A 144179-nucleotide genomic window follows, 5' to 3' on the forward strand; every position below is an offset into this window, starting at 1 on the left:
CGCAGATTAGATGCTGCTGGGTAACCTATGAGCCACTCCCTCATTAAAGGCTGTGTGCATGCATGTGTGTGTGCATTGTGTATATTTATATATGCATTGTGTGCATGTGTGTGTTAGGAGGAGGAAGATATTGCAGAGACATGAGGGAGAGGCTTAAATTTGAGTTCTAAGCAGAGAGATGCTCCAGCCAGAGGCCCTCTCAGCAGCCATGGTCTTGCCAGACTGACAATGGGACAGCAATTCCCAACCTGCAAGCAAGATGAAAGTGCTGGGCTCTCCAGCTGGTGCTGGGATTGGCTGTGGTTCTTCTGGAGGAAGGGAAAAGGCCCTTGGGGGCAGGAGGTGAAATTGGGTCTAGCGGCTATTTCTGTGTCTGCATTCTCCAAAAAGCAACTGGTCTCACTACAGGAGCTTTGCAGAGGGGCTTCCCTCAGGCTCTCTTGCCCTTCTGGATGGAGGGAGGCAGGGCACAATAGTCAGGTATGAATCCCTCCCCAAACACCAGTGACTGTGGGCAAGTCATTTAGTTTGTATGCACCTCAGTTTCCCCATCTGTAAAATGAGGGTGTTAAACTTGGGGGCCTCTACAATTCCTCTTGACTCTGAGTATGCTCCTCTGAGTGCTTAGCCTTCCTGGGATGATGGACAAACATGTCCTAAGCATCCGCATTCTAATTCAGAGCCTTGATTTTCTGGTTTCCTTATCTTTAAAGAGATGATTTCTTTGTGCCCTTTGCACCCTCCAATTCCTCTTTCTTTTCCTGGTTCTGTGTCTATCCCATCCCCAAAATACACCTGGTTGTACAGGTACTATGCTGTGTGCTCTTTGTGAGAAGTTAGCTAATAATGCTCTGGATTGTGGAAGACCCCTGACCCAAGGACAGTAAAACGCAAACTCCTCAAAGGCAGGGACTATTCCAATTTGCTTTATATCCCCAACCTCTACCATGGTGCTTTGCATTTATGCTAATCCATAGACTCTCTGTTATCCCTTAATATGGGCCCTCCTTCTGACCGTGCAGGTTCATACAGTTCTCATTCCATCCATTGCTTCTTATCCTGTTCACTTCTTGTCCATATCCTCCCATAAAATCTGTAAATCTATACATAGTAGGCAGGCACTTCCGTGTTTATTGGATATTAATATAGAACTTGCATAGCCTCAGGGGACTATAATGGTGAAATGCCGGGTAGCAGACTGGGATCTTGGGGAGGAGGCTGGGCCCAATTTAGATCACACACTGTGAATCCCACCACTCCCTCCCCACTCTGTATTTCAAACACTGAAATCCAGCTGAAATGAACTTCAGAGGCATAATTGGGGGGGGGGGAGGCGGGCTGAGGGAAGGGGGAGAGTCTGTGACTATATAGGGGGGATGAGAAAGGGAGGCCTCTGCCCTTACTGGATGAGAGAGGAAAGGGAATAGATTCTATGATGATGCCCATTGTATTTTCTTATCCTACAGATGGCTTCCTTCTTTCATTCTGTTCTTCTTCTCTCACTGAATAGGAGTCCTTCCTCTGAGCCAAAATGACCTGGGTTCTGGACTTTTACTATGTGATCCACTTAACTTAAGTGAATCCACACAATTCCTTAAGATTATAAATTACAGGCTTTTAAAACATTTGTTATTTATTTTTAATTTTTCTCAATTACATACAAACAAGAAAAATTTACATTCATTTTTTTTAATTTTGAGTTCCAGATTCTCTCCCTTTCTCTCTCCCGCCCATCCTTGAGAAGGCAAGCAGTTTGTTATAGATTATTCAGGTGCAGCCATGCTAAACATAATTGCAGAACTGTTAAAGATCTGTGCTGGTGGAAGAACTTGCCTCATCTGGAATTCCTTCTGTGAATGCTGTCACGGATGCTGACAAAACGCTTCCAAAGAAAAGGCCTGTGACCGGCTAGGGCAAGTTTGACTCTCCACCTTACAGCTGAGGAAAGTGAGTCCCAGAGAGGAGAACTGATTTGCCCAAACATCTTGGTGATAGGCGGCAATTTTGGTCAAACGTTATTCAATGAACATTTATTACACAGGACTCAAACCCTACCATATTTTTCTTACTTCAAGCCCAGTGTAGAGACCAGAGGCCTGACCATAGATACAGAGGGAGACAAAAACAAAGGCAAAAACAACACAAAAACCAGCCAGACCCTCTGTTGTCTAACAGAAATACAGAGAGTGCAGTGGAATTGACTGAGCCAGTAGCTTGGGTAATAAATAGATCTCCAAGAGCTAATGATACATCATTATAATCCTGTGCTCTCAGCATCTTCTCAGCTTAGGGACCATGTCAGGTGATTGGAGTTTTAATCTATGGCACCTTCTTGCATTAATATTTAATTTGTGCAATCTAAGTAAATGTTAGTGAGAGATTGACTCGAGCCTTAACTAGGTGAGCTCTGAGGCAGCAGGGTGGATGGGGTGGGAAGAAGTCCTCCTGATTTTAACGTTTTCTATATGAGGGATCACGGGGTAAGTTTCTCCACCTCTCCAATCCTCAGTTTCCTCATCTGAAAAATGGGGATAATATACAGTCATCCCACGTGTTTGTGTAGTTGTGAGAAGAAATATTTTTGTAAAAATAATGGAATTGTGAACTGTTAGCATCGTCATTATTAGCCTGGGTATTAGGGCTTAGAGGAAATAGGGAATGGAGAGTTAGTCGAGATTGTGGGTCTCAAAGGTTGGAGTTCAAATCTCGCTTTTGATACAGATAGTGGGTCCACATGTACAACTAATTGTCAGCCTCAGTCATTTTGTCTAATTGATACCAGGGAAATTAAAGAAGCTCCCATTGTTCTTGTTAAAAGGACAAAGATACTGACTTCTACAGTGACATATGAGCTTGGTGACTTGGTCACAAGGAAGAGCAATGGCTAGAATACTGGATCTGGTGTCAGGAAGGTGTGAGTGTGAATTTCGTTTCAGACACTTACTGGCCGTGTGATCCTGGGCAAGTCATTTAACATCTCTGCCTCAGTTTCCTCACCTGTAAAATGGAAATAGTAGTAACAGCTCCTTACTCCAAGGCTTGTTACAAGGACCAAATGAGATAGCATATGTAAAGTGCTTTGCAAATCCTTAGAGCAATATATTATTTTATCATTATCTTTTCCCCCAAAAAATTAAATTCATTTTGCAAAAGGGGAGAAATTGGGGGGAATGGTGAAAAGGGAGGAGGCAGAAACTATGCTGGGTGACATTTAGGCAGGGCTCTCTGGGCTCTGGATCCTTGGACTGGCGTAAAGCAAAAGGGCTCAACCAAAGAGAGCTCTAGCTTCTGCCTTTATTGAGGAAAGTCACTTGACAAATGGCCTCACTTACTTGGAAGTCATTTTATTTATCTGCTAAAATGGTTTAGAGCAAGTGTTGTTCCATCTCTGTCTCTGTACCAGCTGGTTTGCTAAATTTAGGTGAGATCTATTGACCTGGAGCAAGACTCATCCATTTGGGAGAACTGATTCTTCAAGGATTGGAAGGAAGGAAGGGAGGAAAGAAAAGGGGGAGAGAGGGGTGGTGAATTCACTCGGGGTGAGGATGTTATTGTTATAAGTGATTAAGGTCCTTGCTTTCTATCTACCTGGTTATCCCTGGGGAGGGGGAGAAGAAGGGAGGGAAGCATTTTCTCTTCCCCATTCTTGATTTTGCTCATCCTACGAGGGAAGGTAATCAGTGGTATTCCTAGAAGCTATGAATCAAAATCCATGTTATGGAGCTTCTAGTCCCAGCTCTATCCCCCTATCTCTCTCTGTCCTTTATTTATGTTGTCTGTAAAATGGGGAGCATGATTCTAAGCTTCCTCTCTTTTTGGACTATAGCACTCCTTTCCTCTGTCCCAGGGACACTGAGAGGATAAATTAGGAAATGTGGTTGAATCTCATGAAGGGAAACTCCATGGTACTTTGGGGGGTCTGTGCTTATTATCTTTCTAGATACTGGAAGCCGTTGGTCATTTGGTAGGAAAGTACTAGATTGCTTCTTGCTGCCAGTTTGCTTTGGTCATGAGTGAGAAAAAAACATATAGCTGCTTGAGGTAGAGCATCAGAGAAGGTCTGAATCGCTTCTGCATTTTCTCCAGAGCCTACCAGAGTGCCTCACAGTATAGGCACTCAGTAAATCAAATGAGACAATATATGTAAAGCCCTTTGCAAGCCTAAAAGTGAGATATAAGTGATTTTTCCCCAGTCATGTCTGAAGCTTGGTGACCCATCTGGGGTTTTCTTGGCAGAGATCCTGGAATGGTTTGCCATTTCCTTCTCCAGTTCATTTTATACATGAGGAAACTGAGGCAAAAGGGTTAAATGACCAGCCTAGGATGATGCAACCAATAAGGACCTGAGGCCAGATTTGAACTCATGAAGATGTCTTGACTCCAGACCCAGTGCTCTGTGCACTATGGCACCCCTAGCTGCCCTGTTATAAATGATAGCTATTTTTAAATAGTTGATGGATAAATCAATGAAACAAAACACGTTCAGGTATTAATAAATGCTTGCTTACAATGCCTTCCAATACACACAGGATAGCATTGCAGAAAAAATAACTTTCTGTGGAGCTGAGCTCTAATGGTGATGTTATTTGTTGCCTCTGTGTCAAAAAATGTGGGGCTGGCAGAGAACTTACAGATTATTTAGGAAATCATAGACTTTGAGTTTAAAGTTCAAATTTCATCTCACACACTTACTAGCTGTGTGTAAGTCATTCAACCCACTCCCTGCCTCAGTTTCCTCATTTGTAAAACAGAAATAATAAAAGTACCAACCTCTCAGGGTTGTTGTAAGGTTCAGATAAGATTTGTGTAAGTAAACCAGAAAGTGCCAGATAAATGTTCAATGGACCAGGAAGGGACCTTTGAGTTCATCAGCTCTCCCCTTTCCAGTTTCATGGATGAGGAAACAGGCTCTGCAGACTGAAGTCGCATTAAGCCTCTGATGCTGATTTCAAACTCAAGTCTTCCTCACTCCAGGACAGAACTGGGTATGCTGCGCCATGTTGCAACATAGGATAAGGAAACAACAGGAACGCTAAGTGACTTGTCCGAGACGACACAAATAGAAAGGACGGAGCTGGTGAACTCAGGTACTCTCATTCCAGATCTGATGTGCTTTTCACCACTTCCTTTACCTCTCTGATTCTCAATCTTTTCATCTGTAAACGGAGGGAATTAACCTAGATGACTTAATGTCTCTCCTTTCTCCAGATGTTGTGAATGAAAATAAAAATAATTCAGATTCATGTAGCTCTTTAAGATTTGCAAAATACTTTACAAACATCTCCCTTGAACCTTACAACAATCCTGGGAGGATCTATTATTATTCCCTTTTTACAGATGAGAAAACTGAGGCACAGAGTGGGTAGGATCTGAACTCAGGACTTCCTGGTGTCAGGTCTGCTGCCCCACTTAACCCCCTCTGTGAGGGTAATTGGTCTGTAGATTGCCTTACCCATTCCTTGAGGGATTCTCTGCACCAGGTTCAGTAGGCCCAAGGGCAGCTAGATGGTATAGAGCAGGGTTCCTTAAACTTTTCCTACCCCTTTTCACCCAAGAAATTCTTACATTGACCTTAGGTATATAGGTATATAAAATAGGTATACAAATCAAACAGTGCCTGATAGTAAATCATAATTTCACCTTCTTCACATTCAGTTACAAGACCCCATTTCGGGACATAACTCACAATTTAAGAAACTTTGGTGGTGGGATAGGATGCCAGGCCTGGAATCAGGAGGACTTGAGTTTACATGTGGCCTCAGACATTTACTAGCTGTGTGACCCTGAATAAGTCACTGAACCCTGTCTGCCTCAGTTTCCCCATCTGTCAAATAAGCTGGAGAAGGGAATGGCAGATCATTCCAGCATCTCAGTCAGAAAACTACAAATGAGATCACAAAGAGTCGGAGTGACCGAAATGACTAAACAACAGTATACCCAGCATTCTCCCCAGGTACCCCGTCATCATCCAGTTGTTGCTCAGAGAATGGAATTTCATTTGAATGTCAGCCATAGTGAAGCATAAGTAGGAAGAGAAAGACTGTGGGGGAAAAAAAAAGAAAAAGAAAAATCCTATAATATAGCCCCAAACCAAGTGGTAATAATTTGGATGCTACCAGCAAAAGTGCTTTATAAGGTGTAACGCGTTCTACAGAGTCAAGGTTATGGCTGTATTAGGATAATTGTGATAATGGCTGTTTCTATTTTCCCCAACAATTGGATAATGTGGAGGGTATTTTATCTCCTTTTATCCACCATCATCAGAGAATGAGCTGTTATCATTGAATGTTCCACATAACTGAAGCGTGTCCCATTGAGCCCCGGCTTTCTTGCAGTTTCATTTTAACCATCTTGGGAGGAAAAACTCTTTTCTAAAATGTGTGACACACTCCTCTGCTTTCCCAGGCCGAGAGGGCTGACATTAGGGCTGACTGTGGTCCCTATGGCCGCAGGCCATGGCTGTGAGCATCGCTTATCAGCTGCATATAACCCAGTGATAGCCTCTGCCGTAACGTTAGGTAGTGCCGAGACCCCACTTGCTGGCTTTGTGGAGGGTTCTCGGGTCATCTCATTCCTCAGTGTCAGCTGTTGGCTCTCGCTTCGCTCGCTGCAGCACTGCTGGCCCTATCAGCCATCTCTTTCTTTAGTCTTCTGTGTGCTAAGGTATCAGAGTAAACAAACCCATCTGAAATAGAATTAATATAAGGGTCAGTGTGGGGTGGCAAGCTCTCTGTGAGCAAAGCCTGAACTTCACGTTTTGTGGAACATATTTTGGGCTGCTTGAAGGGCTTTTCTTTGGTTGCTGGAGTTTTCTTGCTGGTGCTCTGGATAGGTAGGACAAGTAATCTCTGGATCCCTGATTACCATGGTACCCTGGTTGCTCAGTCAAGGACATGACTGTTATTTTTATTACCTGTGTGACTTTGGAGCAAATGACCTCTCTGAGCCTTAGTTTACTCTTTTGTAAAAATGAGGGCTACTAGGAAGCCCAGTGCTGAGCCTGAAGTCAGAAGACTCATCTTCCTGAGTTAACTACTCTGGGCAAGTCACTTAACCCTGTTTACCTCAATTTCTTAATCTGTCAAATGACCTGAAGAAGGAAAAATCCCAAATTGGTCAGTCACGAACAAAAATGAAGGGGCCAGACTAGAGCAAGGATTCATAAGCTTTTTTATATTTTGGATCACTTTGACAGGCTGGGGAAGCCTATGGATCCATTCTCAAAATAATGATAAATGCATAAAATAAAACACATGAGTTACAAAGAAAAGTCATCATATTAAAATATAGTTTTTGAAATATTTTTAAAAAAACAAGTTCACTCCTCCTAGGTTAAGAATCTTTGGAATGGGTTATCTCTGAGGTTGCGTTTGGCCCAAAGGCTATAAATTTATGATTGAGTAACCTAGGTTCAAATCTCAGTTTTTCTATTTATTACCTACTGGAATCTTGACAAGTCCCTCCCCTGGCTTGTTTTCTCCCTCTAAAATAGAAGATTTGGACTACATGAGGTCCTTTCTAGCTCTCAATCTGTGAATAATTCACATTTCCATAGTGCTTTCCTTGCAATAAACCTAACGTAAGTTATACAAACATTATAATTCTCATTTTCCCAACTGATAAAACTAAGGGCCTGACAGTTTTTGTGATTTGGCCAACATCAAAAAATATCAGAACTAAGACAGAAATCCTAGTTTCTTGCTTTCAAGGGCAATGCTCTTCCCATAATATTATGCTGACTTTAGACTTTATATGAATGCTTTGGAACATTAGGTTGGTTCTGCTCTCTCATTCTTATATGAGGAAACTGAGGTCCCCTTGTTCTGGGTCTTAGAGCTAGTCAGAGTGGCCGGCAGGAAGCAGAGATGCCAGCTACCTTCACCCCATCTCTTTCTCTTTCTCAGTACTTTGCTGCTGGCACGGCTACCTCATGGTTACTTAACGCATCTGCCTTGGGATTCTGTCTCCCATGGTCCCTTTACTCTCCAGCTGATGCTCCCAGGTTTCCTTGGAGTCACCCACCAGTAAACTCCTTGCTGCATCCCTGAATACAGGGGAGAGCTACAGAGACACTGGGACCTTGGGACCTGTTTAGATGAAGGATCAGTTGAAGTAATCAGAGAAAAGTTTAGTTCAAAGAAGAAAAGAATATAAGGGCAGGTGGGGCTATGACAGCAACTTTAAAGCAAGAATTATTAACCTGTTTTGAATTATGGACCCCTTTGACATTATGATGAAGATCGCTGACCCCTTCTTGGAACAGCATTTTTAAAAATGTATAAAATAAAATACATCAGATTGCAAAGAAAAGTCATCCTATCAAAATACAGTTCCCAAAATATTTTTAAAACCCAAGCTCATGGGTCCTAGATTAAATAGCATTCCTTTCCTAAAAGTATTTGAAGCGCTTGTTCTGTGTTGACCAGAAGCCAGAACTAAAAACAATAGCACCTCCCTCCCAGAGCTATTATGAGCACAGAAAGAGATAACAATTATCAATCACCGTCAGCCTTAAATCACTGTGACTTTAAATGAATGCCCCTTCCTGAACCTCAGTTTCCCTGGATGTGACATGAGGAGGTGTTCCAGCACAAATGCTCCATATCTGGCCACCTGATCAAGGATGATGAGAAAGGAGCCCAGGAACTCACCTTTTATGACTTAAACATTCCATTTCCCTCTCCGTGCCCCTCCCCTCCCGAGCTGGAGAGCAGATGGTCCTTTATGAAAGAGTTGTCTCTGCTTCTTTGTTAAATTGTGCATCCAACATGAAAGCAGTTTGACAAGTTAAAAAACATTTTGCAAATGTGAAGTACAGCACTTTTGTTGGAAATCTATCTCTCGGTGCCCAGGAAACGTTCCCCACTTTTCTCTGCGTGATAGTCATAAGGTATGGAGTGTCAAGGAGAAGCAAAGCTCTGAGACATTAGGAAATTCAGACTCCCCCAATTTCCTTCCTTGACTCAATTCTAATGATTTCCTTCTTCACCTTATTTCAGCCCCTCAGTGGCCAGCCATTAAACCTTGATGTCTCTCAGAATTTTACCCCCGCCACAACTTACTTCTAACTTCCTGTACTATTGCAATAGATTGTGTACTTGCACTTCTCCCCCCTCCAGCTCATTTCACAGCACAGCAGGATTTATCCTAGGGATGCTTGCATCTGGTGGTTTTGCTTCTGCTCGAAGCCATCTAGTGATTTCCAAACACTGTACAATTCAGGGCTGGCACAATCTGGCCTCCCGTTACATTTCCAGCTGGATCTCCGAGTACTTCCCTGCACGTGCACTCTGTCAGAGGCTCTTCATCTAAGTGTGTCCTGGATCCCTTGGACAAGTAGTCTGATGAATCATGGGCCCCTTCTCAGAATAGTGTCTTAAAATGCATAAAATAAGACACACGGGATTGTAAAGGAAACCAAGTTTAGTGAAAATATAGGTGCAATTTTTTCCCCATGCAAGTTCACGGACCCTCTGAAAACTCTCCATGTATCCCAAGTAAACAACTCCTGCTCTAGCCAAACTATGTAACACCGTTCTTATCATCTCTCACACAAACTTGTGTTCTCTCCCCTTCATGCCTTTGCTCCACATATGTTGAATGCCTTCCATCACTGATTCCATCACTGGATCCCTGACCGTCCTTTAAAACCTACCCTGTAATTGGGGGAGAGGGGAAATATCATTTAAAAAAATAAATTCCACCCTGAATGTCAGCTTGTTTAAGAAGCCTTCCCTGATAGCCAGTTAGTGATAACCTTTTCCTCTTTGACCTTCATGCTTCTCTTAATGCTCCGTCAGTTTGGGTATTTATTTCTGCATTATGACTATTGGATGTGTCATAGTCCCCTATTTGATCATAAATCTCAAAGAGCGAGGGACCCCATCTCTTCTAGACTTCGATCCCCTTCCCTCTGTCCCCGGCTCCCTGCACAGTGCTTTGCGCACAGTAGGAGTGTAATTACTGTTTGCTGGGCTAAATAGGGCTGATGAAGGTGTTCTTTAGAGCTCAGGTGACTCTGCTGGGACTCTGAGCATCCAGGGCTGTCCCCAGACAAGTTGTTCTGGGATTTGAATTGTAACGGTGCTGCTTGGAAGTGATTTTGGAGGCGCGTGGCATGACAATCCAGGACTTCACACAGGATCTTGTATTTCTTTGAGAGGCCCGGTGCCCGGGGTGAGGGACGTGATAACCCTGCTGGGCTCTGCCTGGGTGAGACTCTGGAGCGCTGGGTTCGGCTCTGAGCACTTTCACCCTTGGGAACATGTCCAGTGGGAGTTAATTAAGAAAGTCCCTTCTGGCACAGACTGAAAAAGGAAGAAGGAAAACAGTCAGAGAAAAACAGATTCAGGGGAAGAAAGAGGGAGGGGGCAGAAAGAGATCGACCTTCCAAGACAAGAAGAACACAGGAGCCTGGATAAAGTCCTGAGAGGGACCTCGGAGGCTATTTAGCCTCTTTACAAATGAAGAAACTGAGGGCCATGGAGGTAGAATGGCAGAAACCGTTCTGGGTTTGGAATCAGAGATTCCATTCTTTCAGATCCGGGCCCTACTATTACCGAGCGTAAGGCACTTCCCATTTAAGGGAATTGGACTAGATGATGTATAAAGTCTCTTGCAGATCCAAATCTATGACCTCTGCCTCCCTTCTAACTTTAGCCTCATGCCTCAGTGATCCAAGAAATAGGAGGAGACAGAGGGAAGCAGAGAAACATATAGAGAAAGAGAGGCAGGAGACAGAAGGAGATTAAGCCTGAGAGACAAGCAGGGGCAAGACCAAGACTGGGGGAGAGAAACAAAGATGAGAGGAATGAGCCACTATATTCTCCAGACAGGGCCTCGGCAGGGGCCCCCTAACTCTCTGTGTTTCTGTTTCAGGCTGTGACAGTGATCACTGGGGTCCCCACTGCAGCAATCGCTGCCAGTGCCAGAATGGGGCCTTGTGCAATCCCATCACGGGTGCCTGCGTGTGTGCCGACGGCTACCGGGGCTGGCGCTGCGAGGACTTCTGTGAGCCGGGGACCCACGGCAAGGGCTGTCAGCTGCCCTGTCAGTGCCACAACGGGGCCACCTGCGACCCTCGCACCGGAGAGTGCCATTGTGCCCCAGGATACACTGGCGTCTAGTGAGTGCCGGGGCTGGGAGGGAATCACCAAACAGCAAGCTCTCACTAAGCGCCAACTGTGTGCCAAACACTGTGACAGGCCTTGGACACACGAAGGAAAAGGCAAAAACTGGACCCAGGCCCAGGAGTTCCTGGGAGGGCAAGGCCCAACTACAGGCCACAGGGGAAGGTCCTGCAGATTCAGGGATGGCGAAGCTTAGGAAGCAAGACCAAGCCACTGACTTGTTCCGTGCCTTGACATCCTTCCACAGTGGGGTCTGAACAAACGTGGGCAGCAGGGCTGCAGGCGCCTCAGTCCTAGACTATGGTGCCCTTGGTCCTCCTCAGAAAAAAGCTGCTCCCCAGAGAGCTTACATGGTTTTTATGCAAAGTCTGAAAGCACAAGAAACCCTCAGATCTTCCCAGCCTTGGATCCCCTCTCCCTGACACTTCTTATTCAAACCGGGCTGTGGGACAGCCCTCTTTAGAAATGCCCTTTGGGTTGAACATTTGGGTTCTGACCCAATGTTCTAAAGTCACTTTTCATTGGTGATGTCTGCTTCCTCTTGTTCCAGGATTCTGATCGATTTAATTCCATCCAAATCACATTATTAAGTGCCTTCTGTGTACAAGACTTGCTGTGTCCTAGGTGTATAAATACAAAATGAAAAATAACCCCCATCCTTAAGAAGTTTATTATTTGGAGCAGCTAGGTGGCACAGTGGTTAGACCACCAGCCCTGAAGTTATAAATCTGACTCAGTTCTCTCTGTGTTTGAAAAATAAGGCCTTTATCAGGGTTATAAAAATTTCCAGCTTTTTGTTTTCCTTCTAATCTTGGTTGCATTGGTTTTGTTTGTACAAAAACTTTTAAATTTAATGTAATCAAAATTCTTCATTTTGCATTTCATATTATTCTTTATCTCTTGTTTGGTTATAAATTCCTCCCTTCTCCAAATATCTGACAGGTAAACTATCCCTTGCTCTTCTGATTTGCTTGTGGTATCACCCTTTACATCTAAATTGTGAACCTATCTTTATCCTATCTTGGTATAGGATGTGAGATGTTGGTCTGTGCCTAGTTTCTGCCATACCAAATTTCCAACAATTTCTGTTAAATAGTGGGTTCTTATCCCAGAAGGTGAAGAGTCAGACTACATTTAAATCCTATTCTTATAAACACCTCCTCAAAGGCTCAGATGCCAGAGAGACAATGAAACACAGAGGAAAAAACTCTGGAATCTGGTCCAAACTGTCCTAATTTCAGACGTGTCACATTCCTGTCTTTTAAGCAGTCTCTCTTTTTTTTCCTTTTAATCATATTTCCATCTTTGTCATGTTGTGCAAGAAAAATCAGAACCAAAGGGGAAAAGCATGAGAAAGAAGGAAACAAACAAAAAAGTGAAAATATTATGCTTCGATCCACATTCAGTCTCCACAATTGTCTCTCTGAATGTGATTGGCATTTTCCATCTCAAGTCTGTTAAGATGGGAGGTTTCCTGGGCTAGCGTTCTTTTCTTCTGGTTTCCTTTGCCAGTTGTTATTGGTAGTGATCATGTTCTTCCTCAGCCACCCACACTTTGTCTCAGCCCAGATGCTCTCATTTACTCATTGGCAATAGCAGACTCCCCACACTATTCCAGGGATATGGGCTCCCTGCTTTCTTTCCTCCAACTATTTTAATAGACAAGAGGTTATCTTCATTTTATAGAGGAAGTAACTGAAACTGGGAGGATTACCCAAGATGGTACATGGGGCATTGTGCCTCCTCACTCTGCTTCTGCATGTGTCCCATCCCCTGATACTGAGTGCAGGAGTGAGGCTCCTTTTCACCCACAATTAATGAAGCTCTTTTCTTTTTAGCTGTGAGGAGCAGTGCCCACCTGGGAGCCACGGGGCACATTGCGATCTCCGCTGTCCCTGCCAGAATGGGGGTACCTGCCATCACATCACAGGGGAGTGTGCTTGCCCCCCTGGCTGGACAGTAAGTGGGGTCTCATCTCTAGTGGGTCCGGATGAGGGTGAAGGGGACAAAAGGGCAGGGAAACATAGGTTTGGAGAATTTCCTACTCCTTTCTCTCTTCTTATTTATATCACAAAGTCTTTTGAACATTATGTGGGAAGCTAGAGCGGAGGTCCTCTCCCTCTGTGGGACACAATCACTGTGAGTTCTGCATTAAATTTACTATGATGATGAGATCACCATTGAGAAGTGCTAGATAATTGAAATCCCCAATCTCAAAATCTCATTGTTAATACTTTTCAGTTCCCAAAAAATTCTCCTACCTTGCAGAACTTCCTTCAAGTAAATCTCGACCAAAAATCAAATTAAAATATTTATTTGTTACACATGCATGGTATGTTTGCTACATTCCATACCTGTAGTTTATCATTAGTCCCTGATGTTGGGCCCAAACATCCTTTCAGCCTAGAGTTTTCACCTATTCCTCCTGAAACTTTCACTGAGGTTGTTCAGAAGTAGCCTCCAGGAACGACTGACTTCCCTGTCCTCCCCTTCCATTACCCCCGTTTTTTTCCCTTCATCTACCTCCTCAGTACTACCCTTTCCTGGAGAGACTAAATAGTTCCCAGAACATGTTTCCCACCGGGGCCTGAAACCTTCAGGCTGAAAGAAGTGGGTGAGGGGATGGGACTGCAGTTAGCTGAGAAGAAGCAGTATATTTTTGGAGGCTGTGAATACAAAGGGGGCGGTTTGGGGAGGAGGGAGTTGAAGGAGCCCCGTTAATTAAGGAGAAGGCTGGGACTGCAGGTGGAAGGGAGAGTGTTGAGATAACTTCTTGCTCCATGTCCCCCAGCCCGGTCACCTAAGAACCTCAGGGGAAAATCTTGGGACTAAACCATCTTTTTTGCAAGAATTTGGTCCCTAGAGGCCAAGCCAAGTATATTTGAGCCAAGCCAGCAGATGGACAAGCTAAAATGAGATAGAGGAGGGAGGATGAAAGGGTCAGGGACAGAGACAGAGACAGAGGGACACAAGGGCTTTGTGAACAGGGAGTGAGTTTCAGTGCTGCTCTCCAGCATTAATGAAAGCACTGCTGAGTCGTCAGAGGAGGAGAAGAGAGAAAGAGTAAGTCAGAGCATGCAGGAAAGTGTGGGATGGAGAAAGAACAGGCGTGGAGGATAATTTTTCCCCACCCCCTTGACACATCAAAGGATTTATTCCAGGCGATAGAAGCTTGTGTCAATGAGGAATCTTTGAATTTGAGGACTTTATGTTTTTAATTTTATTGTAGACAATTGGATTTCTATTTTTGACACGAGGCATTTTACTTGCAGATTTGTATGAATTATTAATACCCCCACACACAGGCACAAACAGTCACAAAATAATGAATCTAAAGCTAAGAGACGGGGCTTCTCCCAAGAAAAGGGAGATGGTTTGGGAAAGATGGGGAATATCAGAGAAGATCCATTGCTTCCTTCCCTAGCTAAGGTGGTCATGGTCCTGGCCAGAATTTAGAAGAAGAAAGTCCTGATTCTGAGGTTCTCCTTCAAAAGACTGGGAGACTGTGGCCACAAGGGAGCTGGCCTTTTGCTGGGGGCTTCAGGTTGGCTCTTCTCTGCATCCCTAACCCGGCCCTGGATAAACAGTCCAGAGTTCAAGCCCTCTGCTTAGAAAGTGGGCCAACAGGAAAAGTCACTCCTGACCGTGCTCCCAATGGTCTTAGTCTGGTTTCCCTTATCCTAAAAGGTGTCCCTCCAATCCCAGGTAGAGCTCTGGCAAAATCCAGGGGATTTTTTCCTTTATTTGGGGATCTGAGACTTTGTAAGGAAGTTCAAAAGAAAAGGAGAGAGGACAGAGGGGGAAGTGATTTCTTAGCACAGTAATCAGAACCAAAGCCCAAATGAATGGAAGTCCTAGTCACCCAAATCAGACAGTCAGCTCCTGAAGCAGAGCACCCCACCTTCTACCCTTCCCTGTGTACTGAGCCCTAATCTAGGCACTGCAAAGGAATATGAACAGAAAGGAAAGCAGCCCCAGTTTCTGGGGAAACAGCCCAAAGAGATGTACTTATAAAACAACTTACAAACTACCAACTAAATCAAAGTATGCAAGTAGAGAAGAAGACAGACTAGAGAAGCAAAGTGTAAGGGTCAATTAGAGATGGTTTCCTCGAAGGAATGAAGTTTAAGCAGGGTTTTGAAGAGGTAGGAGAAAGATGGAATGCCAAGTTGGGTGACTGCCCTTCTGTGAATGGGTGAATGAATTTTTAAGAAGGCATTTTGCAAAACACTGAAAATACACATGGAAAGGGTGAAACATCCCCTACTCTCAAGGGTAGCCCCATTGGCTTCTCTTTGCCTATTGGATTCTCATAGCCAAGACAACATAATCGGAATAAAGGAGCACTGGGCAGACAGGGGACTGGGCAGTATTTTACCAAAACCATTTTCTTTACATGAAGCTCTCACTGGGCCATTCCCCTGTTCACTAAACTCCAGTGACTCTTCATTTTTTGAAGCCCTTCTTCCCTGGCCCCAAGCTCTCTTTTCAGCCTTCCTGGACATTATGGCCCGATTATGCTTTGGATCTGACCAAACTGGCTTTATCTCTGTTCCTCACACACAATCTTCCATCTCCTGTCTCACACCCTTGTGCTGGTCATCTCTCATGCTTAGAATGCAGTCCTTCCTCACCAGTTTGGGGTGAGCAATTGCACCCCTGCAGCACAAACACACCTTGGGCATCTCTCCCAGCTGTGAGTGCCTTCCCGCCCCACATAACCTTTTACTTACCTTGTATTTATTTTTATAGATTCAGTTTATATTCATACATGTACTATCATCTCCCCCCCTCCCCCCATTAGAATGGAAACTCCTTAAGAGCAGAGCTTGTTTCATTCATTGTGTTGATGTTTTTAGCATTTAGCCCAGTGTCTGGCTGCTTAATAAAGGCAGCTAGGTCCTTTTTCTGGTCCCTGGTCTCCTCATCTGTAAAGTGAGTTTGATGGATTAGATAATATGAAAGGTTTCTTAGGTTGCCCTTAATAGTTTGTTTGAGAGTCCCTTAGTTCTCTGATGCTGGAAGTTTTCAAGGAGGAGCTTGGTGCCAACTTGGGTGGCAGAGTGGAGAGAGGACTCCATCTGTTGTTGGGCAGCCTCAGGCAGGTGCCAGCTGTGTGACCCCGGGTAAGTCCCTTAACCCTGTCTGCCTCAGTGTTTCCAGCTATAAAATGAGCTAGAGAAGGAAATGGCAAACTGCTCTAGCATCTTTGCCAAGAAAACCCCAGATAGGGTCACAAAAAGTCACAAAGCAACTGGAAACAACTAAACAATAAGAAGGTACTTAATAAATGTTTATTGATTGATTTAGGGATGTCGGTGAAAGTGAGAAGAGTCATAGTTGCATTGATTAACACATCCTCTCTAGAAATGGTAATACAGATTTGATTATGGTTCCCAGAGCTGGAGGTGGAAAACTAGGGAGAGAGCAAAAGAGGAGAGAGGCGGTGCTTTTTTTTTCTTTTTTGGAGGCATTTAGAAGTGACCTGCTCAGCTGTCCCAGATGGACTTTGGAGAAGGCAGCTGCCCTTTGCTCTCTCCTGTTATGTCCAGCAGGGCATTTTAGACTGGCAAGAACTGTGTGCAGGCTCTGCTCCCGACACAAGCAGACTCCTTCTTTCCCCTACAGAGGAAGAAAAGTTAGAGGATGAAGGTGGGGTTCTTCTATAGCAGAGGGTATATTGCCTTATCATAAGAGCTTTACAGGTATATAGGGAAAAGCACTGGACTTGAAGTAAAACTCTGGAGTTCAAGTCTTACTTTGCCTTTCTAAGACTCAGTTTCTTCTTCTGTAAAATGGGTCTCCTAGGATGAGGGAGAATTGAATTGGATCTGTGGTGTTATACTCACCTAAAAAAAGATCCCATCTTGGCTGCATATTGATTTAAAAAACCACAAGCTAATATAATAATAATATGATGTATTATATTTTTATTTGTTTTATTAAACATTTTCCTATTTGTCTTTTGGGAGCACTAAGGAAGTTTTATGAGCAGTGAATTTGACACTTCTGAATTGGATGATCACTAAAATCCCTTCCAGATCTTAATCTAGTATCTCTAGACCTCATTTCATGATGTGTAAAATTGGAGAAAATAATCTCTAACCTTGTTTTCACAGAGAATAAAATAAACATATCCTATTAAGTTCCACATGTACTGACATAAGTTTAAAAAAATCAACTATAATTACAAGAGTGGAGAAAGTGTGTCAGGACAAAATTTCATAACAATCACTGACTTTTATAGAATGCTTTAAGGTTTGTGAAACATTTTGCCTACATTATTTCATTTGATCCTCACAACCACTATGGGAGGTCAACATTATCATAATTCCCATTTTACTGTTGAGGAAACTGAGGCGGGAGAAGCTGAGTGACTTTCCCCTGATCACACAGCTGGTAAAATGCCTAAGCCTGGAACAGGAAGGTGGCGAGCTTCCTTTCTCTGATCAGATCACAGACAGAATATTAGGTTCAGACCCAAGCCACGCTTCTGGAGGACGCTGATCAGTCGGACAGTGACCAAGGGAACCGGAGGCCGCATCCTGTGCGATTCCTCAAAGGAACTGGGGCTGTTGAGCCGAGATGAGCAGGTGTAGGGGCAGCTTCCAGGATTCCAAGGGCCATCAGGATGCAGAGACATGGCCCTTTCCAGTTGCCGGAGCCTGTGATTCTGGGCCCATTAGGTGGCTCTCCTCACCACTCTGGGCTCCCCACCTTTCTTTCCCCTCGCCCCTCTTGCTGTCTTCCCTTCTCTGACTACTCAAGCTCACGGTGATGGATCCCATCTTCAGAGCGCGCCTCCTAAAGCACTAACTGCATGGACCACAAAGTTTGCAATGTGATCATGTACCATTTGCCTCATTCTCTAGTGACTAAATGTTCTGTCTCCTCCTGCTCAGAGGGCCTTGAAGACAAGATCCACATCTTTATCTTCCCTTATCTGTCTCTCTCACAGCACCGAGCACAGGGCCAAGCACATAAAAGACATTTTATAATGATTCAGTAAAAACCAAGGCTGATGGTCCCATGTGCCACAGCCAAGGGTTATTCAGTCCTTGAGTGGGATCCTGGAGTTGACTGGCTGAGCAGCAATCTAAGTGAGATTTGTATGGGAGGTTCGATTTGCATGAGGGATAGGTTTAATAATTCGTACAAATCTATACTAAAATCAATCCTCAAAGGAAAGAAAATTCATACAACAGAGTATCACAAAGTAAACAAGACACACTAGATATACTAGCTGGTGACCAATTAAAAGCTATTATGCTAGGTCCTTCCAGCGTTAGTTAGCCCTTCTCATTTGTTAATTTAAGAGTAGGTATAATACAAACTTTAATAGTCATCTGTAGTTTGAATCCTTAATCTGAGATCTGTAATTAAAAAAAATATATATATATACGCAAATATAATTCAATGTAATTAATTTCCTTTATAACCCTACATATTTTATTTTATGCATTTAAAAACAAAGGGCCTCCAGTGTCACCAGATTGTCAGAGGAGTCCGTGGGAAAGGGTTAATGCCCCTCATCCACCTGTAGCCTCAGGGTCCATCTGCACCATGTATGCATATAGCCATAGCTCTGCATCCAAGGAACTGTTTGTTTTTGACATAGTGGCTTCTTTGGCAGCCCAGGTCCAACCTCGGTCTCCTCTGTTTCAGGGAGTGGTGTGTGCCCAGCCCTGCCCACCAGGGACATTTGGCATCAACTGCAGCCAGAGCTGTCCATGCCATCATGGAGGGCAGTGTGACCATGTGACTGGGCGGTGCCAGTGTGCAGCTGGCTACATGGGGGACAGGTAAGGAGTCACCTGCATGCCCAGGGGACACTGTGGTCCTCCTTGTTGATAATTCCATCACTCATAATGGCTCTGAAATAAGGGTCATGATTTTTATCAGCCAAGCCCTGTAAGTCTGCCTCCCAAACGGGTTACCCTTTGGCCTGCAGAGGGTCCCCCAGGCTAAATAATAATTATTATTATATTATTATGTGATAATTATAGAATTCTAAGATTTATCGTGATTCTCCAGAGGAAGGAGAGCAACTATCCAATCTAGTTATGTGAGTTAATGGAGACGAGCTCCCCAAGCTGGTAATCCAGAAGTCCTATCTAGTGAGCTTTAGAAATCACTTTGTTCACGTAGCTTTAACACATCAGAGAGGCAGGGAAGCATGGTGGATAGTGCTGACCTTAGAGTCAGGAAAACCTGCATCCAAGTAAGGCTGAGGCATTCTAGCTAAATGTTTCCTATTATTTATCTTGCCTTTCCCTGAAACCTGAAGGTCATTTGGGAACAACGGAGTTGCTTTCAGAGTCCGTGCTCATGTGCATGACATTTCCTTGCATCCGGCCTGCAGAAAAGCCCTCACCACGTGTGTACCTGCATCGATGCTTGATAAGCAATCTGAGGGCCCGCATTCAAATCCTAGCTCTGTTATTTCCTTACCTGGGTGCTCCAGACAAATCACGGAACTACTGTGAATGAGGTGTTTGATCCAGGTGGGCCCTCATGTATTCCAGCTCTGGGTCCTAGGAGCTGAGACACCCCCCACGGGGCATGAGCCAGAGCAGCACAGGAAATAAAGGGAGCAGGGACTATGAGAGAGGGAGTCTGTCCTGGTCCGGAGCATTGATGGGGTAACTACCTCCTCCTCGCTCAAAGAAAAAGGCAGCCCCGCTTTCCCAGCAGCCTAGCATGTTTCCTAACCCCAAAGAGTGTTGGCTCTTGTGTCGTTTCCAAATCCGCCGACCAAGGGCCAGAGCATCCAGTGCAGATGTAGATACAGAGGGAGAGGGCGAAAGTCAGCCTGACTTTCAGAAGCCGGACAGCTCCCACCTCCATGCTCCAGTGACGAATTCCGGGGGAAGGGCCTGCAGCAAACCAGAGCGCCCTTTGGAAAGCCCCATGCATTGATCTGCTCAAGCAGAAAATGGGAAGGCCTGGTGATATTTGGCTTGTGCATCTACACGGGCCACCTCGTGTTTAATATTTTGTGAAATTGCCTCCATCCATTTTGCCAGTGACAGCCACATTAACCCAACCCAAATCATCGCCGAGCATATTAAAGTTCAGCGGGTGTAATAATGCGGCCTCCCCAGATAGGCAGGAACAAATGTAAATTAAACAAGAAACATAACTAGGGCTTTGCAGCTCATTTTGTGATTTAATTGAGCAATGTATCTGGTTGTTAATGGCATTATTGGACACATTAGATTGATATGTTGCAAAGGAAGGATGTTTAAGTAGAGAACTAATTCCTGCTGTGATTATCCTTATGTTCCAGGGGCCCCATTATTAGCATGCTTTGTGTAAAATTCATTAGCAGGAGCTGCTTGATCTCTAAATAAATAAGTTGTTTAAATTGTTAGCAGGAAAAAGGCTAATTATGCAAATGGATTAGGTCGTCAATATTTCATTTCCAGATGCTTTTCTTCATGCTATACGATGCTTCATCATCCCTATAAATATAGCAAGAGGTAAAGTGTCTTATTGAGGAGGCAAGAGTCTGAGATCACTGGCCTCTCCTGCTGGTGAGGAAGGGGCACAGCAACAGGGCGGTGTGAGAGGGATTGGAAGCCGGGGTGCAGATTCTACCTTTATAGCTGTGTGACCACGGGCAAAGTGACCAAACTCTCTGAGTCTCTCCTCTGTAAAAGGGGGATAACGGTGCCTGCCCCATAGGTCACTCAAATTCCCATTTGCCAAGTGTCTTCTTGCAAGTTGTAGCCTCCCCGTAGACATTAGCTGCCATTGCTGTTCTGAGTGGAGGAAATCGAGGCAGTAGAAGTGGGTCTTCCTCTGGTGCATGATCCCCAGGTCTTGCAAACAAGCGCTCCCTTGGGAGAGTCCTCCTGGGGGTGATGACTCTCTGGGCCATTTGAATTTAATTTTGGAATTGGCTGGAGGGGCTGAAATACGGCCTGGCCCATAGAAACGGGGGCTGAGGGGATTCCCCTTGGTGTAGCCACGGGCCCCATGGTGATCCCCCTTGTCTGTAGGGAGACCACAGTTTGTGCAACCTTGGATAATCAAGGCTCCATCCTTGGAGTCTGGGTTTCAGTGCAGCCTCAGGCGCCAGCTGTCTTGCCCTCGGACAAGGTTTTAATCTAATTTTAGTTTCTTTAGGGCTCAGTTTCCTCATCTGTAAAATGAGTGGGTTGGACTTGGTGTCTGAGGTCCCTTCCGGGCCTAAATGTGCGCTCCCCAGTGGTCGCACTCAGTGAGTGGGGACTCAGCCGCTCTGTGGGTTCCCTGCAGGTGCCAGGAGGAGTGCCCCATCGGGACCTTTGGATTCCAGTGCTCCCAGCGCTGTGACTGCCACAACGGGGCCCAGTGCTCGCCGGCCTCCGGGGCCTGTGTGTGCGAGCCGGGCTACAAGGGGCCTCGCTGCCAGGAGCGGCTGTGTCCCGAGGGGCTGCACGGCCCGCAGTGCGCCAAGCCTTGTCCCTGCAACGTCACCAACACGCTCAGGTAGGTGGTCCCAAGGGCAGGGAGGGAGGCCTGAGTGCTGCCCTGAGGAAGGGGCAGAGACCCCCCCAAGGAACCAGGCCCTAGGGCTGCCTCCAGGCAGAAGGTGGCAGAAATCTGGCTCCAGTAAATGACAGGGGTGAGCAAAAGAGATCATGGAAAAAACCCCGGGCAGTTCTGAGCCCCAGGTCTGAGGCTTCTTAATATCAAGACCTTCTTGGGCAATGGATTTTCCTCTCTGGGCCTCCATTTTCTCATCTAAGTAATGGAAAAGGTGGAAGAGATTCTAGTAAAACTTTCTTCCTCCTCAGGAGAGCACTGAGAACTCCTCCCCATCCTACCCAAGGCAGAATGGTAATGAAAGTCAGGGGATTTATTTTTGCCATTAAAAGTGGGAATGGTACCCTGGGCTCTCTCCCACCTCCAGCCAGCTGGCCTAGACACAATAGAAGGCAGTGTGAGCCCAATCACTGACTCCGAAGTCGGAGCACCCGAGTTCTCATTCTGCCTCACGCAAGATGAAGAGCTTGGACTAGGCAGCCCCTGACAGCCCTTCCAATGTGACCACAGGCAGGGTGACAGGAACAGGAGAAGGCCATCAGATCAATCCGTAGCCCATAAAACAGGGTAGCTGGGGGAGGGTTTGCAGAATTTGAATGATCCTTTAAATGATCCTGTAAGGTGTGAGTACAGTGGAGAGACAGCCAGCCCTGGAGTCAGGAGGAGGCAAGTACAAATCCGGCCTCAGACACCTACTAGCTGAGTGACTCTGTCACCTGGTGTGCCTCAGCTTCCTTATCTGTAAAATGATCTGGAGAAAGAAATTACAAACCCCCTTCCCTTTCTTTGCCAAGAAAACCCCAGCTGGGTTGGACTGACTAATGGACTAAAGAACAACAATAATAATCTCTTACTCCCATTGCCCTGCCTTCGTTTGCTTTGGAATCTGAGGTCTGATGGCTGATCTGCCCCTACAGGTCCTGGATATAAAGATCCTTCATCTTTAATTGTTATAAAATCAAAGAATTTTGCTGGTTATCCGATTATCTCATCTCTGCTTAAATACGTCCTGTGATGGAGGGCTCCTTATCTCACAGCATAGTCTATTAACTCCATTGCTGGTCATGTTTGAGTGTTAAAGTGGTCTTCTTTGTACTAATAAGATGCTTTGTATTAATTGTATTAAGATCCATTAATCGAAGTTTTCCCTCCTGGCAAGGACTGTGTTTTAATAACTGTAATATCATTCCATGTGGCTGGCACAATGCATTATGTATAACAGGCATTCAATAAATACAATCAAATAAATGAATGCATGAACGAATTCTAAGAATTCTATATGACAACCCTTCTTTTATGAAGGGAAATTCCTCATATCTCTTCTAAGCCTGTTCCTTTTTAAGGCTTAAATGATCCTATTTTCTTCAGCTGTTCCTCAAAATTGCCTCTCAGTTCCTTCACTCATCTCTACACACTTCAGTCCGTCAGTTTTTCTCTTAAAATGTGCTCATCATGGATGCGGTGGTCCAGAACTGGTCTGCTCAGGGGACTCTGGCCATCCCCACTCAGGGCCTCAGTCAGAGTAGAAGCCATTCAGGGCAGCCGCGTCAAGCTTCGGCTCTTAACGAGTTCAGACTGTCTTGCTGTCTTAAAATACTCCCTTTTTGAGACTTTCCCTTGTAACCAGGGTCTGAGCCTAGAAGATGGGTCAGAGGGTATTCCCACAGACAGACACCCCCCTCGCACCTGAGCAGAGCCTGGTCTCCAGCCCTGAGTAGCCCAGAGCTCATGCAAATAGGAAGTTGGAGGGGGCAGGAAAGAAAGATGAGGTACAGATGAGGATCATCCAGAAGACAGGGACAGGGATTACTCGCTATAATCAACCAATCAGTAAGCATAAGAAGGGGGCTCAGTGGATAGAGGGTTGGGCCTGGAAGCAGGAAGGCCTGAGTTCAAGCTGTGCAAGGCCCTTTGTATTGTCTGTCCCGATGTCCCCCTCTGTAAAATGAGCTGGAGAAGGAGATGGGAAACCCTGCAGAATCTTTGCCAAGAAAGCCCCAAATGGGTCAGGAAGAGTCAGACACATGTGAAATTACTGAACAAGCATTAAAGAGCTGCATTTTATAAGGGGATTTAACATACATATATATGGAAAAATAGAAAAAATTAAATAGAAGCTAATGGAGAAGGCACCAGGATCTCGAGAGATCAGAAGAGTTTTCATGTAATAGGGGATCATATGGAATCCACTCTCCAATGTCCATGATATCCTGTCTAGCCCTCTTAGATGGGTTTTCTACAGGGAGGATGAGTAGGAGACAAGAAGCCACAGGGTGTTTCCTCCTTCCCTCAGACTCAGCTCTCTCTCTGTCTCTCTCTCTCTCTCTCTGTCTCTTCTCTCCTCTCTCTCTCTCTTCCCCTTTCTTTCTCTGTCTCCCCTCTCTCCATCTCCTTTCTCTCTGTTTCTATCTCTGTCTGCTCTTTGTCTCCCCTCTCTCCATCTCCTTTCTCTCTATCTTCTCTATCTCTGTTTCTATCTCTCTCTCCCCTTTCTCCATCTCCTTTTTCTCTCTGTCTCTGTCTCTTTTCTATTCATTGACAAACATATTTCTTAATGTCTTCTCAAGGCTGTGGAAGAAAGAAGTGAGAGGAGCAGAGATAAGAATGACTGTGGACCCATTTCTTTTCTTCCTTATCCCTATATCTCACCCCCATTACCTTCCTACCTTCCTCTCTCCCCAACCTCCCAGCCTTCATTCAGTACTTTTAGCTCCTGTCAGGCCTGACAGGTGGAAGAGGAATGACAGGCAATAACAAACTCCAAAGCTGTCCACACTCCAGGGGTTTTGTCTTTGCTGATGATTTGTGAAGATGGCGGAAATGCTGGATGCCTTTCTTGGACCCCCAAGCAGCTCTCCCCTCCCTTCCCTAGCTCACATTGGCTCCCTTTGATTTTTATTACTTGATTACCCTCAAATCAGCATAAAGCCATTGGTGACCTTCCAAGGGCTTTGCAAGTAATGGCTACTCAGTCAATATTTGTCGATTTGATTTGATTTGATTTTTACAAAGGCTCCTCCCAAGTCTTCTAAGAGGCCAAGAAATCTCTGATTGCAGGAAATGAGTAGGATTGGGGAAAATTGAAGCAAAGGCTACAGAGGGACCATAAACCTCAGTCTGATGAACTGCAGTATGGCTGACCTCCAGGGCCTCTGCTGAGTCAGCCCTAGTCTCCCTTCAGTCATTCAGCAAATGCTTACAAAGCTCTTATTCCATGCAAAAGCCCCATGCAAAAGTTCAGTGGGGATATGGAAATGACCAGGAAGACAGGGTCCTTGCTCTCCAAGACCTTAGATTCTATAAGTAGCACCAAGATATATGTACAAATCGTCTGTTCAGTGCAAAACAGCATATGCTAAATGACTAGTTCAGGAAGTCCCCAGATCCAGATCCTGGATTTCAGGATGTTCATGAACTTAGATGTAAAAATATTTACATCTTTAGTTCAATGTAATTGGTTTTGTTGGTCATCCTATTTTTTTTTTTATTTTATGCATTTAAAACATTATACTGAATTGTCTAATTAAAGGCTTTACTTCTCTTCTTTGTTATCATTACTTTTTCCATGGAAAGGAAGACTCCCTACATATCCCTAAAATTTTTGTGCATTCTTTTAAAATAATTTTTATAATTAACATAAAACAATCTCAACTAATTTTAACCAAGTAACTAAACAATATGAAGAATAAAATTTCAAATAAAACTTTAAATTCCAAATTAAAAAAAAATACAAACATTATTCTGAGAAAGGATTCATAGGTTTCTCCAGATTGACAGAATGATCCATGATACCTACAAAAACTTTAAGAAATGCTTTCTAATGAGTAGTCCAAGCAATAAGTACTACAGGTCAAAGGAAGAAGTGTGGACTGGAATGACTGAGGAAGACTTCATGGAGGAGAAAGCTTTGGATCTAGACTTTGAAAGGGAGGGATAGGATTCCAGTAAGCAGAGAGAACAGGGGAATATTATTCCAGGCTCTATGCTTTCCAGTGTGGTTGGTTGGGTATTTGAAGGGTGATTGGGTATCTTTTTGGAGAAAGGGAGGCCATTAACATCCCACTATCACCATCCCTAAAGAGCATATTGGGGGCAGAGTTGTGACTCAGGGATAAAAAGAAAAATTACTCCTGTTGATATAGAACATGCTCTTTCTACTATAAATATCTCAACCAGGCCCCCAAATTAAATAGCTATTGTTATCCTGTTGATTCTTGCACAACCTTACCCTGCATAATTTATCATTTCTGTAAAGGATTCCTCCATGCATTATTTAGCTGGAAGGACTCCTTCCTCCCTCACACACCACACCCCTCACTAATCGCAGCTCATCTAATATTGATGATTATTTATTTGGCTCTATCTCTGTAACAAACACTGAGTTTCAGGACCAGGTAGTGTTTTAGCAACTTTTCTTCAAGGGAGGAAGCCCCTGGAGAATCTGAAGGACCACCCAGCCTGGGTCTCTGCCAATGTCTACCTTAACAACTCCTCCAAACCGGCACCTCACAAGAGACCCTGCCCTGTTCTCACAGTTTATCCTGCCCACTTTCTGCCTCCTGGCAGGTGTACCACCTAACAGAACACTGACTTTCCTATTTTCAAAGATTTTTCTTCCTCCCTTGGGGGTTCATTTCCAAGTTTTAGTCTCCCCCAACAGTCAGAAAGGTCCCTTTCTTCAGAGCCTTCTCATTTAATTCCAGAGTAGGCAAAGGAAAGAGATGTCAAAGCTGTTAATCTGAACATTAAGTGCTTCTGAAGGTTCTCATCAACCTAGGGATTGCTCCTTCTAAATGACATCTTTTTCCTATACTTAAAAAAAAAAAAACCACCCTCTACGAGTATTTCTCTTTACTGTGATTCATTGTTTCTACCTTTGCAATCAGTTAGTCACGTCAATCCTAGGCACGAAGCACTACTGTGTGCTTGAGAAATTGGAGGGGATGGGAATTGCTGCTTAACTGGAGATGAAGGCGGCTTTGAAGATGCAGAGAACCTGAGTCTCCCTTCTGTTCCACTGTGGACCTTGGCTCCCTAGAGGAAAATTCATTATGTTCTGGGAGAGACTGAGTGGTTTGTCATTCAAGAATCAGCTGAAGAACAGGATGTTTATTGGGGTTCTAATGTAGAAGAGAGATTTGACTCTTGCTCCTTCACTTCAGAGGGCGTATAAAGAGACAGATTGGGCTTAATACAAGGAAAAATTTCCAAATAATCAGAAGTATCCAAAACAGCAATGGAGTGTCTCTAGAGATGGTGAATCCCTCCCCCCCCCTTTTTTTTTGGAAAGCTTCAAATGGAGATTGTTTGGTCACTTCTCAGACAGTGTGGAAAGTGTTTTCAATTCTGATGGATTGGGGATTGAACAGTCACTGAGACTTCTTCCAAGTCTGAAATTCTGTTATTGCCTAGGAAGGGGACAGAAATAGACCAAAACCGAGAGCTCTGACCTCCCCCCCACAGAATTCTGGCACCATTCAGCTCTCCCCCAGTTCCATCTCAGAGAGAGAGAGAGAAATCACCAATAAAAATTTGAGTTATTTCCTGCACTTTGCAAAGGAATCATTTCCTTAATAATAGAAACAAATGAGAGAGAGAGAGACAGAGACAGGGACAAAGACACAGAGATACACACACACACACACACACACACACACACACAGAGGGAGGGAGAGAGGGGGAGAGACAGAGACAGAGAGACAGACCTGGCTTCTGAATGTGCCCCCTGCAATTGAATTGTCATGGAAGGATTCCAGCAGCCCAGATCATATATTTCCTTTGAAAGATTGGATTAAGCCAACAGATGCAGCATTGATAAAAATCTCATAGTATGTGCAATCGAGGAGAGACTGCACAAAACTCTACCCTTAAAATATTCTTGTAATGTTTAGCTTTCAGTTCCTATTAATCTGTGATTAATCGGTATCTGGGAGAAATGGAAAAACAGTAGGCAAAAAAAAAAAAAAAAGAAAGAAATCCAACTAAACATCAATAATTGCAAGCCTTGTCTGAGATTACCAGAAAGAGCTAGGTTCTCAGACATAGTCTGAGCTCTCCCCATCATCCTGTTCTTCCCTCCTAGACACACATACTCATTCACTCCATTCCAAAGTAGGAACAGACATAACCAGCTTCACACTGATACAAATCTCTCCAATTCTTCTCAAGAGCCCTACCATCCCTTCCATTGTTAGCAAGTTCTACTACTTTACTTATTATCTAGATCCTTTGTGATCCCCTATAAGCTCATTTCTTCTTTCTTATGGAGAACAGTCAGACCAATGGTGTCAGACTCAGCTAGAAACCAGGATCCCTGTAGGCCCCATTACTGATTTAGAAAACCTCAAACTAATACCATCTATGTGGCATTGTATTTTTATTTATTTTGTTAAATATTTTCCAGTGGTATTTTAATCTGTTCCAGGGCATCCATGACCGCTGTCATGCTCCCGACCCCTCTGCAGTAGATCAGAATAGACTAACCCTCATTTTTCCCACCAATGGATATCTCTTGGTTCACAATTCTATTTTTGAGGGCCATCCAGGGGAACAAAGACCCTGTCTAACCCCTTAAAATCAATTTCCTCTCCCAATACTCTTTCCCACCCATTGTAAGTCAAGACATATCCCTGGGAAGTGGGTAGCTCTATAGCCCCCACATCTTGAAGAGAAGGAACTGAAGCTCCAAGCCTCGTTTTTAGTTTTCCTGATCAGTTGGAGACACTGTGGTATAGTGGAAGGAACACTGAAAGCCAGAAACCAGAACCAGGTATAAGTTTTGGCTCTAGGAGACCTTAGGCCTTCAGGAGACACGACTGAGCCCCTCTGCAGCAAACACTGTGCTAGGTATTGGGGAAATAGTCCCTCTGTCTTAACTATAACACTATATATATACTATAGGCTGTAAGACACACACACACACACACACACACACACACACACACACACACACACACACAAAACCTAAGTGCCATAGGAGTAATATAAAAGGTTATGGTATTTGTTTTGTTTGACTGTTGTTTATATATAGAAGAATTCTTTTTCTTTTTCACAGTAGATGGAGGAGGTGGGAGGTTGAAAAAATAAATATGTAATAATTGAAAAGAAAATTTTTAAAGGTTATGGTAGTCCTGAGGAGGGTGAAATAAATTCCGCTTGGAATGGGGAAGGGTAAGGAGGGATCAAGGAAAGCTCAGTACAGGAAGTGAAGAAGATCCAAGAAGAGGCTATTTAAGACAGAGGGAAAGGCAGAGCAAAGGCCTGGAGGTAGAAAAGGCTGAGAGTTATTCAAGAAATGGCAAATAGTACTGCAAAACTGGGGGGGGGGAGGGGGAGGGGACTGTGTATCAAGGTGCTGGTTGTAGCTAAGACTGAAATGGTACATTCTGCCTGGCTCTGGGTAAAATCCAGCAATCGGTGGGAATTTGCCATCAGATAACTAGCCATCCGATGAGGGGCCTTCTCCTTCCTGCCCTGTGAGAGGACCTGGTACTGTCTGTCCTTCCTTTATCCGTGACCAGCATCTCTCTCTCTCTCCTTCCCAGCTGCCATCCTGTGTCGGGAGCGTGCACGTGCCACGCAGGCTGGGCCAGCCCTCACTGTAACGAATCCTGTCCTGCTGGCTCCTATGGAGAGGGCTGTCGGCTGCTATGTGCCTGTCAGAATGGGGCAGACTGTCACAGCATCACAGGGAGCTGCACTTGTGCCCCAGGCTTCATGGTAAGGGGACACCAGGGGGAGAACTGGACCTCTGAGCACCAGAATCTGGGGAAGAGGGAGAGAGACCCCCAATTCTCTGCTCCTGGACACTCAATAAGTATAGAATTAAGTGATTCACAACCGTGGGGCTCAGGCAGACTGGTTGTAAAGAAGGCAAGTATTTGGAACAGAGGGGACATCCAAGAGGTCAGCCATGGCCTTGGATCCCTTAGCAGAGACAATATTTCTGCCAGGGGAGAACACAGAGGTGACCAAGGCATCTTGTTGTGATGTTTTATGTAAGCACTAACTCTTGGGTTATCACATTTGGGAATCAAGGGGCTTGAAGTGGGTGGGAGAGCTAGAAGGCCCACGTCTCATCCTGCCTTCTTTGCCAGTAAATGGCATGATTTTGCCACCTCAGTGTCACTTAAGAGAAGAGGGTCAATAGAGGGATGCCAGCCCAATGGCAGAATTCCTATCAATTAGTAATCCAGAGTGTCATGGTCCTGGACGAAATCCCACCGTGGGGGGCCCTCTCCCCCTGGTAAGAACACCTACATCCAGGTGATATTGAGTGGGTGCGCAAGATCACCCCTGAGAGTAGGGTACAGTATGTTGGAGAGCCTTGGATTTGATTCAGGAGACCCAGCAGTCCTGCTTCCACCCAGCCCTCTGAGCTTGGGCCAGTGATGGTCTCTCTAGTATCCAGTTTCCTAATCTATAAAATGAAATCTCTCAGGCCCATTTCTTCCCGAGCCTTGTGTGCATCTTAGGGAAAAGAAGCTACTTATTTGTGACAGAGACCAAAATAGGGAGATTCAAAGTGTTTAGCTTTGGTAACAGTGAGAGAGTTTTACAAAATGATTTTATATATAATGTCTCGAGGCATTTTTAGCACCAGTCAATGGAGTCATTTCATTGAGGTACTGGCTGTCTGCCAGGGGAGCCATAACAGGAGGGGAAGGGAAGAACTGTGAAGGTAAAGAAGCAAAGTACAGGGCAGATAATCAATCCAGCCTTTAATGACAAAACCGCCTGTGATTCCCAGCCGAGCTCAGGGATGTTCCGGGGTCAGAGAGACTCCAACCCCTTCAGGATGGGACTTGTGGAAAGCTAGGCGCCCAGTGACTTATTTCCTGTTCATTGACTGAATGCACCCTCCCCTCCCCTGCAACTTCAGGGAACTTCACTGTTCCATCTGAGTCATCTCACTGTCGAGATTGCCAGAGGATCTGGGCTAAGACAGATTGCACGCTCAGCTACCCTGATGAAACCTGGCCGGCTCCTATCCATCTCCATCCTCCCGGCCCCATTCAGCCTCATTATACTTGAACGGGCTCGTCTGGAGTCCTCAGCTGGCAGTGTCTAAGCTAAGAGATGGGGGTGATTATGGGACAATGGATTGTCCTCCCTGGGTGTCTCTCAGCCTGTTGTCAGCTAGCCTGAGAAACATGGGAGGTCCTGAAGGGGCTGCATAAGGCCCTAACTGAAAGACATCTCACCTGCCAGGTGGGAGTTCCCAGGCTGCTCTGACATTTGGTCAAGTTCTGGCCGGGGAGGAGACCCCGCCATCAGGGCACATGGCCTCAGGTGGGGCCATCACTGCTCAGGGAGAATAATAGCCTCTAATCTGTGGCAATTGACTGGGCAGTTTAGTGGAAAGATCACTGGATTGGAAATTAGGACACCTGAGTTCTCATTTCAACTCTGCCACTAATTGGCTCTGTGACCTTGAGAACAAGTCCTCTGGGCTTTTGTTTTTTTCCAGATGGAATAGGATAATGATGCTTGCCCTACCGCCTTCACAGGGTTCTGACCATCAATAGATAATGATTTGTTTTAAGTTTCATTGTTGCCTTTTGCTTTTGTTCTCTGTCATTTCTCCTTATATTCCATATACTCTGAGCCGAACTTTTTTTTAGATTTCTTTTTAAATTTTTTGAGTTCTAAGTTCTCTCCCTTATTTCTACCCACAATTAAGAAAGCACTTGTGAAGTTATGCAAAACATTTCCATAAAAGCAAGTTGTGGGAAAAAAATAGATCTCTCACTCTAATGAAAATAAAAACCCTCAAGAAAAATTAAGTTGAGAGAGACAGAGACAGAGAGAGACAGAAAGAGAGAGAATACTTGACTCTCTAATCAGATACAATCAGTTTCTTTTCTGGGTACGGATAGGATTTTTCATCCTAAGTCCTTCCGAGTAGTCATTAAGCCCAACCTTTTAACAAAGACATTTAATCAAAGCTAACTGATACAGTAATGGTATCTGGGAGCATACAGCACCTTCCACATCCACAGCCTCATACCTCTCTCCTGAGAAGGGGGAGGTATGTCTCATTTTCAAATGAATTATTAATTGTGTTTTGCGTGTGATTGTGAGAACTTTGAAAAGTTCAGGGCACGGAGTGTGCATTGTGATTAACTACCCCATACAGAGGGGATGGGCAGTGAGACAGAGCCCTCAGAAATGGTCTAAATTGGTATTTCCACACACAAACACACCAAGAGAAGGGAGTAGGGTAGGACACCGATGTCAGACTCATCTACCTTATGCAGAAATCTGTTCCTGTCAAACCTCTGCCGAGAACCTTTCAGTGGTTTCCTAATGAGAAAAACTTACACTCCTTGGTCTGACATTTGAGACCAGCCTTTCCAGTTTCATCTCTTGAAACTCTCCTTCAGGAACTTCGAGTTCCAGTCACACTGAACCGTTTGCTGTCCCCTGCACCAGTGCTGACTGTCATAATTCTGTACCTCCTCTTTCTCTCCTGTCTGTCCCTAAGGCAAAGCCTCCCTCCTCCAGGGAGCCTTCCCTGAGCTTTGCAGTCAGTCATGACCTCCTCTCTGCCCCAGACCTCATGCAGCCTCCACCGGTTCTTTTATTCACTTTTAGAAAACTATAATACTAATTTTATTTGTGTCATGTTCTCACCTCATTAGACTAGATTTGCTTCTTAAGGACAAACCTCCTATCTATCTCCCCTTGTACTTAGTTCAATGCTCTGACTGCATTAGGGAGTTTATTTTTTTTATTAAAGCTTTTTATTTTTCAAAGCACATGCGTGGACAATTCTTCCAACATTAGCCCTTGTAAAACCTCCAACTTCCCCCTCTCCCTACCTCCTCCCCTAGATGGCAAGTCGTCCAATATATGTTAAACATAAATATTAAATCCAATAAATGCATACATATACAATTATCTTGCCACACAAGAAAAAAAAAGAGAAGCAAAATAAAATGCAAGAGAATGCTATCTTGTGATCCACACTCAGCTCCCACAGTCTCTCTCTGGGTGTAGATGGCTCTCTTCCTCACTGAACAGTTGGAACTAGTCTGAATCATCTCAATATTGAAGAGAGGCATGTTTCATTAGGTACTTTAAAAGCATATGTGGAGGTAACCAGGTGGTACAGTGGGTAGATCCCCAGCCCTGAAGTCAGGAGGACCTGGCCTCAGACACTTAACACTTCCTGGCTGTGTGATCTTAGGCAAGTCACTTAACCTAAGTTAAGTACCTCAGTTTCCTTAACTTTAAGATAAGGATGACAATATAATGCTGACCTGTCAGAGTTTCCGTGAATATCAAATGAAATATTTGTAAAGTGCTTAGCACAGTGCCTGGCAAATAGGAGATGTTTAATAAGTAATTTCTCACTCCCTCTCTACTTCCCTTTCTCCTTTATTTCTTTCTTTCCATCTTCCCTCCTCCATTCTCTCCTCTACCTTCCTTCCTTCTTCCCTTTTTCTTTCCCTTCCTCCCTCCTCATCCTTTCTCCCTTTCTTACTTCTTTCTTCCCTCTAATTTCTCCCTCCCTTTCTTCATCTCTCCCTTATTTCCTTCCTTCCATTTTCCCTCCTCCCTCTCTTCCTTCTTTTTCTCTCCCTTCCTCCCTCCCTCTCATCCTATCTCCCTGACTTTTTCTTCCCTTCAATCCCTCCCTCCCTCCTTCCCTCCTCCTTTCTTTCTCTTTCCCTTATTTCCTTCCTTCCATCTTCCCTCCTCCATTCCTTCTTCCCTCTCCTTTCCTTCTTCCCTTTTTTCCCCTTTCTCTCCTTCCCTCCATTTCTCACTCCCTTTCATGATCTCTCCCTTTTTTCCTTCTTTCTCCCTTTCAGTTCTTCCCTCCCTCCTTTCCTTTCTCCCTTCCTCTCTTCCTTACATCCTCCTTTGTAGCAATAAATCTATGCTTCTGTAATCAATTGACAAACAAGCCCAGGGCACTGAAAAAAGCAGCTGCCCTGATTCACAGTACTTAAGGGTCAGAGGAGTCAGAGTGAACAGTAATGTATTGACTGCAGTTTCTGTTTCCTAGGAGAAAATATAAGATGGGAGAGCAGGGAAAAGAGGAAGCTCTGTTTAATTGGGACAGAATGTATAAAGTGCAGTGGGCCAGCCTGGGCCAGGAGACCTGGATTCAAGTTCTGGCTGTGCTCCAAATTGATTTCATGATTTGGGCAAATCACTTAAATTTTCCATGCCTCAGTTTTCTCATCTTTAAAATGGAGACTGTAACTCCTTCTCAAAGAAAGAACGGTTGCAGAAGGCTGTGAGAGATGCCATGAGATGGGAGTTGTGAATAATAAGAATAATAACCAACACTGATCAGACCCCTGCCTTGTGCCAGGCACTGAACAATGTGTTTTACAGTTATCATCTTACTTTTATCCTACCTGATCCTCCCAGAAACCTGGGAAGTAGGTGCTATTATTCCTATTTTACAGATGAAGAAGCTGAGGCAAATTGAGTTTAAGTGGCTTGCTCAGGCTCACACAGCTAGGAGTCTGGTGTTTAGACTCCAGGCCCAGAGCTCTGGGTCCTATGGCCTTACTTAGCTACCTTAATGATTGAATTTCAGAAGAAGCTAAATGTTCTACAGATAGGAAAGATTGTTTTTATTAAGGGATGTCAGGCAAAGACAGGAATTTTTAAGCTCCTAGAGCTTATATCATCTACCACAGCATTATAATTACTGAAGTAGTTAAGAAAGATCAAACAGTTTTGCCTGGCATTCGAGACCCTCTATGATCTGATGGCACACTGCCAACCCAGCCTTATTTCTTGTTGTCAGAAAACTAAAAATTCAGAATGAACTGAGTCTGGAGGTGAATGGCAAGGATACCAGAAAGGGTTTGTTTTTTTTTAATCATGTTGGGGGGAAAAGAGAATCAAAGAAAAGTCAGGACACTGTAAACAACATTATTCATTCACTTCAGTTATATCCAACTCTCTGTGATCCCATTTCAGAATTTTTTTGGCAGAGATATTAGAATGGTTTGCCATTTCTTTCTATATCTCATTTTACAGGTTAGGAAACTGAGGCAAACAGGGTTAAGTGACTTGTCCAGGGTCACATATCTAATCAGGGCCTGAGATTTGAATTCAGATCTCCCTGACTCACCGTCCTAAGGTTATTGTATTAAATCTAAAAGAATGAAACTTATTTTGGGTAAATGTACTATTCTGTACTTTAATTTTAAAAAAATCTACAAGTCAAGGTTAGAAGATGCACAGCTAGAAAATATTTATGTGAAAAAAAATCTGAGGGTTTTTATGAATTAAGCTTAGTATTTGTCAGGATTGAAATAAAGCAGCAAAAAAAATTTTAACTCATGTAATCTTAGTCTACCTTAAAAGAAGGGAGCTAGAGTGTGGGAAGTGATCATTCTTTTCCTTGTGAGACCACATCCAGAGGATGGAGTTCAGTTTTGGGTGTGGCAATTTAGGAAGAACATCCTAAAACAGGAGGAAAACAAAAAGCATCTAGGGGTAGTGAGGGGTCTTGAGACCATGCCACAGGAAGATCAATTGGATGCTTAGCACGGAGAGAGAAGATTTAGGGAGAACATGATCGTTGTCAGCAAACATTTAAAGGATGCTCTGAGGGCACAAGGGGATGTCTGTGGATGAAACTATAAGCAGTGGGTGAATGTTTCATAGAGATTTTGATTGGATGTAAGGAAAAACTTAATGTTTCCTGGGGAAATAATGAGTTTCCCCACCTCCCATTTCTTGGAGATATATATATATATATATATATATATATATATATATATATATATATATATATAACTTTTGTTCCTTGACTTGGAGTGATTTTTAATAGGTGAGGTACCTGCCAACTCATATTCACATTCACCACATGCTTGATGCTCCAGCCAAACTGAACTATATTTCCAGTTACTGAAAAAAAATGTATATTCTCCTACCTCTGTACTTTTGTCCATGAATGTCCTTCTATCCTTTTCCTGTGAAATTCCTAACTATCCTCTGAAAGGCCAATTCAAATATTAGTTCATTTAACACATTATTTTATGTTATACCCACTATGAGACTGAAAACTCTAAGAGGCCAGGGGCCATATCATAAGCCCCTCAGGTGTCTCTTCCCTAAGGCAGTGCCCTTCCCATAATAAATTGCTTATATCCAAATTAATAAATACATTTTATTAAAGGTGATAGAATCAAAGGAGAAAAGGGGAAAGAGATCATAACAGGAAAGGCCATTTATGCACAAAGAGATTAAAGAACAAGAAGCTTAAAATGCCCTGGTGAAACTGGCTTCCTCTTACAGATTTCCCTTTTTACCCATCCCAAACAGATGGGGCTCTTTTAATTCAGAGCCGAGCCACTGGGCAGGGTATCAGGATTACTCATCCTCAGGAGTTGCCAATACACAGTCTCACTTTGGGGTACAGAGAGTCCCGTGTCTTTGAGGAAAACAAAGTTCCTGCTTGCCCAGGAACACTTAGGGGGTAGGGTGGGAAGGGAGGAATGCAATGAAGATTCCTAAAGTGTCCATGGAGCAGAGTAATCTGGATATTTGGTGTTTGGGGGAGGTGAGAATATTGGAGAAGTTAGGAAACTTTGTTTTCAGCCTTCCAACATTGGGGCAAGAAAATGTATACTTTTTAATTAAGTGGGTTATTAAAAACTTAATGTTGAACACTGATAAAATCAATTAAACTCTCTTAGTAATTAGAGAAGTGGGTACATTTTGTAAACTAGAAATAGAGATACTTTGCATCTCTGTTCCTTGATTTTATAATTTTAAAGTTGAGAAATGTGAGTAAGAGAGTGTAAAAATCACTTCCAACTTTTACATTCTGTAAACCTGAGTGGTACAAGGAGCTAATAGATGTGCAGCTTGTAAATCTTTGTGAATGGGAAGACCTGCCAGAGTTTTCATTCTTCTGGCATGGCCTTTTTAGATTTAGAATTGGGAGGGAGCTCAAGATAATCTAGTGCAACTTCATCTTCATTTTACAGTTGGAGAAAACAGGGTCTAGAGAAAGCTTGAGTAGCTTGCCTAGTTTCACACACTAATAAACATCTGGAATATCTAGCACCCTATCCACAATACCATGCCTTTTTGAGAACCCAGACATACCATAAATAGACATTGGATTAGTGTTCTTAGTACTCATGGAAATACCAATAGAAGATATAGTTGTAATGTGCTTTCATTTCAGGAATTTTCATTGTTTCAGCACTTTGGATAGTTCTGCTGACTCAGAGTCAACATATACTGACCTGAGACCTCCATCTTGCTCCTCAGCACTCAAATACTGAGATAAATTTGGTTCCCTATCGCCTCGGTTAGCCTATGAGCCGAGCTGAAACCTGGAGGAGGTGAGACAAGTCAGAACAAAGACCCTGTAATTCTTAGTTATGGCCTTCTTCCCATACTGTCTATGTAACTCGGGCAAAGGCTCTTCAGACAGTGCCATAGCTTTGACCATTTTCTGGTTAAAAAGGAAAAAAGATTTAGTTCAAGGCTCCTGCCCTGCTCCATCCTCCTGGAGCTAAGAGAGATTTCCTAGATTGGGAAAATTGAGTGAAGCTGGAAGAACTAACCAAGTCCCTCTCTGAAGGAAGAAAGAATGAGGTTACCAGATGGAAGCAACTACCCATGAACAGAGTCTGGTGGAGGCTGGAAGGGAGAAGGGAATGGGCTATTTCCAGCCATTAAGGATGGAGTGTTAAATCTTCTGCTCTCCTCATTGTCAAAAGAACAAGTAGTCAAAATGGGGTACAGTAACTCACAAGTCACTGTTTCTGAGCTCCTTGGGGGTAAATTGTCAGATGTTATTTGCCAGCTGGGTATTTTATACTGATAACTCCCCTGCTCTGGCTAGACCAACCATTTTGGGTAACTAGAAGGCCTTTCTAAACCTTCCATTTCTGTGATTCTGGGACAAGAAGGAGAGGGTAAGGGCAGAAAGGCACATGGATAAAGTCAAGTTTTTTCTGGACACAAGTCAGCTGCAACAGCCATCAGGCAAAACATGGACTTCCTTTAGCAGAAATAGGAGGGAGAAAACCACTCCCATTGTGTCCATTCCCATTCTTCCCTCCACTCTGGCCAGCTTTCCAGTTATTTGATGAAGGCCAGGCTCTGCACTGATGAATTCACCCTCTCGATTCCAGAACTAATTATGGCTGTTTCTGTGCCTTCCCTAGACATCATCCATCTTGGCAAAGACCATCTTTATTTCCCAGAACGTCTTCCCCCCTCTCATCCCACTGCGTGTACTGAGTGCAGGGGGTTAGCTGGGGGTGGCTGGCAGATAAGGGTCAGCAGAGCCATTCCTCAACTTCAAATGCTCTCCGTCAGCTCCACCACTGGTAAAGAGGGTGGGGAGGAAGACAAGAGAGGGAATGATTCCCCAACCCCCCAACTGGGCTCAGAGGCTATATTTCACCCCTGGATGACAGAGTTTCTATTACCTTAAAGGGCTCATCTATTTATGCCGCAATTTTTTGAAACCCTGTCCACTGTTATTGAACCCTACACGCTGGCGAAGGGAGCCAGTGCTTCATCACCCAAATGAACAAATTCATTTAGACATTTTTCTTTTTTCTTTTATGCCATTGGTAGTTTGGACCACTAGGTCTAAGAGAAGAAGAAAGGGATCTAAGAAACATGGATTGGGACTGTGGCATGAAAATACTATTCTGAAAAGCAATGATTCACTTTTTCTACAAGATCCCCAAAATCTTTTAGATACCCCTTTCTTGCTCCTTTCCTCTCATTTTGACTACAGTACGCAGCCACTGGCACAATGCCTGGCACATTGTAAGTAGGTGCTTAATAAATATTTCTTTATTGATATGAATTGATATAATGACTGCCTCAGTTTGACAACTGAGTTCTAGTCAGAATAGGGGTAAAAGTCAATTCTTGATTATATTCATTATATATTATAGATATGTATATAAATATATAAATTTGCTTTCCCAATTTTATTTTTCTTAGTATAAGCATCATATAATGTTTGATTTGGAAGAGGCCTTAAAGGTCAGGTAGCCCAGCATATCCCAAACTTTTTAAAGGGTAGGGTAGGCACAGAAAGTTTTCTAAAACTCAATAGTGGCTCCATAACTGAGTGGTTGCCCATCAGTTGGAGAATGAATATGAATGTTATGGAATATTATTGTTCTGTAAGAAATGACCAGCAGGATGATTTCAGAAAGGCCTGGAGAGACTGACATGAACTGATGCTGAGTGAACTGAGCAGGAACAGGAGATCATTATACATGGTAACAGCAAGATTATATAATGATCAATTCTGATGGACGTGGCTTTTTTCATCACTTAAGGTGATCAGGCCAGTTCCAATGATCTTGTGATGGAGAGAGCCATCAGCACCCACAGAGAGGAACTGAGTGTGGATCACAACATGGTATTTTCACTCTTTTTGTTGTTTGCTTGCATTTTGTTTTCTTTCTCATTGTTTTTACCTTTTTGATCTGACTTTTCTTGTGCAGTATGATAATACTGGAAATATGTATAGAAGAATTACACATGTTTAACATATATTGGATTGCTTCCTGTCTAGGGGAAGAAGGGGAAGGGATGGAAGGGAGGGAGAGAGAAAAAAATTTGGAACACAAGGTTTTGCAAGGATGAATGTTGAAAATTATCTATACATAGGTTTTGAAAATAAAAGGCTTTAACTTAAAAAAAAAGAAAAAGAAACTTAGCTGGAAAAAAAAATAAATGAAACCTCTTACCAAAGGAAAAAAAAAGAAAAGAAAAGGATACTTTTAGACCCAATAATCCCATTATTGGAAATTTCCTGAAGAATGTTATTTTAAAAGCAAGAATAAATCTATTTGACCAAAGATTTAAAAAAAAAAACAGACAATGGGCTCTATGAGGAAAAGAAAAGTTCATGACATTTTTACCCTCTAAAATATCCATCATGGATAGAGAGCTAGACAAGTGTCAGGGAAACTTAGGTTCAAGTACCACCTTTGGCATCTATTAATTGGGTCACTTTGAGCAAATCATTTAATTTCTCGGTACTCCTGGTTACTGTCCAAGACCGTCTATAACATATATGTATCAGTCTGCATTGGTAGAGTGAATTTACCAGTGACCTATAGTTCTAACCCAATAAATATATATAATAGATATGTGCACATATAATATAGGCACATATATAATTTATATACATAAATTACATATAAAAAATATTTAGGATAGGCAATAATTATTCACCATAAAAATGGATTTAATTTCCCCTACTAAGATCCAAAATTTCCCAGATGCCCTCTAATCTGAGGTATCTCATATCTATAGATCAACATTTAGGGTTCCCCTTAGTATACTTTGAGACCCCAAGTATTCCACAATTAAGTTAGTTTGAGGAACACTGATTTTACAAACTAAACAACAGTAGAAATGGTTTGCCTGTGGTCACAAAACTAGATCATGGAAAAGTCTGATGGAAGAGTATTAATGTTTCCCAAAAATTATATTTCCTTTCCAATCCCCACTCCTTCATTTGATGTTTCTTAGCTTAATACCTACTGTTGGCTCAAGAGGAAACCACCCTGGGACTTAAACACAAGCAAACAAAAAAATTACATTTAATTTGCAAAGTGAAGAACTAAAATTTTGTTTCATTTCACTAAAGGCTGAATTTGGTTCTCCCTCACTGAGTCCTTATGGTTTGTAGAACTTTACTAATGGAAAACTGCTGACTGTATTTTACAAAAAGGGAAAAAAAAGCTCATCTCTTTCCCTGACCTCTACTCTCAAATGTTCTTATTAGTGCCTTTAATTACCAGAAGCTGGTCCTCCCCTGCCACTAGTCCTGTGAATACAGGAGTATGTAAGGATTATGAAAAGAAATAGTCTAAGATGAAGTAAGTTTGGTGATGATGGCACTGTGGTTCTGGAGGGCACAAGGGAAATGGAAGGACAGAGCCAGATAAGGACTTGGGAGGGAGAGAGCCATTTATTTTTTGTATTCACAGAAACCCAGATACCTTTGGAACACAACCTTCCTAGGTACCCTTCTCTCATCTCCCATCCCAGCTCCTTTCCCCCACCACTTCCAGATCCTCTGGTTCCAGTCATCATACATTTAGAACTACCAAGCACTTTATGAACTACTGAGTCTGATCCCTTCATTTTACAGAAGAGGAAACTGGGGCAGAAAGAGTTAAGTGATTTTACCCGGAATCACAAAGCTAGTCAGCATCTGAGTCACAATTTGAACTCAGATCTTCTTGATTCCAAGTCTAGTGCCCTATCCACTGTGCCATGCTAGATCTCAATTCAGTATCTTTTCTTCCTGTGTGGTTTACACTGTCATGATAGATCATATGAAACATATGTAAAGTGCTTTGTAAACCCAATGTATGAGTGTTAGCTGTCATTATGCTTATAAATCAGCCAATCCAGAAACTGGGGCCAATTATCTACAGGCTCAAGATCATTCTCTTTCCTTTTTGTTGAAGTCCCAAACCTGGCTCAGTCTTTCCTCTCAACTCCAAACTTTGCTCACAACCCATCTTATACATAGTTGCTAATTTTATTTTAAAAATTGAACCTTATTTTATTTTCAGACCTGAATTTTCTCCTTCCCACTCGCCTCTCCCCCCACCTTCCCACTCAGATGAGAAAGCAAGAAAAACAAAATCTCATTTAGAAATGTGAATAATCAAACAAATGAAATTATTTTATTGGCCATGTCCAAAAAAGATATGTCTTAATTTGCAATCTCAGTTCATCACTTCTCAATCAGGAATGGTAAGCACGTATCATCTCTTCCAAAATTGTGGGGTCATTTTTAGTGTGTTTGATATTTCCCAATTTCATGTAAAAGATTTTAGTATTAATTTTTTTAAATTAAATTTTAAATTCTCTCCTTTCCTCCCCTTTCACACCTCTTGAGAAGCAATGCATTATATTGATTGTACATGTGAAGTCATACAAAACACATTTCCATATTTTTAGTGACATTTTCCATGTTAGTAATAAAACATACACATTCCCCCAAAACAAGAAAAATAAAGATTGAAAAAGATGCTCAGACATTGAATTGTATTGAAAAGATGCTCAGAATTGAAACTGAAACTGAGTTTCAGTTCTCTCTCTCTCTCTCTCTTTCTGTTTCTCCCTCTCCATCCCCCACCCCCAGATGGATAACATTTTTCATCGTGGATTTTTTGGAATTGTCTTAGATGTCTTAGACTAGTGTATCTAAGTATTTCACAGTTGATTGCTGTTACAATATTGTTGTTACTATGTACATTATTCTCCTGTTTCTATTCATTTCATGTTTGCATCAACTCATATAAGTCACTTCAGGTTTTTCTGAAACTTTTCTATCATTTCTTATAACACAATTATATTCCATTGCAATCATATAGCACAATTTGTTCAGCCATTTCCCGGTTGAGAGGCATCTCTTCAATTTTCAATTTTTTGCTACCACAAAAGAGTTACTACAACTATTTTTGTATAGTAAGATCCTTTTTCCTTTACTTTTTAAAAATAATATTTTATTTTCCTCCCCAATTACATGTAAAAATAGTTTTTTTTAACAATAGTTTTTTAAAGTTTTGAGTTCCAAGTTACATCCTTCCTACCTTTTCTTCCCCTGAGACAATATATAAATTGAGATATGTGTGTGTTATACATATTATTAGTCATTGTGCAGAAGAAAACCAAAATTTAAAAAAAGTAGAAAATAGTGTGTGTTTCAGTCTGTATTCAGATGCCATCAGTTCTTTCTCTAAAGATGGATAGCATTTTTTTTTTATCATTACTCTTCTGGGATTATCTTGGATCATTGAATTGCCAAGAAGAGCTGTCATTCACAGTTGATCATCATACAATATTGCAACTTTTACTCTGTACAATGTTTTCTGAATCCTGTTCATTTTGTTCTGCATTATTTCATGTAAGTCTTTCCAGGTTTTTCTGAAATCATCCTCATCATAACTTTACAGCATTAACAATTGCCAAACCTCTTGTTCCAATTTTTCACCTCTTACCCCCCACCCCCTCCCCTAGATGGCACATCCTCATCATTTTTAATAGCACAATAATATTTCATTACAATCACATACCACAAAATTTATCCAGTCATTTCTCAGTTGTTGGACATCCCCTCGGTTTTCATTTCTTGGCCACCACAAAAATAGCTGATATAAATATTTTTATTCAAATAAATCCTTTCCTACTTTTTTAATCTCTTTGAGATACAGACCTAGTAGCGATGTTGCTGGATCAAAAAGTATGTGCAGTTTTATAGCTCTTTAGGCATAGTTACAAATTGTTCTTCAGAATGGTAGGATCGGTTCACAACTTTACCAACAGTCCCAATTTTTCAACTACCCCTTCAGCTTTTGTCAATTTCTTTTTCTATCATGTTAGCCGATCTGATAGGAATGAGATAGTAGCTCAGTGTTTTTTTTTTTTTTTTTTGCATTTCGTTAATCAGTAGTAATTTAGAGCATTTTTTCATGTGATTGTTGATAGTTTGAATTTCTTCTAAAAACTGTTCATATTCTTTGACCATTTATCAATTCAGAATGTTTCATACTTTTTATAAATTTGGCTTAGTTCCCTACATATTTGAGAAATAAGGCCATTATCAGAGAAATTTGCTATAAATTTTCCCCAGTTTTTCATCTTCCTTCTGATTTTGGTAGCATTAGTTTTGTTTGTGCAAAACCTTTTTAATTTCATGTAATCAAAATTATCCATTTTACTTCCCTCTATCTTTTGGGGGGCCATAAACTTCATTAATTCTTATAGCACAATAGTATTTTATCACATTCAATTGCTACAACATTCATTTCTTAGTTGATGGACATCTTTCAATTTCCAAGTCTTTGCAACCATAGAAAGAACTGCTTTCATTTTTTTTTTTTTTTGTACATATGACTTCTTTTCCTCTTTCTTTTATCTCTTTAGATCTGCTGGTAGTATTGCTGGGTCAAAGAATATTTACAGTTTAATAATTTTTTGAGCATAGTTCCAAATTGCTTGCTAGGAGCTGGAACAAATCACAGCTCCATCAATAATGTACTAGAGTAACTTCCAAATTGATTTTCCTAAAATACTGGTCTGATCATGCTACCTTCCTGCTCAAAAACTTTGCAGATACTATATTGCCTCCAGGATAAAATACAAACTCCACAATTTGACTCCAACCAGTGTTTCCCATCTTAACATTATTCTCCTCCAACACTCAGCATCATAAGCTTCCTTTTGTTTCTCATTTATAACATTCCATTGCTAATGTCTGTGACCTTGTACACAGTCTGCCCTCCAAGTCTGGAATGAACTCTTTCCTTTTCTGCACCTCTTGGAATCCTCAACTACATTCAAGGCTTAGCTCTGTCTTTCAGTTGTTAACACTTCCCCTAACTTACCTTTAATTTATTCATATTTTGTATTTATTTATATGTTTCCACCCTTCTCTTCCCTAACTTTGATTGAATGTAATCAATTTAAGAGCTGAGATTGCTTTTTTTTCTTTATATTTTTAACATCTAGTACAATGCCTGATACATAATAAATGCTTACTGAAAAGAATTTTTATGTTGATGTATTCATCAACCTCAACTCTTATGAACTTGGCTTTCACTCCTCCTCAGCCATCCTCTTGATCTTGTCATTGCCCTCAAGTATCCTACTTTCATGATACAGAAATCTAAAATTTCTCTATCTTACCCTAAGGTCTTAGTCTTCAATCTCTCGCTGTACCTCAACCTTCATCTATGTCCAGACACCTCTCCAACCCCCCCAACTGCTTTTCCCTCTTCCTAGTCTCTTAGGTCATCTGCTGTTCTAGTTTCGTACTTCCTCCTCCTCAATCATTACCCCAAGGCCAACCAATCAACTGTATACTATCCTCAGTTCTCAAATTTTTTGCCTGCTTCTCTTGCCATCTCTGCCAAATCTCAGCCCTGGAGTACTTCCACCATCTACCTTTATTTGCTCCTATTTATGTGCTATTGAACAACAGAAAAAAAAATCACATGAGACAGCCACCTAAGTCCTCCAAAAATTTATGCTATTTAAGGCTATGCAAGGATCAATGTTGAAAAATTATTCATCCATATGTTTTGAAAATAAAAAGTTTTAATAAAGAGAGAGAGAGAGAGAATATGCCTAAGGGGTCACAAGGAGTAGGACATGAATGACTGAAAAATAGCAACAATACCGGTCAAATTTTGTTGACAGAATTAAATATACATCAATCATCTTTCAATAGATTGTTGGAGAGAATGTAAATAAGGACAACATTTTAGGAGAGAAGTTATCTACCAAAAAAGAGGGAAAGCATACTTTAATTTTTTTTCAATTAACAAGAAATATTTTTTTCTCCTCTCACTGGAATAAATAAAAAAAGAATACCTCTGTAAAAAAATATAAACAAGGAAAATAAATTTTCCACATTTAAAAAAACTCATAAATTTATGCTATCTAATTGCCATTGGGCATCAAGGCAAGGTTTTTTCTGAGCTAATTATATACATTAAAGAACTTGCACAAAAACAGACATAGGGATTGAATCTGTGATTTCATTGATATAGGGCAGTCCTAGCTAAAGATACTCCTTCTATCAATGTAAACCATGATAAAAACGCTGTCAGTCTCCACAGAGAGCACACTAATGGAATCTGACTGTTTGTTGAAGCATCCTTTTTTACATTTTTAACTTCCTCTTTTTGGGGAATGTGGTCTCTGTACGTTCTTTTCAGATGCTGTGCTAGACTCTGGAGTACCAACACAAAAATGAAACATTTCCTTCAAGGAACTTACCTTCTATCAGGGGAGCAGCTCTTAGCGACTGAATTATGCACCCGAGTGCTGGAAACAGGGAGTGCTTTGGGCTATGTTGTAAATTGTCTGAAGTCTTCCACAGAAGGAACAAAAAAAGGCTGAGCTGGGCCACAGCCGTGGGGAGCTTTCTGAGCCCTTCCCTGGTTAAAAAGAGTTACCTACGGCACTTAAGGAAATGAGTGGCCCAGGCCGCCCAGCCAGCCTGGGTGCCAGGATGGACTTAGATCCTGTGTCCAGCCTAGGCCGGGCTCTCACACGGACACGCCCTCAAGCACCCAGACACAAGCCGTATGTACACACAAACTCATGTTCTCCTGACACCAGTGAGATAGGGTTTAATCCAGGTAACAGAGGGTTTTTTTACTGGTGGGCTAGGTGGAGTACTTGAGCAGATCAGGCCTTTAGGAAGATCACTTTGGCTGCAGCCTGAAGGATGGACTGAAGTGAGACTCGGGCAAGGAGCCAGTGAGGAGGCAACTCTTACAAGTCCTCGTGAAAAGTGCTGAGGGCCTGAAGGAGGGGGGTAAATAGAGAGGAACAAACATGGAGCTAGAAATCATTTGTCTACTTGGGGCAATAGGTAGTAAGGGCCCGAGCTGACCCCAAGATTGCAAACAGGTGATACTTGGCACAAAACAGGGAAGTTTGGAGTGTTGTGCCACAGTTCCCTTTTAATGTCCTGACCCAGTTTCTATAATTATCCTATTTAGTTATTCTGCCTCAGGTTATAACCTTTCCCTCTTAATGTTTGAGATAAAGGTTTTATATCTTTAGGCTATAATCATTCCTTCTTAATGTTTGATGGGTTAAAGGTCTTGATCCATTTTAGATATCAGAATATCAGTAACCTCTCCAGTACCTCCTTCCATTGTGTCATCCTAGGTGCTCCCCCCATTAGGTCATCCCCATCCAGGTACCTCCCCCATTATGTCATTGTTCTTGTTTTATCCTATAAAAGAATCTTGTTATCCAACATTCAGGGTTAGATTCTTTGAGACTATAATCTCCTTCAGCCCTGAGACCAAACATCAATCATTTGGTCCCAGTAATCTCTCCATTTAATAAGCTATTAAATTGTTCTCTAATCTCTGTTTTGCTCAGTTTCTCCAGCATTACAGGAGGAGATAGAATAATAACATATTATACTGCAAACCATGTGACTTCTGTGACTCCCCCATAACAAAAGTGGAGAGAGGGCTCTTACTCTCAGGCCACTACTGTGATCCACAACCTTCCCTGATCTGGGATGGGGATCTTAGGAGATACCCATAACCTTAGGAGCTGGGGAAGATTTCTCCAATAACACCTGTCCAACTGCTGCAAGTTGGTGCCCAGACAGTGCTTGGGTTCTGACCTTCTCCAAATGCAAGGAGGAAAAAAAAAACGAAAAGTTTGAGTAATAGAGGGTTGGCAGCAGAACAGGGAACATGTAGGGAGATAAGGATGAGTGGGATTATGTTAGAGACAAGCTGGAATTCAGTCTATCTTCCAACCTCTGAAAAACTGACCACACAACCCGTAGGAGTCAGTCTCTGGCCTTCCTGGAAACAAATCACAGCTTCCTAGGGGTCCAAGACCCATTTTGAGATTCCTGCCATAAGCCACCCTCAAAAAGTTGCACAGCAAGTTGCAATACGTACTGATGGAGATCTTTTCCACTGAGTTCCCTAAACCAATGAAATAATGTCTGGTTAAGAAAAAAAAAAAAGTTTTTTAAAATAATTCTACAACCTTGGTTGTAGAAGGAAGCTTCTGAGCCAAACCTTAAAGAAAGCAGAGACTCTAAGAGACAAAAGGTAAGGAGGGAATGCATCCTGCACTTGGGGGAGATAGCTTGTGCAAGGATACAGAGGGTAGGTGGATGACAACCAGCCAGCCTGAATGAAACATAGAGGGAACGAAGAGGAAGAGGTTATAATAAGCCCTGAATGATAGACTGGAGCAGAATTGTCAAGGACAATAATAGCTGATATTTAAGGTTTACAAAGTGCTTTATATGAGTTATCTCGTTTGATGAGAGACAGAGATAAGGAGAGAGGTGTGGATATTCTGATCCCTATTTTATAAGCCATCAAGCACCAGAGGAAGAATCTGTACCCCCAACTCCTTCCCTCCCCACCTCCCTCCCCCCAGTAATGAAGCTTCATTCCCTACCCGGCCTCTTCCTCCCGTGTTATCTTTAGCACCAATAAGCCCATCTGCAGGGAGTAATTAGTAACACCCGCAGAGGAAAGGATTCCTGCCAGAGGACATGATTATGACTAGAAAACTAAAGATGTTGCAGGGAAAGGTCATGAATAAATTACTCAGGTTAGGGGCAGAGAAGAAAAACTAATAAAAAAAAGAAAGTTCAAAGTTTCATCTCCCTGTTAATGGGCATAAGAGACACAAGTTAATTCCATGGCAGCAGAACTAAAGAAATTAGGATGTGTCTCCTCTACTAGTATGTATATCCCAAGGGAATGTTGGGGTGGGGATTACAACAGGGAATGATGTGAGGTTCCTTAGGTGGGAAAGTGAAGGTTCTGGCCTGGCATAGTTAGAGCATGAGTTCTGAATATGTTTCCTCATGTGTAAAATAGGAAAATTATCAAATAAGATAATGTATGTAAAGCACTTTGCAAGCCTTAAAGGTCTAACTATCTATAGTCTTTAAGGCTATAAATATGGCTCCTTAAAAGGCTGGCTATTATTATCTTTAAGCTTTTTTTTTCTATCTAGCTACCTAGTTTGTAGTTACCCTGAGTGGGGATGGAGGGGCATCGAACCGTCCATGTTCTCCCATCAGCCGTACGTGGGCATTGGCTCCCTATGTGAAAAGTGCTTGGCCAGGGTTAAACCCTGAACTCCATATTGGAGAAATAGGGCAAAAACTGGATTATCCCCTTCCCCATCAAATCCAGGACCTCAGCTTAATTTCACTGGTCTGTAAACACTGAGCTCCTCTGCCATGAACCTTTCACAAGGACACAAACCTGGGGACGGGCGCCAAGCTGCATGGGGTGGGCCCTTGTTAAATCATTAGTCTTATATGGGCCTTGGGAAGGGGTTTCAGGATACTGAAAACCAAGGATGAAGGATGCTCCCTTCTCGCCTATCTCCCCCAGATTTGGAGGCTATGGCCATTCTACTGCCTTGTGGATCTCCATTCTGTAGGCTCCTCTGATCAGGTCCCAGGGAAGGGGCCACCCAAAGGCTTCAGGCATTACTGATCCCCCTGAACCTCCTGCTTTGCTAAGGGGCCCAGCATGGCTGCTATTGAACCTGTTCTCTGAGGCTTCTGGGACTAACTCGGCACATTCCAGGACCCTTACTAAGTAGGGTAACATGTCTAGTTCTAGGATCTGAGCAGGAGAAAAGGAGAAAATCCTTTGGGATTCCAACTTAAAAAAAAAAAATGCTGAGGCCTGTGGTGGGCTGCCAGTCTATTGATCCCTAAGCTGCCTGCAATTTTTCTGAAGGAGAATCCTATTGGCTTTATATCCTCAGCCTTATTTACCTTTGGTTTGTAATTGTTTTTTAATGATTCTGTGATCAATAAGTGATTGTATTTATCTCAGTGTTTAATGCTTGCTGTTTCTGTTCTCAAAACTAACCCTGGCTTTTGGGAGCTCTGCAGTATTGGGGGAGGACTGAGAGCCAAAGGTCATAACTAAGTTAAATTTAGCTATGGACCCCAGGGGGCACTTGTTCCTCCTTCTCCCTCTCTTTATCCCTCTCTCTCCTACTTTCTTTTCTTCTCTATTTCTCTCCCCTTTCTTCCTCCTTCCTCACTTCTTTTTGCTCTCTCCCTTGCTCCCTCCCCTCCTTCCCTTTATTATTTTCCCTTCCTTTCCCTCTCTCTCAGTTTCTCTCTCTCCCACCCCATTTTCCTGTCCCCCACCCACCGAATCATAGTCCCACGTTATCATCGCCACTAATTCCCTCCCAGAAAAAGTTTACACCAGGTCAGCGAGACTGTTCTCTGTTCTGTTGCTGCCCTAGTTGGATGCAGATTGCACAGACTCATGGACATCAGTCTAAGAAGAGATGAAATGGTCATAGCCTTTTTTCCTCCAGGGAAGCTATAACAAAGGGAAGCTCCCACCACAGAGCATGTACCCTATACGTGCCATTATCCATCATGGGCAGAGCAGTATTTACAGAGCTCCCACACACACCCCATGTATACCACACATGTCCAAGCAGAACGGTGTTAGCCTGGAAGGAATGTCAGAGAGCTGCTTGGATTCTCTTGTAGACAAAGAGGCAAATATGGCATAGAGGAAAGAGCAGTGCATTTAAAGACAAAAGAATTGGGTTCACACCCTGACTCTGACCCTTGGGAGCAGCTGCACTAGGGAATGAGTAGCTTTTCACCTCTAAGGACTTTGCCTTTTTATCCAGGTAAGGGAGACAGCAAGCCTTGGGCTTTTGCAGAAAGTGTTTATAGGCTGAAAGTGCCAGAGAACCTCTAGAATATTATTATTAAGGACTGACTGACCAGGCCAGGATCCTTGGTGGGAGTGGGTGGGCGAGTGCCGGTCCCCGGGGCGCATTGCTATCCCGTTTGCTCTGTACCTTCCCCACACAGCATGGCCATCTCTCACCTCGGTATTCTTCAGGCGCGCCAATCCCAACAATAATGCATGCACGGACACAGGGCATGAGCTTCCCAGAAACTCCAGAGCACTATTCAAAGGGAACTCTATGGGTACTTTAAAAGGGGAGGAGGGAATGATGAAATCGAAAGATGACTGATTGGGGCCATATGGGAACCGTCGATCTTGGAAGAGCAGTCTCATAAATTCAGTCCTGGTTTGTGTCGGGAAACAACATTCTGTGCTCATAGGAAAGGCTCTGGGAAAGAAGCTAGATCATTCTCTGTGCCAAAATCAACTTTGGTCCTTGGAGGAAGGGATTTAGCTGAAGTAAGGAGCCAGGGGGAAGATGTAGAGAGAGGTCTGATACCCAGTTAAGGAAGAAGATATTGCTTGACAGAAGAGATGGAACTGTCTTCCTAATTTCAAGAGAGCTTTCCCCTGTGATTTTCTTGGATGGGCAGGAAGTTCTGTGATCCTAGACCTCTCCCTGCCTTTATTCAGATAAAATCAGAGCTAAAGACAATTGGGGTAAATGAGAGACCTAGAGAGAGCATTTGTCTTCAGGAGGTGTCATGGGGAAGAAAGTGGTCTGAAACAGATCCAAAAGGGTAACTCGAATGCCCAGGGATCAAAGTACCAAAGTAAACAAAGACAGAAGACTGGACAGAAGTCATGAAACAGAAATCAACCCAGCTGCCCGTTGCTGGGTAGCACGGACCAGGCCAGGAAAACACCACAAAGGAAGCCAGAATGACATCAGTACCATGCTTATCCCTCCTCCTAGGCAGCCTCACCATTACTGCTCTGATGGTATCCAATGGATATTATGGGACTGAGATCCGTGAGGGACCTGAGAAATTATCTAGTCCAATTCCTGCATTTTACCAATGAGGTAACTGGGGGCCAGGGAAACCAACTCAGTCACAAGCACTCTCTGGGGCTGAAGAATAGAAGCTTGTGGACCATTTCTCCTTTTGGAAAGGAAAGGACGAGTGGACAGCTTGAGCAGCCACAGAAGTGTAGCCCCAAGTCCTCCACAAGAATATAAGCTCCCAGACAACAAGGATGATTTTGTTGTTGCAGTGTTTTATCTCATCACATAAGGCTGTGATTTGTACGTAGTAGGCACTTAATAAATGCCTGTTGGATGGGATGGAGAACTATGAAAGCTAACGTTGCTCACTTGCTTTTAGTTATATCAGCTTCTTTGTGACTCTCTCTGGAATTTTCTTGGCAAAGATCCTAGAGTGATTTGCCATTTCCTTCTCGAAATCATTTTATAGATAAAGAAACTGAGGCAGACAGAGTTAAGGGACTTGCCCAGGGTCACACAGGTCTGAGGCTCTATTTGAATTCAGGTTTTCCTAATTCCAGGTAAGCCCTCCATCCACTGCAATTCTCAGCTGCCAGTGGCTGAAGCTTCTCAGTTCTTGATCTTCCATCATATTCTGGGAATGTCTCACCCTCCTTACATCCTCATCAGTTACCTAGTCAGCACAAGGGACAAAGCAGACAGGAGAAGGGGATTCCATTCCTCTTTCCTTCCTTACTGGCCCTCCAATCCTCATGCTTTATTCAGAGTTTCTCTCCCAAACACTACATCTGCTGGCAGCTCAGTCCTGCTTCATCAGCAACACTCTAATTAGGTCCAGGGAGATTTGCTTGTATTGGGGGGGCTGCCAAAGCCCAGTGGTCAGAAATTTATTCCCCATGCCATCCCCTACTACTCACTGAATGGGCCCCATGTAATTCCCTTCCCCTAGAAATGCTTAACTGAGATTTGTAAATCATTTGGGGACCTTTTCCCCTAGTCCCTTAGGTATGAAGGAGGCAGGAATGGTTGTAGGGATGAAGAGGACTAGTTACTAAAGGAAACTGCAAAGTCATCTACTCTAGCATTTTCAAGATAGAATAAGAGGTTTCCAAGAGAACACAGGGTCACAAACATTTGTCTGGAATGGGTCAGTATCTGGAGGCAGGACTAAGGATCAAGTAACACTTTAAGCATTCGAAGGGTTTGAAGAGCTGAGCAAGAGGCTGTCTGGCCACACAGATGTACTGATCAATAATAATAGTATGGTTTAGCATTATAGGATCCCCAAAGAGCTTTCTGTACATACGTTATCCCTGGTGGAGAGAGAAAGGAGTCGACATTTTTATATAATTGCTTCTATGTGCCAGGTATTGTGTTAAGTGCTTTACAAGTACTATTTTATTTGATCCTCACAATAATGCTGAGATTTAGTTATTTGCATTTGAGGAAACTGAGGCAGATAAAAGTTTAATGACAAGCTCATATATCTGGAAATTGTCTGAGGCTGGATTTGAAGTTGGGTCTTCCTGACTGCAGGCCTACATTGTGTGGAAGAAAAAGCATGCTGAATTTGGAGCAGAAAATCTGAATTCAAATCCCATGGACAAGTAACTTTCCCTCTCTGAGACTTAGTTTCCCTTTCTGTAAAATAGGTATTATGATATAGAACCTACTTCATAGAGTTGTTGTGAGGGTCAAATAACACTTCCTACCTATAGGATCTTGGGCTAGTCATTGAACTTCTCATATCCTTATTTTTCTTAATCTGCAAAATAAAGGAGATGGACCAAATAGCCTTAGTACTCCCTTCCAATCCACTCTAATCTATGACCCCATGTTCTCATTTGAAATAATAACCATTTGAGGCAGATGGAGATGTTTCATTAACTCCATTTCACAAATGAGTAGAATTGAGATGTGCGTTTAGTAGAGCAGGAGGTACTGACTCAGGAGAGAGAATGGTGAAAGCCGAGGACATAATGTGACTCAGGAGGAAATAGAGTTCTACTTTTCTTCCTGAAACACGTACCCACCAAGTGCCATTTTCCTTTTAGCAGAAGGAAGAAGGAGAAACACTACTGCTCCTAATTCCTTATTAGGGACTGATTTGGTGAATTATTCTTTCAGTCATCCCCATTCCAGTCTTCATCCCAAGCTCGTTCCTCCTTTCCCCAATCTCACCCTTAGCCAACAGGATAAATCGGTTTTATTCTTACATAGGACTTAGAAATAAATCCAGAAGTATTTATTTATTAGGCACCTACTGAGACAATGCTTAATGCAGGAGCTATAACATAGCAGTAGCTTAAAATGGGCTATGTGACTGAGACTCTTTCCTACTTTCAAAGAATTTGCACCCTATGCAATGTTCCCATCCATTTCAGATCCCTTCATTTTGAACAAACCCATTTGAAGTAGAAGATGTCGAAGAGAAAACTGTCTAGGAAAGCCCCAGACCTTCTGAGCATAAATCAGGTGATAATGAATGGCCAAGAGTGTTGGGAGGAAGAGGCACCAGCCAGGAGGGAAGAAGTTCGCCAAAGCTAGAAGTGTATCAGGCCAAGGGGTAGGGTGTAAGAGTGGAGGGAATCTTACAGATGGGCAACACCTGGCTAGAAGGGAAAGCCGAAAGAGGAAGAGAGGCGGTTGCCAGCTCCCCCACCCACTCAGGTGAGCTGTAAACTAACCGCAAGTCCATAAATCTCAGGTTTTACTATCGAAATCACTGACGCACAGAAATGCAAAGTTATAAGAGGCCTTTGAGACCAACCAATCCAATAATTCATTCTACAGGTAAGCAAACTGAGGCCCAGACTTGTGAAGGAACTTGCAGTAATCACGCAGTTAAATTGGCCGTGGAAGCTTCAATAAGTGCAGCTGCTAGCCTTACTGCCTTCCCTTCCCTCCATTTGGGGCCTCCCAGAATCGATGCTCAGCTCCAACTCCCTCCATCACAGATGAGGTGCAAGAACTGGAAGGGACCTGAGAAAACCGTTCCAGCCAACCTCCATCATTCTTGGAGGCAGAGAGACGGCATCAGACACATCCAAGGTCACCCTGATGCAAATCCAGGTGTCACATCATAATGTGGAGTCACGGCACCCAGGGCAACAGCCCCAAGTGATCATTCCCCAGAGACCAAGGCTGAATCAGGAAGACTGCTTCCTCACCTATGCAGTCTTGGATGCTTAATATAGGGCTCCACCCTGGGTCTCAATTTCCTCATCTGTAAAATGAGGGGATTGGGTGGACGGTTCTCTGATCAGGTGCATGAACAGCTTTCTTCCTACTTCTGCCCTAGGACCAAAAGACCCCCTTTCTTTAATCTCGCTCAAAAAAGAGAGAAAAAAAATAGAATCACTCCCTGTCACTCTTCTGTACCCGAACACACTCATTAACTTCCGGCACATCATAAGGAAAATGAATAATCAACATAAGATGCACAGCTGTTGATTAATTTTCCTAAATAAGGGAGTGCTCCAAAGCAGCATATTGCAAGGGAGAAAATTCAATAAACAGCATTTGAAACAAATTTAATAGAACACAGGATTCATTACTCAATGGGGTCAAAACATTGAGCTGCCACTTTCTATAGTTAGGCAGGATGGAGAAGATGAGATCTGCCTCTCCTTAACAGGACCCGGGCTCTTCCAGGAGCTGCTCTTTCAAATTAGGTTCAAGATGTTAATAGCTGATGCCCAAATCTATAATTAATGTGCCTTTGGAGCTGGAGGTAAGAATTCATAGCAACTGCCCATTCACGGAATTAAGAAGTAGAGCATGCTTGGCAGGCTTTGTTCAGAGAGTTGCCTGCCAGCTGCAGCGTTAGGAAACTGGATCTGAGGGCAGAAGGGAGGGATAAGTGTGGCCTTTTGCTAAATCCTCTGTTTCCCCATTAAGATGTTGTGGTTTTTTAGGCCTGATCTGGGGTCTCCTACAACCCAGAGTGGGATGGCAGTATCTGAATAGAGATGTCCTTTTCCCAAGAGCAGGGGTGTTGAGAGTAGCCAGGCAACAAGAACAAATGGATATTATTCTAAAGATTTTTGGAGGAGCATTGTGGGGTAAGAGGAGGAGGACTTGGCGGGGAGGAAGGAGAACTGGGAGTCTGGGCCCTGCTCTGCTCCTCAGAAGCCGGATCTCAAAGCCTAGATTTTCTCAGTTGTAAAATAAAGGAGTTGGTTTAGACTTCCCATGTTCCCCTTTTTAGGTCTTGATCATGGGGCCAGGGTCATTTCTATGGAAAGGCAAGCAGTAGGATCTGAGGGAAGCCTTGAAGAAGACCATTCTCATATCTTTCTACCCTCCCAACCACAAAAATATTTACTGAGGTGTCCCACAATCACTCTTCCCTTTGAGCTTTCTCCAGAAGTCTTCCACTAAAATATTGATGCTGCCTGGGATGAATAACCCCTAAGGGCTCCTCCCTCATTCCCCCCCCCCCCTCCCCTTTCTGTCCTGGGAAAAGACCTGAATCTGGAGTTAGAAAATTTGGGTCTCTGCTGGTGAAACACCTGGCTCACATTAGGACAGTCATTTCCCCATTTCTGGGACTCAGTTTATTCATCTGTAAAAGGAAGGGATTGAACTCAAGGATCTGTTTGTTTTTCTAGTTCCAATACTATGATCTTTTTATGAAAAACCAAACCAGCTAATGTGTTTGGCAGTACATGTTGAGCAATATTTCTAGTCTACTGGCAATGGCAGGCAACAGAATTTTAAGGGGACAAGACAGAATGGGAGGACTTTGGTTGGGGAAGAGGGAAAGAGATCTGGAGTATGTAGTGCTCTTTGGGAAGGTAGACCCCATTAGGACAGTAGCAGGAGGGCACTGAAGGTGTCTTGGACAAAGGGGGACATGAAAAATAACTTCACCATCCAAGATCACCTCACCAAGCTCACGGACAGCACGGTGTACGGCAATGGGCAGATCTGGTCACAGATCTTGCCTCTGACACTAGTTTGTGTGACCTTGGATAAGTCATATAACTTATTACCCCAGACAAATCACTGAGACTAGAAATCTCAGGTTAAGTCCTTATTTTATCTCACTCTATTCTATACACCAATGGAATTACGGGTTTGATTAAAAATATCTGAGCCTCATCTGTAAAATGGGTATAACAATAGCATCTTTCTCAGTTTTCTCATCCATAAAATGGGAATAACAATAGCACCTACTTATGAGACTGGTGTAAAAGTCAAATAACATTACCTGTGTGCTATTCAGCAAGTCATTTCACTTCCCTGGGCCTTTCTTTACTCATCTGTAAGATGAGGGGATTGGAAGGAGAGCTGTGATTTTGTGAAACTGAGTAAGACCGTGGGTCCTTGTAAATTGCTTTCAAAGCTTAATTATTATTATGGTGGTGGTTCAGTGGTTTTCAGTCATGTCTGAATGTGACCCCCATTGGGGGCTTTTTTGGCAAAGTCACTGGTAGTCCGCCATTTCCTTCTCCAGCTCACTTTACAGATGGGGAAACTGAGGCAGACAGGGTAAGTGGCTTGTCCAGGCCATACATAAGCTAGGAAGTGTCTGAGGCTGCGTTTGAACCAGGGAAGATGAGTCTCCCTGACTCCAGGCCCGGCACTCTGCACTGCACTACATAGCTGCTGTTCCATGAACTGACGTTGTAGGCAGTGGGGGTGTCTCCTTTCACAGGAAGGACAGGGCCCCTTCCCCGTACCGAGGAGACCCAGTGAGGTGGGGGAAATGAAGCCTGAAGAGAAGGTCCCTTCTGTTGGGGTGCTTGGAGGGGAGGCCCCTGTCCGGTAGCAGCTCTGACCGTGGGGAAGAAGGGCAGACCCCAGCACAGCCGTGACCAGGTTTCAGAGGGCAGAGCTGGAACTACATCCCTGGCTCTTTGGTTGCTGAGTTAGTGCCTTGTTTCAAACCCCAAGGTTCTTCCCTGTGGATGAGCCATGTCCTCCCCACTCCTGCTGACTCAAAACCCATTCCGGAGTTAAGTCCGGGCGGGAAAGGGCTCGGAAGGTGGTCAGCCTCGGACCACAAAGGGGAAGGACTCATTGCCTGCGGTCCTGCGGTTGCTCCATTACAGGAGCCGGGGCGGGTTCGGTGTCGGGCCAGGGACAGACGTCCGAGACACCGCGTTACACAGGGCCCAGCCCGTCTGTCCCAACACCCCCCTCTGCGACCCAGATCTTTCTGTCCCTCCCGGAGAGGCAGATGGCGCAGCCGTTGCCGGGCAAGGTTGGAAGTCTGGTCTGGGTTTTCTGCTGGGAACCAGCTGTGTGACTTGGGCGAAGGACTTAACCTCTGGGTTCCCCGTGTAAAATAGCAAACTGATCCCGGGCTGTGATAAGATGAGGCAAGAAGATGGGAGAGTGCTTGGGAACCCCAGGGGAGGGTTTTAGTCATTACTTGTAGGGAGATCAGTCGGCCCACCTGGAGGTGATTAGATTCCCATCTCCTGAGGCTGCCCAGCCCCCGGGCCCCCTCCCAGATCCAGAGTGACCGTCCTGGCGCCGAGGCTGGGAGACGCTGATGTTCCCCCTGGGGATGAACGGCCCACCAGCCAGGAAAGCAAACCTCTGAAGAGAAGCTAGAACCGGTTATGGGGGGGTTGCATCGAGCCCTGGACAGGTTTTTATGGGTTATTTATAATCTTGGGATGATAAGGATTTCCTGCCCCCTGGCAGCTGGGGGGTCAAGCTGCCACAGGCCGCCTGGCAGGAGCAAGAAGGGGACTAGGCAGAGGATGCCTAAAACGAATACACTATTCAGAATGTAGTGGGTGGGATGCTGCCCTGCCTCATTCCAAATACTCTGTTGCTATTGTAGCCTCTGGAAAGGTCCCGCCTCTTGAACTAACATTTGCTTTCTCCAGTTCACACGCAGAGGAGGCGGCCCTCCTGGCCCCCGGCGGGCCAGGCCTATGTCCAGGCCAAGGCCCCTTTTGTGTGTTGTCCCTTTCGGGAGGCCCAGCAGGCGCCATTCCCCTCAGCTGCTGCCCCAAGTGTCTGCGGAGCTGGAGATGAGGCCGGCGGGCGCGGCAGGCCCTGACTCTGCCCTTTGTTCCCTCTCTCCAGGGCGAGGTCTGCGCGCTGCCCTGCGCCTCCGGGACTTACGGCCCCAACTGCTCTTCTGTCTGCACCTGCAAGAATGAGGGCACCTGCTCCCCCATCGATGGCGCCTGCACCTGCAAGGAAGGTAAGGGCCCTCCCCCCCAGCAGCCCTGCTTTGGGCTGCCTTCCCCCATCTGTCTGGCAGTCAGGAAGCTCCAGACAGTGGCCAGAGGCAGGGGTTGGATCACAGGACCCAGACTCACATCAGGGGCAGTGGATAGAGCCTTAAGCGTGGAGTCAGCAAGACCTGAATCCAAATCCTGTGTGACTTAAACAAGTCCCCTAACTTCTGTGTGCCTCAGTTTCTTCATCTGTAAAATGGGATGAAAAGAGCACCTACCTTCCCAGGATTGTTCTGAGAATCAAATTAGATACTATTTTCAAAGTGCTCAGCACGCAGTAGGTACTATATAAGTATTAGCTCTTATTACTATTATTATCCAGCTCTCCCATTTACTATTTGTGTGACCTTGAACAGGTTAAGTCCCTTTTTCATTCTGCAAATCACTTCTTTTATCATCTCAGGTCCATTTGTTCCAAGAGTAAATCCTATGAAATCTATGTGAGTCCATGCCCTAGCTTCCTGCCCACTGTCCCATGCCAAGAAGCCTAATTACAGGTGAACATGAGCGGCTGTCCCTACCCAGGAGCACTCTCAGCCGCTCTGCAGGCTCTAAGGCTTGAGGAGGAAGATAACCTGGGATGGAGAGCAAGAGACTCCTTAATGAGGGATGTTTTCCTTACAAATGATAACTCTGCTCCCTGGGGCACACGCTTTATTTTTTATGAAGTCATTTCTCATCCCAAGTGCATTTCAAAGCCTCCCGGAACAGGCAGGAACACTGTGGGGGGCGGGGGGGGGGAACAGTTTTCGAATCCTGCCTAAGTAAGGCTCCCAGATGTCTTAGCCCGACCAGTGAGCACTCTCATCGCCAGCCGTTTCACCTTTAGGCCTCAGTTTACTTCTCTGTCAAATGAGAGGGACCTCCACTTCCCAGTTCTGAATCAACGTCTCTGTGACCCAGCTGGGCACCCTCAGCAGGTGGGGAAGTGCAGCCATCTCTGCTCCTAATGTTCTCCATGACCTTAAGAAAGGCTCCCTGAGCCTGTTTCCCTATCTCCCAATCAGAGGTGGCATCCGTTTCCCATTTACCTCACAAAGGTTACTGAGGATCTAAAAGCCATAGAATGAAAAATGCGTTAAGAACCGTATCTAAATACTAGCATCCAGGGCACACACATGATGCTGGTTTTCTTTTCTTTTCTTTTTGCTGAGGCAGTTGGGATTATGACTTGCTCAGGGTCACACAGCTAGGACATGTTAAGTGTCTGAGGCCAGATTTGAACTCAGGTCCTCCTGACTTCAGGCCTGGTGCTCTACCCACTGCGCCACCGAGCTGCCCCAAGGTTTGCAAGGCTGACAGTGTATTTCACATATGCATTCTCTCTGCATCTTCATTGCGGCCCCTCAGGGAAATAGCCCCCTTTACAGCTGAGGAAAGGGGAGCAGGTGAAAGTCAGTCTCCAAGGACAGATGGGGGCTCAGCTCCCGGTCCTGCACTCCCTCCTGCTGTGCTTCTCAGGTTCTGCAAGGAGAGCTCCGAAGGCTCTGATAGAAGCCCCAGAGTGGGCCGGAGGACGTCTCCAGCCCTATTACATCTGTGACAATGGAGTGCGAACTCTGACAGATTCTATTGAACCAGAAAGACCCCAAGAATGGCCCCAGTGGTGAATGGTCTGTTGTAAGCTCAGAGGCTCCTCATCAGAAGCTGGACTCCCAGGCCAAGTGAACTTCTGGGCAAAGGGGCCCGCCCGATAATGGACCGATTATTACATCGTGGTGGGGCTGGGGGTGGTCACAGTACAAATGTGCCCTTAGCCTTGCCAGGGCTGATGACTGACTCAGTTTCCTTCCGTCCAGGGTGGCAGGGGGTGGACTGCTCCCTCCCATGTCCCAGGGGTACCTGGGGCCTGAACTGCAATGAGACATGCACCTGCGCCAATGGGGCGGCCTGCAGCCCGACCGATGGTACCTGCTCCTGCTCCCCTGGCTGGCTGGGAGACACCTGCGAGCAGCCCTGCCCGGTGAGAGGCCCGTGGGAGTGGGGGGGAACTGAAGTCCCTGGAGTTGTAGGGCGAGGCAGGGCCCCGGGGCCTGAGCTGGGGAGGGCAAACGTTAAGGGCAGGGACACCTCTTACTCACCTTGCATCTCCTCTGGTACCTAACACAGCATCCTGTCTGTTTGCCATATCAGCGTGAATACTGGCCATCCCCAAGTACGGGGAACCCCTGCAATGGGCTTCTTCAACAGGAAAAAAGTATGATCATGATGCCGATGTTTTCAGATTTTACACAGGCCGGATTCTGGGGGCCGTACAGGCCGCCGGTTAGTCTGGAGGCAAATGTATGCTGAAGGAACCTTAGTGTTCCTATGGTTTTCTGGTCTTTCTCAGGAGGGAACTTACGGGCTGAACTGTAGCAAGCGCTGTGACTGTGGCCACGCGGATGGCTGCAACCCCATCACCGGCCACTGCTGCTGCCTGGCCGGCTGGACTGGTGAGTCCCCTGCCCCCTCCAGGGATTAACTTAATCTGTCGCCTATAATAACCTGGGGTAGACCAAGATTTGGATTAAAGGACTTTGTAAACTTTAAATGTGATATCACAATTGCCCACAAGATGGTGCGTCTGCAGAGCATTTTTAAACACTTAATGGGCTATAAAATATTAGCTCATTGCCTTCTGATCCCCCCTATTACTCATTTTATTTTACAGATGAGGAAAACAGAGGTTCAGAGAAGTTTACCCACAAACTCTGTCTGAGACAGAGTTTGAACCCAGTCTCCCATGTTTTGTCCATGTTTAGGTTTGGATAAATAGGCACTAGGTTGCACCATGGTGCACAGAGTGCGGGGCCTGGAGACAGGAAAATCCAGATTCAAATGTGGCCTCAGACACCCAGCAGCTGGGGAGTTCTGAGCACGTCACTTAACCCATTCCTCATCTGTAAAATAGGGACGATAACAGCACCCACCTCACAGGGTTGTTATAAGAATCAAACGAGAAAATAATAGTAAAGCACTTAGCATAGGGCCTGACACAAAGTAAATGCTATATACATGTTAATTGTTATTATCAATTATTATTATTATTAAGTGTCAGGATTGGAAACTGAGGTCAGAAAAGGGGGAGTGACCATGCTCAAGAACTTTCAGGTAGTGTGAAAAGCTCAAATGACTTTCAAATCCAGGTCCTTTACCCCTCCTTCATGTATACTTGGACAACTATGATCTGCCCGTGGACCCAGTCGAGCCTGCCTCATGACCCTCTCACCGATCTTATCTGACAGTCTTGCTTTTTGACTCTCAGATGAATAATTCAGGTTTATATTACTCTGAAGTCTCACATTTGCTACAGCTGGAAAGTTTCAGGGCAGCTTGGGGGCGGAACTTGCGTAGCTGCTCCAGCCCTGGCCTTCTGTCCCTCTAGACAGTCTATTTCTACAAAATTAGACATAGCAACCAATAGGCCTCCCTCCCAGACGTATCTCTGGGGCTGATGAGAAATTGACTTTAATTTTTCATTGACTTAATTTTGAGTAAGCTGATAAGATTTTAATGATGTTCGATACTTAAAAATTCTTTCTTTGACAGGCAACCTTTCAGCCCCCACTATGCCAAAGTTAATTTGCCCAAATGTGAATTATAAAGTCATATCAAAGATCCTATTGATGTCTTGCTATTCATTACCATGGTTGCAAGATTACAGGAGACTCTAAGAAGGGGAGAAGTCAGAAAAAAGAGCAGAAAAAGTCCTGATGTTAAGCATTTTCTCCTCTCCCCCAAAAGTCAAATTCCCTACTTCCACCTACTTCCCAGAAAGAGCAAGCTAGCCAAAGACTCAGGTGGTTTTGCCTAGGCCAAATGCAGGGAATCATCCTCAAGAAATAATTAACAATTAATCAATGAGCCAATTTTTAAAAACTTTATTAAGATCCTTTTCTGTACTAGGAACTGGCCCAGGCAAAGTGCAGGACAAAAAGAAAGCTCAGCTGCAGTTCCTGTTCTTAGGGATAAAACTGTGTGAAAGTGAAAATAAACAAAAAATGATCCTTAGGTACTAAAGTTTATGATATTGAGGCATACCTTATTTTATTGTCCCTTGCTTAAGTGCATTTCACAGATATTACAATTTTTACAACTTGCTTGATGCAAACGTCTATCAGCACCATTTTTCCAACATCATTTGCTCACATTGTGTCTCTTTGTCCCATTTGGGTAATTCTCAAAGATTTCAAGCTTTCTTCATTCTGGTGATCCATGATTAGTGATAGTTGAAGTTACTATTTTAATTGTTCTGGGGTGCCACAAACTGTGCCCATATAAGATGGGGAACGTAATAAATGTTACACATGTTCTGACTGCTCCGCCAACCAGCTGGTCCCCATTCTTCTCCCTCTTGTTGGACCTCACTGTATTTCCTGAGACACAATTTTGCAATAAGGCCAATTGATAACTCTACAATGGCCCCTTAACTGTTGAAATGAAAGGAAGAGCCGACCAATGTGGCAAGCTTCATTGTTGTCTTATCTTAAGAAATTGCCACCCCAGCCTCCGGCAACCACCACCTGATCCGTCAGCAGCCATCAACATCCAGGCAAGACATACCTTGCTGAAGAGGCTGAGATGATGGTTAGCACTTTTGAGCAATAAAGTATTTTTAGTTAAGGTATGTACATTGCTTTTCTGGATAAAATACTATTTTACACTTAAAAGACCAAAGTATAATGTAAACAGGACACACATGCATTGGGAAACCAAAAAATTCATGTGGCTTGTTTTATTGTGATAGTCGCTTTATTGCGGTGGTCTGGAAACAAACCTGCAATATCCCGGAGGAATGCCTGTAAATCTAAAAGGAGTTTAAGGAAGAAAAAGGTCAATGTGGTCTGTGATAGATCAGAGGAAACTTCATGGAGGGGTGGCCCTTGCTATGTTGCCCCCAGCCAGAACTGTGATTCTATTAGGACAGGGAGTTCTGGGTGAAGAATCTCCTTTACCCTTGCAAACAGAAGTCTTGGCAATTTAGTCTTTAGAGAATTGCCTGGGACACGGAGAAGGTTATTATTTTGCCAAAAGTCACATAGCAAGTAGTATTGGAGGCAGAATTTGAATTCAGAGCTTTCTTATTATGAGACCACTTTTTTTTTTTAACTTCTTAAAAAGATGAATAGTATTTGGAGTAAATAAAGTGAGGGGCTTCTTTTGTGGGCCTTGAAGGAAAAGATGGAGCTTTTCTGGGGTCAGACTGTGCTCAAATAGTCTGCCTTACAAACCTGTGGAGAATGAACCTGTGGCCTTCCTGTGTCCTAGCTTGGAAAGGGATGATCTCCAGGCTTGATGCTGGGCCTCCTGAAAACTGGGTCCTGAATAGAGCGTGGGCAAGGGTTTGCTGGAGACAGCTCTAATTCAAGCTGTTTGTTCAGTTTTCAGTGTGAGTATCTTTGCTTCAGGAATTGGTAGTCACTACAGCTCAGAGCTTGATTTATAGTTTTATTATCTAGACTTTTACAAAAGTAGCTGGGTGACCTGGTGGATAAAGTTCCAGGTCTGAAGTCAGGAAGACCTGAGTTAAAATCTGGCCTCAGACACTTACTAGCTGTGTGACCCCGTCTGCCTCAATTTGCTCCTTTGTTAAATGAGCTGGAGAAAGAAACCACCAACTACTCCAGTATCTTTGCCAAGAAAACCCCATATGGGGTCACAAAGAATCAGACCTGACTGAACAACAAAGACATTTAAAGATGCTAATAATTCAGATTAAAGTTAAATAGTTTAAATAAACTTACAAGTAAGTGTATTGCATACTTTTCCCACCCCACCCCCCTTCCCCAGATCTTGGTTGTTAAACATTTCCCAGGATACTGCTGATTCTATAAACATTGTTTGAGCTCAGTAGGAGGACAGTAAAAAGCTTGGGGACTGATGTCATCAGCAGGCTGAAGACCTGGTAACTTTAATCAAATAATAATTAAAATAATAAATATGTTTTAAAGGAGAGAACCTAAAACTCAAAAATTTTAAAAACAAATGGAAAAAAAATGTTTTGGATATAACTGGGGAAAAATATTAAATAAATAGAAATATCTGAAGTCAAATTTGAATTCTTGATTCCAGTACAAGCACATCATGCTACCTTGGTGCTCCATAATTATAATTGGCTTTTATGTAGCACTTTAAAGTTTACAAAGTGCTTTACAGCCATTATTTTGTTTTAAGTCTTACATCATCCCGAGCGTGGGGCTCTTTTACTATTAGTCCAATAGCTCAGGAACTTCTGAGTCAGCCAAGCAGCATGACAAGGACTGACTTTCCCCATCCTGCTCCCTATCCCAAGATGCTCTGTTTAATCCCCAGGCTTGTAGAATCTCAGGGATGGGAGAGCAGACCTACATCCTGGCCTCTGCTTCCATTCCAACTTGGCTTCTCCCTCAAACTCCCTCCAACCTGGATTCACCCCAACTTTCCTTATTCTCCTACTGACCAAGGAAAAATGGAGTCTTACATCTCTCCCTTTTACTGTTTTCTGACCCTGAACAAGTTTTTCAAACACTTTGAGCCTCCACTTCCTCAACTATAAAATGTAGTCTCCCAGTTCTAAAATTTTGTGATTTTTTTCCCCCTGTCCTTCACCTTCCTATAAATCTTCCACTGTGACAAGATCATCTGTTTCCTCTTTTTCCACTGTGACAAGATCATGTTTCCTCTTCAACCACCAGGTGTCCGCTGTGATAGCACATGTCCCCCAGGTCACTGGGGCCCCAACTGTTCCATCTCCTGCAGCTGTGAGAATGGAGGCTCCTGTTCTCCGGAAGACGGGACTTGCGAGTGTGCACCAGGCTACAGGGGTCCCCTGTGCCAAAGAAGTAAGGATGATCCCCTTTTTCCCAGCTTCTCTACCTTTTGAGATTCTCCCTGCCCCCTAGACAGAGGAGACTAATTTTTTAAATTATTTTAATTTCTTTTTTTTTTTTCTCAATTAGCAAACATCTGTTTTATCCCCCTCTCAACCCTGGATAACAAATTTTCAGTTAAGCAAAACAAATGCCCATGTTGGCTGGTGCCCTAAAATGTATGCCTTGTTCTACATTTCAAATCCCGCCTTTCTGTCTGCTTGTGGGTGATCACTTCTGGTAACGACGGCTGGTCATTGCATTGATAAAGGGTTGTATACGTCCTTCAGAGCTATTTGTCTTTACAGTGTTGTTGCTGTATAAATTCTTTTGGTTCCATTCACTTTGTTCTGCATCAGTTCATAGAAGTCTTCCCGGATTTCTCTGACTGTCCCTTTTGTTATTTCTTATGACTCAATAATATTCCATTCTATTCCTCTACCACGTGTCCAACCATCCTCCAACTGATGAGTCCCCTCCTTAGTTTTCAGTTCTTTGCCACGGCTACTACAAAATTATCTTATATTCCCTTCCTTTTCCAGTGTGGCCCTGAAGCTGATGCCCAGGAAGCTTTCTAATTCAAAGGGATTTTAGGGGCCCAGAGGGTCCTTCTTAAGAGCCTCAGTCCCAAGCTGGCTTCCGTTTGTAGAGCTCTCCTGGAAGTTTCATTGCGTTCTCCTTCCCTCTCTCCCTGTTATTATCACTCCTAGGAATTTCAAAAGAGGCTACTCTAAGGTCATTAATGAAGGGTCCTAAGTAATAGGCCCTTTGTAGAAAAAGTGACTGTTTACCTGTGCTTCAGATGGACTGATCCCCCTCGTCCCCATTCCTTTGGGTGTTCCTTTGTTCATCACCTTTATCATGCCAGTGGGGATGTGAAGGCTGGGGAGAAGAGGAAGACCAGAGGGCCCCAGAGGTTTAGCACGGTTCCTGGCACATAGCAGGTGCTTAAGAAGCGCTTGTACATTGACTAAATGGAGTCATCTAGGAGGATCAGGTGAGTCCTTGGCCCCCTTCCCCACTAACTGCCATCTCTTGGTCACCATTCAGTCTGCCCCCCTGGCTTCTATGGTCACAGCTGCAACCAGCCCTGCCCGCTCTGTGTGCACAGCAATGGACCCTGCCACCACGTCACCGGCCACTGTGACTGCCTCCCTGGGTTCTCCGGCTCTCTCTGCAACCAAGGTACCAAACTTGTGGGGAGGAAACGGGGAGGAAGAGGAGGGTGGGGGGGAAGCTAAGGCCTGGGCAGAAATGGGGAGGCCAAGGTGTGGCTAGGGCTCTGGAGCACTGGATGCAGGTCTTCATTTTGTACTTGACCCTAGGAAGTCCTGGAAAGGCATCCCAGAAGGAGCCTGGATTGGGGTCACCAGATTATAGAGTTGGAAAGGACCTTTGAGGTCACTTAATCCAATCTTTTCATTTTACAAGTGAGGAAATTGTAAACAGATCTCAGGGCCCTCATTTTGCTGTTGCTCTTCCTCCTCCCTCCCTTGTAAAACTGACATTTTGCATATAGAACCCATCCAGTTCCCACCAAGTAAGATGGCCGGACTTCCTTCCTAGCTCTGAAGCCCACGATTCCTTTATTTCTCATAGGCCTGTGCTCTAAGGAGGAGATTTGAGACTTCAGTGCTTCCAATACAATGAGTTCTTTCTATTTAGGCAAAAATTGTTAAATACTTGCACACACAGTTGAAAATATTGAAAATAAAGAGCAAAATATAGGACAGCAATCCCTAACAAGTGAGCATTAACTGAATATGTTATCATCAGCAAATATTTAAGTGTTTTCTGTGTGGAGAGGGGGTGGGAAAGGATGAAATTCAGTCACTGACCTCAAAGAACTTCTATTTAAATTGGGGAGATTACACACCAACACATGAAAAACTAAATAAGCCAGAACAAATGACCTTAGGCAAGTCCTCATCTGTACAATAAAGAGTGGGGATGGACTGGGCCATCTCCAAGGTTCTTTCCAGCCTGAAATCCTGTTGCACATCATCTAATCCAATTTCTCACCCATTGAGAAATCTTTTCCACCACATCTCAGTCAGATACTCTCAGTGTTGGGAGGCTAAATGCCTGCTGGGACAGCCTACTCTGTTCATGGATAGAGAGCCCACGAGTTGATTCATTCATTCAAAGTGTGTGGTCTCTTAACATGCATGAGTGGAAAGTTCACCTCTCCATGCTTCAGGGGCTTTGTGAAGTACAAGCCCCCTGGGGAGCTGCCGTGTCACAATTTCATGAGCCCCCACTTTTCCGGGATGACTTAATCATAAGCTGACATTCAGAAGCTTAGTTATTAAACATCAGAGAGTTGGCAGTCGATACAGATAGGCTGGATCTAAATTAGGTCCTAAACAGCCTGAGGAGTGTCTCTTGAATCATGCTCTGTCTGATTTATTGCCCCTCGCTCTAATGAGTATTTTCTACATATAGATTTAATAGAGTTTACTATTAATGGCAACTGCCCTGGTTAAGTCTCAAACCTTGTAAAAAATTGAGCTGACACTTTTTAATGACCTGCTTTCCAGGGGGTTACAAATTACAGACAGTACTTAGGCAAAATCATTCAACATAGATTAAAGATAACTAAATATTTTCTTCCTTCACTAAAGCATCTCTCTTCCCTCAACTTCCTCTTTACTCAAGCAGTCTACCAATTAATGTATTGAACTGACTGTAGGATAGAGTCTTTGAACGTGTCGCTCTCATGTTAGGAAGATTTCAAAGCATGGAGCAGAACTAATTGTTTTATTTAAAAAATGGAAGGTTAAATTGGAGAAGAGGACATTTCTAATCTTTGTACTTCTTAGAGTAGAGGGCAAGATGGGATTCTGAAATCCATCTCCAAATGCAATAGAAGATGCAAGGCAGAATAATGAACATGGGCCATACCTAAGCTCTTGCCCAATGTCTTGCCTACTCAAGGCAGGTGTCAAACCTTTTGTGAGAAAGGGCCATAGAATTCTGGGATCTTAGAGAGGGAAAGTACTAAGTCCTCTAGTATGCAAAAATTGCTCCTGACTCACTGATTTCTACTAAACCCAGCCCCACTGTGGTAGGTGCAAGTGTAGAAACCCAGATGGGCAGTGGACAATCAGTTACTGAACCAATTATGTAGTTGTTTTTGTTTTTTGGCTGTTTTTTTTTTTTTAATTGCTGTTTTTAAGAGAAAAATGTGCCTTGACCTGGGACTTGGCAGATTTAATATATATAATTATATTAATATATAATCAATAATAATAATATAATAAATACATTAATAATTATATAGATATAATAGTTTGCTTCCGTTTGGGTTTCACCTTTTGATTCTTTATAGAGGAAGCATGGGGTAGGTGGAAAGGATTGCTGAAGCAAGAGGACCTGGTTCTTTTTCCAGTTCTGCCATTTGCTTGTTTTATGTTCTTGAGCAAGTTCTACTTGACCCTTCTGGGCCTCATCTATGGAATGGAAGAGTTGGTCTAGCTAAGTCCTTCTAGCTTAAGAGTTCTGGGATTCCAAACATCACAGAAGGGGCTGGGCAGCAGACGCTGATGCTGATAGCAGATCTCTCTTGCCCTCCCTTGGGAAGTGAAGCTTTTTTTAAACTTTCCTCTCCAACAGTTCCCACATCCATCCCGAGTCTGGTAACCAGGTTTCCTGAGTATGTATGGAAAGGCCAGAGCAGATCAATAAATCACCCACCAGGGTCATGATAGAGAGTCCCAAGGGGCAGAGGGGAGAGGTTAGTGACATAGGAAGTGGGTATGGGAAAGTACTAACTCTAAGGCAGGATTCAGGTGGGATGGTAGTAGGAAAGCTGCTTCTTCCAATCCTTCACCATTAGATTCTGGGAATTGATTATGTGGCATGAAAATCTACCTTGTATTTTTTTTTTTTACATTTGTATAGATAAATGGTTATTTCCTGATAGAATGTAAATTTTTTGAGGGTAGAGACTTTTATTTTTCGTTGTATCCCTGGCACCCAAACCAGTGCCTGAATATTGTAGATGCTTAATAAATGCTTGTTCACTGATTGACGAGTACACTGAATTCACCAACGATGATTTTGATGGATGTGAAGGACCATGATGGCAGGGTGGGGACTGACGGGTGGGAAGGTGATGGCGATGATGATGGGAGAGAACAACAGCGGGGGCACTGATGAATATGGTGGTGATGGGAATGAGAACGAGCATTTCTTTGATCCCAACAAGGAAGGGAACGGGTGTGTATTGGGGGAGAAGGTCAGGAAGATACTGTTTGTGGCCTGGTCATCACAGATGGCTGAATTTTATAAGGCTTTGGGCTCGTGGCTAGGAGTAGGGCGAGATGAGGTCAGTCACAACTCTGTGTGCTCTGCAGTGTGTGCTGGAGGAAGATTTGGGAAGGACTGTGCTCAGCACTGTTCGTGCTCCAACAATGGAACTTGCAATCCTATTGATGGCTCCTGCCAATGCTTCCCTGGCTGGATCGGCAAGGACTGTACCCAAGGTAAGCTGTTCCGGGCCCTTCTCCTTCACTATTTAGCAATGATTGCTACCCATCCAGTAAGCCTCAAGCCACTGTCCTACTGCCCCCAAAGGCATAGCCTCCTGCCACAGCCCCAGATTTCCTTTTGAAGTCACATTCATTTTGCCTGGATTTGAGGAAGCCCTAATTTCGGTTCATCTCCCATTAGCACCTCTGTCTCCCCTGAGTTTGGGATCTGGGAATAGGATCCTGAGCACATTGAGAGGGAGCTGGGAAAAACCCCAGGCACACAGCCAACCAGAAGGGAAGTACAAAGGCTTCCTTTGGATTGGGGGATCATCTTCATTAGTCAGTTATTCTGTTATAGGGTCCTAGACTGTTTTTGTTTGTCCTTCGTTCTCGGAGGGGACCATGCCATCAAGGAGGTAATGCCAGGACATGCAAGGGAATTAAACATGGAGCAGAGAGGGACCTAGAACATCATCTTGTCTACCCCGATTCATGTTACAGTTAGGGCAGTGAAGCCCAGTGCTTTGCTCAAAGTCACAGGGAGAGTGAGACAGGATTTGAATCCAGGTCCCCTAGATGGAAAACTCTGCTCCCCATTCCTTGGTAGTTCAGAACAAAAGTTACTCCATCCTCAAAGAGCTCTACTCTGGAACCCCCCCAACCTGGAGTGATTCCTCAATGGGGTGGAGGTGAGGGCAAAGCCGGTGCTCAGACACACAGAAGTCACAGAAGAATAACACCCACACAACGGGAGGGCACATGGACCCAATGACTTCAGAAGCAATCGGGGGATGAGGAACGCACCGGGCCAAACGGGACACACGAGTCTCAGCAGCTTTCTGGGAGGGCAGTTTGAAGCTGGGGCTCGGAGGAGATGGTGTGGCTTGGCAGAAGGGCCAGGGGAGGCATTCTGGGTACAGATCATTTGGGAAGAAGTGAAGATATGGAGGTTGGTTTAGCCCCTTCTGTCCGAGGGGACACTCGCTCCCCATCCTCACACTCTCTAACATTCTTGCCTCCCTCCATCTTTTTGACAGCCTGCCCACCAGGGTTCTGGGGCCCTGCCTGCTTCCACACCTGCAACTGTCACAATGGGGCCGGGTGCAGTGCAGACGATGGGGCCTGTCGGTGCACCCCAGGCTGGACAGGGCTCTTCTGCTCACAGCGTAAGCTTGGCCTACCTCTGGGAATGACATGCTGCACTCTGCTGGACAGAGCCGGGCACCTCCCAGCACCAGCTGAGAGGGGGGAAGAGAGGGCCGGGAGGAGAGCCTGGGTTTGGGAGAGCCCAGTTGGGGAGGCACCTTGAGGGAAGAGACATCAGCCTTTGCCCGAGTCCCTCCCTCCCCCTATCCTTTCACAGCCCATTCTGTCCCTGGAAACTTTCTGATATGCCCCAGCTTTTCCACCAACCATTCTGGAAATCCATCCCCCCACACCAGAGCAGAGGATTTCTTTGACATTGGGCGCTGATAGAAATAAAAACCCATAGGGACCTCCTATGGGAGGGAGGTAGAAGCTGGGGGAGATTGCATGGGAAGATTGAAAGATGAGTTTTCTGGTCAGGATTTTTGACTCAAAACCACATTACCTGAGTGGCTGATTTCACTTTATTTCACATTAAGGACACCAGGATCCAACATGTTAGACAAGATTCAGCTAAAGTTATATAGAGAGAGCCAATTCAAGTTAGCCCCTTTTCTCTTCCCTTTGCCACCACATCCCCTTTAGCAAAGTCTCGGATTACAAGCCATGTGATCATGAGCAAAGTATAGATAAGGTCAAAGATTTAGATCTCCAAGGACTTTCATTTAGGTCAGCCCTCTCATTTCATAGATGACCAGATCTCACCTGACTCCTAGAGAGGTAAGGTGCCTGCTTGAGGGCACAAAGGGTATGGTAAGTGATTTGAATTAATGTCCTCAGACTCAAAATCTAGTTTTTTCCCCACAAAAACCTGGTTATCCCTCTTTGGTCACTCCCATTCCCATAACATCTATGAAAGGACTCTATAATCTGTATTATTCATATTCATGGGTTTAGGATGAGATCCGACAGGTTCCTCTATTCCCTGACCCCCGGGGAGAGGTAAGACCAAGGCTAGTGGTAACTGTTGGGGCTGGGGGTGTTTTTCCAGGTTGTCCCACAGCATTTTACGGGAAGGACTGTGGACATGTGTGCCAGTGCCAGAACGGCGCCGACTGCGACCACATCAGTGGCAAGTGCTCCTGCCGGACTGGCTTTACAGGACGGCAGTGTGAACAGAGTAAGCTGGCCCAGCCCCCCGGGTGCCATCCCTGGAGGAGGGAGGGCTTGGGCCCCTCAGGTCCTTCCAACAACCTGCTAGATCCCCACTCCATCTGAGCTCTGCTCATCTCTGATGCTCTCCCCACCCATCCCTACCTGGGTGGAGGAAGAGACTGAACTTTACAAATAACCACCAAAATCACCTTTTACCATGGTTGCTGATCTCTGGTGCCTGATTACCAGGATCTGCAGAACCCTGCTTCAGTGAAGCCTTTGAAGAATGGCTGAAACTCAGGGGAGATGTTGGGATGCATCCTGCTCTCAAGCCCTGCTAAAGCTCGCCATTCTAGCTCAAAAATACCCCTCCCTTTCTGTCAGCCCTCAGAATTAGGGCATATATCTGGGCCCACCACTGCAGGACAGGTGAGAGGGACATGGCCCTACAGATGTTCTTATTGGTCTGATAAAGGTCAGTCATTAGCTGGAGGCTCTCAGCCTTCTGGTTCTTCAGAGCAAACTCTTTAACAGAATAATTTCCTGCTTTGTGAGGAAGGAAGGGAGAGGCCTGTGTTCACTCCCAGGGGTAGGTGGAAGGGGGCCTTCAGCTCAAATTGCTGCCTACATGGGCCCCAGGAGTTACTTACTTTCTGAGCACACTATCCCAGCCCTGGTTGGTGTGGACAAGTAAGAGACAGGCTGGCATTCAGGTGTGATATGGCAGGGATGGGACTAAAGGAAACTGAGGAGTACAAAACTCAGTTATTAGGGTGGGTGAATCTGCAAAGTTCAAGGCATTCCTTCCCAGGCCAGTTCCCACAGTTTGGAACTTGATAGATGCGGTTAGAATCAGGTTTGGACAGAGAAGCATCTTAGTCACAGAATTCTTATTTTGTGAAAGAGATCAGGGAGTGTTTCCCACATTGTCATACAAAGTAGAGGGGTATAATGTTACAGAGGCAGAATAACTGTGAACCCTAGGAGAGTATCACTCTCACACACACCCTCAATCACCCAGTATACAAGCTCTGGAGCTTTGCTTCCTTATCTGTTAGCTTTGTAGCTGAAGCCCAGTTAATGATATGCTTAGACTCCTTCCCTGGGGATCTTAAGGTATAGATAGTCCAGGCTAGAGAGAGATGTGATAAACTGCAATAAACCTCATGAAGAATTTGTCTTTGAGGTACCTCTGAGGACAGAGGATCATAGATCTGGAGTTGAAGTGATCTCAAAGATTACCTGACCCAACCCCCCTACATTTTACAAATAAGGAAACTGAGGTCCAGAGTTCAGTGACTTGCCCCAAGTCACACAGCTAATAGAAGTGAGATTTGAAATTATGTCCTGTCTCCCTATTTAGTGCTTTGCCTGCTGGGCCACACTGGTCTGGCCTCCCATCCCTTGTCCCCAGTCCCTGCTCCTTTGAATGTGTCTGGGTAGAGGAGGAAGGAGGAGAGATGTCTGTTTTAACAATTCTGTCTGTGCTATAGAGTGTTCCCCAGGAACCTTTGGCTATGGGTGTCAGCAGCTGTGTGAGTGTATGAACAATGCCACCTGTGACCATGTCACTGGCACCTGCTATTGCAGCCAGGGTTTCAAAGGCATCAGGTGTGACCAAGGTAAGACAGACTACATGGTCCCGCAACATAAGGCATGGAGAAGGGAGGGCCGGGAGAAGCTTCTAGATTGCAGGAAGTGTCCTAGTTTAAGGTAGAAGGACAGAGAAAATCCCAGGAATTGACAAAGTTGGGAAGGGGAAGAGATGTCTTAGATTTGGTCATAGGGAAAGAAAAGAGGGTTCAAGATAGAAGGTAGGTCAAGGCCTGTTACAGCTAACACTTAGAGAAGTTTCTAATTTGAAATGACTGAAAGTCCTTGATCTCTGGTTCTGTTATAAAACTTAGTATTTATTTAAGGTGCAAGAAGCAGCTAAACTGAGTGTTCTATGGAGCAAATAGAAAACTATACATAGGGTGACACCAGCATCACAGATAATCTTCTGCTTTGCCCTTCTAGGGCAAATTAAATGCCAAAGTTATAGTTTGGGGATTGAAAGGTAATCCCACTGAACTCATAATCACATTCCATTCTCCATTATCTGTGCAACAACAGAGTTGAAGGACATTTTTGTTTGGATTGGGGAATATAAGGAATTTTTAATGGGATGGTTTACCTTCCTCATCATGTTTCACTCATGATTTCTTTCTTTCTTGAACAAGAGGAGTCTCAGAAGCTCCTGTGGATAATAAGGGATGAAATATTTGCCACAAAAAAGCCAGAGTGATAATCCAAATGAATAAAAAAGAGCTGACTCTTCTTTCCAGAACTGTGATAAATAACTCTTGCTTTTCTTATCATTCTTAATACTTTTCAAATGACTTTCATTTCTGACTCATTTGATTCTTAAAATATTCCAAAGATGTAGGAAGGATAAGTAAATCACCCCCCCTTTTTCTTGAACAGATAAGGAAATAGAGGCCTAGAGAAATAAAACAGCCCATTCAGGTTCACATAGTCTTTGTGTGGCAGGTCAAGATAGGGTTCCTTGTCTCTTGCCTCCAGATAGAGAATTTAGCTAATGATGTTTAAAAGAGGAAGATGATTTTAGTGAGGAAACGAGTGGTATTTATAACTCAGGTTGGGGATGTTGGAAATATAGTGTAGGAATCCTGTCCTGAGGGCTCCTCCCCACACACTTTGCCCCCACCAGCTGCCCTGATGATGGAAGAGCTGAACCCCTACACCAAGATCAGCCCAGCCCTGGGTTCAGAGAAGCACTCGGTGGGGGCCGTCATTGGGATCGTCCTGCTGCTCCTGGTCATCGTGGCCCTGCTGAGCCTGTTTGCTTGGCACCGGCAGAGACAGAAGGAGAAAGGCAACGACATGCCTCGGGTCTCCTACACGCCAGCCATGAGAATGACCAGCACTGACTATTCGCTGTCAGGTAAGGACTGTCCAGGACACACAAAGATAGAGGGCCTTCCCAAGACCCTGCACACTCCACAAACCCAGAGAGGGAACTTCACTTCGCAGAGTCCTCCCAAGGTCAGGTTTTGGGAGCTGCCTTAAGAGAAACTAGTCTCTCCAAAGTTTTTCAGAGATACTAAACCAAAGGACTGGGGTGATCCAGACTGTTGCAATTCTGTTATCAGTTTCCTCCCAAGAACTTGCATCTTGTGATTATGCTCCAGAAGGAGGAGTTGAGACAGACATTCCAGGAAGGAGGGAGGAGGAAGAGGAAGAATACTGGAGCCCGTAGCCTTGAATGTCAGGAAGGGCTGTTTTGAATTCTCCTTCCCTTTTCATCCTAATGCCCCTAAACAATTGCCTTCTACAGAGGTTGGCCAGCCAAGCCCCTCTCCCCACTTCCCTGAGGCTAGATCACAGGGCAAAGCCTCCATACACCCTTACTCCTCCCACTCTATAGCCCTGGAAAGGGAGGGGGACAAGGAAGTGTCCTCAAAGGCTCTCCATCATACTTTTTTTTAATGGTCTTTGGAGAATCCCAGCACTAATTTGAAGCTTCTAGAATAAATGCTCCTCTGAATGGTGAGCATAATATTAAACCTACTTGAGAAGAGACAGAACCTAATACTGATTATGGGAAGAGATTACTTCAACTGGATTGCCTCTGCCCATGGAGTTAACTAGTTCCTCTTATCTGTATTCCTGATTTCCCCAATCACCCTTGTGCTTTTGTTGTAGTTGATGGGTGGGGAGAACTGAAGGAACAGACAGAACAGGGAAGGAGAGTTTGAGAGATCAAGGTATATTTGGCCAGGAAAGTATAGAAATCTGATCAAGTACATTTAGAAGATTAGAAAAAGGTGTGGGGTACTTAAGCATTAGAGAGAATTGGATAGTGGGCCTGCTTTGACCTCCAAAGATCATGCACCCAAACTTAAGAGGGAAAAAAAAAAGCTGACTTATGTAATTTTTTTTTGATCCAATTAATATAGAAATTATCCCAACTTGTTCCCACTTTTCCCAGACCCTCCCTGCCTTTTTCCCCTTGTGTTTTCATTCTCTGCCCCCAATTCCTTGGTATCTCCTCTAGTGTCTTTTCAACCCTATCTCCTCCCCCCATGCCTCTCCAACTTCTGCTTCTTTTGCTCCTATTTTTGCCTTCTAACTCCCGTCCCTGTTCCTGAGTCTGTCTTCCTTCATTATATATATACCCCACTCCCAGCAGGGCAGTCAGCTAAGACATGGGAGAGTATGTATTCAAAGCTCTGCTTTTTCATTCTAAATTCACTGAAGCAAACTTCCACAAGATGTCAGCAGAGTCAAGAACACCCCCCATTTTCCACTCTGGGACACCACAGAGCCGTCACAACTTCCCATTGTAGCTCTACAAATCAGGAGGTGTGCTTGTCCTCCCCCCCACTATGCCTGCTGCTCTGTTGCCTTCTCCCATTGATTGCACCCTGCAGCAGTTATCCATGAGAATGTGTCAGATGCACCTCTGTTCCGTAACCTGGCTACTGACGAATGTGGGTCCCTTTACTATTCAGCCAGAGCAGGATAGAAAAGCAAGAGTTGGGAGTTGAGGTTTAGGATCTGATATTGTACCCTCGGAGGCAGGATGGCATGGTGAGTAAAGGGCTGGCTTTTGCACTCAAGCAAATCTGGAGTTGTCTTCCTCTGAAATATTAGCAGTGTGACCACAGGCAAGTGTCATGTAAGACCTCAGGGCCACTAGATAACCCTGCTGATCTGTATCGATGTCTTTTAGGAGAGTTCTTCTGCTGGGACTTTGTTGATGAATTCCCAGGTTTAGGGGGGAAAAATTTTGTGGCTTTTTTGTGCTACTATTCCTATTCTTTACACCTCAGCTTCTTAAATTGTGTGGGGTCTTATAACTGAATGTGGGGGGGTCACAAAATTGGCTTACTATCAGCAAATGTTTGATCTGTATAACCTATTTTATGTAGCTATATCCCCAGAGCCACATAAAAACTCTTGGGCAAAAAGGTGGTGTGAATAAAAAATGTTTAAGAAGCCCCGTTTTAGACAGTCAAGGATCGTCTTTCTTTCTGAAGGGGTGTGGCAGTTTCTCCCACTTCTCATCAGAACCAGGGTAGGGGGAACTCTTAAAACATGAGATCATTTGTGATGGGCAGGAAAGAGGAGGGAAGAAAAAAGGTTGGGTTGAATCTATCCGTGTATGCTCTTCCTCCTGGGGACAAAGGTTCTCCCCAACATAGCAAGGGATCATTCAGACACCTGTAATCGACCATTAGTGCCACATTCTCTTTGGTTTTGGGTAAAGAGGGCTGTTTCTGAAGCAATCTCCTGAGTCGAGTTGATATTAGAACTTGCAAGCTCATTTGTCATTCCTTCAGGATGCCAAACTCCACAAGTAATCCCAGTGTCATCTTCTACTCTGGGTAGACCAGTCCTGGTGTCCAAAGGACGCATTCTGAAGGGGGAGAGGGAGGGTCTCTATAAAATGTCCTTTTGGGACATTCAGGAGCTTGGAGAAATATTGGGGGCTGGCTAAGTTTACGAGGCACTCTCGGGTCCTCCCCAAGCCATGTTTTGTGCTATGGGGTGTGTCCCTGGGCTAGGGGGTTGGGGGTGTTTGTGTGACACCTTGTTCTCTTCCCAGATGTGTCTCAAAGTAGCAGCCATGGTCAGTGCTTTTCCAACCCCAGCTACCACGCTCTGGCATGTGGGGTGCCTTCCGAAACAGTCAGTAATTTGGACAGGAACAGCTCCACTAAGGTACCTGTCATCAGATTTCCACTTATCCTGCAACTTACCCAGTCTAGCTCCTCTTTCTTTTAGAAAATTCCCCAGAGCTGCTCTCTTTTGGGCTACATGTGGGCAAAAAGTACAGGCAATACTTCTACATGAACCAACATGTCACAGGTTACAATAGCTGGTTAGCTGTGTTGATTGGAGCACCACGATAACAAATTTCAAATAAGCTGGGCTCAAACTTTGTTCCCCAACCCGTTTGTATAACCAAAAGGATAGGGTAAGAATATAAATAGCTAAGTGCAAATCCATCCCCACTAGATGGGGATGAACAATGTAAACATTGCAAAGTTCATTCCTTAATGGATTATCTTGTTTGTACACAATAGATAGCTTAATAATTGGCTTAGTGATATATCTGCAGTGGTCACATAATCCTTCATAATATTTTTCAAAGTGCTTTCAAATTCATTATGACTTTAGATTCTCAGTCTCTCAGTGAGGCAGGCAAGATGAAAGAATCCTTATCTACATTTTACAGATGAGGAAAAATGAGATCTAGGATGAAAGTCACATAAGCTTATTGGCAGATTGAAACCCAGGTCTTTTTAACTCTTATTTTCATGTTCTTTCTACAAAACCTTGCCATTTCTACAAATCTCTTGAGGCTTGACAAATTACTTTAAGTTCCTGACTACTACAACATGTGGCAGGTAACTAGCCAATGTTGTAACTTCACATTAGTGTTGATAGGATCCTAACCCAGAATAAACAATTCCATGAAGCTCCCCAAGGAATCAGTCACCCCTCCATCAGTCCCTTTGATGACGAAGAATGGCATCTTGCTTCTGCTTACATCAGAGGATGCCATCTGACCTCTATTAGCCTGTAACAGGGAAACCAAAATAGTGGCAGGGGAGGAGAGCTTCCTAGACATCCCACCTTCCTTTACATGGCTCATCCCCAAGTAAATTTTGAACACCATGATATGACATTAGAAAAGCTGCCCTCTGTACACATACCCTCTCATCCCCAGCCATTCACATGTAGGCCTAATTCCCTTCTGCACACGCTCTCTTGCACATGTATCTCTTTGTATGATGGATATAATCACATATGCATATGCTTGAATGTCCATTTCTTGAACAAGCACACATTCTCTCCACAGAGAATATATACACTTCTACACACAGTCCCCAAAGATACACACCTTCACAAATGCTTTCTTTGGACATACAAAAACACTTTTCCCTTATATCAGCCCCTTACATTTATATGGTACTTTATTGGTTTGTGAAACTGGCACTTCTTTCATCACAGTAGAATATCCTAATTCTCCCAGAGGTAAACATGACAGGTATTATTACCACCATCTATAGAAGAGGAACTCAAGCTAGCAGATCAAGATGGGGAAAAACAAAAAACCAAATAACTGGCCCATAATCCAACATGGCAATTCAAGTACTTCTCCATCTTTATTGCCATACCATCCCTTATTTTCTTCATCCACATTAATTCTGGCATATTGTTGAGATAACAACTTCAGTACAGTTGCAGATGGGTTCTCAGGCCCTAATTCTGTCTCCTAATCCTAGTTTCTTGTGATTCCTCCTCATAGCTGGCTTCCATAAGAGAGGTCCTGGGTTTCAACCTCAGCTTTATTACACACCAGTCAGGTGATCTTGGCCAAGGCACTTCCCCTTTTATAGCCATAAGTTTCCTAATCTATAAAAGGAAGGTATTGGACTAAATAACTTCCAAGTCTTTTAGCTCTAAACACATGATGTCAAATCAGTGTGCCAAATGACAATCCTACAGGAAAGTGATGTTAAGGGATCAAATGGCTTCTAATGCTCTTCCCAGCTCAAAGGTTTACCTGCTTGGAGAAGATCCAAGTCATAGACCCTTGGAAGTGGGACAATTAGAAGTACCTATGGTTTACCCACAAAGCATGGATGCAGGAATCAAACCCACATCTCTCCCTCTTACAACAGTCTTTTTTCTCTCTGGGAACATGCGCGCGCGCGCGCTCATACACACACACCTAATACAAACACAGTAGAAGTTGATAGTAACCATTTGAAGAAAAGCCTTGGACCTCCATAGTCATCTTGATGTTTTTTCTCAGATGACCTTGCCATGGAGAAATTGACCCATCCCAGAAGCTCTGGCCCAGTGTCTATGGTGCCACTCCAGTTGTACCTCAAATCTAGAGTTGAGTTCCCTCCAAGCCACTGATAAGAGTCTTCATTTCCTTACCTGTGAAATGAGGAGGGTTGAGTCTCATAATGTTTTGAAATTTTCAAAAGGAGGATCTACATGAGGCAGTATGCTGTAATGACTAGAGAATTAGGAAGAATTTAATCCCATTTCAGATACCTTAATAGCTGTGTGACCCTGGATGGACAGGTCATTCACTCAAGCTCTCTAAGTTTGTTTCCTCATGTTACACAGATAATAGTGTACACACACACCTACACATTGGTTGTGAGGGTCTGATGAGATATAATGGCTGAACATATGTCAGCTTTAAAAGCACTATATAAATGTAAATTATCTTTATCATCATCTGAAAGGGAGACTCCTGAACATCAGAATAATTTATTTAGCACTGCAGCCTCTACCAATTGCTCACTCCCATCAATCCCTTCTCTCTGCTTTTATTTGAAAGTGGCTCTTTGAGGGAAGCCCAGGCTCTGTGGTAGATGAAAGGCTTCATCATAGTTAAATAAAGCAGAGAAGGCACTGATGGCATTTAGAATGACCCAGACTTTCCTACTAAGAGACAAATAATTAAAATAGATAAAAGTGTATTTCCCTAATTTGTTCCTGTAGTTGTTTCTCAGTAGAAGCATGATGCATAGGCCATGTCACAGTGACTTCTCAGCAAGAACCACTGTGGCTCCAATTCTTCAAACCAAATAGCCCTCTCTCAACTCTCCAGAATAGGCCCTGAGAATGTTTTTCTCTGCTTCCTCTGTAGGGAATGGGAATGTCAGGCAAGCACAATCATACTGGATTATCTAAGTCCTTCCTTGCCTTCCCCTGCCCCTAAACCACACTTGCCAGCATTTCTCCCATTCTCACCATTAGTGGAATTTGTTCCATGTCTTCAAACATAGAGTAACCAGGGTGGGCAGAGGCTATTTTATTGGGTCTGGGATTTGAGGGAAAGGGGACAAGGGACTTGGTGTCCTTGAGGGAAGGGGTGGGGATCTGGATAACTCAGTGTTAACCCAGTCTCCTGCTTTCCAAACAGCTCAGTAACAAATCCCTTGACAGAGATACGTCTGGGTGGACACCTTACAGCTATGTGAACGTGCTAGGTCAGTAAACATGCCCAGCCTCAGCTTTTACCCCAGGGCCCAGCCTCAGCTTTCAAGTCCTATGCCATTATCCTCTGAAAGGCTCTTGGGATCTAATCTTCCTTCTCCCAGAACTCCTTCCAACAGGACTCTTATATTGGCAGAACTTTGGGCTGCTTCTCTTTTCTTTGTCCTAAGGTAAATGACATAAATCAGGCATTTGCCCCCAGCATATGATATGCCTTTTCTGGGAAGGGCATGTTGCTGAAAACCTGAAGTAGAGGAAGGAGATTGTGGGGGGAGCAGTAAGAACAGTCTATGGCAAAATGGCCTATGATTTCCTTCAGAGAGGAGAAAGACCCACGGCTCCTTCCTTAGATCCTAATAAAAACTGAATTTTTAAAATTCCAATGGGCAGGATTGAGACATATGTAAATATATACAAGGTTTTTCCCTAAATCACAGTGAGGATCCTAAATCTGTAAGGTCAGACAACTCTGTCTCCACTTGGGCTAAATGCCACTGGATAGGAGCACTGTTCCCTGGAAAAGGGGAAGCTAGTAGAGAGGGAAAGCCTTTTACTTGTGGCCTGCAAGAGGATGGGTACCATTTTCAAAATGCCCCCCTTTTGTCTCTTGCCCTTGATAATTTCCCCCTCTTCCTGCTGGTCACTTTGTCTCTGCCTGTTCCCAAGCCGCTTCCCTCTTAAAGCACCAAAGTTTATCACCAGCCACCCTCTCCCCTATAGTGGACAGTGACGGGAACAAAGCCATCTTAAGTGTCTATGATCAGGCCTCCCTTGGAGTGTCTCCATTATCTCTCCCCAAACCCTATGTGTCTCATACCGTAGGGGCTCTGGGAATAATGGCTCCTCCCTGTCATTCCTCTCACTAGACTCCCATTTCCAGATCAGTGCCCTGGAGGCCAGGTACCCGCCCGAGGACTTCTACATTGAACTTAGACACCTTGGCTGCCCCGCTGAGCCAAACACACCAGGTCAGATCCCATTCCACTTTGCCTACCTTTTATCTCATTCCACCAAGCCCCAAGATGGAGCTCTCTCTCTTCCCACACATCCTTTGCTGAATACCATACCATGGACCAATCGTTTCTAAGCAAGTGTGCCCTATGCCTTCACCTCTTTCCCCTCTCCCCCCAATTCTGGTTCCTGATTGTTCAATGTGGCCAGTTCTTCTATGCAACTTGGAAAACTAGCCAGGATACTCATAGTAAAGGTCTTGAGGTGTGGCAATGGAGAGAAGAGGTACTAATGATCAATACTATTACTTATCAATATAGCATCTAAAGCACATATTTCATTCTAGGATGCCTTCTTGTCATTACCCAGCATGCTCTTGGGTCTTATTACCCCTGCCCCCCGTCCTGCACTCCAAGTTGATATGAGTTCATAAAATATAAAATTCACACGAATATGAAGATGAATTAAACATAATAAGGATGATAAAGCACATGATAATTTCCAAAGCCAAAGAAAGGCTTTGGGGTTTGTGTTTTTTTGTTCCTGTCCATTAGCATGGATAGTTGAGATTTGGTTATCAATCTATGGCTCTCAGGATCCTGAAGGAGTGCCCCAGACCCACTGCCACCTGGAGTGCCTGCCTTGCCCACTAGATGCAAAGTATAGTTTTTGATAGTGGTGCTCTCATCCCCATGCCTGTCACCTTAAGGCCACAGGGAGATTGTGGCTCAAATAAGAGAACAGGACTAGGGTCTCACTGACCTTATGTTCATCATCATTAAAATAATCATAAATTATCCATCATCCTTAACAAATATTCATAAGGCATACAAGAATAATGTGCTCCAGAACTAGTAACCTGGGAAAGAAAGGAAGAAGAGGATAATCATATTCACTAAAATAAGAGAGGTGGGAGAAACTGGGGAGCCTAGGAATAAACAAGTCAGAAGTAATGCTGAAGAAGGCATAGGGGACATCTATGTGAACACATTCTCAGCAAAGCATCCCATAGAGCCTTCACTGAACTGGAGTCAGGTTCTATATAGCACGAAATAATAGAGCCTCAGATTGTGGTTTCTGGATTTCAGGTCCTAGGAAGATGTAGTTTGACACCAAATACAGAAAATTCAGTCCCATGGTCAGCTCAGAGGAATAGAGGGTTTTGATTTTATTCCTCTGAGCAAGATCCCCAACAGACATAGGTACACGTGTAAATATCCCCCAGTGCATGTGTGTGCACACACACACAAATATATTTTAAGGTTTACAAAGGGTCTTACTTTAGCTCATTTGATTGAGTTAATTGATTGATTGATTGATTAATTGATTGAGTTAGCTCATTTGATCTTCACAACAACTCTATGAGTTAGGTGCAAAAAGCTGGTTGCAAGTTCCTAGGCCCACTGCTCTATCTCAATATATCTAAGATTTGTCTCAATGCAAACCCACCCAGCTTAAACTTAAAGGGAGACCAATTCTGGCTTTCTTTTCTAGGAAATGCTAAGAAACAGCAAAAAACAATGACCTGGTAATCAAGACTTACAACCCAAATTCCTAATAAATTTTCATTTTTGTCTTATATTGCTGGTTCTTGGCAGGAGTGATATTAGATTATGTTTATGATTGACCAGGATGGCAGACTGCTTTAAGGCACAATTTCCATAGCATCCACTCACAAATAATCTGTGCTGTAATAGAAAGAAAACGGAAGAAGCCAAGACATCCAGGTTTTAGGACCAAAATGCTTTACCCTTTAAACTTTCTGCGTTTCAGTATTCTTTACAAAAGGCAAAAGTCATCCCTGACATAAGCACAAGCACTGCCATTAAATGAACCACGTTCAACTCAATCCTGGTTCTTGTAGATAGAAATACTGCAGATAGAAATACTTTTGAGTTGGCAACATCAGCTAAGATAGAATTGTTCTTCAAAACTGCGTTTGCAGTCCTGATTTCCCAGCAGTTGGCAAATAAGAAACACCTTCAGATGGCCCTCATTCTTCTCATCACCACCAAAGCCTTGGGATAGGGTGGAGAAAAAGTTTCTTCATTCTTCGCTGAGAACCACCAGGTTATTCCAAGACTAAACCACATACCTGCAGGGAACAAGGGTCTAAAAGTCCAGTTTTCAGGTTATAAGTAGAGAAAAACTCAAAGGAAGATCTTCAATAAGATTTCAGAAATCTAGAGTCATAGTTGGCAAATAGCCCACTTTAATTACCTTAGAATACTTTGGAAAGAGTGCCCACTAGTAATGTTGGGAAATAATGCCTAAAAAACAATGCTATCAGATACTTCTTTGTTGCAAGGGGCCTCCCAGCTTTGAGGGCCCCAGAACTTTAAAACAAAGATATCTTCACAATAAATCTAGAAGTAGAAAACAATTCAGTTTGAAAGCCAAAGGAAGAGCAGGAAGAATCATATTGGAAGGAATGGTGAGGAAAGACAGCCACCTCTCAAATCTCCTTTTTTACTTTCCTGAGGGTAGTGGTTGGGCTTGTCTGAAATGGGGTTGGAATGGCGCCAGGGCAAAGGATTAAGCTGGTCACCTCTCTGGGCTTCTTCTCATAAACAATACCACTGGGTACTTAACAGCTTGTCCACATAAGGGAGGTGACCAAGTTATATAGATGGGAATGCTGAGTTTTTAGTGATGAAACCTGTTTGAGATCTTGTCAGCAAAGGTAAGAGTAAAGATAGAAAGATTTAGATTGTGATCTACTTAGGTTTTCACAGTTAAAGTCATGCAACACTCTGGCCTTCATTCTGAAACATGGTACTTAACTAGAGCAGTCAGAAACCATCAAGATATATGCAATGACTTTTTATATCCAAATACTGCCTCCGGACATGGGAGGTGAGGGCTATCACAGGAGAGCCCTAGGAAAGATCATCATTATCCTCAACTCAAGCTCAGGGCCTAAAATCTCACAGGTATTAGTCACATCTGCTTAAGAACTGAGGAGCCCAACCAAAGTTCAAACCAGAAGCACAATCATCCTTACAATTAATAAGGACTACTCTTTTTTTTCCATAACCAACTCTCAATTACTCATTAATGGAGAATCCAAAGTAGACCATAGACAAGAGATAGCCATTTAGCTAAAAAACACCCACTTTTAGGTGACCTGTGTCAATCCAGGCTCTTCAATAATAAACAGAGTCTGGGGCAGGTAGAACCCAGGTTAGTATCTGGCCCCTGTGCGTGCATGGATGCATGAAATCTGTCTGCTTTCATAACAAATCTATGTGACTTTGGCTTATCCATGCCTTTTCCTTCCTCCTTCCTCCCCTCCTCATTAGCATGGCTAATTGAGAGCTGGCTCTGCTTCTTTTCATGGCTGAAGCAATTAATTTTAGGAGATGGAAATTTTCTACCATGAAACAGTTCTATCAGAAACACTTTAGTCATGGGGGAAATATAGGAATTAGGGGTGGAGAAGGAGTGGTGACTGCCCTCTGGCAGGTAAGAGAGAGGGAACAAGTGAACCATCTGCTACCCATTACCCTTAATACTCCTCACTTATACTATTTCTTTCTTTTCCCGTTCTATGTTTTTTTTTCCCCCCTGCAGGTGCTTGTGGGATGGATAGACGTCAAAACACATATATCATGGAGAAAGGTTTCAAAGGTAGAGTATCCGATGCCTGATGTGCCATTAGCAAAGAATTTAGCTGGATTAACACTACAGACCAGACATGGCCAGAAGTTCCTCAAACCTCAGAGAAATCGGCACATCTAAAAAAATAATCCACAACATCCTGGTTCTGGGGTAATTCTACCCAGAAGGAGCAAATGTAATAATTCATTTTTTTTTTAAATTTCAGTTAGTTATATCTGCTTAGCAAACTCTTTGTGGGTTATTTTTATAGGTACCAACCAAATGACTACAAAAATGTAGAATGCCTTTATATCCAAACAATTAGTGTGAGCTAAATCAATGAAAAATTTGAAATAAAGTCAATCTATCTGCGCCCCAGAGGCTTCCTGTCTTGAGCTAGAAAGAATTACCTTTTACCCATCAAGGTATGAGAAATGAAAATTATAAATCCTTAACATCCAAAAGGAGCCCAATTCTCTCCCCTTCCTTGAACAAAGAATCTGTGTCCAGTAACCAAAACAAATCTTTATCAAAAGGAAAAAAGATGAGAAGTTCCAGCTGTGCCCTGGGCTTTCAGTCAAGCATTTATGTGGCAGACAGGCATTATGCCAGAAAAATACAAAGGAGATAATCTTTACCTATAGAAGCCCCCAGATTTCTAGGGCAGAGGAACATATGGAACAAATTTTAAATCAGAAATATTTTTCTTCCTCTCCTGAGAAAACTTTGTTCTCTTGGTGTTATCTAGTGATTTTTCAGAATTAGTGATAATTTGCTTTCTTTGGTGTAAAATAAAGGTGATATTATACTACCTATCTCAGGGGGTTGAGCTTAAGACAAATAAGATAATGCAAGTAAAGTACTTTGTACACACCAAGTGCTATATAAATGCAAGTAACCTTGACAAAAATCTCCACTTATTCCTTAATGATGTGGAATCAAAAAAGACGCATAGTTCACTTCTTGCCTTAGACGTGTTTTAGCTGGGTGACTTTGACCAAATCACCTGACCCTTTGTCTGCCAGTAGAATGAGGGGTTGGACTTAATAACCTTTACAGCTCCTGTGAGCCACAACCAACAGCACAACTTTCAGCACTAGTTGGGCTGCAACAAGGAATTTGCCCCAAGGCACTGAGGGAACTGCAACCGAACTTAGCACCTAGTTTATAAGAATAATTAGCTAAAATAGGAAGCTACCAGATGGCAGAGCTTCTTCTCCTTAGCAGAGTTCCTCCTAAGCCTGGCCTTCCCCTGCCTGGACTCCACAACAACAAAGCTGTAATGTCCTGGGATCTCCATTCATGGATTTCCTCCCTTCACTCAATTTGTTCTGGATAAACTGATTTTAGGGTACAGTTTAATATTATTTGCTCCAGGCATCAAAACTGCTAGTTACAACTCTGATGTCAAAGATTTGGGTTGATGCAATATTAACATAAATTCGCGCTTTGCATTTTACAAGGGCTCTAAACTGTCTAGTAGTTATGAAGTCAGGGCTACAATATGCTATTTCTATAAGACCACATGCTTACTTGTCCATTTCATTCTCTCATGCTTTTTGAATGAAGCCATTCAAACAGGATGTCCACAAGCTCTCATGGGCTGCATTACAACAGGTAATACTATAAACAAATTGGACCACTCATGGAAAGAGGCTGAAACAAGTCTAGACATATTGTTAATGGAGAAAACTTTCGTTTTGTTTTTATCAGAGTTCCCCAAGACTTCACACCAGAGAACATTTAAAATAGGTAATACATTCATAAACCTCCAAACTTTTAACACCAACAGGGCTAAGAAAATCAAAGACATTCCTTTTTCCATGAGGTGATGATCAAAGAGATGAAAAGTTTTTGAAAATACCATCTATGTAATAATCGGATGATCTAATGTGTTTTACAGAATGAAAATACATTCTAGTCACTAGAGAATTCGGTTTTGTTATCATGGATATATATTCAGAGACAAAAGTAGCTATATAGGAGATATAATAGGGTTTGAGAATGAAGACCTAAATGCAAATACTATAGAAAAAAAAAAAGGTGAGGGGAAGGGAAGGGAGAGTAAGGAAAAGAAGATTCCAGAGTCCCAGACCTTAAAGTATTATTTGAGACATGAAATGAACAGTGAACCAAAAACCCAAGCACTTACACTAATCACAGACCCTGGAAAAAATACAATAATGCTTAAAATTTTTGGACAAGTTTCTCCTCAAAACCAGCCCACATTCTGTCTCGAAGTGTTTCTATGCTTCCATCTAAATATCGCCACAGCACCACGGTCCATCTGTTACCCTTTCTTACTACTCCTCACTCTTCTATTTCTTGGGTATTTTGAGCTAGCTACCAACATAACTATGGTAATTCCAATTCCTTCTGATTTTATGCTCCCAAACACTCACCATACCTTCTTTGTTTCCACCCACCTCTCTTCCCCCAACAGTGACTTTACCACATTCTAGTTACCCAGGCAGTCACTGGTTTCTCTTTCGATTTCTTCAACATGCTCCAAATGAAATCCTTGGTCCAGCTCTCTATCTCTGTTTGATTCCAAATGATTCTCATTTCTTCTCCTCCTGGCATAAATTCTCACCATTTCCTTCATGCAAAGCTCTTTTCATTTTGTCCAAGAACCTTGTTCCTGGGACCTGCTTCTCCCTTAACTTCTACCAGCATGTTTCCCACCCCAATCCTATCTAAATCCTTCCTCAAAATGTTGCAACAGGTATACCCGCAGGGCCAAGATTGCTGTTCTGGGGGAAACACTCATCAATTGCAGGGCCAGGACAGTTCCCTCCTCTGATTCCTTCTTCCTCTCATAAGAAATGGATGCCATGCTTGGAAAGAAGGCATATGGTCAGGTTATAACAGCAGTAATGGGAGCAGAGAGAGAGATTTTGATCCACAGCTCTAGGACTAATTTTACTGGTACTTGGTTTTCCCCAAGTATTTGAAATGGGGAAGAGCACCCGGGCTTCATTTATTCCCAGTGTTTGCATCGATTATGCACCTTCTTATTAACCAAGCACTCTGCATCACAAGATATCACAACCCATTTCTCACCCCAGGAGAGGGCCAGGCTAGCAGCATTGATAATAAGTCAGAGCCAGTCTCAAAATGCCTCAAGGTGGAGACCTGGGGATACTTGAGGAAGTATTTTTAAACAGCTGTTTATTTAATCATATAGATGGGCAAGATGGTGACTCAGCAAAGGAAAAGGGACAGCTCCTACTTTTTCCTTGCCCCCTGCCTCCTCTCCTGGCTTGTTACAGCTCCATACTCACAGTGGGGAGATTTGGTATACCTTTTAGTCTTCACACTTTTCTGATGGCCTCTTTCTATAGGCAGGATGAAGGGGGATGGGGGATAAGAAGAATGTAGACACAAAAGATCAGGGAAACTGCTACAGCTTTTTGTTTCTGATCACAAAGACCAAGAAATCCAGCTTTCTAATATAATGAATAAGAGTGCCTCAGGCCGCCTGGAGCAGAATAGTTTATTCTAGTATACCTAGAGCTAATTACCACCTATACTTTAGATGACTGAAACCATTTCAAGTCTCCTTCCTCAAGCTTAAAAGAAAAACAAGCAAAAACCTGCATCTCCTCTTATAGGAGGAAGTGAAATCAAAATGAATAGCTTTGTTTTGTAGTGGGGAGGTAAGGTGGCTCATTCATTAGGCAAGAATTTCAAGACTGACCTATCTTTAGATCATATGACTTACATGGGTTTGTTTCATTAATCTTTTACATTTTCCTAGGACACCTGAAAGTGCAAAAAAAAAAAAAAAAAAAAAAGGGACAGCTGGCTTCCCTCCTGAAGTCTTTTAGCCACAGCACAAAATTTTCTGATTTATTTTGTTTTCTGATTCTTGAGGAACAGATTTGTCTAAAACCTCATGTATCTTGTCACTTGCACTGCTGAAGTTTGGGGATATGCTTAGCTAAAAAAACAAATAAAAGTAAGGGAATGTTCCAGGAGAAAATGTTCTTCCTTTCTTTGGCAACTACTATTGAAAGTAAGCCAAGTCAATGAAATAAATAGCCATGTGTCATGTAACTGTGGTCTCAGCTGAATTGTAAACACACCCTTTACCTGTCATCAGAGATACCTGCACTAGAACCAACAGAATTAGGAAAGAGAGGATCTCATTTGTGAATACCATGGAAACCTTCAACAGGGTTGGGGTGAGAAGAAGGATGGCTACCAAGTAGTAGCTTTGGTGAGGACGACCATCTTGCTCAAGTTGCTACAGTTTGAGCAAATAGCTATTCACAATGTGGCCTGTCCCCTTCAGGTCAAGGAAGGAAAAATCCTTGGATAAGTCCAAGGGCACAGGCTGTCATCCACATATTCATACAACTGGGGGGGGGGGGGGGGGGGGGGGGGTCTCTTGGGTACTACCCCTCAGTATTGCCCCCACTATCAGTACTCCTAAGCTCTAGGGGGAAAAGTTATGTGTATTAACTACTATACTGAGCAGAGTGATATAAAAGCAGGAGGATCACAAAACCAATTTATTGTTCTAGTCAGGGGTTCGTAATGATTTTTAGATCACAAACTCTCTTGGATAATCTGATGAAGCCTAATGTTTTTAAATACCTAAAAGAAAATATGTGGGATTAAAAAGAAAATCCATTATAAAGAAATAATTATGAAAAGGAAAAAAAGTTCATAGACCCTAGGTTAAGAACCCTTGAATCTAGTTCAACCCTCTCATTTTATAGATGGGGAAACTGAAGCTACAAGGAGGAAAGTGATTTGCCTTTTAAGATCACACAGGTAGGTAAACAGGCAGAGGCGGGATTCCAGCCCCAGTGGGAATCACTGTCCAAGGCTCCTCATGGAGCAGTTGGCCTCCTCCTTCCCCAATTCATACAAACAACAAGTCGGCTCCCAGAATATTCCTTTCCTCCCCATGTAATGGAGTCACTCTAGGTGGCAGAATGGAAAAAGCACTGTTCTGTGGTCAGATTTTGGGTTCAAATCCTGCCTCTGAAATTTCCTGCTTGTGTCATCATAGGCAAGTCTCTTTGGACCTCACTTTCCTCATCTGTAAAAGGAAGTCCCTTCTGGCTCACATGTAACCATATGGTTTTTCTTCTCTTTCCTATAAAATTGGCCCTGAGAGGTCTCCTAGCTTAGATGTTAGAGAGACTGCCTGCCCCCCTTCCTCCCCCCTCTCAGTTGATGGTGTAAGGGGAGAGAACAACCAAGTCTACTTGGGAAAGTAAAATCCAAACCCAGTATGTGGGTCTGCCCTGGCTGTGACTTGAGGACAGTGATCTTCATGTGGCTTCCTCCAAACATTTAAAAATGTCCCTAATAAGTGCCTTTTCATCTCCTCTAGTGAATTACTTTTTCAGAAGACAGGTTGGATTTGGGGACTTTAGTTTTTTGCATGTTTTTCTGCTTATAACTTTTAAATGATAAGAGTCCTTCTTCTTCTGCAGATTACGCAAAAGAATCCGTAAGCAGTTCGAGTACGTGTTCTCTCAACAGCAGTGAAAACCCCTACGCCACCATCAAGGATCCACCCCTCCTTCCCTGCAAGCCCCCAGAGAGCAGCTATGTAGAGATGAAGTCACCTGCTCACAGGGATTCTCCATACACAGACATGCCCTCCTTGTCGACATCTAATAAAAATATATATGAAGTTGGTAGGTGTCTTAAATAACTCTGAAATGCAGTGCATAAACTGAAGTAGCGATAAGGCCCCCTAATCATCCCCCTCCTCTTTGGGAGGGGAGAGGATAAGAGAACTTAGCCCACTATTCCAGCACCTTACCTCCCAGGCCTGCCCCTTCTCTCCTGGGCCAATACTACTCTCAAAAACACTATGATTTGAATGCAACATAATAAGTATGTATAATGGGGGAAATGTGTTCCCCTAGCAATTTGTGGAAGTTTTCAACTCAAATTCATTACTAATCTGAGTGACCAGATGTTTCTCTTTACATCTGAATAAAGATTTGTAAATGATCCATGCAGTTATGTTAAGGTTTCACCTTCACCTGATAAATTCACCAGTCCTTAGTTTCATGTCTAATGACCTCAGGCTGTGGTTCCATCAGCTTGGGAGGACTGATTGACAAAAACCCCATCTTCAGTATTTTAGATCTTTAGGATGGGATTCAGACTTGGCATTATTACAACACACTCTAGATAGAGTACCCAACACGATGACAAAGTCTCATTTCTAACTCCAATACTTTGATTTACAAAATAGCTAACATTGACATGAATGTGACAACCTCTAATTCCCTCCCTTAGCCTGCGTTAAAATAATCCTTCCTCTTCTTCCCCCAAGAGGCAATCAAAGCTAATCTGTTCTCTGAACTCATTTTTCACTATATCCTTAGAACCCACAGTCAGTGTGGTCCAAGAAGGCCGTGGTCATAGCGCCAGCTATATCCAGAATCCATACGACCTACCTAGGAACAGCCATATTCCTGGTCATTATGACCTCCTCCCAATAAGACAGAGTCCTGCCCATGGACCCTCTCAGGACAAACAATCTTAAAAAGGGATAAACACGCTTGCGATGTGCTGTACTGGACACATACTCTGATTCACTGAAAGAAGACAATCCTTTGACTTGAAATAATGGTAAACAAGGAACACTGGTATACACCAACTCCTGCTGCATGATCGCTTTTTACACTCTCCACCTAGGACTAAGAGCAACTTCCAAAGAGACTGGAATAACTGTCCAATGAAGCTCTTTCTATGGTCCACCCCCAAAATAATACAACACTCTGGACTGTGTTGTAACAACACTTTACAAGATGAGTCAACACCAGCTGTACAGACAAGTTGAGACATTAATGGAGAGCTAGTGGAACATTTTGGGGTTAAAAAAAAAAAAAATACAAATCCTGGGGAGAAAGTAAAGGAGAAGTGAGGGTGGTAGAAGAAAAGGGAGGCATGGGGAAGGGGAAATACTTTAAAAGCATCAATTAATATGATACCTGTATGTTTGGGCAATGTTATTACTATACCCATTTCTTTGATCTTCTTTTGTAGTAAGTTGTTTTTTTATGGTCTTCTTTAGTATCAAGGTATAGAGAGATGCCTCATGCCATCAAATTATCAGTGCATCAAGTAATTATGACTATATTCTGGTTTCGTCAAATCTCAATGGCTCCAAGTCATGGTCTAGTTGTCTCAAGAATTATGTATGTCAACTCAAGTGGAATCCTTTTAATAGTTTTAACAATTTAATTTTCTTCCCCTTTTGGCCTAAAGATAGCTATAAAGCTGTGATTTTTACAGAAACACAAACTATTTCCAGAGTAGAAACTTTCTTCTGTGTCTAGAGATGGTTCAGGATAGTTTTACCAACTGCCATCAGACATAAACTCTTGGCAGTGTCAACCAGTTTCATTAAGATCTCCTTTGATCTGGGACTATTTTTGTACTAAAAACTAGCTTCCAAAGGAAGTTTTAAATAGTCATTTGTAGAACATAATGAAAGGCACCTACACAAAATAGCTAATTTTTTTTTAAAGTGATAATCTTTGACATTTAAACTTGTTTTCAAGCAATTCTTTGTAAATTTTGAATCTGATGTAGTACTGAGTCTAAATGTGTAAAGTTAAACGAGAGGCAGAATTAGGAAGTTAACTGTCATGGGATTTTTTTTAATGTGACCAAATAGAGTGATCAAAGAAAAAATGAACTTTGATCAGTTGTAGCATAAACAGAACCATGGTAGAAGTTACTTTCAGAAACTAGGAAGAAATTTTTCTACTTTAGAACCAATTATTCCAAGACAATGATCACCAAAATTATTGTTTCAATGGACTAGTGATCTAAGTCTAGGTATTCAGGGGTTGTAAGTCTCAAATCACCACTAATGGCATGATAGAATTTTTAGCAGTTTAGGTAATGTCCTATTAAGACAAAGCCAACACTTCAAAAACCTTAGAATAGTATTCACAAGAGAACTTCAATGGCAAGCTGAAGAAAATTTAAAAAAAAAAAAAAAAAAACAACAACAAAACCCATGTCACAACTGTACCTCGTCATTCTCCAACATTGATCCATTCAGCAAGGAGCACTTCCATGGAGTCCACAAAGAAGTAACGAAATGACTAGTGAAGACAGAACTGTTTCTATATGGAAGCAAGAGAGTTTCAAAGCCCTTAATGCAAATGATAATCTGCTGTATAAAAAAAAATTAATAGTTAAAGCATTAGCCAAGAAAGAAAAACATTTTTTTCCATACATAGGCTTAAATGGAAGCAGATTTTCCCATTGTGGGATGATACATAATATATACATGAATGCTGCATGTATGCATGGGAGCAAATGGGTGATCAGCAATAGCAATTTTGTGTTCCAGAAAAGCCTTATAAACTACAATTCAACATTTATTTTATAGGTCCAGGTAACTTTTACATAAATATATGTAAATATTATATATGTATATAAAAAGATTTACCTCAATTTCAGGTCAGCCAATATTCAATTATCTTTATGCTGAAGATCAACAAAACATGGATGGGTGAAAAGATAGGTAAGACAAAATTTAGCCACTACTTGCAAAATCTTTTTTAAAGTTGGCAGTTGTGCTGCTGATTTGCAGCAAGCAACAGGCTTCAAAATGTTAAATATTATCCCCTTTCCCTTTCCCTAGTTATTGTCCAATAGAGGTATTCTTGAACTGGCTAAAAGCCAGAATCTAGACACCCAAGAGGAAGAAAAGAAAAGGTAAAAAAGCACCATTAACCTGAAGTAAGTAACTTCCCAAAGATAATTGAGAATTGACTGCAAAAAAAAATATTTCAACCATATATTGGCTATTGTTAGGTAATGGTCTAGCATTAGCACAAACATGTTCAGCTGCCAGCTTAACCAGGTACATGCTGTTTCTGTAGACTTAACTGGAAACTTATAGAGATCCATTCTTTTGTTCCAGATGCTGTATTTTCAACCAAATGAAGTGATGTGCATAGAGTTCAAAAGAAAACACACATACACACACTCTGCATGATAGCATTAGATTAGAAGCTAGACTATGAAATGGCAATAATTTTTTAAAAATAAGACAGATTTGTAATATATTTGTTCACTGTGCAAAGGTACTGTACCTTGTACAAAATAAAATGAATTCCTCTCAACCTGTGTTTCTCAAATTGCTTTGATTTACAGATCCTAAGAATTCCTAAATAGCATTATAAACTGACTATATTTCTAGATTATACTTGATATGAAGTAAAGACAGGACTAATCCAAACCCTATTTAAGAATTTTTCATTATAAGCCAATGCATGTTTTTTTTTTTTTAATTAAATAACTTTTTATTGATAGAACCTATGCCAGGGTAATTTTTTACAACATTATCCCTTGCACTCACTTCTGTTCCAATTTTCCCCCTCCCTCTCTCCGCCCTCTCCCCAAAGATGGCAAAAGCACCAATGCATGTTAAAAATGAAAAAGGAACATCTAAAGAATGCAGAGTCTTTTAGAAAGGTGAAAAAAGGCTTTGGCATATTATCATTCTTGAAAAATTGTACATGCACATTACTAGCACTCACAAGGCCCTTACTAGTCTCATTGCATTCGAAGGGATGAACAAAGATAACCATTGCTGCTTGTCTTCAGCTGAGGGGAAAAAAAGGACAAAGGTACTTCTGTGGAAGGGAAAGTTGAGACCACTTCATTTACATACATTTGATGAACAGCTTTCTTCTGTCAAAAGTTAACCAACAGCATATCCAATTAGGGATGTAACTGCTTCACTACCTCTTAAAATTCTAATTAGTAAAGTAGCTAGTTCTATAATAAAAATGCAGACACCAAATCAGAGCTTACTCTATTCAGCCAAAAGATACAAGTTTTAAGATTTATCCCTTGTATTTTCAAAACTTCTGTGTGTAAACCATTTAAAAATCCTATATTGAAGTAATTTGAATTCAGTTTACAAGGCTTAAATGGTATTTAAGAAATAATTCCAGTTTGATAAGAGTGTCTAAGTAAAAAAGAAAAGATAATTCATGCCATTGTTAAAAGATTAATATTCATCAGAAACAAAGAATAACTTGAGAGGTCTTGCTAATTCTCAATAGCAAGGGCTTAATATTCGAGGGGAAGACTCATGTAATGAAGATTTATGTTTCAAAAAGAGTATTTCCCAAGAACAAAGACAAGATAGTGAACATTACCAAATTCACTAATCAATGGCGATCACTGCATGCAATACTATTAAGTCAGAAGCTAGATGGACAGCAGCAATTACATTAGTTAGTGACCTATCTGATCAAGCCAAAATTATTTACTACAAAAGAAAAGTACTACTATACTGGAGGGAAAAAATAAGCTCTTTCCAATAATCACATTTTTAATGTTTTTTTTTTTTTTTCTAATTAAAAGTATACAATGATCTTCTACTAGACTATCATCCAAATGGAAGTAAAATTGGATGATGGGATAAGGTCTCTAAAGCTTTAGCCTCTTATTTTAAGTTACCATCCTTTTTGGGGAGGGGTCAAACCCTGTCCTCAAAATATATAGGCAAAAATCACATGAAAAAAGGCAGTCTTGTAGGAGAAAGTTTATTTGATAAAGATTTTTTTATGCATGTGCACCCCACCAATTTTTACAAAACTGCCAAGTTGTTAGAGAATGCCAAGTAGTGACTAACATCCTTCATCTATCAACAACCACATGTTATATGCTAGACATATGAGTTGACTTCTTACTGTACTTTGTGTCACTTCTATTTTTTGAAGGCAGAGACCATAAGCTCAGTTCTTTTGTGAAAAGTCTAGCATTAGTGTTAGCAACCATGAAAAATTGGTTACATGGGGAGAGAGGTAAGGTTGAGTTCTCAGGATGAAATCCTATTCTGAGAAGGGAAGTTCATGAGTCAATAAGTTTCAAAACTGGCCTCACTGGTGATTAAAAGCCATGTGGTTACCTCTATTTGCATTTATAGATATAGTTCATGTATCAAGTATAGTTGAGCCTTTGCTTGGTACATTAATAGCGGCAGAGGGAAGGGAAGGGAATCAGCATTGAATAGCTCTCTTACTATGTGCACTATGCTAAGCATTTTCACAATTATGTAATCCTCACAACAATCCTGAGAGATAGGTGGTGTTATCCCTATGTTTTATAAACTAAGGGAAACAGATTAAGTGACTTGTCCAGGATCACACAGCTAAGTGTTCAAAGCTGGGCTTGAACTCACACCTTGTGAGTTATGCTCCAGATATTAAAGGCTAGCCTTCACCTAAGATTACTGAGGCAAGTATCATTTATATCTTTCACTAGTTTGCATTATTACCTAAATATCCAAACAATACAACATATGCTAAGCACACACATTTGTTTACATGTAGATGTTAGTTGTTGTTTTATCTCGTGTACAATCAGCTTATTTGGTACAAGATTCTAAAAGCAAAAATATGATAAATGTAAAGAATATGAAAATCCTTATCTTAAAAAGTTCTAAAAAACTGGAATGCAGAGAACAAACATCTTCCAATTTACAGTTTCCATAGCAGCCAGTTCCACAGTAGTACAATACATGATTCTTGGATACTTCCTTCTGTAACTGAAAGTCTTGCTACAAATACTATGAAATGTTCTTACTTAGATGGAATCAGCAGAGAAAGGAATGAATGTTTTTAATAAAACAAAAGTATCTTGCAAATAATGCAACCGATCCCGTAACTAGCTTCTGAAAATGTTTTTTTTTTTTTTTTTTTTTTTAAATAATAATGTCCCTAAGTCCATACTTATGTAAAGTAAGGTCCATATCCCTATATCTTTAATTTTAAGATAAAAACATGTCATGACTGCAGCCATACCATTTAAGGGAAAATGTAATCTGACAAACCTGAATCTGAGTTGGAGTATAACTTGGTCACTGAATCATACAGTCAACTAAAAGATACCTTAAAGAATTCAAATTCAAGTCCCTTTATTTTATAGACAAAAATAATATGCTCACTTATATTACCCTTTAAGTTGCACATAATATCTTCCTTACAACAACCCTGTTAACTTCTTTTTGATTCTCCCAACTGTCCAAATATGCCTTCTTATTTTGCTTTACTAAATACCTAGTTAGTATTTATAGGTCACTTTAAGATGTTGGTGTTGTTCAGTAGTCAGACTATACACCATGTTTCTGTTATTCATAACAATAATAAATTGTTATGTATAATTTCTTGTTCAACCGTTTTTCAATCTAATCCAACTCTTTGACCCCATTTGGGGTTTTCTTGGCAAAGACACTTTTTTACCATTTCTTTTTCCCAGTAATTTTACAGATAAGGAAACTAAGGAAAATGGGGTTAAGTGACTTGCCCAGGATCACACAGCTAGTACTGAAGCCAGATTTGAATTCACAGAGATGAGTTCTCCTTACTTCATGCCCAGTAGACTATCCAATGTGCCACCTAGATGCCATTTTTAGGTTTACAAAGCATCTTACACCATCTGTTTTGATCCTTACAATAAACCCTGCAAGGTTACTAGCCCCATTTTATAAATAAGGAAACTGAGGCATGAAGATGTGACTTGTCCAGGAGCATAATTAGAACTCAAGTCTTCCACGAGTCTTATCTATTATGTCAACCAGCTGCTTTAGTTTCTTTTCATTCCTCACATTCCATCAGTTGTCAAGTAGTTGCTTCTACCCCTAAAACATAACTCATATGACTTCCTAGAGCCTCTATTCTAGTCCAAGTCTTTATCAGCTCTTGCCTGTACCAATGTAAAAACCTTCTACTTTGTCTTCCTGACTCCAGACTCTTAACTCTGTATTTCACAGCTGCCAAACAGATATTTTTTGGGGGAGGCAATCAGGATTAAATGACTTGCCCCGGGTCATGCCACTAGTAAGAATATGAGGCCATTTTTGAATACAGATCCTCCTGCCACTTATCTACTGTACTACCTAGCTGACCCCATGTTTATTTTATTAAAATACCATTCTATGTCACATTTCTTGCACCATATTTCTCTCTCCTCCAAAACCAGTAATATTCACAAAAACTCTAGTGGTTCTATAGCCTTTCTTGGACACACTCTTCATCACTGGCCTGCTAGCTATTCATCACCCATAACATTTCATTTATCACTCCTTTTCTCTGGCACAAGTGGCCTTTCGTATACTCACTGTGAATAATTCCAGAAAATAATTCTTTTAAAGCACACTCAAGTACCATTTCCAAAAGAGTTCTTTCCTGAAATATGAGCACTCTTTTCTTGAAATTATTTTAAATTCACACAGAGAAGCACACACCCCATCTTTAAGGACTTTACACTGTATTTGAATGAACTTTTTGTTTTTGTAGCCCTCATATAGTGACTATGTCTTTAATGTCACTAAATACTTAATGTTTACTGAATTGAATTGAACCCTGTAAGGAAAGTGACCAAATCATTATATACCCCCATTTTATACATAAGAAAGCTAAGGCTTCAAAAAAAAAAAAAAAAATAAAGCAATTTGTCCACGTTCACACATATAACTTCAAAACAAGACCTTTTAACGCTCAGTTAAGGCCCCCTTTTTACTTTAAAAAAATAAGGTAACTGTTGTTAACATGAGTCATTAAAATTTTAAACTTAGCATTATGCCTAAAATCTGCTTGTAACAAAATTTACTATAGAAACTTGAATGTAGGCCATTACTAGAGACATGCTGCAGTCCATTTATATTCGCCACTTATTTCTATTTTGTTCTTTGCATTATCTGCAATTTTGACTCTGCTAAGACTTGTGTTCCATGATTCACAGAATTACTAAGAGAAAATTGGGATTAGATATGTGTTTGTATCAGGGAATATTCTTGTGATCATGGAATGCACTATGTGATGTCTTAAATGCCATCCAAAACCAACCCCAAATCAATCTGCCCAAACAAAATGTCTAATTTTGCCTATTTTCTCTCTCTCTCTCTCTCTCTCTCTCTCTCTCTCTCTCTCTCTCTCTCTCTCTCTCTCTCTCTCTCTCTCTATATTTATATATATATATATATATATATATATATATATCTGGGACAAAAGGCATTTTTCATCCATTCAAATTTTTGTTACCGTTGAGTTAACGGTTCATTCTTTTTCTTTTTTTTTTTTTTTAAACTAATTTCAACAATCTAAAAAACATAACAAAAACAGAGTTCATGCATATGTTTTTAAGATAGTTAAAAAAAAGAAAGGTCATAGTTCAGACTTGTTAAAAAAGGGAAAAACAGAAACCCTAATTTGCAATTCTTTGTGGGCCCAACAGTTAACAGCAAAATAGAAAAGCCAATACTACTTTCTTTATACTAGTAGTAATAAAAAATAAATACAACTAGCTGACACTCTATTTCTATCTCTAGTTGCTAATGTATTAGAGCCATCAATTTTTAAAAAGTGATTTGTTACAATGAAGAAACTGTTTTTCAGTATACTAGGAAGTTTTAAATCTATTCCAATTCTTTCAAAACAAGAAGATGCAAAGAAACAAACAAAAAAATAGTGTATTGGAAGTTACTATTCAATAGGTTGAGAGGAAGGGATGAGATTAGGGAGTAGTGAAGAAAGATGGGGTGAGTGAAGCATATTCCTCAACTTATATATCTAGAGTTCAGGTATCTGTATGAGACAAAATTCTTAGAAGAGATTTTAGTGCTTATATCATCCTATTTATCAAGACATTATCTATGTAGTTTGTTTTTGTTCAAGTAGACATCAGTAATGAATTTCTACTTCTTCACCACTCTCTCAACCTCAATCAACCCGAGTTTAATAAATTAATAAGCCATGACATGGCTGAATTAAAGCAGGAAAAAGTTCCTGGGTTCCTACCTGATTCTCACATTCTCATAGAACTGATTCTAGATGTGATCAAACTAACTTAATTGCCAATTCACCTTACTCTTAAGGGGAAAAAAAATCCTAAATAGTAAATTCATTAGCTGCCAAAAAGAGACCAACAATTTTAAAAGCTGACAATTGTCAGCTTATATTGTGTGTGTCAATTACTGTGGATTGAAATTTGAAGTTACTTTATCCAAAAAAAACCCTAACAAAAACTTATAGCCAAGTCTCTTGCTTCTATGAAGCCTAGTAAGCTAAGCCCACTTTTTAAAGATAAATCCTTTAACAAGATCTCTAATAACAGTTTGCCACCTTTTTCCTTTGAAAAACTAACCCAGATGACATTTTAAAATATAATAGCTATCTTACAGTGGAACAGGTAAAAGGCAAAAATAACTACTGCAATGATGTAGAACGTTAAACCAAGTTACCACTGCTTGTTTCTTGTGAGACTCTAATAAGTAAACTATTCAAGATGAAAGTATCAGAACAGCAGTCAGGATTACTGTTCAGAAACTGCTGCATGATCATGAAGAGCCATAAATATTCAGTAACCTCAATGCATATGCTCAACCAATCAAAATTTATTAAGTACCTACTCTGTGCCAAGCACTGTGCTAAGCACTGAACTATTGGTTCAGAACTAATCTAGAAGAAAGCATAACACTTGCTCAAACAAAACTCAAATTTAAAAAGTCCCAAACAGTCTTGAGCCATTAAAAAACTAGGAACATTATTATGTCTATAACTACAAAGGAGTTTACCTAAAAATCATCAAAATTATGATAATCACTATCAAGAAAATTTATCTAATATTTATTTTCAAGGAGAACTTAGTATATATAATTCTAGTTTCACTGTCCTATTAACTCCACACTTACTATTCTAATATAGGTCCTTGTATCTTTTAATGGTTAGGAAATAATATCTATGGATACAGCCAAGTCATTCAAAGGAAAAATATAATCTGACAACATAGGGAATAGTCCCCCTGTAACTGTTTATTAGAATATGAATATATTTTAAATCAATATCTTAAAAAAAAATCAAGTTACAGTACATGCATAAAATACAAAGTAACAATTTACAAATAGATCAATAGCATCTTAAGAACCAATACACTAAAAGAATAAAATGGCTACAAAAGAAAACCAAAATTACTGACTACAGCAATGCCTTCCGTGTGCCCCACACTTCATGAGCACCGCAAAAGACTGGCCATGAAATATAATACACTGAGTATGCCCATATGTTTCAGGCTGACTTTTTCAAAGCCTGAATAACCTTTAGGACTCTCCTATAACCTTAATAGATTTCACTGCAGTTGACACAACTTTTTAAATTACTTCAGATTAAGCGCTTATTGTTCTCAAATGGAAGGGGGAAGGGAATTAACAAAGGAATATAGACTTTAGATATTAGTAATACAACTGCTTCTTTTGAAAAATGTAGTGGAAAAGAAACATTTCAGAACTGTTTAGCTTCTAAGTATGTTTTACGTAAACTCAGGATTTTCTTTTAGCTTGAGCACTAAAATATATGCCTTCAAAATTGCATACCACATTAACAGAACCTGACCTTTGGCCATATCCTTGAGACAGTGGAACCAAAAGACAAGTTTAACTTTTAAGTTTCTTGACATGCTGAAAAAACTCAACCAAATAAATCAGCATTTTAAAAATAAACCATACTGGGTATTGGGTTTATGGGAGGGGGGAAGGGGGGAGAACTAGGCCACATTTTATTTCTTGGGGGTAATAAAGGAAAAAATCCACCCATTTCAAAATTTGGTACTTCTAGCATTGTACAGATTATTTATTGCCTGAGCAATAAAATGCCGCCTGATCTGCCACTGTGAAATTAAATCATTTAGATAGCTCTAGCTGCCTCGTCTAACTGCAGAGGAGGCACCTCAAATGGAACTTGAGTCTACAGCCTGCCATGCTCATCACTTAACATGATGACCTTCTGTAAGGAGAGAGAGAAAAAAAAAATCTTTTGAATTTTGCAAAGCAATCCTTAAGTCAGGAAGAGTTTGGTGTGGGTTTTTCCCCCTTTCCCCCCACAAATTGGTGAAAAAAGAAAGAAAGAAAAACTATTATACCACACAAACCTATTAAGGCATTTTAGAAATTGTCTTTCCAAATAATGGATATTTATGAAGCTCTTAAAATTCTGCTATTTATTTTTATAACACAATTTCTAGATTTGGAGAGACTGCACTGAAGAGAGAATACATTTTTAAAAAATCATTCTGTGGTAAAATGTTTAGTTAAATACTAAGTATTCTTTGATTTGATTCAGACCAAAAGGTCTGAGCTTTAAGCACTTGAGTTTGAGCATTTACCATTGCAATAGACCACCCTGATGGAAAATGAGCAATAATTAAGGAATCCAAACATCCATTTTATTAAACTAAGGCTAGTGAGGGCTTCGCATGAAAAGAAGCTGCAGTCATTTGGGACAAGTAGGTGATTTTATAAATTTGAAATTAAAAAAAAAAAAAAACTTAAGACATAAAGAAATTCAGAAGTAGTAATGAAACACAAAAAAGTGACCACAAGAATTACAAATATATTTAAATCTCGGACCTGGGGAATGGACTATACACAGCCTTCTAGGGGAGAAGCACAGAGCCTTATATGTTCTGACAACACTGCACCTTTGGCTTGTTTTCAGTGGTTGGTGAGACATGGATAGGAACCACATTGTTGCTTGGAGACATGTCATTTTCACGTCTGTCTGACATTTGCTTCTGAGAAACAATGCGATATATTTCTGTATAAAAAGAAGAAGTATTTAGAATTTTGTATTAATAAAACTCATTAACAGCTGCTATCACAGAAGCTTGTGTTAGGGGTCACTTTCTATTCCAATGGCTAAATAACTGTTTTTCCTCTTCAAGCAGCCAATGTTTTATTACAGGTTTCTTTGGGGGCACAAAAAAACCAGTTTCTTCTTTCTTTCCAAAAACAAAACAAAACAAAACAAAACCTCAAGAGATTAATGAAATACCTAATAATTTAAGCCAGGAGTCCTCAAAGTTTTAAAACAGGGGGCCAGTTCACTGTCCCTCAGACTGTTGGAGGGCCGGACTATAGTTAAAACAAAAGCTTTGTTTTGTGGACCTTTAAATAAAGAAACTTCATAGCCCTGGGTGAGGGGGATAAATGTCCCCAGCTGCTGCATCTGGCCCGCGGGCCGTAGTTTGAGGACCCCTGGTTTAAACAGTAAAACATGAACTGAAAACTTAGATTAAAAATGTTACCATAAGGAAATTCAAAAATCTTGGCCAACAAAAAAAAGTCTGAGAACACTACTGCTTCAGCAAAGGAGATGTATAAACCTTCCTTATCAAATTCCCCATAGATTTGTCTGGAACAAAATATGAAACACAATTTTACAAATATTGTGAATTTTTTTTTAAGGCAATCTGATATAGCAGAAAACATTCAAAGTTTTTTTTAGCACCTTGGCCCATTGAATGAGTTAGAAAGTTATAAATTTTAAATAAATTTAAAGAACTATATACAAACTTTTATAAAAATCAATAGTGAAAGACATGTGGTACAGTAGTTAGAAAACAGACCTCAGACTTGAGATCAAGTCAGGCTATAGTGGAATGCCAAGTCATTTAACCATTAAGTGATGTGCAGGCAATGCTCTAAGAGAGTAAAATGCAGAGCAGAGGACAAATGGCAGTGATAGAGGGAGTTCTCTCACCAGGTCCCTACCCTAAAGAAATCAGAGGTCTGGACAAAACAACAACAAAATTAGAAAAAGTTACTCCAAAACAAAACCACTTGGCAAATAAATGATTGCAAAAAACTAGCATAAGTAAGCATATGTATACTTTTTTTTTTTTAAAATTGAAGTGGTTTGTTCTCTGCCATATTTTGAAGTAAATAACTCTACATAAAAGCTAAAAAAAATTTTTTTTAGTGGGGATAGTCAAAAATTGATTAACTCAGGTTTTCCAGGGTAAAGAGAAGAGCAACCAAAGTAGCAGCTTACATAATAACAATGTTATTCATTCATTTAAAAAAAAAAAATCACAAACTGCATTTCTTTTCTTTCCCCTAAAACCAAATTCCCCTGATTCATTAATTTTGTAAAGTACTTAGGAAAATTTTACATGGCAAAAGTCATAAAATTACAATTTTTTTGGAACTAGCTTTTTGGCCTCTTCCACACCATCATTTCTTAGAGGAACAAAGTGAAGTCACAGAAGCTAAATCGACTTTCTCAATGTCAGGTAATAAGCAACAAAGCCCACTAGTCAGTTCAGAACTAGTAAAAGAAAAAGCAAAGAAAATTGATATGGTAGAGACAGACTTCTGAGAACTGATGATAAAAATTAAAATGATGTGATTACCAAGTAGGAAAGCTGAACAGCCTTGTATAACATTATCTAACTACCAAATAGTCTTTTCTGTATTTGACTCACATTGTATTTATTTCAAGTCATTCTTCTAAGATCTCCCCCCCAAAAATGTCCAGGAATCAAAGCATTATCATTGAAAGAAAAGAAGAGTTTTATTAAGGAAATGAAATAGAGGACAGAATTTTTTTTTAAAACTAGAAATGGCACAAAAAGGTTGCTAAATCCACTTAAGACATATCCAGTGACCAAAGGTTAAAAAAGGAAAAACTTTGATAAGGAGGGGAACAGGAGGAAGTAGATATCTCCTGACTGGTCTCTAATTAGAGAAAAATATTTTTAAAACAAAAACTAGAAACTCAAGGAACTAGGTAAAATGGGTAAGTTTTCCTTACTTTAAGGGCAATGAATTATATATTTAACTTTAGAACTAAATAGATACATACAACTCTCATACTAGAGAGGCAGCCTTGCTATAGTGGAAAAAGCCCTGACACAGGAATCAAAAGACCTGGATGAATTTTAAACATAACCTACTTATAATTAAATACAAAAATGTAATAGATGCAATTTTCTACTTTGTGACAAATGGTAATAATAGGTACATACCTTCAGAAGGATTATAAGGTTATGGAGAACAGGGTGGTTATTTAGAAAAAAGATATAAGCAGTTTCCAATGCTTCCTCTAACCAAGTAAAGATCATTTAAAAAAAAATAGTGGCACAAATTCTGCTACCACCACATAGATACAGCTCTAAATTTCACCAATATCAAAGGCAGTGTTGAATGCTCACTTTGGTAAAGATGAAATGTATTGGAAGAAATTCCACCATACAGGAAATTCCCACAGCATTCATGTTATAGACATGAAGTGTTTTTGCTAGTTTTTGATGGGTAAAAAAGGTTCTGCTTTATTGGTTTAATTGCCTTTCTTTTCCTTCAGAGAAATGACATGAATAAAAACTATTCCAAATTATAGAAAATGAAAGCTAAAATATGTTACTACTACTACTATTATGTGATAATTCGTAGTTTTGATTCTTCATCCATTGATTCAAGTCCACCTTTAAAGGAAGGAATAGATATCCCTGTGTTAACAAGTATATTTTGAAAATATCTTTAGCAAGCGGTGACAGATTGTGTTGCGGAAAAGAAATCACTCTAAACTTCATGGATTAATGGCTTAATTACCAACATACATCACTGCATGAGTTTTAACTTCTCTAGAGTTTAGTGCAGCAAATCAGTATTATGGTGACTTGACACCCTTTCAAAAGATTACCCAAGTCCTGTCTGTATGATACAGGAGTCATACTATTGCTAGTAAGTTGCTCACTTTTCAAGCATCAAGTTCAATTCAAAGGGCGATATGTAAACAGTCTTTCTACAAAGTTGAAGCAATTTTTCTTGCAATTAAATGTTACCATTCTGTACTCTTAACTCACCTCAAAAAAAAAAAAAAAAATTTGCTATGGATCAATAGAATAAAAAAGTCAGCAAAAAGCTTAACTGAAAAATGACATGAATTGATATTTACCACAGAAATCATCAAATTGGGTATGAAATGAAAGTCTTCAAATAAATAATTCAACATCATAAAGTCAGACAATCTGTTAGTATTTACCTCAAAAACATAAGCTTCCAGGGCCAGAAAGTATGCCCCACCTGGTGATTAACAAGCAATGTGAGGTGGAATGGGGAAAGCAGAGGATTTAGGATACATCGAAGTTTGAATCCTGGCTTGTATACTAATTGGCTGTTTGAACTTTAAGCCTATTTTTTTCATCAGTAAATGGTGATACTGAAACTTCTACTACATACTTCCGGATAATAAGAAAAACTCTTATGAATTATGAATATAACCAATGAAAACATTTTAAGTTGCCACTAGATATCAATAATTCCTTCTAGAAACCCTACAGGCATAAAAGAATATTCTTCTTTCAACTTTAAGAATCATAACAAAAATTAAATGGGAAAAAAACAAAACAACTTTCCTCCTCTGAAAATCAGAGTCCTGAAAGAAATGTAGGTGGCAGTGAAATAACTTTTATTCACTTGAGTTCAAATGCTTCCCTACAAGGAGTGCTTTTGATACCACAAGTTTCCTATCACTGCTGATGACATTTTATATATAAAAATATCAATTGATCTGGAGAATAGTAATGTTGATAAGCTCTCTAATACATCATTTGGTGTCCCCCAAACTAATTTTTCTCTTAAATGAAGCTATGCATTCATGTTCCTTGATGACCCCTTTATTTAAAAAAAAAAAAAAAAAAAATACGAAATGTCACTGCTAGAAGATATCTATCAAATTCTCTAATTTGGTGTCATTCCCCCACCGCCCTCTTATAGACAAGTTAGTGGTAGAGCGAGAACTAGAATCCAGGCTGATTAGCTTTTAATCTGAATCCTATTATTTTTACCTTCTAACATCTCTCAAAAAATTCCAATGGTTCTATATCACCTCTTGGATAAAATATAAAATCCTCTCATTACCATTCAAAGTCCTTCTTACCTTTGGTCCCCTTGTATAATTCTAGTCTGCTTAATACCTTACTCACCACAGTACACTTTGTGTGATCCAATGACAATGTCCTTCTTCCTATTCCTCAAACAAGATACTCCAAATCTCTCCCAACTCTGGGCACTCTCCCCTATGCTTGCAATCTCTCCCTTCTCTTCTTTGTCTCCCAGCTTCCTTCATGTCCTACAAAAAGACTTTCCTGATCCACTTCAAATGCTAGTGTCTTTTCTCTGTTGATTATCTCCAACTTACTCTGTATATAGCTCGTTTGTACACAGTTGCTTGCATGTTGTCATCTCCATTAGACAACAAGCTACCTGATAACAGGACTTCTTTTTTTTTTTTTTTTGGCCTTTCTTTGTATTTTTAGCACTTAGTACAGTGCCTGAAATACAGCAGGTGTATCATACATGACTGCTGACTTACTGACAGTGTTCTTCCCATCATATAACACACTGAGTCTGGAATAACTCAGGTGATTTAAAAAAGTATAGGATTTGTAGTCATGCTATAGAGTTAATCACTTTTTTACTTGAGCCATAGTCTATTTAAAAGGACAATTCAGAGAACAGGTCCAAAAAAGGATATTTCACCAAAAAAGCACCTGACAAGCCCCGATCTAATTATTTAGTTTTTTTTAAAAAACAGAATGTAAAAATTTGTAGATTATCCATACTACCACTACAGTACAAAAGACAGCAAGCTTTTAAATGTCTATATGTTATCATATACTAAGTACCACTACAGAAGTACAAAAGGCAGCAAGCTTTTAAATGCCTTGACCTGCATACCCACCTTCCAAAACTTAAGAGCTTAAATTCTGATCTTTATCCACCACTATATTCCAGCCTTTTCTGAATGCTAATATATGCTCGATTTTTACCAAGCATGAAACATGCTCCTTTTATATGTCAAGAGAAAACAATGTTGAAGGTTTTTCTCATTTTAACTTAAAGAAATGAGAAAAAGCACATGCTGAAACATCTACTAAAATTTAGGGTTAGAGCTGCTTCAGAGGTATCATATTTTTTCCTTGTCTTGATACTGGTATTTACCTAGTGAAAGTATATTCAAGGACAATTCTGTACTTGTTACCATGAAGAAGAGAATAGGCAAAAGAGAAAGTGAACACAGTTTCCAAAATATTACTTGACTAGATATTAGTCGGGTAATTTTAGACGGCAAAATTCAATAAGCAAGAATTGTAACTAATTTTGTGCTCTGTACTGTTATTACACCATTGAGTTTTCCAATTATATTCACTGTGTAGTACCTTCAGATGGGCATGATATTTATTTTCAACTTCAGAATTCATTTATTTAAACACAACATGTTACCCAATTTTCAATTCCAACTGGTATAAATTCAAAATACAAGCCTTACCTGTCAGGATTGTCTGGAAAGCAGCTTCTACATTTGTAGAGTCTAAAGCAGATGTTTCAATAAATGACAAGCCATTCTTTTCTGAAGGAATACAAACAGACCAAAAAGCCTCTTTGAAGTCATTACCAACCAGATCAAGCCTTAATACAAATGAAATGATTTTTTAACAAAAACACAACCATGTAACAGTAGAAGCAACAGAATTTTTTGGATCATACTACTTCAATTACTTAGGTAACCCCCATCATTATACATTTTACTAGAGTAATCTATTACTCCCTTCCTTACTTCATCACCCCACTTACCCCAAAGAATTAACAGACACCCTTGTTGAAAATAATACATCAAGAGGGTACATCCAAAACATTATTAAAGGTAAGAATACTATTTAACCCAAAACATAGTTATTTATGCATGCCAATTTTGGTTTTTATATCCTTCACCTCCAAGAAGGTGTATCTAAACTTCTAAAAACACAATGACTACTACATAACAGGTATTCGGTACATGTTTTTGAGTCAAGATATAAATTACATATTCCATTTGTATATGTCTTTTGAAGCAAGTTTCTTAGCCAATTCACTAAAACGTAATAGAAAAATTCATTTAATAAAATAAAATAAATCAAGAAAAAAAAAAGTCAAGAAAATCTCACAAGAAAAGAACGTGCTACAATAAAATAGCGGACTAGGAGTCAAGAGACTTGGGTTCAAACCCCTGGTTTCTGCCACTAACTCATTTTGTGTCTGAGTAAGGCATATCAACTTTATATTTGCTTTTTCAAAATCTGTAAAATGAGGATATTGCATTTGGTTATCGACAAGATCTCTAAGAGAAAAAAACTCAAGAGATTAAGAATGGACAAAATGACAAAACCCTACATGCAAGGTGACCTAAATATCTTAAAACAATGACTCACTGTTAAAGAGGGCTTGGACTCCTACCACTCACACTTGGCAACACCCAAAATGGCATAATAGACTTTTAGGTGTATAAGGACTTTTAAAAGAGGAACTGAAAATGACAGTAAAGCACAGAACATTTCTTAATAGAGAAAAAGAAAGAATAGTTGAGGTCATGCCTACCCTTCCATGCGGTTACCAGGAAAAGAGTAATATCTACATTCAAACTTTACCTACAGAAACACAGGCAGCACAGCCCCTAAAGAGAAGGGACAGAATGGATATGCATAGTCTAGGCAGGTAGACACAGGATATTACAATTCTATCAAAACATAAGTGGGAAAGTGTCTTCTCTATTGAAGTCATTAAGGAGAGTCAGACACTGTTGCAGCAGTCTATAGTAAGCACAGGGTGATCAGGTCAAGTATCTACAACCCTGTGCCTGTAAGGAACACATAGCCAAACTATGCAAGAAGCACAAATTTGCACATAGTTCATGCACAAACACTTATTTCACTATTAGGAGGCTGAAAAAAAATTCTTAAAATATTATTTTAAAATCAAGTATCCTTCCCAATAGCACCAAAAAAAAAAAAAAAAAAAAAAAGCCATACTTCACTACCAGGCAAAGTCTTATCATACAAGTTGGGTCACTCATTACCTGCAAAGGCTCTTGCTTCATCTGTAGGGACTGCTCTGAGATGACGTAAGTCACTCTTGTTGCCCACAAGCATGATAACAATGTTACTATCTGCATGATCTCTCAATTCTTTCAGCCAGCGTTCTACATTTTCATATGTAAGATGTTTAGCAATATCGTAAACCAACAAGGCACCTACTGCTCCACGGTAATAACTGAAAAACAGGAAAATTTTGTATTAAAAGATTAACTATAACTATGAAGTAGGTAGGTGGGGTAGGTCCAACCATAAAACAAACAAACAACCAAAAAACCCCACATTCTTACTCGTAGGATAGTTATAGATACTTGCACATTTCACAATGCCATACTTTCATCCCAAACCAATGTAAGTACTGCAAACTGCTTCATAGAATCTGGATCTCCTTGACTTACGCTGATGTTATAGCTCGATATCGCTCTTGTCCTGCAGTGTCCCATATCTGTGCCTTTATTGTCTTCCCATCAACCTGGATGCTTCTTGTTGCAAACTCCACACCAATGGTACTCTTGCTCTCCAGATTAAACTCATTTCGAGTGAAGCGAGACAGAAGATTACTCTTTCCTACTCCAGAGTCTCCAATGAGGACAACTGAAAAAACAAAACAAAACAAAGTACTATACTTTGCTTCTAGGGAAGTAAAATTTAGCTTAAATAACAATAAACAATAGACACCACATCGAATTGTTTGATTTTCCCCCAAGGAACTCAGAATATGTACCTAGCTCCTGCTACAGCAGTGCTAAGATTAATTTCTTCTTTTTATTTTTTACCAATGTCTTCCTAAATATTGTTACATAACTAATTACATTAGTTCATACATCATTAAAACACCTTAAAACTAAAAACTCCAAATCTACTGAACTGACAACAGTTAAAACTATTAGCCACTATGAAAATTAATGCTAATATTATTATCTTAAATGACAGTAATTTGAAGATAAGATTATGTGGTCCACCAAATACAGAGTTGGAAGGAACAAAAGTATCTGACAAACAATAAGATAATAGAGGATTAGGGATGGTGTGCAGAGAAAGTCCTACTCAATTTCAATTTCAAATTCTAGAAGTTTAGTGTATTCACAGGAACCACACTCCAGGTCAGATGAAAAGGTATTTTGCTTTTCAGTACCAAAGTGAGACACCATATTAAAAAAATATATACATAATATCTCACCATTCACAGCACAGAAACTAACATGGCTCTTTAAATACTTTTATCAGATTGGAAGAAACAAGCCTGGGACAGGAAAGACTGCTCAGGCTACTAAAGGGAGACCCTAAGAGTACTGCCTAATAATTTGGCTTTTCTTTAAATCAAAGTAATCCTAGCTAAGGGGGAGAGAGAAGTGAGGTTGGGAAGGTATGGATTCACTTATAACATCTTGAAATTTAAAAATTTAAAAAGTAGGTTTTGATGAAAAGAATTCAGTTCCATGACAAGAACCCTTTTACATTCCTCATAGTTTAGCACAATGCTTATAAGGCACACAGCAAGATACTTTGCTGACACTACAGATTCTAAAGTACTGATGTGGGTACACCCCTATAATTTAACTCTATAACTTAAGAGAGTCTTCAAGTTACCAAGGCTGAAAATTCATCTCTCTGAAGTCAAGCTTAGCTTAGCTTAGCTAGATTGACCTTTGTCTAACAAGATAAACTATTTTATCATAAAAATTTACAGACAAGTTAAAAAAAAGGGGGATAATTTTCAAACCCAAAGAACAAAATTTACACATGTGATTATGCATTTAATATTTGAAAAGTGAAAAATGGGAGTTAAGCATTTTTCTTTTAAAGAGTAAGATGAGTTTCAGAATTTACATTAATCTAGCTTGATTATATTAACTGCCTTAGCCAGACCTTACTTAGCTCAATAGACAACAATAGAATGGGTTAAAGCATTTTTTGCAAAGGGAAAAGTTTTATTATTTTAAGACAGCACACATTCCTGCTACTAAACAGTAGTTCCTCAAACTTCTAAAGCAACTAAAGATTCTACAAACTTAGTCTAGAAAAATTAACAAAACAAAGTTAACAATAACAAACAAGGGAGTGCCTTATAAAGAGGGATAGGGGATATGGGGGAGAGAGGTGGGTAGATAAGAGGACTGGAAGAGCTCACTGTACTCTGGTCAGAGAGCAAAGACAGTCCATTATGCATTCCTTCCTTGCCACAAGATCGGATACAAGCTGGCCTCTGGGCATTCTTGGAGGGAGTTACTTTATCAAAAGCATATCTTTCTGGCTTCCTTGGTCAGCTGATTCAGCAAGAAATCCTCCAGGACTGCAAGGACAGCATGCAGCACAAAGTATAGTTTTTAATTGCTAACATTGTCAATTCATAGCCATCTTAAGAGATCATAACAAAGGATATGTTAAATGTTAAGTAGGATGATAGATTTAGTGCAACAAGAAACCTTAAGAGGCCAAACCCTTTATTTTACAGTTGAGGAAACTGAGGTCCAGGGGAACTCTTAAGTGACTTGTCCAGGATCAAAAAAAAGATTAAAGATTGAGCTGTCTTCCAGACAAGTCCAGCATTCTACCATACTACATAAGTATATATGCCAGCTACCATAGCCTACCTTCTAGACATGAAATCAAATCCATCATTATACCCACATCACAACTAGATTGTCCAATTTTCTACTATATTAAATAAAGCATTCTGGAAATTTCCATTTCTAGTTTCACTACCTAGCAGAGGTATAAATACCTAACATAAGGGTGGAGCAGAAGGAGCAAAGAATTTCGAAAGTATCAGAAAGATACCAGCCCTCCAAGAACTAGTCATTTAATTCAGACATAGCAAAGCCTCATCTTGAAGACAACCAACCATGATAATATACACCGCATGTAATAAGAAATCAATCCCACAAAAAAATATACAATAGATTAAGTAGGTGGTTTGTTTATTTTTAAGTTTAGCATTCTGGTTAAAACAACAACACCCCTCCCCCACCTCCCCCCCAAAAAAAGATCTTTCTTTTGTTAAAATGCTTAATGTTCTGATTGCTTCATTCCCAGTTTCAAATTCAGACTGATATTGATCTAATTTTACAAAACAAACAAACAAACAAAAAAACCCCAAAAAACCAAAAACCTAAAATCTTTATGTAATTACCTCAAAGAACAAAGCAATGCTAAAATAAACACACTTAGCTGCAAACCAAAATTAATCCGTTAAAAATTCCTCCTATCAAACCAGTAAGATATACTATGAATTAATTTTAGCACTACTTTAATTTTTAACACGTTTACCTGAAAACAACTATAGTAAATATACAAGTTATGGCTTAACATACTACCATAAACTCACTAAATTAAATAATAAATTAGATATTCACATTAGCAAATTGTTTACATTCAAAGCTATTCAAATATGGAAGATTATTGAATATGACAGCTTTCTCCAGTAGGAAATGTCTAAGAATACTTTGGGAGAATAAAAGATTCTGACATCTAGAAGATAATGGTTTTATTAGCACAGTATTGCTAAGAACACAGTATTGCTAGTGGGAAACTGACTCAAAATACATCATAGAAGAAAACTTTTTTCCGTTCTGCATATTTCATCTCAGATTTTCTTGAAAGGGCTCAGCCTGTTAGAAGACAGATGTAAAATTCATGAAAAATCATCCTCAAGACAAAAAAGAATATAACTTTACTTCTCATCAAAAGAGCAGCAAAATAAACTTGCATATTTCATGAGATAACACATATAGCACTTTACAAATCACAAAGCATTCTATAAATGAATATTCTTAATATTAGGTTTAAAAGGTCAAAATTTACAGGGTGAACTCACTGGCTTTGACAGAAAACTAAGTTATTTTTCCTCCCAGACTCAAATTTACAATTTTATTTACAAATTTAATTGCAAATTTATGATCGTACTTTCTGCCTTTAAAATGTTAAAATTAAAACTATGCGAGGTACTAGTATTCTTTACTTCTTGGAAAAGGATCTCAAATGCCTATCTTCTATATTATAACATTTCAAATTAAAAAGCAATTCATTTGAGTGCTATAAGCCTTATTTTAACAATCTTTAACAATTAAAAAAAATCTAACAGTACAGACTCAGAATGACTACCATTTAGCTAAATAAATTTAAGCTAATGAATTATCAACATCAAATCTTAATACTTAACTTTGTAAAATATATTAAATATCAGAGATGCCACAAAAGCCATGTAAACACTAATGTTCATATTATTTAATAATAATAATTGATATCTTCATAGCATTTACTATGTGGTAGCACTGTGCTAAGTACTTTATAATTCTCTCATTTGATCCTCCTAACACTCTGGCGAACTAGGTTCTATTATCATCCCCATTTACAGATGAAGAAATTAAAGTAACTATGCCCAGGGTCACAAATGGTAATCTACTTTAGCAAAGGCAGTAAACACCTATTATGACATCTTTTTTTTAAACAGTCTTTAATTTGGGGGCTATTTAACACAACAAATATAAAATAAATAAATAATAACTCTTAAGAAGTCTTATTATCACTATTCTTTCTAAAGGCATTTCCAATGTGCACATATATTCCAGCAACAAGACATGTTTTTAAGTCAAAAAGTCTTTATAATTTTTCCAGATTCAAAGTTGAAAAAGAAAAACTAAAACAGAAAGCAAAGTTCCTAAAAGCAGTTTCTACTGACAATCATCTGAGAGTTAATTACTAGTGAGAGAAAAGGAGAAGTAAATTTGCTGGTTCATCTATTTTTAATCAATGGAATACCCACCCAGAAACATTTCCAGAAAAAATGTGACTGAATGGCCTAGTGTAAAAAATGAGACTTGTAACTTCCAGGGGGCAAAAAAAGGTAATCTTCTTTTCAAGGAATCAATCACAATTTCTTAAAGACTTACTAGGTGGCAGACACTGTGCTAGTATTGCTCAAGCCAGCCATCTCTTCATTCTCCACTTTGTTGCTCTTCTTTGCCACCCTACTTCCATCTCTTTTCTGCTTACTTATGTGTTGTTTTACCCCAATGGGTAATAAGCTACTTAAGGGAAGATAGTGCCTTTATTTTTTCATCTTTATATCCCTAGTTTAGCACAATGCCTAGCACAAATGATTGACTACTAAGCAATGAAGATATGAATATAAAAGTGTGAAATAACATCCTTATGATTTTACAATCTACTGTGGTGAGAAAAAGAGACAGAAGTTCAGATAACTGGAAAAATCACAGACCTTCTATAAGAGGTTTTCACCTGAGCTTAAAAGGGAATCTTAAACAGAAACTCAAGGTATTGGGAGTCACTAAAAGAAAAGATGACATTCCAAGTACAGACAAGTTTGAGCTCCCAATGTCCTACACCTCCCCACTCCAGCCACTGACACCTCCAAAAGCTATGAAAAAAAAAAAAAAAGGGGGGGGGGCACAAAGGCAGGAAATAGTATGGGAGAGGGAGGGTAAATAGACATTTTGGCAGAACCACTAAGTGCCCAACAGAGACTAAAGTGTAATCAGCCTAGAAAGATAGTCTGGAGCCAAATTGTGAAGGTCTTTAAATGTCAAAACAGTTTGTATTTAATTCTAAAAGGTAAAATGGAGCCACAGGAGTTTCTTAAGCAAGGAGCAACATGGTCAGATCTCTCTCTCTCTTTTTTTGTTATCTACTTCAGTTCCTTATATTCATTAGGTATTCAAATACTAGATGAACAAACATTTAATCATACAAGAGATCAAGGTCAAATTCACTAAGGCTTCAACATAGTTTAGCCATTTTCTCAACTTGAATCTGCTTTCCAGTTCTACCTATCTTTCAGACAACTTCCCATTTACAATCTGCACAGACAAATTCTCTGAAGGCAAAAGTCATCCTTACCCTCAGAGCCACTGAATCTATTTTTTATTGTACCTCCACACTCTACAGTGATTATTGAGACTCAAGCTTTCCTGTCAATATTCACTGTTAAACATCTACATCCTAATCTAATATGAAAACTGATTTCAAAGACTCTACTTTTAATGATTGGAGAGAAGCAGCAGCTTTCACCTCCTCTAAATCTTTTAGTCAGTTGGGAAAGAGCACCTTCTACCTAGAGATAGCCACACCTCATAAGGGTGATGTAATTCATACTAGGAAAGAAAACAGTCAGTTCTTCCTTACATTAATATGGTAATTCCGAAGTTCCTAGATTTGCCTAACAATCCCCAAAGTAAAATGAGTTGCAGCAACCAAATTTAAATACAAGTAGAATGCTTTTCTCAGCAGGAATTTTTAAATTCTCTTCCTTAAATAACATCTGGACTTCTCTAATTGTTTTATGAAATTAATTAAACTAGCAAATTAACTTGTGAAATATTTTAAAGAGTTCACCGGTTTCAGATCTGATACTATAAAACCAGAAGAATAAAGATATATTTCCCTTCCTAATCCTTGTGACCAACACCTATATGCAAAAACCTAAAGTAGATATTGTTCGGAAAGATGGAGCTTTTCAGATGGAAAAAAAAAGAGGCTTTTAGAACATTAAGTTTTTGGTTTTGCTTTTTCTAGAAAGTCTATTACTACAAGATATTCAGCCTAAATTTAAGTATCTACTTGCTGTTTCACTTAAATTACAATCTTCCCTTAAACAACCAATTCAAAAGTTTCATGAGGCTCGTTTTAAATACTTTTTCAATGAACTGTTTTTTGAAAATACATCCTAGTCTCCCCTTGAGATTTCTAAAATTCACCATTTGCAGTAGCGCTATAAACACATTCCTTAAAAGGGGGGAAATTGTATGCAAACTACTTATCCCAAACCAGAAGATGGACTGCTTACCGGGAAAGGACTCCCCAGCAAAAAGAGGAAACTGAATACGTTAAGCAGATAACTACTGGATGAGTTGCAAAGAGTAATGTTTCCTGCAGTATTAAGCACCAATGGCAAAGCTAGAAATAGTCAATCTGCTCTAACACTCTTTTCAAACTCCACCCTCCCACCGTAAAGCTTTAATATCAATGGTTTCTCCTTTCTTAGTAATAATCTTGGTTCGGCACCCTCAAGTGCCTAAGTATACAAGGAAAAGGCGCTGCAAAATCATACAGACTCTCCAATCTCTCACGAGGAAAGCGGTTCCCTTCATCGTTTGTTTATCAAGGATTTAAAAGGTTCTCTTTCTGGGCAAAAGCACACTGACCAGGCTTTCCTAAGCGCTCCAGAATTTTGTCTGTGAGAACTAAGCACTTGTCCGCTGCTCAAAAAACAACAACAAAACCCGTATACGGCAGTTCCTGGGACCCTTCTTTTCTCACCCTGGGAACCCGGCAAGGTTGGGTGCTGCTGGGCTTGCAGCAGGAAACAATCAGACCATTGCGATAAAACAGGCCGTGTTCGTGCAATGCACAATCTTTCCAGCTCAGCAACTGGGCCTTCAGGTCTGGCAAGGTGAACCACCCCCACCCATCGGCAACCCCTTCCCAGGAGCAGAGTCGGAGAGCCGCCCTCCCCCGCCGGCCCGGCCCGGCCCGGCCCTGCCCTGCCCGAGACATGGGAGCGGCCAGGGAGTAGGGGGACAGACAGAAGCCATGCAAGCCTCCGGGTGCCTGCGACGCACCGCGGGGCGGGAGGGTGGCTTGGCTCGGCTGGGGGGGGGAGGGGCACGGGGTTAAAAGGGAGGGTGATGGGATTCCTTCGGCCTCCGAGTCGGCAAGCGCTTGTCAAGCGCCTACTGTGCGCCCGGCACTAGGGACGCCAACACTCCTCCCCTCAGCACCCCTGCCAACCCCAGGATCCTGTTCTAAGTGGGGGAGGGGGGGAAGGGGACACACGCTAGGCCAGGCTAAACAGAGAAAGGTGCCCTCGGTTCCAGGTGGGGTGGGCGGAGCCGACTGCAGAAGGGAAGGAGGACAGAGCTAAGGCCCGGGGAGGAGGACCGGGGCCCGGCCCCGGAGGAGAATGAGGAGGGAGGGCGGGGAAAGGGTCCACCAAAGCGGGGAGCTGGGGGCTGACATGGGAAGTGAAGGCGGTGGCTCGGAGCCGTCTTTCAGGAGCCCGCCGAGACTAACCCGGCCCCGGCCCCTGTCCCGATCCCGGCCTCGGTTCTGAGGGGGGCCGGTCGGCTTGCCGGCCGGGAGGGGGATGGGCGGCGAGGCCGCGGCCTCACCTTTAAAGAGATAGTCGTACTCGTCGTCTCGGGTGCCCATGGCGCGTCACTGGGGGCAGAGGGGCCGGAGCGGCAGTCGGGCGGGGGAGGGGGCGTCACTTCAGGGGGAGCCGAAGCCGGAGCCGCCGCAGAGACTCAGAAGCCGGACGAGGGTAACGCGCCCCTCCCTGTCCCTGCGCCACTTCCGCCAGCCCTGCCCACCCTCTCTCCCTCCTGGGAAGTACTTCCGGGGACCCGGACTCCACCCTCCCCGGGCGCGGGTTCTTACTTGTTCTCGCCGCCCCCCCCACCCCCCACCCCCCGCATCGGGCCGGAGCCACTCGGACACGCGCCCGCCGGCCGCCCGCTCCATTCGTGTTCTAGTTCGGCGTACTGTGCCGGGAGCAGGGGCGCTCCCCCTACTCACTCTCCCGAAAGCACTGAAGTGAAACCGAGGCAAAGGACTCCCGCAAACACACGAACCCACCCCGTTCCCCCCCCCCATAGTCCGGAACTAGGCTCCGGGAACACCTTGCTGAAGAAGAGGAGGGATAGGGCGGGCCTCTTAGCCGGGGCGGGGCTAGCTCACTATAAGGGGGCCTTGAGCGCCAGTGGCGGTATGGCGGTTCCATGGTGTAATGGTTAGCACTCTGGACTCTGAATCCAGCGATCCGAGTTCAAATCTCGGTGGAACCTACCAGGTATACCTTTTTTCCAAGACTTCCGGTCGATTCAGTGCTTCCCTTTCTTCTCTCTCCCGTGCCAAACATTCATTCAGTCACCGGTGACTAAGTAAGTTCTTTCTCTGGCACCTGATAGGTCCTGGGTTAGGTGCAGAGCTACGTAGGAGCTGAAACACTGGAAAGAGCTAATATTCTTCTTCACAACTATTATTTAAACGTGCTGTGAGTACGGATCTGACCAATAACCTTATGGACATGTCCATGCACAAAGGAAAAAAAGAGCGTTATGCACGAAACCTCACTTTCAGGAATAAGTTCACCATGTTCCTTCCACACCTGTCCCGATTGTGTTTCTAAGTCTCTTCGTTCCATTTTTAACGCTTTATTTTTATTAAACGTGGAAATATTTATTTATTATATATTTTTAATATATTTATGTTTTTTTTTAATTATATATTAAATAAATAAATATTTTATTAAAAATGGAAAATATATTATCTCCTGCATCTCTAGTCTATCACCTCTGTGAAGCGGGAACCATTTCGGCGTGGTCCTCATGTTTGGTGCTGCCACTGAAGTTCGGAGTGCTTAACCATTTCAAAGCTGTCTGTCTTTAAAGTGTTTTAGTCATTTTATAAATTGTTCTGGTTCTGAAAGAGCTTACGTTCTACAAGAGGAAAGCAACATGAACATAGATAAACACAAACTATATTATATATATGTATGTACACACACACACAAATAGATAAAATATAATATTCGGAGTAAATTCGAATTTTCATCATGGGAAGGGCGTGTGCTAATGTGGGAGGCGGTATTTGAGTCCTGAAGACTTATCCTATAGGCAATAGAAGCATTGAAGTTTCTTTTCCCAGGGAGTGGCAGCCGTCAGTCCTGTGCTTTAAAAATATTTCCTGGACATTTCTTGGAGCATAGATTAGAAAAAAAGGCTGGAAGAAATGGAACCAAATTGAGATTAATTCTTTAATTCAGGAAAAGGTAATGAGGGCCTGAACTAAGTGGATCTGTGAGTTCAACAGGATAGAGACTAGATATAAAAAGAGAGACACCCCCAACTCCCCCAAAAAGAGTAGAAAGTCAAATATAGACAGGTGAGTGAGAGTCAAAGAGTAGAAGATAATTCTCTCCATTCCATGTCTTCCTACTGGGTGTCCCTCAACTCAACTTCTTACTTCCTAGACTTCCTTGTAAGACTCAGCTCAAATCTTAACTTCTGCAGAAGAGCTTTCCCAGTTCTCACTTCATTTAATATTATTTTCTATTTATTCTATATGTAAAAGTATATGTGTTTCTAGCCAGAGATACACATATATTTACATAAAATTTTATAAATGTATAGTTATAGATATAGAAGTATGTTATATCTTATCTGTGTTACATATATGTGTACATACACATAGGCATATATAGATTGCTATATACACACATATATAAATATTTTATATATTAAAATATTTTATATTAAATATTTATAATTATATAATATATAAAATTTAATTAATTTAAAATATTTTAATTAAATTTAAATTTAATTAGATTTAACATTTATTTTATAATTTAATTTATAAATTATTTAATTAGATTTAATATTTTAAAACATATAAAATTTAAATATTAAATATTTTAATATTGAAATAAATATATATGTGTGTGGGTGTGTGTATAAATAGTTACATGTTGCCTCCCCCCTTAGGATGTGAGTTTCTTGAAGGCAGGGACAATATTTTGTCCTTTCTTTGTATCTCCAGCACTTTACATAGTTCCTGGAACATAATAATTAAGTGATTAATAAATATTTGTTGACTGACTGAATGACTTTGAAGTTTCAAATCTATATGACTGGAAGGACAGTGGTTCTATCTACAGAATTAAGGAACGAGAAGACAGTTTGAGAAGAAAGATAAGAAATTCTACTTTCATGAAAACAACTAAATTTATAAAGCACTTTAAAGTTTGAAAAGCATTTTTATTTGTTATTCTTTTGATCCTCACTACAACCCTAGGAGGTAAATGCCATTCTTATTGACATCTTACAGATACAGATTAAGTGACTTATACAGACAGGATCACAGAGTTAGTAAGTTTCTGAAGTATGATTCAAATTCAGATCTTTTCAACTTCAAGTGTAGTTAGTACTCAAATTCACTTCATCCGTTCAAATTACAGAAACAATTCCCTGCTCATCAACAGTGCATTGTGTACTTTTTCTACAACAATTATAATAGTCCATTTTTATTAACTTTAAAAGCCTGATAGGTAGAATCTCAGTTGTATTAATTTGTATTTCTAATTATTAATGATTTGGAGCATTTTTTAATATGGCTCTTGACATTTTGAATTTCTTCCTCTGAAAACATCTTGGGCCATCACTAATCATCTTGACTTTAGTCCTGCCACTAAATTTCAAATGACTCACTTAAATCACTTAAATCCGATTCATAAATAAGTCAAGATGTCACACTCGTGGTATTATTAGTCTTTGAAAACAAACAACAAATAAGAACAATTTCTTCATGAACCAGCCTTGTGCAGTTTAAGAGCCCCGTAGGACATGTAGTTGGAAATGACCAACAGATAGCTGGAGATTATATATATATATATATATATATATATATATATATATATAGTCATAGACATAAGGATAATAGATAAACCCACAGGAATAGATGAGATAATCAAGAAAATGTATAAAGAAAAGAGAGCCCAAAATGGAGCCCTTGGATACATTGGAATGTGTATGATAAGTCAGCAAACGTGACAAATAATCTTCACTCAGTGATCACATTGTAGAATCACATAAGAGAATTCCACAATCATCTACTTTAACTTTCAAATTTTTCATAGGAAGAAATCATGGCTCAAAAAGATTAATGAGTTGCCTAAAGTCACACAAGCAAGACTCCTCCCTGAAAGCTCACATTTATAAGACACTCCTTTTAACTTTTGTAAGACCTTTTATCATGGCACCATTCCTCCTTCAACACAACCTCTTCCCTAATTCTTTCTTTCATCAATCACAGGGAGGGGAGTTAATTGGGCAGTGTGTTTACTGATTTGTTATGCAACACTTAGGGTGCCTCCCCACTTTGTAGTGTTTCAAATAGTACATATGAACATACTTATTCACTCTCAGGGGGTGACTCATTCATTCTAACTTTTCCTCAACTTGACAGTCTAGGTTCTCATAGGAGGATCACTGCTACATAATTATATTCATGCTTTATTAGGTTCTTGGGGTGTCCTTGTTGAGAGAGGAATATACTTCTACTTTCCACTTAAGATTTTCAGGCCCAATTGGTACATTTCTGTTTACACACACAACCACTCACATTGATGACATTTATCTCTTAAATATAACCATATTTTTGGCAATAAAACAAATAGTTTCTCATGTTAAAGTCAATGTATGATTAATAAATATATCCCAATTTATACATACATCTGGGTCATATTTTCTCCACAATTCACTCAGTATTTGTGGTAGATAGTAGACGCACACTTACAGGAAGCTAACAAAGAAAGCATTAATGAGAAAAAATCACAACTCGATTTCTAAATTTAAGATTTTTCTTTCTGTCACAGGAGCTATCTTTAAAAATCCTTTGATGAACATAACTTCTGTGTGGAACAAATGTTTTGAACCACTAAGTCCAGTTAATTCACATTGAATTTAACAGGTCAATTCACTACATGATTTTTCTGATTCCTCTGCTCAGCAACCAGCTTCTTAACAGCAACACTATTATCAATCACTTCTAGCTTCAAGCTTGGCTGATGCAGTTCTTAAATATGTCCTTTCATTTCTTCCATTTCTAGGTTCAGGTTCTGGGTTCTTTTTGTGATCAATCCCACCTCAGTTTATGATTAGTAATCTTGCTCTCATCTTCTGTCTATGATCAGGTAAATTACTTTTGTAATCATAGAAGAGTACCAATATCTGTTTCTTCCTAACAATTTTCAAATTCTTCAATATTTCATTTTACAAGTCACTAAAGCCTATTCTAGTCTCCATTTGTTCCAATATTCAATAGCATGTCACATTCAAAAAAGCACCTGCCATCTCAGAACTCTGAGTCAAAATAGTTGTTTCTCTTAGGACTCTGAATAGATCTATGCCCCAAATAAGAAAACTACCAAAGGTCACTCCTTTAAATAATTATTTATATGACTGCCTTAATAAATCATTTGGCTATTAAAAGAACCAAATCAATTATTTAAGTCTATGAAAAAATTTGGTTATTGAATAATAGGAGATTTCTCAAATGGAAGGTGGAAAGTAGAGAGCAGAAATCAGAGATTTTCTACTGTTGTAATATTCAAATAAATCTATATCTACTTTGAACTCCAAACTAACAACCAGGAGTCAGGAGCCGTGCAAATTTAGGGCACTGGGAAGGGGACTTATATAAGAGTGCTCTCTAGTGAGCAGTTGAAATACTGCAGGTTTCAGGAAAGTCACCATATGAGTGTTGAATACCTCCTGAAGAAACCACTTAGCTAGTGGGATGATTACAGAGCTATACGATAACCAAATTATACACTATCCTCTGGAGCAGATTAATTAATTCATTCAAGTAAGAGCCTATAAATCTATACATTTTATGAAGCTAGGAATGAGTCAGGTGTTATTTACAATCTTTTTATACAGCATCTTCCCTATGTTACAGTTATGCATGTACCTCAATCAACTAGCTGCTAGCCAACTGAACTGAAAGACCCCCAACTCTACTGCTTACTACTAGCCTTGTTATTTTGACCAGTTCTTTCAGCCTTAGGTTCTTCATGTATAAAATGAGGATAGTTACAATTGCACTACCTACCCAATCAAACTGGAAGAATTCATTGTAAGAAATGGACTATGTGCTTTTAGTGGGCAGAACACTGGACTGAGTCAGAAAGATCTGAATTTACATCTTGCCTCAAATGTTTACCACCTACGTGATGACTCTGGCAATTTATTTAATCTCGTGGCTTCAGTTTTCAGCTAGGTGATGCAGTGGATGGAATGCCAGACATGGAGTCAGGAAGACTCATCTTCCTGAGTTGACACCTTACTTAGCTTAAGTGACCCTGGCCAAATCATTTTGAGTTCCAAATTTTCTCCCTCCGTCACTTCTCCCCCCCAAGACAGTAAGTAATATGATGTGATATGTGTGCAATCATGTAAAACATTTTATATTCTTCATGTAGGGAAAGAAGAAACAGACCAAAAGGAAAAAAAACCCACAAAAATAAAGTGAAAATAATATGCTTCACTCTATATTCAGACTTCATCACTTATTTCTCTGGATGTAGAAAACATTTTCCATCATGAGTCTTTCGGAACTGGCTTGAAACATTGTATTGATGTGAAGAGTTAAGCCAATCACAATTGTTTATCATACAAAGTCACTATAACTGTACAGTTTTCTTCTGGTTCTGCTCACTTCATCAACCCTTTTTTTTAAATTCATACATTCCATAGACAACTTCATTTACTCCACTTCTCCTTTGTAATTTCAAATTTGTAATAAGTTACAACATGCTTAGAATTATCATATATTTCATCCTTTCCCTCTGGGTAATACTAATTTTCACTTCTTTGCAGAATATAGTGTTCTTTAATTTGTGGTCATAAAATAACACTGATAGAATATTGGAATAGTATTTAGTTTTTAAAATGATTTTAAAAAATTTATTTTATTTGAAAAAAAAACAGAAAAGGAATACAAAACAACATAAAGCAAAATAAAAGAGAACATTGTTATATGCCCAGCACATCAGGGAGGATTCAAAATATATATCAACAAATTATCAGACCAAGAAAGTATATATATATTAATAGAAGAAATTATGCTCATGAATGTCCATTTTTTCTTTACTTCCTTATAAATTGTTCTTTGGTTCTCTGCTGTGCACCTTATTTGCTTTATTCTTTTTTCTCCCTTTCATTACCCCAAAACCCCCAAGCAAGCTACAGTTAAGAAAAGATATATTCATGTATACATATGTAGATATATACACACATAAACACACTTACATCCCACATACACATACATCTTTCCTATCCCTGCTGACTGTTTAAATTCTGCTTCATAACTTAACTTACTATTACTTAACCTCCCCCTAACAAAGAATCCCTCCCTTGTCTTCTTTCTTCATCCTTTGTTTCCTTATCTACTCATCTCTCCCCCCCTTATTTCTTTATAGATTTTGGAGGTCACTATATCCTTCATGGTATATATGTAGCGTTGCCTATTGAACCCATTCCCATTGTGAGTAGGTTTTCAGAACTACAAGCCTCCTGCCCCTCTAATGTCTCTTTGTCTATTCTTCCTTTGCATCTCATTCGTATAACAGCATTACTATTTTTACCTTAATTCTGCCAATCTTTTTTTTTTTTTTGAGCTTCCCTATTGTTAATGTGTATCTTAAACATACAGTATACCTGTTCTTTTCCTACTGCTTAATTCTGACTCCAACACATCACTGTGCAGTATTTTACCAAGATCTGTTGATCCATCTGTTTGAATCTCTGTCCATCTATTCTATTAATCTATTTTCCCAAACTTTACCACGAATGCAGTTCAGAGTTCTTCCATACAGAAGATTTAAAAATAATAAGAGAGATAACAATTGATCTGTTTAAAAATAAGAGAGATAACAATCGATCTGGATTGACAATATAATAAAGAGGATGAGACTGTCTAAATTAATTTAGAGACAGTGCTACAGTAGTCCAACTACCAAGGAATTATTTTATAGCACTAGACAAAATTATCTGGAGGACCAAAAAGTTGAGAATCTTAAGGGAAATGATTTTAAAAAAAGGTAGGAAGGAAGGAGACCTGGCAGTTCTAGATTTCAAATGATACTATAAAACAAAAATCATCAAAACAATTTGGCACTAGTTTTAAAAAAAAAGTTGATCAGTGAAGAGAATAAATGCATAGAACCAAAAATAATCAAATTTAATAGCACAGTATTCAGAACAAACAATATGGCTATAATATTATAAAAGAAGATAACTTTAAAAGACAAGAACTCTGATCATTGCTCTCAATTACAGAAGACTGATAATGAATCTTGCTTTATGTCTTTTCGCAGAGACATAGATTATAAATTCATAAAAAGACATACATTCTGGGACACAACCAAAGTGTGAATTTCTTTTTGCTTGGTTATGTTTGTTACATAGGAGGGCTTTTATTTTGGTAGGAAGGGGTAAAGAGTTGAAGAGAAGAAGAGGGGCAATAAAAAAAAATGACTAAAAAAGAAAATGTAAATGGAAAATTTTAAAGTAAGCAGAAGGAAGCAGAAGGAAGTTCAAAAATGGACCTGGAAAAGCAGGGTGGAATTAGTACTACCAAGTCAAATTATATATGTAATTATGTATATATCACATGATAAAATTATGTAACTTGAAACATGATATGCCTAATAGTTCATAATTTCACATATAATTTTTTTTCTATTTTCTGTATATGGAGTTTTTCATATTTATTAATATTTGTCAACTTCCCTTTTTTTTTTTCAAGAAAAGGAATGAATGGAAGAGGTGGGCACTCCCCTTTCACAGTCTTGGATTAAAAGGGAAATAAACTTCCTCAGATCATCAGGCAGATGTCATAGAAGCTGTTATTCTCAGCGATTCTGCATTTTTTCCCCCTACATGACTTCCCTTGGATTGCAGTCTCCACTCTAGGCTCAGAAACTCTCCTTATGGTTCAGCATCTTTTGGCTGACATTGATTGTGGTATCTGTGTCTTTCCATCTGGTTCCTGTTCACCCCTGCAGCTTCCTTCTAATTCCTCTCCTGAAACTTCAAACCAAAAGGTCAAAGAAAAGAAGACCCAAGATGAAAAGAGGATGTCTTAACATACAGATAGTGGGCTCTAGCCTATTGAGTAGTTTCCTGCCCCTGAGGATCTAGGAACAGATAGCAAGTGCCTCTCTGTCCAACCTAGAGAGAGTAAAGGCAATCTAATTTACTGACACTATGTCTCAACCATTTTGCTGTTTCCCTCCTATGAAAAATTTTCTAGGTCTTAGGATCTCCAGGAAATTTCAATTCAACACTTATTGTGTGATAGGCTAGAGAAACAAAAACAAAACTAAGTTTTTGCTGGGGAACTTCTTCTGAGGACTATAGGGAGGTAAGGAGAAAGGAAAACAAACTGTGTACAGAAAATCAAATATAAATATATGTGACTTTATACAGGAAAAGAAGAGGATGTAGATCTACTATGAGGGAAGGTTCATTAGCCAAAGAACAGGGATTCCAGAAAATGAAGTGGAAAGGTGGGTAGATAGGGAGATGGGAGAGTTAGGATTGACATATGGATGGGTATAAGGGAGTGAGAAATTAGCCCAGTCTACAGCATACAATCATAGGGGTTTTGTCTAGGCAGAGGGATTCTGAATGGAGCATAGGGTAATAGATTACAATGTCCTCCACATTAGCAACGGGACATCCCGTTGGAGTGTATCCAAACACAGGCAGAGCAAACAATGAGTTCCTGGTCCTCCTTGATGGTCCCCCGTGGTTGGTGAGTTCTGTGCCCAGGTCTTCCTTCTTCAATCCTTATTTAGTCAGGTCATCTGTGCCATAAGATTCACAGCTTATTTTGATGTTGAAAAGCTGTCTTGGCAATGAGAGCCTCAGGAGAAGGAAGGTGGCGGTTCTAGGTCCTGTGAAGAGGGGGATATGCAGAACAGAGTCTTGGGTCCTGCCTAATGGCCAAGGCAGAAGCTGTGGGAGTCTTGGATCCTGGTTGGTCATAGAAGGGCATAAGATTATAGAGATGGAAAAAGGAAGGGTAGAGTTACCTGTTATACAGGTAAACTTAACTAATATTACTATTTGTAAATATCTCCAGTCAAGTGGATTTCTAGTTCAGAAGTGTCAAACACATGCTCCAAGTGCCTAAACCAGATAAAAATATAATTGAAAAATATTTAATGCAATAAATAATAATACAACAGAACATTGTTGTTACCAAGATTTCCTTGGCAGAGATACAGGAGAGGTTTCTCATTTCCTACTCCAGATCATTTTATAGATAAAGAAACTGAGGCAGGCAGGGTAAAGTGACTTTCCCGGCGTCACATAGCTAGTAAATGTTTGAGGTCAACTTTGTACTCAGGTCTTCCTGACTCTAGATCTGGCATTCTATCTCTTGTACCACAGTGCTCCAATTTGGAATTAATTGTTAATTTGGAAACCACAGTGGGTATAGGCTCTCACTTCTATTTGAGTTTGACTGTTCTAAACCATTGATGCCACCAGTGTCTAATATCAGTGAGGTAAGATCTGTCTCAGGGAATAATGTGAAACAATCAGGAAATCTAATCCCGAATTTAGCCTACAGAACTAACCAGACTCAACTTTCCTGGATCAAAGAAGGAAACAATATTCTGTTGTTGTTTGAGTCCCCATGGAGCAGGGACCAAACCAAACCTTGTAATGCATGTCTGGTAGAGAGGAGAAATGTCTCCCGAGGGAGGAACAACAATCAATGCTTTTCAGTTCCCCAACAAGCCAAGAATCATTACGGTTTTGCAAAGATAATTCACTGAACTTTTCTAATCAAGCCTATAAAATATACACGAGGTGATTTTCCAAGCACCAAAATGTTCCATTACCTTGGAGAAAACTGACAGCATCAAAGGGAGGCATTGAAAAAAGAAGAAGAATCTGGGTATGAAATTGATGATTTAATCCAAAATAATAAAGAAAATTCATCTTTTTCAACAACATGAAAAGAGAAGAATGAGAGTTTAGCCCTTACATACTGGAAATACGAGTTTCAGAACAGTGAGACCAAGTTATATTTAACTGAGATCGAGTCTATACAACATTAAATGGAAAATTGTCCTACTCCAATAATGTAAGCAAGCAACTCCAACTCCATACTTCTGTCACCAATCAGAGGTGTGTGTGTGTGTGTGTGTGTGTGTGTGTGTGTGTGTGAAGGATTCCTTTGGCTATCTGATGAAGTCTATGGACTCACTTTTTGAATTAAGTTTTTGAGTATATAAAACAAAATATATAGAATTACAAAGGGTGAAAGGAATAAGCATTAATACACCATCTACTATGAGTCAGATAAGGCAACTAGGTTGTCCAATGGGTAGAATGCTGGATCTCAAGTCAGAAAGACTCATCTTCCTGAGTTCAAATCTGGCCTTAGGCGGTTACTGGCTGGGTGATTCTGGGCAAGTCCCTTAAACCTGGTGGCTGTGTAAAATGAGCTAGAGAAGGAAATGGAAAACTGCTTAAGTGTCTTTGCCAAGAAAACCCCCAAATGAGGTCCCAGATAGTAGTATGTGTACACAGTAGTACACAGTATGTGTACACATACACATACACAACTTACATTAACATTAACAATACCTGAGCCAGGTTTTTACTGTGCTAAGTATATTTTACAAATATCTCATTTGAAGGAAATAGTATTATTATCCCCACTTTACAGTGGAGGAAATTAGGACCAAAAGGGGTTGAGACAGAGGGTTATACAACTAGTAAGTATCTGAAGTGAAATTTGAATTCAAGTCCTTTTGATTTCAAGGTCAGCACTTTACTCCATTACTAGCTGCTTCTGAAAAGAAAAAGAAAAAAGAAGAAACAAAGAAACCAATTATTGAAATACAGTTATCAAAAAAAATTTTTTTTACGTTTACAGACCCTAAGGTAAGAATCCTTGACCTAGAAAATTAAGGTGGGTTAAAAAAAAATAACTAAACTAAATTAGCCAAGTAATTTATTTTAGTCTTCTATCTTGTATTGTAAAAACATTATCTAAACATTCAAAGCTCTTGACCTCCAGGTTTGAAAATTAGAGTTATCTCTATTGCTTCCTTTCCCCTGGCCTTCCTAGCTTTGAATAGAAAAAATGAACTGGCTTTTGGCCAAGGATGGACTGTAACCATAAGAGCTGATTATAATTTACATGGAATCTTGCAAATCTAATCCAAAGGCTTTAAACTGAAGTGGAAGGGGGAGGGGAACAATCTATCCACTTTTATTAACTATGATAGATGTTACAGAAAATATCTACAATGTAGAAAGAAGAATAGCTATAGTGACACTCAGAAATTTATAGGAAACAAAATCCAAGAAAACAGACATCAGTAAAATCTGTAGTGTCAGATGAACATACACAAATAAACTTTGAGTAAGTACAAATTTGAATATGAAAAGGTAAATTTGACCTCAAAGATTTCACTGAGTGTTGAGAGAATATGCCCACACCTGGAATATGAACCTGGAAGTTTGTGTCTTATTAAAAAAAGAATAGGATTAGGAAAGGGAATTGTCTGGAACAAATTATGTTATATGAATGTAATGGAACATCATTTTACCATATGAAATTTGAAGGGAATGTTTTAAAGAAATCTGGGAAGATTTGTATGAACTGATGAAAAGTGAAAAGAGAAGAATCAGGAAAGTCATTTGTACAATAACAATGATATTGTGAAGACAAATAACTTTAAACGATTTGGGAACTCTGATGATCATAAGGATCAAACACAATTCCAGATGACTTATGATGAAACATATTATCCACCTCCAGATAGAGAAGGGATTGTACTCATTGTGCAAATTATAGCTTTTTTTTTTTTTTTTAAAGGACCTAGTCAATATAGGTATTTATTTTGCTTGATTATGCATATTTCAAACAGCTTTTATTTTTTCTTACTTTATCAATAGGGGTAGGGAGAATGAGGAAGGAAATAAGGATTGAAAATAAACTTGAATGAAAAATAAGAGAATGGGGGACAGCTAGATGGTATACTGGATAGAGCATTACCCCTGAAGTCAGGAGGACCTGAGTTCCCATCAGACTTCTAACACTTCCTGGCTGTGTGAACCTGGGCAAATCATTTAACCCCAATTGCCTCAAAAGATAAGGGTGAGCAAGCATGCTAGAAAACATTTGGGGGGAAATCAAAAAAAGCAGAACAAAACTGATATTGTAATTGGATTATGATACAGTCTACCCAGACAGAGAAGATTGATGAATGCATTAAGGAAATAGATCAGAAGCTTGGTGTGGAGGCACAATATATAGGGATATTACAATATGATATGATAGGAAGTGGGTCTTTAATTATCCAGACATCTGCTACCACTTTGCTTCTTCACAGAGAAAAAACTAGACAAAATCTTACACATTTATCCCACATTTGAAAAGAGTAAATTTCAAAGAATTCAGAGTAAAAATAGGCAGGATCTCATGAATTAAAATTTTATGGAGAAAGTCAGTCTAAGATAAACTGATTGCTCTTAAGGTTTACATTTTTGAGATCACAAAGAAAAATAATTCCATACTATTTGACAAAAATTTCTGGGAAAATTGGAAAATAGTATGGCGGAAACTAAGCATTGACCAATATCTCATATCCTATACAAGGATAAGGTCGAAATTGGTTCATGATTTAGATATAGAGGGTGATACTATAAACAAATTAAGAGAACAAAGGATAGTTTGCCTTTCAGATCTGTGGAGAAAGGAGGAATTCAAAGAAGAGCTAGAGAATATTATGAAATGCAAAATGGATAATTTTGATTCATTAAATTAAAAAAGGTTTTGTACAAACAAAACTAAGATTAGAAAGCTAAGATTAGAAAGAAGTGAAGCAGAAATTTGGGAAATAATTTTTACAGACATATTTCTGATAAAGGCTTCATTTCTAAAAAATATATAGAGAATTGACTCAAATTTATAAGAATCCCATTCCCCAACTGATAAATGGTCAAGGGGTATGAATAGACAATTTTCAGATGAAGAAATTAAAGCCATTTCTGGTCATATGAAAAAATGCTCTAAATCATTATTGATTACAGAAATTCAAATTAAGACAATTCTGATGTACCCCTTCACACCTCTCAAATTGCCTAAGATAACAGGAAAAGATAATGATAAATGTTGGAGGAGATGTGGGAAAACGAGGCCATTTATTGTGGAGTTGTGAAATCATCCAACCATTCTGGAAAATAATTTGGAACTATGCCCAAAGGGCTATAGAGATGTGCATATTCTTTGATACAGCGGGTCTGTATCTCAAAGAGATAATAAAAGAAGGAAAAATATCTACACGTGCACAACTGTTTGTAGCAGCCCTTTTCATAGTGGCAAGGAACTGGAAATTGAGTGGATGCCCCTCAGTAGAGGACTGGCTGAACAAATTATGGTATATTAATGTAATGGAATATTATTATTCTATAAGAAATGATGAGCAGGATAATTTCAGAAAGACCTGGAAACACTTATATGAACTGATGCTAAGTGAAATAAGCAGAACTAAAATAACAGACATAATAACAAGAAGATTGTAAGATGATCATTTGTGATAGACTTGGCTCTTTTCAAAAATGAGGTGATTCAAGTAAATTCTAATAGACTAACATCCACATCCAGAGAGAGAACTATGGAGACTGAATGTGGATCAAAACATAATATTTTCATCTTCTATTGTTGTTGTTGCTTATTTGCTTGGTTTTTCCCCCCTTTTTTGTCTTTTTTTTCCTTTTGATCTGTGTGTACGTGCATGAATGTGGAAAGGGAGAACAAATTGGAACATAAGGTTTTGCAAAGGTACATCTTTGCTTGTTTTTGAAAAAATAAAATATGATTTAAAAAAAGAAATAATTGCAGTGAGATGGAAAAAATGGGAGTAGTTAAAATAGACCAATGTAGATGCAAAAGAAACTGATTAATCAACTTGAATTTTTCAAAGACATTTGTAAGAAGAATGATGGGCGAAAAACTTAAGTGAACTAATGCAAAATATACTAAGTAGAACCAGAAAAGCAATATATACTACACAGCAACAATAACATGAATAGCAAGAATAAAAAATAATAAAAAACTTAATGCTCCATAAATATAGTAATCAAGGTTGGTCTGAAAAAGAGCTATGAGAATGAAGATTTCTCTTTGCAGCAGGAGAAAAAAATCTTCCAGTGTTCTCATAAAATAGACAAAGTTGCTTTTTTTTCCCCTTTAAAAGTACATATTGAAACTGTCTTTAAGATTTAATTGGCTTAGGATACCAAAGCTAACTAATCACCTGAGAACAGAAATCCATGAGGAACTTCAGCTAGGTATACAGATTTCACAAGTGGACCACTGTGGACAAGAAAGAGATTTGACTCTAATTTCCTCAACTAGATCAATGCTGTGTTCTCAGCTAAATGTCCTTTCCTTGATCTGAATGTCCTTACCTCGCTATGATCAATTAATCTCCTTTTGTTAACTGTGTATAAGCTATGAATAATGCTGTGTAATTATAATCAACAAAAATAGCTTAAAAGAAGAAATATAAGGATATACTCCTTTCTTTGTAAAGGTTTAGAACTGTATTATGAAGCATGGCATACATTTTCAAACTTAATTCATACATTATTTTTACTGAACTGATTTGTTTTTAATTTTCTGTTTTACTCTTTAGTATAAGGAATGACCCTCTGAATAGGAAAAATAGAGATATTAAAAATTGTGATAAGAAAAAATCATCAAAACCAAAATTTAAAAAATAAAGGACACAAAGAAGATATAAAAACAAAGCTAGTAAGTAAAGGATAGGTGTAAGAGTATGGTTTTGATTCAATACTTCTTAGGTATTTTTTATTGTAATTTTTATTTATTTTACTTTTATTCATTTAATAAATATTTATTTTTTTCTTCTCCTCTCCTCTTCTCCTTAAAAAGAGGGCAGTGGAAGGGCAGAGTCAAAATAATATAGAGAAGTCAGAAAGTTGCCCAATCCCTCTCTTCTCCCTAAGAAACAAGTTAAATAAATCCTCTAAAAGAATTTTAGAAGGATAGCATCCACACACACACACAAAAAAATGGAGTGAAAAAATTTTCCAGCCTAAGAGAATTCAGAATGACTTCAGGAAAGATCTGACTTAACTTGGACAAAAGGGGAGCATAGCAGCAGAGGCAATGTCCAGGAAAACCAATGGGAGACTCCTAGCCACAGCCTAGATTAGTAACTGAGTCCCTGCAGTTCAGGCTCAGCAAGCCAGCTGTGAAGTCTCCAGACCCAGTCAGCAGGCAAATTGCCAGCCCCAAAACCTAGGGCACCACAGATTCTAGGTTCACTCTAGCACAATGGGCAAGCTGCTAGTCTCAAAAGTTTCTGTGCAGAAAGCTAGTGATCAGGTTCCTGAACCTAATGCAAGAATCTTGGGACAGTGTCACCTTTTTACTCCAGCAGCAGAACTCAGATTTTTAAAATGAGCAAAAAACAAAACAAAACAAAAAACCCCAGACCATAAAAAACTTTTCTGGCAACAGGGAAGATCAAAACATAAACTCAAAAGAGAATAAAATGTCAAAATATATAAGGGAAGCCTCAAGGAGAGATATAAATTGTTCTCAACCCCAAAAAGTCCTTTTTAAAAGTGCTCAAAATCAGATAAGAGGGTAGAAGAAAATTGGGAAAATAAATGAAGGTTATGTAAGAAAATTATGAAAAAAGAATCAACAACTTGGAAAAGGAGGCATAAAAAATGACTGAAGAAAACAACCCCTTAAAATATTTAATTGACCAAATTGGGGGAGGGGATCCACTAAAAAAAGCAACTCCTTTAAAAGTAAAATTGGGCAAAAGGAAAAGAAGGTACAAAAGCTAACTGAAGAAAATAATTCCTTACATATTAGAATTGGGAAAGTAGAAGCTAATGACTCTACGAGACATCAAAAATTATCCAAACAAAAATCAAAAGAATGCAAAAATAGAAGGAAATGTAAAATATTTCATTGGAAAAACAATTGAACTAAAAAATGGATTCAGGAAAATTAACTTAAGACTAATGAACAAAAACAAAAACAAACAAAAAGAGCCTGGCCAGCATCTTTCAAGAAACTGTCAAGCAAACTGATATCTTAGAACCAGAGGGGTAATGTAGTCAACGAAATCACTTCTTGAAGGAGATGCCAAAATGAAAATTCTGAGGAAGGTTGTAGCCAAATTCTAGAACTATATCAGGTCAAGGAGAAAATACTGCAGGGAGTCAAGAAGAAATGATTCAAATATGAAGGAGCCACAGCCAGAATTATACAGGATTTAGTAGTTTCTACCTTAAAGATCAAAGGTCTTAGAATGTGAAATTCTGGAAGGCAAAAAAGTTTGGGATTATGACTAAGAATCAACTACCAGCAAAATTAAGCATAATTTTTCAGGGAGAAGAGAAGGCGAATGGACATTCAATGAAATAGAGGCCTTTCAAACTTTCCTAATGAAAAGACCAAAGATTAGGAAAAAACTTTATCTTTAAATATGACTCAAGAGAAGCGAAAAATGGTTAGAGGAAAGGAAAAAACTCATGGTATTCAATAAGGTTAAATAGTTTACAGTCCTACATGAGAAAATGACATTTGTAGTTTTTAAGAATTGTATCTCTAGCTCATTCTGCTAAGATGCCAAAAGGGAAAAAAGCCAAGGGAAAGAAGGTGGCTCTGGCTCCTGTTGTTATAAAGAGACCAAGAAAGTGGTCAATCCTTTGTTTGAGAAGTGACCCAAGAACTTTGGCACTGGGCAAAACATCCAGACCAAAAGGAACTTTTTTCAGTTTGTCAAATGGCCTCAGTACATCAGACTGTAATGTCAAAGGTCTGTCTTTTATAAATGTTTGAAATACCACCAGCAATCAATCAGTTCACCCAGGCTTGGATCATCAGACTCAACTGCTTAAACTGACTTACAAGTAAAGAGCTTAGACAAAGTAACAAAAGAAGCAAAGGCTGCTGGCTAGGGCTGAACAAAAAGCTTCAAGCAAAAGAAATGTCCACACTAAGAGACCACCTGTCCTCAGAGCAGTTGTTAACATTGTCACCACTGGTAGAAAACAAGAAAGTGCAGTTGGTAATGATTGCACATGATGTGGACCCCATTAGTGCTCTTCCTACCTACCTTGTACTAGAAAATGGGGGTTCCTTACTGTATTATCAAAGTTAAGGTCAGACTGGGTCACTTAGTTCACAGAAAGACTTATCCAAGCATTATCTTCACTCAGATTAGCCCTGAAAATAAAGGAGCCCTGGTTAAGCTAGTAAAAGCTATCAAAACCAATTACGGTGATAGATATGATGAGATCCAACATTACTGGGGTAGCAATGTCCTGCATCCAAAATCAGTGGCTCATGTTGCCAAACTGGAAAAGGCAAAAGCTAAAGAACTTGCAATCAAATTGCAAATATATGTTTGATTTTTCCCTACATAAAAGGGCAATTAGAAGGATCATATTTCGACAGAGAGTATGGGTTTAAATTGACTTTGATGTGAGGATAAAAAAGTTAAGGGAAAAAGGATTCTGTTGGGAGAAAAGGAAAGGGGAAGGCAGAGTGAAGTAAATTATAGTGCATGAAGAAGCATAAAAAATCTATTATAATAGAGGGAAAGAAGGCAAGTTGCGAGCATTATTTGAATCTTACTCTCATCAAATTTGGCTTAAAGAGGAAATAACATACACATTCAGTTGGAAAGAGAAATCTGTATTATCCTCTAAGAAAGTAGTAAGAGAAAGGGGGAAGAAAAGGAAGAAGAGGGATTATAGAAGAAAGGACAGATTGGGGGTGATAATGATCACAAGTAAAACATTGGTGAGGAGAAACAGCATGAAAAGAGAGAGCAAACTATTAAAGGGGGGGATAAGATGGAGGGAAATACACAATAATCACAACTGTGAGTGTAAATGGGATAAAAAGTGAATAGCAGAGTGGATTAAAATCCACTGTTGTGTAGATATTTATTGTATTCAAGAAACTAGAAAGATACAAAGGGTAAAGGTAAAAGACTGGAGCACAATATATTATGCTTCAGCTAAAGTAAAAAAAAAAAAAAAAACAGGGGTAGTGATCCTGATCTCAGACAAAGCAAAAACAGAAATAGATCTAATTAAAAGAGACAAGAAAGGAAACTACATCTTGCTAAAAGGTAGCATAGACAATGAAGTAATATCAATACTAAACATACATGTACAAGTGGAATAGCATCCAAATTATTACAAAAGAAGTTAAGTGAGTTACAGGAAGAATTAGACAGCAAAACTGTACTAAATGGAGACCACATCCCTCTTTCAGAACTAAATAAATTTAACCACAAAATAATACCCCCCAAAAGTTAAAGAGGTGAATAGAATTTTAGAAAAGTTAGATGTGATAGACCTCTGAAGAAAACTGAATGGGAATAGAAAGGAATATACCTTTTTCTCAGCAGTATATGGCACCTACACAAAAATTGACCATGTATTGAGGCATAAAAATATCACAAATAAAGGAAGAAATATTAAATGAATCCTTTTCAGGTCATAATGCAATAAAAAAATTATGTAATAAAGGGCTATGAAAAGATAGTTTATAAATTTATAAATTATAAAGTTTATAAATTAATTGTAAATTAAATTATCTAATCCTAAAGAATGAGTGGGTAAAACATCAAATTATAGAAATAATCAATAATTTCAATCAATCAATCAATAATGTCAAAGAGAATGATAATAATGAGGCAATATACCAAAATTTGTGAGATACAGCCAAAGCCATATTTAAGGTAGATTTTATATTTCTAAATGCTTACATAATTAACATAGAGAAAGGACAAATCAATGAATTGGGCAGGCAATTAAAAAAGTTAGAATAAGAAAAAATTAAATCCCCAATTAAATGCCAAATTAGAAATTCTGAAAATAAGAGATTTATAAAATTGAAAGTAAGAAAATTATTAACTAATAAATAAAATTAAAGCTGGTTTTATGGGGGGGGGGAGCAGGAAACCAATAAAATAGGTAAACTTTTGTTAATTTTTATTAAAAAAAAAAGAAAAAAGAAAACCAAATTACTAATATCAAAATGAACAGGGCAAATTCACTACCAATGAAGAGAAAATTAAAACAATAATTAGGAGCTATTTTTCCCAACCATATCCCCCCCTCAAAATCTGACAATTTAAGTGAAATGGATGAATATTTATCAAAAACTAAATTACCTAAACATGAGAAAATAAAATATTTAAATAACCCCATTTTAGAAAAAGAAGTTAGACAAGTCAGAAATTAACTCCCTAAGAAAAAAAATCTCTGGTGTCAGATGGATTTACTACCAAACAATTAAAGAACAATTAATTCTAATATCATATAAACTATTTAGGAAAATAGGTGGAGTCTACTAAATTCCTTTTATGACACAAATATGGTACTGATACCAAACCAGAAAGAGTAAAAAAAATTGAAAATTTCACTAAAGAATATTGATACAAAAATTTTAAATAAAATATTAACAAAAAGATTGTAACAATTTATTAAAAGAAAAATATGCTCTGAACAGGTGGGAGTACAGCAGAATATATGCAGAACTGGATCAAAATTCAGAAAACTATTAGCCTAGTTGATCATAACAATAACAAAATTAATAGAAATCATGCTATCTCAGTAGATGCAGATAAAGCTTTTGAAAAAATATATAGCATCCATTCCTATAAAAATGCTAGAGAGTACAGAAATAAATGGAGTTTTCCTTAAAATGATAAGTAGTATCTTTCTATCTAAAACCATCATTAGTTGTATTTGGAATAAGCTAAAAGTCTTCCCCATAAAATCAGGAGTAAAACAAGGATGCCCATTATTCACCACAATTAACCACAATTATTCAATATTGTACTAGGAATATTAGCTTTAGCAATAAGAGAAGAAAAGAAATTGAAGGAATTAGGATAGGCAACAAGGAAACAAAACTATCACTCTTTGCAGAGGATATAGAGAATTCTAGAAAACTACTTGAAATACTTAACAACTTTAGCAGTTGCCAAATATAAAATAAATCCACATAAATGATCAGCATTTCTGTATATTACAAACAAAGCTCAGCAACAAGAGATAGAAAGAGAAATTCCATTTAAAATAACTGGAAAATATGAAATATCTGGGGGCCTACTTACTAAGACAAACCTAGGAACTTATATGAACACTATTACAAAACACTTTTCATACAAATAAAGTCAGATCTAAATAACTGGAAAAATATCAATTGCTCATGGGTAGGCTGAGTCAATATAATAAAAATGACAATTCTACCCAAATTAATTTATTTAGTCAGTGCCATCGCAAACAACCAAAAATTGTTTTATAAAATTACAAAAATAATAATGAAATTCATCTATAAAAACAAAAAGTCAAGAAATCAAGGGAATTAATGAAAAAATGCAAAGAAATGTGCCCTAATTGTATATTTAAAACTTTATTATAAAGCAGTAATCTTTGAAACTATTTCATTTTGACTAAAAAAATATAGAGAGAACTGAGTCAAATTGATAAGAAGTCATTCCCTAGACAAGATAGTGACAAATAGAATGACAAAATAGTCATTCCCTAATTAATAAATAAATGGAGGATATGACCAGGCAGTTTTCAAATGAAGTTAAAGCTACTTATAGGTATGTGAAAAAATGCTCTAAATCATTAATGATTAGAGAAATTCAAATTAAAACTACTCTGAAGAACCACCCTCACAGATATCAGATTGACTAAGATGAGAGAAAAAGAAAATGATAAATACTGGAGAAGATGCATTATTGTTGAAATTGTGATGTGATCCAACCATTCTGGAGAATAATTTGGAACTATGCCCAAAGGGCAATCAAACTGAGCATACTCTTTGATCCAGCAATAACACTATTAGGTTTGCACCCCAAAATTATCATTAAAAAGGGGAAAGGATCTACATGTACAAAAACATTTATCTTTTTTTTTTGTGGTGACAAAAAACTGGAAATTGAAGCAATACTCATTAGTTGAGGAATGGCTGAAGAAATGAGATGTGAATATAATGGAATATTATTGTGCTATAAGAAATGACAGACTGATTTCTGAAAAATCTAGAAAGATTTACATGAAGTGATACTAAGTGAAGTGAGCAGAACCAGAGAAACATTGTACACAAGCACAGCAACATTTTGCTATAATTAACTGTGATAGACTTAGTTCTTCTCAGCAATTCAATAATCCATGATAATTCCAAAAGACTCAGAAAATATTATCCACATACAGATCAAAACATACTGTTTTTGCTTTTTTTTTTTTTTTTTTGGTGGTGTTTCTCTTTTGTTCTGTTTCTTCTTTCACAATATGACTAATGTGGTCATTTGTTCATATATTAGCAATATATAACCTATATTAGATTGCTTGCTATCTTGGGGAAGAAGGGTGTGAAGGGAGGGAGAAAAAATTTGAAATTCAAAATCTTATAAAAAATGAATGTTGAAAGAAGAATCAGAAATACATTGTATAACAGCAAGATTGTGTGATGATAAACTATGAAAGACTTGGTTCTTCTCATTAGTACAGTGATCCAAGGCAATCCCAATAAATTTTGGATAGAAAATGCTATCTGCCTCCAGAGAGAGAACTATGAAGACTGAATGTAAATCAACGCATACTATGTTTACTTCCTTCCCCCCCCCCCCACCTTTTTTCTTTTGTTTTTTTTTTTCTCATGGATTTTTTCTTTAGTTCTGATTTTTCTCTCCCAATATGATTCATAAAGAAATGTGTTTTTAAAAAATGAATGTACATGTAAAACCAGAAAAAATAAAACAATTAAAAAATAGAAAAAACCCTTCTAATCTTAAAAAAAAAAAAAAGAAAAAATGAATGTTGAAAACTGTAACTGAGAAAAAAATTATGATACTAGTTACACAAAAGGGTGGGGGAAAGACCCTTGTAACAAATATGTAAAGTCAAACAAAACAAATTCCCGTATTAGATGTGTTTTTAAAAAAGTGTGTCTCATTCTGTACTTTGAATCTGTCATCTCTCTGTTAGAAGATGGGTAGTATGTTTCATTACTGGTTCTCTGGAATCATGGTTGGTATTATGTTGATCACTATTCTTAAGTCTTTCAAAGTTGTTTGCATTTACAATGTTATTGTTGTAAAAATTGTTCTCTTGATTTTACTCACTTCATTCTGTATCAGTTCCTACAAGTTTTCCCAAGTTTCTTTGAAATTGTCCCTTTTGTCATTTCTATACACTAATATCAATTATATTAATGTACCATAATGTGTTCAGCATTGATGGACACCCCTTGGGTTTCCAATTCTTTACTACTACAAAAAGAGCTGCCAAAAGCAATTTTAAAAGCATTTTTGCTGGGGGGAAGTAGGGGGGAGTTCTTACTTGTGTCCAATTCCTTAAGATCCCGTTTGGGGTTTTCTTGGTAAAGATATTGGGGTGGTTTGCCATTTTCTTCACCAACTCATTTTGCAGATGAGGAAACTGAAGCAAACAGGGTTAAGTGACTTGCTTAGGGTCACACAACTAATAAGTGACTGAAGCTAAATTTGAATTCAAGATGAGTCTTTCAAACTCTAGATACAACACTGTCTCTACTGCATTCCCCAGTTGCCTCATTTTTGAGCATAGAGGTCATTCTTCTCTTTTTAAAAAATCTTTTTAGAATAAGAGTGTCCTAGTTTTGTCCCTGGGTCAAAGTGAATACACAGTTTAATGATTAAGGGTCACTGGCTAAATGAATTCACAGCTCTTCCAATAATATATTAATTGTTGTCTTTTCCCAAAGTTCTCCCAACATTTGTCATTTTCATGGTTTGGTCTTCTAAGAATAATGTCAGAAATACTAAAGTTTATAATGATCTATGTTCAGCAAGGAATGTTGAAGACAACAAAAATATGTATTTAAAATTAGATTAAGTTTTTAAAAAGAAAAGAATCAAAGGAGGGATCAAGAAAATTGCTCAAAGTACATAGAATAATGAGAATAGTTGGTATAGATATTCTGCATATACTTATAAAATATAGTTTCCCCCTTTAGAATGTAAACAATTCTTTGAAAGCAGAAATAATTTCATTCTTTGTATTTATATCCCCAGCACTTATCACCTTGCTTGGTACATAGAAGGTGCTTAATATATACATGTTGACTTATTCATTGATTGATTGATGACAGAAAAAAACACTGGACTACTTAATTCCTATTTTGCTGCTGCTTTTCTGCCAATGAAAATGAACTTTAGACTGGAAAGGAGAAAAAAAATATAGTTAAATAGGGCATTGCTATTCAAAATTAGTTAGGTGCTGATAAGAGAGTACTTAATTGCCCTTGATAAATGCAAGTCACCTGGTCCAAATGAACAATTTCTTGGTTACTGAAAGAACTGGAAAATGTGATAGCTGAGCCTCTGTCAGTGATCTCAGAATGAATGGGAGAAGACTTGCAGGAATGGAGAAGGGCAAATGTCCCTGGAGAATGGAATCTGAAACTACAGGCAAGTGAACTGAACTTCAATTTCCCCCACCATTCTATAATACATTATTAAAGGGATAGCTTGAGTGTATCATTTACAAAGGAAAATGGTGATCACTAAGAATTAATTTTTTTTTTTTTAAAGAACAGATCATGTGGTGAAGTTATGCTTTTTGTCACTGTATTTTATTATTCTTGGAGTTTTTTTGGATATGTGTTTTCTTTTGCAACATGGCTAATACGGAAATGTTTTGCCTGACTGTGTACATATAATTGACATCAAATTGCTGGCCTTCTAAAGGAAAGAGGAGGGAAGAAGAGAAAAATTTAGAACTCAAATTTTTTAAAAATGTTAAAAAGCTTTGTTCACATGTAACTGAGAAAAAAAATCAAATTAGAATGCCAAACAAAACAACAACAACAACAACAACAAACTAGATCATATTAGGCAAAATTCATTCCCCTTTTTTTTCTTTCTTTGACATAGTTACCAAAGTGTTGTGATAGAGGAATATTATGCAAAAATATACCTAGATTTCAACAAAGCATTTGATCAAGTGTATTCTCCAGGGAGAAATGATGAACTGATAATATAGTAGTTGTGGATTCAAAACTGGTTAATTGACTGGACTCCAAAGGTAGTCAATCATTAATGATGTCTATTTGAAAGATCTCTAGTTGAATACCCAAAGGATCAATGCTTTACCTTCTGCATTTGACCTTCTTGACAAAATTTTAGCAGGTATTATTGAAGGGAGGAGGCTAGTTAATGTCTAGAAAACTAAATGATGATCACAAAGCCCCATCAAGTACAAGACACCCAAGACTAACTTCATATTCTTTTTGACAAGATTACTAGATTAATAAAACAAATAGATGTGATTGTAGGTGTAGTTTGCCTAGATTTTAGCAAAGCATTTGATGGTGTCCCTCACAATTTTCTTGTGGAAAAAGGAAGGAAATAAGCATTTATTAAGCATCGACTGTATTCCAGGAACTGTGCTAAGTGCTTTACAAATATTTTCATTTGATTCTCATAAGATCCCTGGGAAGTAGTATAATAATTATCTCTAGTTAATGCAGTAAGAAACAAAGTGAATTGCCTAAGTCACAGATAGTATCTGCACTGCATATAAATTCATATGTTTGAGACTCCAGGTCCAGTCCTCTATCCACTGTGTCATTTAAATTGCCTACTTGAGCTATGTTAAAGCTCCTTAAACTGTGAGTCAGGACCCTATACTGAATGTGGGGATCACAAAAAATTTGACAATTGTAAAAGGTTTCTGAATACTCAGTGTCCTGCAGTCTCAAATATTCTGACAAGATTTAATTGTTTATATAGCAATAAACAAGTACATGCATCTCATTAATGTGCAAATCACTTTAAAAATTGTATTAAAGCATTTTATTTACAAAACATATGCATGGGTAATTTTTCAACATTGACCCTTGCAAAACTTTCTGTTCCAAATTTTTCCCTCCTTCCCCCTACTCCCTCCCCTAGATAGCAGATAGTCTAATACATGTTACATATATTAAAATACATTTTAAATCCTATATATGTATACATATTTATACAGTTTTCTTGCTTAACAAGAAAAATCAGATCAAGAAAGAAAAAAAAACCTGAGGAAAAAAACAAAATGCAAGCAAACATCAACAGAAAGAGTGAAAATGCTGCGTTGTGTTCCATACTCAGTTCCCACAGGCCTCTCTCTAAGTGTTGATGGCTCTCTTCATCACTGAACTGGTTTAAATCATCTCATTGTTGAAGAGAGCCACGTCCATCAGAATTGATCATTATATAGTCTTGTTGCCGTGTATGATGATATCCTGGTTCTGCTTATTTCACTCAGCATCAGTACATGTAAGTCTCTCCAGGCCTTTCTGAAATCATTCTGCTGGTCATTTCTTACAGAACAATAATATTCCATAACATTTATATACCATAATTTATTTAGCCATTCTCCAATTGATGGGCATCCATTCAGTTTCCAGTTTCTAGCCACTACATAAAGGGCTGCCACAAACATTTTATGCAAATCACTTTTAATATATGGTAAAATTATATGTATACTAAAGAATTGTTTAAAAATAATTTTTTTTTGTATTTGTATACCCATTTTATATGTCCATATATTCAAGGCCCATAAAAATTTCTCTGGTGAAAAGGTGTCAGAAAAAAGTTAAGAAGCTCTGGGTTATGTGATG

At 40.3% G+C, this 144179-nt stretch overlaps 2 protein-coding genes, 1 non-coding gene and 1 pseudogene across 3 annotated transcripts; 3 read left to right on the forward strand and 1 right to left on the reverse strand.

The window, feature by feature from the left end:
- The first annotated feature begins 10826 nt into the window (after positions 1-10826).
- MEGF11 (multiple EGF like domains 11) lies at positions 10827-91725 on the forward strand. The gene is made up of 23 exons (XM_031949347.1): positions 10827-11125; positions 12968-13088; positions 18795-18931; positions 21393-21605; positions 29207-29381; positions 57909-58029; positions 59866-60029; positions 60399-60501; positions 64723-64869; positions 65947-66081; positions 69255-69383; positions 70409-70537; positions 71509-71637; positions 73106-73234; positions 74326-74559; positions 77227-77342; positions 80578-80644; positions 81518-81619; positions 85176-85232; positions 86772-86819; positions 86916-86954; positions 90656-90862; positions 91565-91725. The coding sequence occupies exons 3-23, from the start codon at positions 18921-18923 to the stop codon at positions 91723-91725; spliced, it is 2616 nt and encodes an 871-aa protein (XP_031805207.1). The 5' UTR covers positions 10827-11125; positions 12968-13088; positions 18795-18920.
- Positions 91726-100995: 9270 nt separating this feature from the next.
- Positions 100996-118225, reverse strand: RAB11A (RAB11A, member RAS oncogene family). The gene is made up of 5 exons (XM_031955341.1): positions 118031-118225; positions 110300-110495; positions 109886-110079; positions 108323-108403; positions 100996-102805 (listed from the first exon to the last, which is right to left on the reverse strand). The coding sequence occupies exons 1-5, from the start codon at positions 118068-118070 to the stop codon at positions 102666-102668; spliced, it is 651 nt and encodes a 216-aa protein (XP_031811201.1). The 5' UTR covers positions 118071-118225; the 3' UTR covers positions 100996-102665.
- Positions 118226-118633: 408 nt separating this feature from the next.
- On the forward strand, positions 118634-118705 carry TRNAQ-CUG. The gene has a single exon. It is a non-coding gene; the product is annotated as a tRNA-Gln (tRNA).
- Positions 118706-135128: 16423 nt separating this feature from the next.
- Positions 135129-135916, forward strand: LOC100920153 (annotated as a pseudogene).
- The last annotated feature ends 8263 nt before the right edge of the window (positions 135917-144179 follow it).

This window comes from Sarcophilus harrisii, chromosome 2 (genome assembly GCF_902635505.1).
Source record: "Sarcophilus harrisii chromosome 2, mSarHar1.11, whole genome shotgun sequence".
NCBI lineage: Eukaryota > Metazoa > Chordata > Mammalia > Dasyuromorphia > Dasyuridae > Sarcophilus > Sarcophilus harrisii.

What these genes read in the sequence shown, in the direction of transcription:
- MEGF11 (XM_031949347.1), top strand. An exon ending in CGCCTGCACCTGCAAGGAAG is followed by an intron (nt 58,030 to 59,865) that starts GTAAGGGCCCTC and finishes CCTTCCGTCCAG; the next exon opens with GGTGGCAGGGGGTGGACTGC. An exon ending in CATGGGCTGCATTACAACAG is followed by an intron (nt 86,820 to 86,915) that starts GTAATACTATAA and finishes TGTTTTTATCAG; the next exon opens with AGTTCCCCAAGACTTCACAC.
- RAB11A (XM_031955341.1), bottom strand. Translation starts at nt 118,070, where the DNA reads ATGGGCACCCGAGACGACGAGTACGACTATCTCTTTAAAG. An exon ending in TATCGAGCTATAACATCAGC is followed by an intron (nt 110,080 to 110,299) that starts GTAAGTCAAGGA and finishes CCTGTTTTTCAG; the next exon opens with TTATTACCGTGGAGCAGTAG. An exon ending in TTTCCAGACAATCCTGACAG is followed by an intron (nt 102,806 to 108,322) that starts GTAAGGCTTGTA and finishes CTTTTTATACAG; the next exon opens with AAATATATCGCATTGTTTCT.